The 144,179-nt window shown below is 41.4% G+C and overlaps 1 protein-coding gene across 1 annotated transcript; it reads right to left on the reverse strand.

Moving 5' to 3' along the window:
* Positions 1–4,356: 4,356 nt before the first annotated feature.
* LOC147896525 (uncharacterized) lies at positions 4,357–52,252 on the reverse strand. The gene is made up of 11 exons (XM_087381342.1): positions 48,432–52,252; positions 48,203–48,310; positions 47,972–48,072; positions 47,776–47,866; positions 47,126–47,236; positions 46,950–47,015; positions 46,790–46,849; positions 46,140–46,700; positions 45,895–46,014; positions 25,747–25,866; positions 4,357–4,879 (listed from the first exon to the last, which is right to left on the reverse strand). The coding sequence occupies exons 1-11, from the start codon at positions 51,618–51,620 to the stop codon at positions 4,814–4,816; spliced, it is 4,593 nt and encodes a 1,530-aa protein (XP_087237468.1). The 5' UTR covers positions 51,621–52,252; the 3' UTR covers positions 4,357–4,813.
* Between the last annotated feature and the right edge of the window lie 91,927 nt (positions 52,253–144,179).

The following is a 144,179-nucleotide window of genomic DNA, read 5'->3' on the forward strand; positions in this document are numbered from 1 at the left end:
CCGTCGGAGTTGCTGTAGCTCATCTTGGGGTGCTTATAGCAATTCGTTCTCTTCTTCATCAACCTTTTCTGTAGATGACTGTGAAATCAAGGAATCTATCTCCTGTGTATTTGAGATTTTCTATTCTGATTTCTCATCAAAGATTACATCTTTGGAGATAATGAATGGGATCATACAACTTGTATGCTTTGCTTTCTTCATTGTAGCCAACCATGATGCATTTGCGCAACTTCGCATCCAATTTCCTGCAATGGTCGTACGTGGGCATATGCTATGCAACCAAATATGCGGAGATGCCCAATGTGTGGCTTGTGTCCAGTGAATGCTTCATAAGGTGTCATACCCTGAATCGGTTCAGTAGGAAGCTGATTAAGCAAGTAGTTTACAGTGGCTATTGCTTCTGTCTAATACTGATTCAGAAGATGCTTCTCACTAAGCATTGCTCTAGCACTGTCTGCTAAAGTACCATTCTTCCTTTCAGTTGCATTCTGTTGAGGAGTATTTGCACAAGTGAATTATCTTCGAATGCCGTGACTTCTAAAAAAGTTGAATGTTAAAGACATGTATTCACCTCCTCTATTTGATCTCATGACTTTGATCTTTCTGCTGTCTGATTTTCTACCATGTTCGAATTCTTAAATTTGGAAAAGACCTCATATTTCTCTTTCAGAAAGTAGACTGGGATAATGCATGTTCCTTGAACTCGATTCGGTGTATTATTTGCCATGTAGATGACATTCCTTTGACCTTCTAATGGTTTCATCTCTGTGAACCATTCTTGATGCTTTGTCATATGAGATGATACACCGTTGTCGATATACCAAGAATCTTGATCTGCTTGGTCGAATTGATAACTGAAATTCTCCTTTGAATTGCAATCAGTATTTAGGTAGTCTTCTGCATTTCCTTGTTTACAAGAAACACATTCCCATGTTCATTTGCATAATGACTGTGACCAGAATGTCCACTATGATGATTTCCTCTTTCGCGAAAATTTTCTCGATTGCTGTTGGATTGACTGCCTTGGTCGTACTAATCTCTTTCATAGTGTCCAAACTTATGACAGTAGTTGCACTGAATGTTTGACATGTTGATAGATGCATTCCCTCGTCCTTGGAATCTTCCTCGATTGGAATGATTTCCTCTTTACTAATTCTGATATTGTTGAGGATGATGCTGATGCTGATTTTGACTTTGATGTTGATTTTGATGTTGCTGATGATGACCACTTCGCTAGAATGATCTACCTCTGCCTCTGCCTCTACTTCTATCTGAAGCTGTGAATGGATGATCATTAGAATTACCTTTGCGTGCATGAATGGCTTGCGTCCTAAGTTCTTCACCAAGTAGAACTGACTGGAGTTCTTCCAGTGTTAAAATTTGCCATTGAATGGCAATACTTTAGACTAGATTCTCATATCCCTCTCCTAGTCCATTCAGGATGACTTGAACCATTTCTGGATTGATGGTCTCTCCTACTGCCGCGAGTTGATTGTTGTAATCTTTCATCCTGAGTACATAAGCATGATCGGTTTCGTTGTTGTTGCGAAAACTCTAGTTGACTTGGTTTCTGAGTGTGAGAATCTTGGAACTATTCTTGGACTCGTAGAGAGCTGCAAACATACCCCATGCTTCTTTTGATGTCTTGACAGTGTTGAGCTATCGTAGCATGACATCTTGCACATTCTGCTTGATCAGATGATATGCATACTTATCTTTCTTATCCCATTCTGCCTATGCTCGGGCAACGGCAGAAATCTACTATAAGTGCGAAAATTGTTTGTGTTCCTAGAGATCCCACTGCTGGTGCTGTGACAAGAGATGGAGTAGAGCTACTGCTGGCTGGATCGTCCAATGGTCTAGGTGTAGATTTATTGGCATACTCCCATTCGTCCTGAAGTACAAGAATGGTCTCCATTCATCCTTTCTTGATGAGTCTTGAAATACCTCTCCAACATAGTGTTCCTCGCGTTTCAAGTCCACTTTGGATCCTACACCAATTAATTCCTCATTAACTTCAAAAAAATCAAATACACTATATTGTAATGCAACGTGATCGACGGAGTAAAAGGATAAGATAAATCCATGAAATGGTTGCTTGTGCACTTCTGATGATGTTGTCCTTGGGTAACATTTTCTCATCTTCTAGCCTGGATCGATGCGGGAGCAGATAGTTCTTCAAAGAAATTATCCCATTCAATTTATTGCCCATGTAGGCATTAGACAAGCTGCCCATTTGAAATGTAGATGGATGAGTACACACAAAACTATCGGCTTTAACGGGGAGAAACTCAAAGTAGCTGCTTTGGTCGAACGTGGTGTCATGAGTAGTAGTAAACAAAAGCAAGCATCAAAGATATAAAAGATGCAATCGTATACCGAACATGGTGTCATGAGTAGTAGTAAACAAAAGCAAGCATCAAAGATATAAAAGATGCAAACGTATACTAGACAAAGGACGGACTCTCGAGTGTCTTATAAAGAGGACGAAAATACAATTTTGAGGTTACTGCAAGAACGTAGCCTTCTCCCTATGTAAGGGTTGGCATTCACGTCTGTTCCAGTTGCTTGAATATTCCTTCCAACCAACGTAGTAAGTCAAGTCCCCAGTCTCTGCAACAACGATGGCACAAGCGAACACTAAGAGCAATCGGAGTTCCTGCACTACCAGAGACGAAGGGGCAAGTTCTTTGAGTCTTGGGTGTCAGAAGAGGATCGATGCTAGCAAAAGTAGAGCTAGAGGAAGTGGAAGAGGGAGAAGGGGACGGGAGCCCCAAAATACACCAGACGATGCCTTAAGGGGGGACAATGATATGCATGCCTCAAGAGGAGGAGGAGGGAAAGGAGGGGAGGGAGATGAGCGCAAGCGAGGGGGGACGGAAACTTTCAATGGAGACATGGGGAGGTGGGAGGAGGCTATGGTGAAGAAGTTGAGCTGAAGGGGAAGAAGCATGATGGGGTGATGAACATGACGATGCATCCGCTATTTCATGTTTGAGGGCAGTGTGAATAGTTCTAGACATGCCTTTTTATTTAGACCTAGGTTATTTTTAGAGGCCTATTTGGGCTTTTTTAATGTGAGATCTAGCGGTTTAGAATGTGCCACATGGCTTCATAAGATTCGAGAATATCATAAAGCGCTCTATTGCTCGCCAAGAAAAGAGGTTTCTTGAGATCTTACATCAAAAGGATAACTCAAACAAAAGGCTTGGGTACATGGGGATCGTTTGCAAGAACCTTTGGGAGATGTTTGGGGTATATTTTGGGATACTTTTGGAAATTTTTTGTTGTTTGACAGAAAAAAGCTACCAGGATTAGGGACCCAACAAGAAGAAAGGGGGAAGATCAAGGGAACCCATCCAAAAAGAATGTAGAGATCTATCACATGAGTTAATGCCATAAGTGGTGATGCGGATATGGAGGCTAGGGACAAGGTGTAGAGACAAGGGGAGGTCTCTCCACCAATGAGATGCCAAAGTGGTTTCATCCAAATTTTGAAGGCCAACCCTCCTTATTGGCTAGTGTCTTAATCTTTAAATTAAGGGGCTGCTTACATTCCGAATCCACGAGGCCCTTTCTAAGTTCAAATCTTGCCAAATACAAGAATCTCAAGGCAATTTTTGCGCTATGCTCCTTGAGCCTCGTAGGTTAAAATTTCTTGAAAAAACCAAGAACACTTTTTTATCCACAAGGGCTCCTAAGGATGCAAACACATGCATGGTAAATTTCGATGCAAAAGTAATTGATGTTCACTACAAACATGTCTTAATTAGAATAGATAGATATTACCACAAATTAGTATTCTACCCTAGAAGAGTACTCTTTCTATAATTTTTCATTTCTATAATACACTCCATAAAGGCACCAAAAAAGCATTCAAAGACTAAAAGTCCCTATTAAGTTTTAACTTTTTATTATTGGGAGTTAGCATAGTTCCAAATTACACATCTTTAAGAGTCCTCAATTTATAACTTTAGGCTACCACACCTACCTTTTTCAATATATTGCTTTCATGTTGCATGATACATCAAGTGTAGGGTAAATACTATGATCACCAAAGCAATGACTACCAACCAAACCAACCAGCCAAAATTGAGTAAACTGAGTAGTTCTGGGAAAGTTTGGTCTCAGCAAGGGTCTTATCATGCCTCTTCATGTTCAGCTGTACAAAACCTACTGCAGGTGTAAGTGAAATATTCAAACAATACGATATGCAGTATAAGTCAGTTGACATGGTTACAAAGTAAGAGAGGACCAATGCCTACCCATGTCATAGGCACACAAGAGGAGCAGCAGACCTAAAGGGATCTCTCACGTACTAGTCTACGATCAGTGTAAGCAAATACCCAAACATAACCTTTTTAAAACTGCAAGGCAGATGTAAAATTGCATATCTTGTTGAAAACGTCATATAAAAAGCTATCCAGCCTTCATACATATTTACACTCGTGGAAACATAAGCCAATGCCATTAATTTCCAGATAGAGGAACATAAAGCAAACACCAGACGATAACCCTTTGAAAAAGGCTGGCAAGATTAAAACTGCATGAGCTATCCAGCCTTTAAAACAAGAAACAAATTTACACTCGTGTGCAGAAACAAGCCCAATGTGACATGGACTTCTACTACCTGAGGAGGACTTTACTTCTAGCTGGCTGTCATTCCTCTTTAGCTACAACAGATAAGTTGATCCCTTTTCTGTTGTAACAAGCCAATCAAAATTTATGATCGTCATATTCAATAAGGATCCCTCATGTTGATCATGCTATTGCATCATATCCAATACCGATATCTCCCAAATTGATCAGGTATTCATGGTATGTTGAAAAGCTTCTTTAGCTTTACCACAAGCTTCCATTCATCCACAGAGAGTTCATCCTGCAAGCATTGTCCCATTTAGTTGTTTTGAGAATATGGAAGAAAAATAAATAAGATGCAACAACAATTTGGATACACTGAATCTAATGTAGCTAAAATAGCTTGTTTCTCATTCCAAACCAGATCAGTGAAGGATACGCTCTGCTTTACTCAGACATCAAATAGAGAAGCCTACCATGATCAATACCGATAGCTCGTTCAAGCAAGGTCATATAACTACCTTTATAAAGACAAGAAGGTATGAATGACGACCCAGAAAATAAAGATGCATCCTTTAGAAGGGAGTACAAAACAATGAAGAAAACCAAAAGGAAAAGTACTATCTAAGCAAAGTAATGGTTAGTGTCCCCTGGTATGGCCTTGTTGGCCCAATAAGACAGTTATTACTAGGGTTAGTACAATTTTCCAGTATGAGAGTCAGTAGGACTGTTAATACAGCTAGTACTAGGATACTAGGTTAGTACATATTTTCCTTGTAATTACTTTTTAAAAAGTTGTACTTGAACAACGTTGCAGCATCTCTGCGTCTGCGCCTACATTGTGTGTTGTGTTCGCAACCCAATAATGGTATCAGAGTACACGATCCCCGTCTCCCTGCTAGACATTGGACTTACCCTCGCTGTTGGAGTCACTTCCTTGCATAGAGCTTCGAGCCTGACACTTTTTCTGTGAACATTACCCATGCTTAAGGGAAGGGGTGACTCAATATCATATAGAAGCCCCAAATGCTGATCGAAAGACACGTTTCCATGCCTGCCAATTTTGTGAACTGGGTTTGTGCATGAAGCTGCTGCTTATATGAGAAACGCATACTACAGATCAGGCCTAGTGTGACACAAATAGATCAGGCAGCCAACAGCCGGCTGATATAGAGTGGCATCAAAGAGCTCCCTCAAAGGAGCAAGGAAGCCAGGCGGGTGTTGAAATCGGCTTACAATCCTCGAACTGAAAGTGATGTAAGAGCTGTCCAATGTACTTAGACTGGCTCATCATAATGCCCACTCAAAAGAGCAAACTAGATGCAAAGCTAATAATGCAGATTGCCCATTTCTCACATGGCAAAAGATTTATGCAAATCAGCCTTGAAGGTTGCAAGTTGCATCGTAGATGGCCCAATGATAAGCATGTCATCCACATAAAGATTTAAAATGAGCAAATCTGCTCGACTTCCGGACATAAAGTGTTGCTTCAATGGGGCTGTTCTGAAAACCAAATCAGCCTTGAAGGTTGCAAGTTGCTTCGTAGATGGCCCAATGATAAGCATGCCATCCACATAAAGATTTAAAATGAGCAAATCTGCTCCACTTCCAAACATAAAGTGTTGCTTCAATGGGGCTGTTCTGAAAACCAAGGCATATCAAGTGTGCATGTATTCTGGCATATCATGCCCAAGGTGCCTGCTTCAAACCATAAAGAGCCTTACGCAGCCGGCATACCTTATTTTCAGACAAAACCAGAAGGTTCATTGACATAGACTTCCTCAACCAAATCACCATGAAGAAAGGTAGCCTTAATGTCAAGTTAGTGAACCTCCCAATGCCTCTGGGCTGCAATAGCTATGACACACCGAATGGAGGTGATGCGTGAAGTGGGGGCAAAAAGCTTCCTTAAAGCCAATGCCTTGCTACTGAGCATACCCTTGGCAACAAGTCAGGCTTTGTAGTGGTCTACGCTGCCGTCAGCTGTCTGCTTCAATTTGAAAACCCACTTAGTGCCGATGGCACCCTCACCAGGAGGCAAGTCACACAACTCCCATGTGTTATTTTGGTGAATGGAATCCAATTCAGCTTTCATGGCATCCATCCACACTGTGTTGTCAAATGCATCCTTGCCGACATCTTCTGGAATGTGTAGTGCATCTTACCTTACACGATTCAGGCAGGCTATTAATCCTTTTGTTGATAGGGATCTTGAGCTTGTTATCAGCAATCAAATCTTTGATGTGTATATAAACTTTGTTAGATATGTATTCCTGCCCTTCCCTATAAGGTGCTGGAAGATTATGAGTTCTCCTGACAAGAAATCCTTATGGTGATCCAATATGCCAACATAGTCCAGGTCTTTGTTGAACATATATACTATATGGCATAAAGGTTCCTCATTGCAGGTTGTGGCAATCAAAGAAACATCCAAAAATTGCCATGCATCTGTCCTTGCACACCTCTACAGCAGGCAGCTAATGGTTTACCTGCTTGCTGTCGCTAAGGGTATCTAAAAACCCACCTGGTGACTGTTTTCTGCTATCTAATGACAGCCCTCTCGTCCGCAGCTGCATGTTCAATAGCATGATCAAGCTGAGGCAGGTCAGGCTGAACATGTGCATCATGAGGAGGCTTAAAACTGCTTGCTGCAGAGAATATGAACCTTGTGATTTGCTGATCTCAATTTGTACTAGACTTAAAGAGAGGCAGAATGAATCAAACACATCTAAGGCATTTACAAAAGGCTGTTTAAGGCAGTCCAAGGCAAAGCTGCATCCTCAGCAAAAAAACATCTCTACAGACAATAACCTTCCTCATTCTCGGCTGGTACTATAACATGCAACGGTAATCTGATCGTGTAATCACAGCAAGACCTTCTTTTAAGCCTTTAGCGAGGAATTAGTGTTATGCACCATAGAGAGAGAAGGGGATACTGGCCGATCGGGTCTTGAGGGACCACAGCTCAACATCATGTGATCATAGTACATAGCACTAACACATATAGAGTGCTATAAAGGAAAAGTTAGATGCCCTAACCCTACCCTAAAAGGGTTTGTATATATTCTACATTTTCAACTAAATCTAGTGTACAGTTAGTCATTTGTGGTGTGCTCTCTAACTGTGCCCTCTCTCCTCATCTCCACTCTTTTCCTCTCCCCTCTTCAGATTTTGTCATGGTATCAAAGTTCCCTTGCCTTCCGCTGAGGCATTGCGATCCTTGAGAGAGTGAGAGTGATTGAGAGATTGAGAGTTCTCTTGAGTGTTCTCAGTGAGAGTCCACTTTCGGTGAGAGATCTTCATCCATTCCTTGAGAGAAAATTTCCGTCCATGAGAGATAGACAATTCCATTCATTGCATCTCTTCTGGTGAGATTCTTCCTTGTTCGAGTGAGAGATTTGCAAGAGCTCTTCATTTCCTTCGTTCTTTCGTGAGAGAAATCTTCTTGAGAGAGAGCCTTTTATTTGACATCATTCTTGAGAGAGTTTTTTATTCAATAAGCTATGGTGGTAAGGTTCTCTGAGAGTTTTTAAAGCTCAGATATAGGGAGAGCTCAGATAGATGGAGAGTCTAAGCTCTCTTAGACTACAAGGTGAGAGATGGAGTCTATGCTCTAAGGCAACTACACACAACAGCCAAGGGTACCCGGCTTCCTTCTACTGCAACAAACTCCAGCGACATACTCCATCAACATCGTTCCCTACTCCCTAGCATCATAGTCTCCTTCTTAACGCCAACGCCAAAGTTGCACCTCCATCAAGCCGACTTGCCCAAGCGCCTAGTCGAGATGAACACAGATCTACAAACGGTGTCCAATGATCTGCGTCTCCATCAACGTGGCACCCTCCAACCGAACTCTACAGCAAAGGCTCCCACGACTCTAAACGCTAGCAACGAGAGACCTCTTCGTTGCTCCACCTTCTGCCGACAACCAACGACCAGCCAACTGATGCGGCCTCCATCATTTATCATCTTCTATGAGCTCCCGACTCTCGAACTTCCTAGCATCCTCTAGCCGCGGCCAGAAGACAAGCCAACCTCAACCTTCAAGCTCCCAGATGCCTCTCTGCAACAAACACGACCAAAGCTACATAGAACGACAACTCACAGAACCGGGCAACACCATCGACTCAACGTACGTCTAACCACCTCACTTCTGTGACTAAGTCTAACCACCTCGCTTCTGTGACTAAGGCTCCCCAAACGCACCTCCCGACTCCATCTGTGCATAGACACCATTTACACGCACCAAGCCTGGCTGCCTCCAACTAGACCAACTCTCTATAACGACTTTACCCACAGGCTCTTTCACTTGCAAGCAAGTAGTCCCATAGCCTCAATGGCTCACAGCACCTCTCTTGTGCCAAACTGACCCATGCAACGAACTCTCCAACGACGGATATCCTCCCCGCAAGGCAACGGCTCAAGCTACAAAGGCGGCTCCTCTAATCGACCCTTCACGGCAAGCACTAGCCGACCCTTCACGAGCAACGGGCTCAGCGTCCCTCAACGCCATCAACAACCCAAGGCAATTTGGCTAACTCGCAAGACAAACCTCCAAGACGGACACCAAGATGAATTATCTCCATTCGTTTCTTTCCTTCGTTGACGGAATCTTTGACAAATTACATCGAATCTTCCAAGGAAACACTCCTTGCAACACGTGGCAACAAGCTTATCCTCAAGGTCACCACACCCCTGGGCTTGGGCAAACTTGTGCCACATGGCACCCTATCCTCCCATGTCAACAAAGCCAAGTCCAGCTGCCAACCTGCCACATCACCACTAATTGTGCCACGCCAGCACTCCAACCTAGCAAACACGCCACCTCAACAAGTACAATCAACATCCATGTCACCAGACTGACATCAGCAGGCCACATCAGACTACCACGTTAGTAGTTAAAGTCAAGCTGGCACGTCACACTGCCAGCTCATCACTACCACATGGCAATCCCTATCAGGCACCCTTACCTCTTGGCAGGCACACACAGTCCTTGCAAGTGACCACACCTGCCACCTCAACATAGGTCTTTATAGGCATACCCCTTGCAAGGCACACTCACTGCATGTGACCCCTTGCATGCCACATCATCTCTGAGTACATTTGCAGCCTTTTTGCCCCTTCACCTAGATCAAGCCGTATCTCTTGATCCAAGAAGAATTTGATAACGCTCCAAAATGAAAAAATGATGTGCTCTACGCGCTCATCACATCATGAGCACATTTCGACGCAAGTATCACACACTTTTGAGCCTCAACGATAAATCCACTTCTTTCACATACATCAAACCTCTACAACGACGCATCTGACCCAGTACCTGAAACGAACAAAGAAAATGAATTATTTGTTGCTTTTTCATTGCTCGACGGTTGGTCTAGATCTAGTTCAAAGTACAGTAGATCATCCATAGCGAAGAGAACTCCGAAGCTATGCCAAAAAATTCGTAAATAGTTCCTACTCGGAGTCAATCCCAACGCTCACATACGGTTTCACATCATCACATACCTGAAACCTGACATTCCACAGTTCAATGAGCATACTTCAGAGTGTTCAGAGGTTTTGATCGACTGATCAGTACGAAGATAGCTCATGATTTGATTTCACACTCAGATGCCATCATTGTAAAGCTATTTGGCTATTTTCTGACATTGTGTACATCATTTCAAGCCTTGTAAAACCTCTTGGCTATTCCCAGCATCATTTGCCACAAGCCTTGTAACAGATTGGATCATATATTGCAATTCTATCTTCATCGACAATTCATATTTCACTTGCCACAGTCAATGTATTGCACTTGATTCAAATAGTAATTTCACAAATACTTTTGAGTACATTTCTTGCACCATGTCTACGAGTCATCACGGAGGCGAGGTCGAGATCCCAGAAAGTCTATGGATATTTTGTAGATTTTCTGAAAGCCTTCGATACAATCCCATGATTTCGCATGATCAGACAACTTCAGGAGATGCATATCCCAAGAGACGTGATATGGGGAGTGATAAGTGTATATGACTTAGTCAGAAGAAGAGTACGTGCTCTTAGAGGCCTGTGCTCTTAGAGGCCTATCAAATTGGATTGAGACCACGATAGGGATGAAGCAAGAATGCCATCTCTACCTCAATCTAAAGGCATCTGCTAAGCTAGAAAACTCCAATTATGATACATGGAAATACCGAATAGAGACCATTCTTGTACTTCATGACAAATTGGAGTATGTCGATGGATCTACACCTACACTATTGGACGATCCAACCAACAGTAGCTCTACTCCACATGTTGTCACAGCATCAATAGCGGAATCTCCAGCCACACCAACATTGTCCTCACCAATAGCAAATATCGTCATTGCCCGAGTACATGCAGAATGGGACAAGAAAGACAAGTATGCATATCATCTGATCCAGCACAATGTGCAAGACGTCATACTAGGACAGCTCAACACAGTCAAGACATCAAAAGAAGCATGGGATATATTTGCAGTGCTCTACGAGTCCAAGAACACTTCCAAGATTCTCACACTGAGAAACCTTATAAACCAAAGTTTCCGCAATAGCAGTGAAACCGGTCATGCTTACGTACTCAGGATCAAGGATTACAACAATCAACTCGCAGCAACAGGAGAGACTATGAATCCAGCAGAAATGGTTCAAGTCATCCTGAATGGACTAGGAGAGGGATACGAGAATCTAGTCCAATTCCGACACTAGAAGAACTCCAGAATTACTGTGAAACCTCCTTCGTAAAAGACAGCAAAGACACTCTCATTTTCTCTCCCTCTCTCAACAGATACACTAGGGCCCAGGACAATCGTCGCGCTAGACCCCCCTCGAAGGTTTTTATTCATCAGAGAGAAAATGCAATACATGAGTTTAGCGTGCAAGCTGTTCATACAAAATCCAAACGTGAATTCAAATGACATGAGCTCTCAGGCTCCCCTTCTTGGCAACAAGCCACTTGTCAATTTCTACATTACTTTCCTAATTACATGCCACTAAGGGTAACTCTGGAGTCTTCGACGCACTTGGTCATGCGAACCGTCTCCTAGACTCTTGTTAGGCTCCATTGCGCTTAGGAAAATAACTCTTCCTAGTACCTGCAACAATTAATTAAAGCGCACCACCATGATACCCATTAATTGTTAGCACTTTGCATGCAAATAACACACTGTGGACTAATTCATGTCACGGTGGGCGTCCCCACTGAACACATGTGCATACATAACAAATATAAATATACATATTTGTTCTCTGGTTGACCAAAGTCAACACTCTTGATTATAATTAAGAGGCTTTGACCAAGGGTCGAGGCGTCTTAATTATAGTCAAGTCTCTCCAACCGAAGTTGGCACATCTTGGTTAACTGTAGTTAATCCTCTTTGCAATAAACCAAGTCTCCCCGACCGAAGTCAGGCTTACATGACCAGAGTCAAGTATCTTTGACCGTAGTCAATTCTTTGACCATTGAAAGAACTCTTTGACCATAATTAACACATATGAAAACTCTTTAATTATGATTAGATAAATGGTCAACTGTACTTTGACTTAGGATATTTATATTATGGTGACATCCCCTCGGCTTCTATTCAGTTGACCTCAACTGAAAAGCTTCCTTGTAAACATCCAAAAGTTGTGGATGATCAGACAACATGTCTTCATCCATCCACTTGGCATCCAATGCCGTATAATTCTTGAATTTTACAAGGTACTTGTAAAATTCTTTGCCTTGAGGGCCTTTGCGTTCGGTATGATACACGATCTCCTCTAGCTGAAGAACCTCCTCCAGCTCATCCACTTCTAGTGGATCCTCTTATATTGCTTCTGTAGGCTCTAACCCCTGAAATTTCTTTAGAAGACTCACATGGAATGCATTGTGAATCCTCCAATGCTCTGGCATTGCTAACCTGTATGCAACCTCATTTATTCTTTCTGTAACCCTGAAAGGGCCATAGTACCCGGGAGATAACTTTGCATACACTTTCAATTTGTCTTTGAACTTATGGAGCCTAGCTTTCTCGAACTTTAAAAGTACCCAATCCCCTTCCTTGAGATCTAACTGTCTCCTATGCTTATCTGCAGCTCTTTTATGCTTCTCTTGAGACCTTTCAATTGCTGTCCGGACTGGGCTATAAGCTGTCTGGAGGTCTCTCACAAACTGATCAGCTGCAAATATTTCGTCCTTGGTCCTCAGGATAGGTGGCAAAATCACCTTTCCATAGATGACCTCAAAGGGGGCTTTCCCTGTAGATCTGTGTACTGTATTATTGTAAGCAAACTCTACCAATGGTAGGTACTTTTTCCAATCTGAACCTTGGTCACCCACATAGCATTTCAGCATATCCAATGCTGTAGAATTTGCTACTTCACTTTAACCATCTGTCTAGGGATGGAAAAAAGAAGAAAAATTCAGATTCGTCCCCATATTATCAAATAAAGCTCTCTAGAATAGATTGGTCATTCTGGGATCTTGATCACTGACAATGGACTTAGGCATACCATGATGCTTAAAGATCTGTGCCATGAAAAGCTTAGCCATATGATCTGGCTTTATGGTTTTGCGAACCGAAATAAAATGAGCTTGCTTGCTGAATCTATCAATGATAGTCCAAATCTCATCATTCCCTGACTGCCTTCTGTCTATCATACTTCACTTTCTGACACGTAAGGCATTCAGTAACAAACTAATGTATATCTTTCCGCATCCTTGGCCAAAAGAAATACCTCTCTAGTGCTAGAGTTGTTGCTGTAATTCCTCTATGTCCAGCATAGGGAGGTGCATGGCATTCCTCCAAAATCTTTTTCCTCATATAGGCAGTCATCTTTCATTAAATAGCCATCTTTCAGGGAATAGTGACTGGTGGACTGCCCCTCTTGCATTTGTTGTAAAATCTCACCAAAATCTGCATCATTAGCATATTGCTCCCTCATTCCTTCCAGGTCCTGATGATAAGCAATAGTCACATTGTTGACCTGGGCTCTTCGGGACAAGGCATCTGCCACTCTGTTCCGAATTCCTAGGGTATGGACAATCTGAAAATGATACAATGACAGCATATTTGCCCATTTCATATGCTACTCGAAAAGTTTTGTCTGAGTTAGAAAATATCTCAGACTTTGGTGATCTGTTAACACTAAAATCTGCACCCAAAAGATAGTGCTTCCATGTGTTCACAGCATGAACTACAGCCAACAATTCTTTTTCATAGATTCCCAAATATCTTTCAGCATCACGCAATCTTCGGCTCTCGTATGCTACTACATGTCCATTCTGATGTAATGCAGCCCCAACACTCTCCACAAGCATCACAATCAACATCAAAAGATTGATAAAGATCCGGGACTACAAGAATAGGCTCTGTAGTCAACTTCTCCTTGAGTGTATTGAATGCTTTCTTCTGTGATATTCCCCATGTAAAGGCTGCATTTTTCTTAGTAAGGTCATGTAATGGAGCTGCAATATCAACAAAATGCCTGATGAATCTCCTATAGTAGGAGCAAAGTCCCAAAAAACTACGGACTTCATGCACAGTTTTCAACTCAGACAATTCTTGGATGACTCGGATCTTTGCAGGATCCATCTGTATCCCATTCTTGGATATTATATGCCCCAAATAATGGATCTCTTCCAAAAAGAATTCACTTTTCTTGCTATTGGCAAAAAGCTGATGATTTTGAAGTTCTTGAAATACCAAAGCAAGATGTTTCCTGTGCTCTTCTTTTGTCTTTGAAAAGACTAGGATATCATCAAAGAAAGTACTCGTGAAATGCATGTACTTTCGGAAGATGCGATCCATCATTCTATTAAATGTGGCTGGAGCATTTGTCAACCCAAAAGGCATCACTAAGTATTCATACAACCCGAATGTAGTACGAAAAGCTGTCTTATGCACATCTTGTGGTGGTATTCTAACTTGATGATAGCCACTCTTCAAGTCTATCTTGCTGAAAACTGTTGCTCCTCTGAGCTGGTCAAGCACATCGTCTATGCGTGGTATCGAAAATCTATTTTTAATGGTCATCTTATTCAATGTACGATAATCAATGCACATTCGAAAAGAACCATCTTTCTTCTGTACTAGAAGTACTGGTGAGCAAAAAGGAGATGAACTGGGCTGAATCAACCCTTTGGACAGCAAATCCTATACCTGAGCCATAATCTCCTCTCTCTAAGTCGCACTGACTCTATAAGGTGGTCTATTTGGTGGCTCACTACCAGGCATTAACTCTATCTGATGATCTTCTGGTCTCTCTGGGGGTAACTCCCCCCGCAAAGCATCGAAAAAGCAATCTTTAAAGTTTACAAGAAACTGAATTTTATCTTTGTCTGCATCATTCATTTCAGCATGCATATTATTCTCTTTTTCTTTTACAAAAACCATGTACGCGAAAATTGCAGATAGCAAAAGCTCTTTTTTCCTTTGAGCCTGAGGTACTGCCCAAAACATCTGGGACTGCTCCCACCATTGGCCTTGGTGGTACTTGTGGCTTTTTCTACTCCTTAGAACCCGAAGGCTTCTCAGGGAACTAGGCAGCCATATGCCCCTCTTTCCCACATCTAAAGTATTTCCCATCTCTACGAAATTCAGCTATCTATTCAAGAGTGAATGGGGATTTGCCTTTATATGACTTTGAAAACTGAGTACCCCTTGGCTTCTAAGGCTAAAACCCTTTCTTTTCAACCTTGGGATACTCTTTCTTTTCTGATTTTGAAAAATCAGTTTTCTTTCTTTCAAACACCTCCTGCATGCAAGGATAGTACTATGGATGGATCTTGTAACGGCACAAGACTAGCTACTGAATCATTTGGAAAAACATCTTTAAATTCAATCTAATAACATATCAAGGGAAACTTGCCAAAACTTGAAAAATCAACCAAAGAATAAATATATATTTTTATATTTGTTATGTAGGCACATGTGTTCAATGGGGACGCCCACTGTGACTAGAATTAGTCCACAGTGTGTTATTTGCATGCAAAGCGCTAACAATTAATGGGTACCATGGTGGTGCGCTTTAATTAATTGTTGCAGGTACTAGGAAGAGTTATTTTCCTAAGTGCAATGGAGCCTCACTTCTGCAAGGCAAGGAAGAGGCTTGTGCTGTCCACCGGGATGCAGGCTTTTACTACACTACGTGAGTGGGAGAGTGAAAGCTAGGAGTAATAGATTCTAAAAAAGAGCTGGGAGATGATTGAGTTATAGAGCTGAGAAGTGAGCTGTGCAAAACTGTAAAGAAAGCTGTTAAGAGCTGCTGAAACAGTACCCTAACCTTACTCCGTTAGCTGGTCCGAATCCTCAACTATGGTGCTAAGTATACACCTTCCGAACAGGCTGCGCTGAAGGCCAAAGCTGAGGCTGATAGGGCCAGTTTCGGAGGTGTTCAAGGCTGCACATAAGAGGCTGGAGGAGATCGATTTTTGAGAAATAATTTGCACCATTGAGTCTTTCGAAGATATACTCAATGCGAGGCCATGTTGACACATACGATCACGTTCGATGCGTACCGTTCGATATTAGTGCGGTACTAAACGAACTAAAAAATCTTAGATGTACGTCCGATGGTACGTTCGATACCCAAAAAAAAAGACAGAGATTTTAGAGTTTTGGAGTAGGTACTTGTACAAGCTTTAAAACTTGTACAAACATTTTATATAGGTGCTTGATGGAGATAAAGAGGGAGAGAGATGAAGATGCTTGATGCAGCTTGAGCCTCGTTACTTGTTGGAGATGGATAGGGGAGAGCCGAGACTCGAAGTCGGAGGTAGATGCTTAGTGTGAGATCATAGTGAGAGGAGAGGGGGTTTATATGGAACCTTGCCATCTAGGAGGCCCAAAATCAATTTGGCAGAACCACCACCAATAACAAAACCAATCATCCAAAACAAACAAACGCCCCCAAAAAACCCCACACATAAAAACAAACAAACAAACCACACAACAACAACAACAACAACAACAATTCAACAACAACAACAAAACGTACGGGTCGTACAGAACCATACGGGTTGTATGAAACCGTACGAGACGTTACGTACGTCGAACGAGGGCAACCATGTGCAGGGCCTAGGGAACTTGTTACTGACTATAAACGGTCTAATAAACCCTACGCGCAATAATTGAGACAACTGCTGCTCTAACTCCCCCTCCATAGACTTGGAAAGTCCTTAAGGAAACTTACTTGGAGATGTGAATTCGGGAAGCAGATCGATGCGATGGTCTTCCGATCTGTTGGGAGGTAGCTAGGGTGGCAGATTATCTCGAAGCATCATGTCTTGGAACTCTTGGAGTAGATCATCAAAGGAGCGGCTTGAACTACAGTGATCTGGCACTGAAGATAACAAGTGCACACGTGGCATCCTTGCAGACGGCACGACCTGCTTGAATACGAGATATTAACGAAATCCCAGGTATGCTCCGATCATCGCGTATCACGACGGGATCATGTAAACCTTCCACAATAGTAAAGGTGTCATGCCACCAATCAGGCGTCTCTACATGCTCACACAACCACTAAATCCCAAGGATCAAGTCGCACCCCATCAAAGGAAAAGTCGCCCTCCTCCTTACCTTGAAAGACCACCATGGGGACGACGTTCAAAGCAGGGAAGACGGAATTTGTAGCTGAGGCTGGTGGCGGGGCTAGAAGAGCCACTACATTGGTGACGGAAGTAGGTGCCTTCGCAACCTTTTCGGCAAGCCACTTAGAACAGTATTTCTTGCCGTACCCAACGATGTAGTGAAGATGAAAGCAGTGATGTTCTTGGTGGTACCGCACCTGTTCGTCGGGCTGTAGATAGTCTCCCGAAATGACCTCTTTAGCCTTTTCATCTGGAGTTCATCTTTGGCTTGGACTCCTTTTGACCAAAACCTTGACCGTCTTTCTTTTGGTACTGGTTGTCCTTCTTCTTATCCTTACCCGGTGTGTTGTTTGACTGCTACAGGGCTTTGGAATCCTTCTGGACCTCCTTGGGCTTTCCCTCGTTCAGCATCATCTCTTGATTCTTGGCAAGAGTCAATGCCCACTCGTAATTGGGCGAGCCAAAGTTTCGGATGGTAAAATGGATGGTAGTGTCCAATCCTCGATTGAATTGCTTTATCTTGTCGCTCTCAGACACACCCAATTGCTGCACAAGAGTGATGACCTTGTTATCGTACGTTATCACAGGCAAACCATTTTGGGAGAGAAGAAAACTCATCCTTCAGATTAAGCATATACTGTGACGGCAGAAAACGGGCTTTGAGGTCGATAACCAACGTTGCCCAAACGAACTTCATCTTAAAAGTTATTGGGTTCGTATGCTTAATAGCCCAATGTTACCACCAAGTAACTGCCTCACCAGTAAGATGAGGGGCTGCTAGGTGAACTTTGTCTTGCTCATCTTGAATCCGCGCTAACGAAAAAATGAGCTACGAGCTGATGAATGAATTGAAGAACAGCTGAATGATCACACTTATTATCATACTTAACAAAATTTTGAGTTGACCAGGTGAGTGGTGTTACCTTTGTCGATGACGAAGCTGTGGCGGTGACTGCTGCTATGCTCAAACTTGCCTACATAGTGGCTAACATATGTTTGTGTTTGAGAAGCATCGCCTTTCAGTCTAGCTTTTGTTGCCTCTCTGTCTGGGCGAGCTCTGTGCGTCGCAGTGTCTCCTCATTCCTGCGTTCCTCACGCATCACTAAGAGCAATTTTCAAAATCTGTGGCTCCTCTTTCTTCCAACGGCTTTGCTACTTCTTTTTCCTCCAGACATTGTTTTGTCTGGTCCAACCGTCTTCTGCTTTCTTCTAGCTAGAATGAATGTTTCTTTGAGTTGCTATAGGAGGACCCGATTCTGCTCCATAAGGTTTGCCATCACTTGCAAATCTTTTGGAGCTAAGGCAAGCAATGGAAGCTCACGAAATGATGGATAGAAGACAAAAACGAGCTCCTAGATTGGAAATGCTGCTACAATGAATGGGGGCTCAAGAGGGAGCCACCAACACAAAACACAAAACCCTAAGGCTAAAAGCTCTGACTGGACTAAGTGTCCTAAGTGGTACATGTACTAACTGTACCAACTGACCTAACTAACTGTAACTAGGCCTACAAGGCACATATCAAGGAATGAGTGGCACCTATGGATAGCCCATAGAATGGCTTACAACCCCCCCTCCATGATATGGGGAAAAATATCCTAGACATGGCTCAGGATACCTGAATATCTAATGTCATGGTTGCACATGTTCCTCCCGTAGGGATATAGCAATCTATGACTGTACACACTACAACACATCAAGTCACAAAAGGTACTAAGATTTAAGCTTGCCGAAAAGCTTCAAACTTAGGTCGAGGAAGAGCCTTCGTAAAAAGATCTGCCAAGTTATATTCACTGGGAACATAAGACTATTGAATATCACCTACTGATAATCTCTCTCTGACATAGTGATAGTGAACCTCAATATGCTTTATGCGAGCATGCAAAACGTGATTCTGTGCAAAGGCATGTGTGGCATCATACACTGCACACCGAACACCATCAAAAATAACTCGATAGCCACAAGTAGCTATGGCTAAAATAGAGATGAGGTTCTTACGAATGCCAGGAACATAAAGCACATTCTCTAGAGTGACAAGACCACCAGACACAGAATTGACCGACGCCTTTCACTCTATATGATGCATTATTAGCACGTGTGACTGTCCCCCTGTAATCGGCCTTTGAGATCCCCAAAGGACAGTGAAGAATTATTAACCACCAAAAACCATGATTTCAGCTGCTTAGAGAATTATTACAGCCAACCAGAAAATAATAACAGCCAAACAAATAATCACATATAAACACAAGGAGCTAGATTGCCCTTGTTGCGAAGCCAGACACCATATTGGCCCTAAAACTTAGCGCCCCTTTTGGTATTTCTTTAACATTTATTCAAAAGACATCCAAATACAAGAAAGCATTGTCGTCCATCAACCCAAAATCAGCCAACTGAGTAATCCGTTCACAGGCACTTCCATCCAGTTATGCATCAGTTTTAGTTTCAAAAAGGCATCCCAACATTGCATAGTGGCCCTTCTTCCGAATCTAGCTGAGGGTTCTAACATGGCAGTTTTGATACTCACTAGGGGAAACCTAGCAGGAGAGAAATCAACCCTATCTGCCTTGGTAGCTCTCAATACCCGTCAAGGGAGTCCTAGCAAGACAAAAGCCAACAAAACAACCACATTTGGGTGTTCCTAACAAACAGAAAGGCCAGCTGCACAAAGCAAAAAGATCTAAAGGTTCTGAGTCAGTAGGAAAGCCCCCAAAAAGCAATCAACTGATAGGAAAGCTCAAGAAACCCTTGAAAAATCAGCGAGCATGGAAAAACGAAATTCCCTGGCAGGTCTTTGGCACCCTGGCAGGTGAAAATCAGCAAAAGCAACCCTGGAAAACTTGTTGGAAGATAATCGCCAAATCTGGATGCAAATCGAGTTGCCTAGAAGCTCCAAACTGCCTAGAAAAGTGCGATTTTGATAGGCACTTGGCCTAGAAAGCTCCTAGAATAAGTGTGAATCAGATTTGGGCCTCTGGGAAGGCATGAACAGTAGGCATGCAGCAAAAAAGAACTGATCTGGAGGCTCCTGGCACAAAAACGAATTTCTCGCAGCCCTGGCAGCACACCAACAGCCCATAGACTGCCCTGGTAGTCAAAAATCAGCAAACCGCTGTGATAGAGTAGCCCTGGAGCCCTTTCCCAGCCTATGACTGGCCTCTCTCTGCTCTTCTGTGGTCCCGAAAACAGCCCTGAAAGCAAATTTCGACTTTTCTCCTTGCTTTCCAAGCCTGCTTGGAGCTATATTTAGCGAAAGGGATTTTTACCCCAAAGACCTTCGTACAGATCCGTACAGTCACTTAATGCACCGCACAGCAGTCCGTACTGTTTTACGAACCACACGTGCAAAATTGCCTGCAATAAATGGTCAGTACTGCATCGTACAAGCAATAAATGCTGCCGCTTGCAATCCATACAAAGTGTACGGATGTCCGTACCCCACACGTGTGAGGCGGCTGAGTCCATACAATCTTCAATGGCTGCAGCAAGGCAGAAAATGATTCGAAAATGCTCCTCCTACGTAGCAGCAGCTCCAAAATGCAACTTTCCCGCGACAGAAATGCTTGGAGAAGCCTCTGGTGTTCACGCGTGTAAAGATGCCTAGGGAAATGAGCCAACCAGCAAAAGAATGGGCTACCAAACAGCTCCCAATGGCTCAGAAGAAGATGAGGTACCAAGAGTAGGAGGGGCAGTTCCAAGTGACCCAGGGCCTACCAGAGCAAATCGTAATTGATCCAAGAGTCTGTTGCAGGTGGCGATCTCTGCCAGGGTCTCTGTTCCAGTTTGCGATTTGCTTTTGGGCTCTTCCAGGCTGTTCCAGGTGCCTGCGATTGGTTCTAGGGCTGTTCCAGGAGTTCTGAACCTAACCAAGCTGCTCCGAGAGAACTGCAACTTGCCTTTTTTCAGGCTTTCAAGCTCTACAGGAGATTCAGACCTGATTTTCTAGAGCTTTTTGGGTGTTGTGGCTGGTTTTGGTATCTTTCCAGGCGTGGGTGTTCTATTCTAGGCTACTTCTGGGCTGTGCCAGGGCGGAATCAGCTTATCTCCGCAGGATCTAGGGTTTTCCAACAAGGGTGACCTTTCTTCTGTGGATTCTGAGTAGAAGAAGGCTTGTCTTTGCCTGTTTTTGCCATTTCTTGATTGGTTGTTGGCTAGTTATTGTGTTTGGGATTCTTTCCTCGCAAAGAAGGGTTGATTTATGCTGTTGGGCAATGGCCAGGGAGGCTATAGATTGAAGAAACTTGCTAGGAAGTGTTTGGTTATTTGATTGCACCAGAGTTCAGCTGTTGAGGGCTTTGTCTTGCAGTTGTTCAGCCGTGTTTGGTTGGTTGGCCACTTGGATGTGCGATTGTAGGAGTGGTTCAGACAGTGGATGCTATTGGGGTCTCTATTGCATGCTTTGGTTGGCTGAGGATACAGGATTGTCTAGTGATTGGATGCCGTTCACCATTTGAAGTTGACCAGGGAATTACAGGGTGGGCTGGACGGGGAGTCCGCGGGCGTTAGTTTGCCTGTGGTGCAGCTTCCCAGAGACCTTTGTAATCAGCCGCTTGGCTTCAAATGAATGTTAAATAAATACCGCAAGGGGCGCCAACGTTTGGGGCCAATCGGTGTCTTGTTTCTGAGTAGGAGCGCTCTAGCTCCCCTGTGATTTGTTATGTGGTGCATAATTACCTATCTATTTACTATGTATGCTCTATTTAAGTGGATCCTACCACTTTACGTTGTTGAGGCTGGTTTTAGTGGTTCCATTGCCGGGATCCACCAAACTTCTTCAAGAGAGGACCATGTGGTTGGCTTGGTGCAAGTCCAGCAGACTAGATGAAGAAGACAGCATACTATTCAAGAAATATGTCACACAAGGAGAGATCCGTGAGCCTTACTGAGGAGGAAGAGCAGATGTCTCAGTCTCTTCGTGGTGTACAGGATGCAGGAGAGGAGACCCAGCATGTTGCAAAGCATCAGGATGATCGGACAGATGAGGAGGATATGGAACTATTCAAGGCACAGATGCAGAGTTTCATGAGTGCTTTCACGCAGTTCGCACAGGATCCTCTATACCAAAGATGATGAACTCAGATGTGCAGCCGAAGAAAAGGAAGCCTTACGATGGGGATAGGGATGTTGAAGCTAACAAGCGACCACATGTCACTTTTCAGGATCAGCCCTCTCAAATCCCCTATGGTCAGCAGCAGCAGTCTAACACAATTCCGAGACCGACTCAAGGTAATAACTTTCAGTCCATGGTTTCCGGACAGCAAGGAGTTTTGGCAAACCCGGTTCAGCCAAGTTATTTTGGTGGTGGTTCAGTGTTTCAGGCTATGGTCAGTCCACAAGCCCAATTTTCAAGTATGCCTACTAGTCAAACAGTTGGGTTTCAGCCTACTTTACAACCCATGGGACAGAACATGATGTATGCAAATGTTGGAGCAGCCCCAGGGATGCAAACAGGTATGCCTAATATAGCAACAGGTAGCCTTGCTTTGGGAAATATGCAAAATTTGGATGCTGGTCTGAATAGTACAGCTTTTCCTAATGCTGGTAGTGTGGGGGATAGAGTGAGTGCTACTGTCCCGTTTGCCCAGGCACCTGTTTATGACAATTTGGCACCTTAAGGGAAGTTGAAGGACTTTAAAGAGGCAGGTGCAGCCGTGAAATTTGAGACATTCAGTGGGGTGCAGGACAAATTTAAGACCTTGACCTTTTTACAACAGTTCGATGCAGCCTACACAGGAGGAAACTTCTCAAAATCATCCAAAGTACGCAGGGCTGCAAGTTTTCTAAAGGGGAATGCACTTCAATGGTGGACCACTATGCTTATGCAGAGCACCGCACCAAACACGTGGGTAGGTTTCAAGCAGGTGTTTTCAACTGCGTGGCTTACCACGACTTTTGAAGTGGATATCATGACTGCTTGGCATGAGCTGAATTCCAATAATTGCCGTAATTTGGAGGAGTATAACAGCAAGTTTTGGGCAGCTTTGTTGCCTGTTAGCTCCTACCGGATTGTTCCTTTCACTGAGCAGGTTGAGAAATATTGTTGCGGGCTGCCTAAGAAGTTGAGAGACTACTGCACGAAGACTCAAGTTTCCAATATGTCTCAGCTTATCGAGACTGCTAGCACGGCATATGCTTTGATGCAGGGGAGGACTTCTGGGTTCAAAGGTGGATAGAAGCAAGAATCTAAGAATGGATCTTGTGGGGATAAGTCTGACAGAAAAGCTAATCGTCAAAAGGATGAACGTAATCGTTTGTCTCCAGAGTGGCCAGGGAGGCTATAGATTGAAGAAACTCGCTGAGAAGTGTTTGGTTGTTTGATTGCACCAGAGTTCAGCTGTTGAGGGCTTTGTCTTACAGTTGTTCAGCCGTGTTTGGCTGGTTGGCCACTTGGATGTGCGATTGCACGAGTGGTTCAGACAATGGATGCTATTGGGGTCTATGTTGCATGCTTTGGTTGGCTGAGGATACAAGATTGTCTAGTGATTGGATGCCATTCACCGTTTGAAGTGAGCAGGGAATTACAGGGTGGGTTGGACGGGGAGTCTGCGCGCGTTAGTTTGCCTGTGGTGCAGCTTCCCAGAGACCTTTGTAATCAGCCGCTTGGCTTCAAATGAATGTTAAATAAATACCGCAAGGGGCGCCAACGTTTGGGGCCAATCGGTGTCTTGTTTCTGAGTTGTGATTTGTTCTGTGGTGCATATTTACTTGTCTATATACTGTGTATGCTGTATTTAAGTGGATCCTACCACCCTTTACGTTGTTGAGATTGTTTCAGCATCTATGCAATCCTGATTTGGATTCAATTCCTTACAATGACACTTTGGAATTGTGTGGTTTTCTTGAAGCAAGCGTGCTATAGGAACCAAGTGGATCTACAAATCCCGTCTTGTTGCAAAAGGTTATGTCCAGCAACAAGACAGGAGACATTTGCACGCACTTCACACATCACTACTATCAAGTGTGTCATTGCTATTGCAGCCCATCCTCATTGGCAAGTGTATCTAGACATCAGTCCGCACAGAGACTTGCATGAGAAGGTATATGTCACTCAGCCTCCTGGTTTTGAAGTTGAAGAATAGAAAATAAGGCATGCTGCTTACATAAAGCACTTTATGACTTGAAGCAAGCACCCACGCTTGGTATGCCGAGATACATGCTCATCTCCTCAGTCTTGGTTGTCAGAACATCCCAACACAGAGGACAGCCCAGCAAATTTGCAAGTGTGATGCAAATTTGCTGATTTTATTACTCTATGTTGATGACATGCTCTTGATTGTACTGCCTGACTCAGCATACTGCAGCTTTTAAGTCTGATTTGCAGAAATCATGTGAAACAACAGATATTCAGTTTGCTCAGGTCGAGGGGGGGCATTATGATGAGGCAGTCCAAATACGTTGGACAGCTCTTGTACCATTTTCAGTTTGAGGATTGCAAACAAATTTCAACTCCCTTGGAATCTGATTTCTGATTCTCTTTGGAAGACACAAAAGAGCCTTTTGATGTCATGTCACTCTTTATCAGCAGGCTGTTAAATGCTTGATCTATTTATGTCACATACGGCTTGATCTTCAGTATGCTGTCTCTTAGCTGAACACATTCATGCATAGCCCCAATACATAGCATTGGCAGGGAGTCTTTCAATACTTAAATGGCACTCAAACCTTGCCCTTCTTTACAATCATGGTCGTCCTCTTATCCTGCATGCTTTTACAAATAGTGATTGCGTGGATGTTATGACACCAGAGTGTCACATAGTGGCGACTGTTTTATGCTTGGCACTTCATGTATCTCATGGTTCAGCAAAAACAACCTACAGTTGCTACTTCTAGCTTTGAAGCTGAGGACAAGGCAGCCTTTACAGCTACGGTTTTGTCTAGCTCCGGAAATTGTTAGTCAAACATCTCCTACCACTATCGACACTGACAATCGAATAGCTTTAGGAATTACATAAAATCCAAGGTTTCATGCTCGGACAAAGCACATTAAGGATCGTTATGCCAAATAAAGTGGGAGAGATTTTTTGACAAAAGTCTTCATAAAAGCATTTTTCATAATCCAAATTTGAAGCTTTCGGCAAGCTTTACACTTGATTCTCTTTGCCACTTGATATTTACATCCCTGTACTTCCAAAGGTTGCTACATCCTTTCTAAATGAATATCTACAACCATGGTATATCTCCTGAGACATTTCTAATGTACTTCAACCATACCATAGAGGGGGGGTTTGTTGTTAGTGTACTTGTAGGCCCAATAAGGCAGTTAGTACTAGGGTTAGTACACCTGTTCCACAAATGACAATCCGTAGGACAGGTAGTAGGTTAGCACATATTTTCTTGGTACTTGCTTTTAAAACAAGCCGCACTTTAAACAACTTTCCAGCATCTCGGCATCTGTGCCTACGATATGTGTGTGTGATGTGAGCTAAGCGCTTCCCAACCCAACATATCTTCTTATAATACCCAAGCATACACCTGGAAAGTAACAAAAGGACAATCTTTAGCTTCAAAAATGAATTAAACAGCTGCAATCACGGAGGAGGGAAGGGGGGGAAAGAGCGAGGGGGGGGACGTGACAGAGGGATGATGTTTTCTTACCCTAAAGTTCTCCTTCAAAACATCAATGGATCTTCGAGTAATATGGCTGACAAGTTCGTCTTCGTGGTCAAAATGCCGACCAAACATTTTTTGTGTTTCCTCTGGAGTGCTTCCAACAATCTTCAAAACCAAGTAAAGATGCAATTGTTACATGATATCAAGGGGCAAATTCAAGGCAATGTCCTAACAAAGTTTCTCTACTACTTGATATGCAAGCAACCAGAAAGATCTATTTTTCCTTGAGAGCAAAGCATAATATGTACATAGCAAGATGCGTGTACGTGCAACACAGGCGCTGATGGACAGACAGACAGATATGCACAGACACACTTTTTGAGTTTTCGCAAATATTTTCCCAAGTGGGCTACTATATTTACTGCCTATATCGAGCACATGTCAGTACGCCATTTCCTCCTTAGTTCGCCTCCTATATGAATGTCATACTAGTTTGCCAGCTATATGAATGATATATAATTGCCACTCTCTCTCTCTCTCTCTCTCTCTCTCTCTCTCTCTCTCTCTCTCTCTCACACATATAGACCCTTCAGTCTTTCGAAGACTTAAATGAGCTCTTTATCCCCCCCCCCCCCTCTCTCTCTCTCTCTCTCTCTCTCTCTCTCTCTCTCTCTCTCTCTTTGTGTGCTACATGTCACATGATCTAGAGGTGGCGAGGGGCAGGTGGGCAATCAAGGTCTCAAGAGGGGAAAGAATATGCAAAATCTGCCCCACTAGAGAGCTAGAAAATTAGCAGCATGTACTCCAAAGGTGACACATCCATGCACACATCAGAGAAAGCTATGGGGACAGCAAAAGCAACCTGACAAATCTGCTGGAGCAACCAGCCAAAAAACTAGGAAGCTACCTAGAAGGAGTCTTGGAACACCGCAACAAGATACTCGGGCTAGCACACAAGGTAGCTAAACAAGTACTCACTACATAGCAAGTCTATAATATTTTCTTTCACTACTATCACTATTTGCTAATAATGATCACCAGTCCCATAGATCCTGAAGGATCTCACACGTAACACAATCATGTCATATCATCTCTCTCTCTCTCTCTCTCTCTCTCTCTCTCTCTCTCTCTCTCTCTCTCTCACGGCTGCTGGTGCCCGTGGCGCACCTCCCGTCTGATGCACCCTCCTCACGTGGCCCCGTCTACCTCACCCCCTGCTCGCATGACATCCGGTGTGGCTTGGCTGCGCAGTCTGTGCACTCGTGCCCCCTGCTGCTGTTTGTGCGCTCACCCATGGAGCTGGGGCTGTTGCACCCCCACGTGGAGCTGCTACGGGCTGGGCAATAACCCAGCAGCCCACTGACCTACCCCCCCTCCCAGAGGGTCTGATACAGCCTTTTCTTCTTGCACTTTTTTGGGGGTGAAACCATGGATTCAATTATTTAATAATGGAATTTACAAATCACCACCACCAGGTGTGGCATCCAGAAGCAGTGTTCTAAAAGATGTAGAGAAATGTCACCCATATGATAAACATCATATAGGGATGTATGCAAAAAGAATGCGTAGGTATCTAAAGAGGCATGGGAAGACATGCAATGGTTTCTATCATGCCAGATGGTATCCATGTACATACATACACGTGTGTATCTATCTGTGTGCGTGCGTGCGTGTGTGTGTGTGTGTGTGTGTGTGTGTGTGTGTGTGTGTGTGTGTGTGTTTTGGTAAATCACCAAAAAAAAGTGTGTGTTTTGGTAAAACATACAGCCAAGTAACCCTGCTTCTCATTGGAGAAGCACATCCTCCGTACACTCTAGTGTCACATGGGAGTGTGCTTCCATATTGAACCAAAGGAACCCTATGGAGCTATTCCATACCTCGCACCCTGCTGCTGGTCTTAGTCTACCAGACCGACAAGAAGAGATGGAAAGGGGAGGTGGGGTAAGGGAGACAAAAGACTCAGCATTGTGCTGCCTTCTCCAAATCCGACCCGTGCTTCTGCTCCAAATTGCTGCCTCACATCACCATCGGCATGCAGACCTGAGCTGCTGCCATATGTTGTTGTTGGCAGGCTGTTCCGACCTCCAATTTCCTCTGCCTCATGTCGCCTCTGGCAGGCTGGGCCCGCTGTCCCAAATCTCCACGAGCAGCTGCATCAGATCAGCCTGGGCAGACTGATCCTGCTGCCTCAGGTCACCAATGGGCAGGGCAAGCCGCTCCTGCTGCCTCAGCAACCGTCTATAAGAGCCCTTCAAGGGCCTCTGTTACAAGTCGCCTTGGTTTGTCCCTGCTTGTAGGTAAGCCGCCAGACAAATGCTTACCACTAGGGGAAGACCATAGCTTGGAAAAGGCTGCTGCGAACAGGAATTCAATCAGTAAAATGTGTCCATGCTCAGGGCAAACACCTCCGAACTGTTCCTTGCTCCACTGCCGCAGAACACCTTGAGCCAACTGCTGGCATCACAGATCAGCCCTGCTGTGGCAAACACCTTCACAGATTGCGCCTGAAGTCTACCCTCCCTCGGTCCTTGGCCAACCTAATCATCTAGTACCATGTGAGAGTGGTGCAGTGTGGAAGCATACATCGCAGAGAGAGAGAGAGAGAGAGAGAGAGAGAAAGTCGACACAAGAATGCGGCAATGGCAACTGTATAGACAACATGGGAATCACCCAACAAAGGAGTAGAGTGCTCAAAAGATACATCCAGCATTGGAAGGGGCAGGGCCTTTAATAGGGCTGCCGAGTGGCCGACCCAGGTCCAGCCAGGTGGCTGACACAGGGTCAGTCAACCGACCAGGTCTGGTCAGTTGACTCGACCTGCAGGTTGGTTGATGCGACCACGGTTTGGCCCTAAACTGGCCTGGCCAAGTGGCCCTACAGCCTGGGCCATTCTACCCTACCTACTGCCTTGGAAAAGGCCTCAAACAGGGTGGGCACACCCACAGAACAGCCCTCACTCACTATGAGATGTACATAACTCCAATACCTTTGCCACTGCATACAACAACCCTTTAAACATCACTATTAACATGACTCCTTTTCAAGTACTTTAGGGACATACTCTAATAAAATCTTCAAACTTTATACTACAGCATCGAGTTGCCCTAGCTGACAAGAAATACTCACATTCGATCTTTGACGCACTTAATGAAGTCTACAAACCATAGCTCCACATAATTGTAAGACAATAAGCTACTTCCACGATCCTACATTGCTCACGATTCTAAAGAAACACTCAACAGTAGGTTACAAGTTGGAATTATCACCATTTTGGGGTAAATTTCATCACACTTTGAGGTTAAAAGCATTATTCCAACAACGAAGATCAAAGCCACTACATTCCAAAGATTGCATTCCAGACCACAATGACTCATTCAATGACATATCTTGATGACTCCAACGCTTCAAGGTAACAGATAAGGAGATGCAAGAGTACTCTAACAGTTCTTCATTTCCACCATGGTCTTCTTTGAGTGTCATGAGATTTGTGACTTCCTCCTTATAGATAGTTGGATGAATGGACACTTGTGGAAGGGTATGCCCCTTCGATGGGACACGTCCCGTGAGGAACAACCCTTCACAAGCCACCTAATGATGAGCTACAACTCTCCCAAAGAGGCATACGATTCTAAAAGCCGCCCAATGATGAGCTACAACTCTTCCAAATAGGCAAACGGTTATATGAACTTGTACTTAAATAAACCTCAAGAGTTGTGGATGGTCGATGTATGTACACTTGTGGAAGGGTATACCTAGATGAATCCAAGACCATTCCCAAACTCATCCTCTAAAAACACAACATAGTGCAGTTTCAATCTCATGATAGTCACTCATACAGTTGAAAACCATAAACTCCCTCACACATAGCAGGGACTAGATACTATAACATCCCCACTGACGTCATCAGCGCCCAACAGGGGGTGTAGACCATAGTATAAAAATATGCTCTCACACATACAAATCCACACACCCACACATACTTGAGCATCCATTTATACTAAGTCTTCATACTGAGTTTCTGTCCACACTCCGGAGGTGAAGGGCAGACTCAGCCACGACGAAGGCTAGCACTAAAGGAGAAGGCTAATCAAAAAGTAGTCCAAAATCTCTTCATTCAAGCTACAACTGCTTGTGACGTCTAAACGATTTCACTTTAGTCTCTTCCAAACGAGCATCTAAATCTAACTGATAGGGCAACACACCATTTAGAATAGAAAGAATTATCGCAATACCAACGGGTTGCAACATGGACGAAAACTTCACAAGGTGAAATTTGCATGTCCGCTAATACGACAGAAGCATATACCTAGATGAATCCAGGAACATTCCCAAACTCATCCTCTAAAAACATAGTGCAGTTTCATTCTCATGATAGTCACTTATAAGGTTGAAAACCATAAACTCCATCACGCATAGCAGGGACTAGCTACTTGTGGAAGGATATGCCGTTTTGACGGACACTTCCCATGAGACAACCCTTCACAAGCCGCCCATGACAAGCTACTACTCTTCCAAAGAGGCATACATTTTATGAAGGCAGCACTAGTACTTATAACGTACCTTTTCATAAAGGGTTGCACCCCTCAAAATAGGACACACCTTTTCATACACATACCATTGAGGCACACAAGTCCTTTAAATGTAACTCGTCACTCTTTATATAAGAGACGCCTCATTCTATGGATCACACATATTTGAACATTCTATGTGATAGAGAATTCTTGTGTATTATCCTTATAGACTCTCCTTAGCTCACAATATATATTACGTTACTAGGATTTCTTACACATGATAACTTCACCAGCATAGATGGATCGAACCTGATTGGAACAGTCCAGATAAGTAATAACATTGGAGTTAAACAAGGATGCCCTCTTCTCCCAAATCTATTTGGACTGTCCATTTATAAACTAGACAATTGGTATGCACAGACACTACTACTATTACTATATGCAGAGAATGATGTCTTTGCAACAGATAAAAAAGGACAATTGTCTAAACAGACACTACTACTATTACTATATGCAGAGAATGATGTCTTTGCAACAGATAAAAAAGGATTGCAGACACACCTCAGTGCATTGAGCACATTCTATCAATCTATGGCATGCAAGTGAAAATCACTAAAACAAAGTCATGCTCATTAGGACACACAAAAAACAGATTTGCTCAACCTTCAAAAAACAAGAATTAGAGGTAATCACCCTGAGTTTGAAGATAGTTACAAGGGGAAGACCTATGCAGAGAAACACAAACTAGGTAGACTAAAAGCATTTATTCGGCACAATCTATGGGCATGCAAGTGAAAATCACTAGAACAAAAGTCATGCACATGCAGAGAAACACAAACTAGGTAGAATGAAAGCAGTTATTCAGAATTCAAAATAAAGGCGTGAATGCACATATTTGGAATTGGGATATTAGGAAATCCCTATATACTAGGTTCGTACAGACAATCCTTTACAGATGCCAAGCATTGGCCCATGGACTCACCAAAGAATACTGGAAGAGGATAGAGAGGGTAAAAAAGAGATTCAACAAAAAGAAACTGGGGATCACGTTGCACAACCCCTATCCCATCCTACTAGCAGAAACAAGAAGCACTCTACCCATTAAAACACAATGAGCGTATCACACAAGGCAATGAAACGACACAAGGGTTGACACAAAACAGGGATGGAATGGATGACTCATTGAAAGACAGATGCCTCGAATCCGCCACACACAGAGGTGGCAATAGGAGTGTTTGTAATGCATAAAATCTTAGACAATATACAGCAAGAACTAATAAGGAGAAGAATGGCATTCTCAAGAAAGAGGTCGACCCTGTGCTGATTTACAACAAGGAAAACAGTAAAGGAAAACATCTCTTCCTTCAAGAGAGAACAAATCTTTGAAAAAACACTACAAGCTCTCATGACATGGAAGTGGAAGCAAGTAGGAGGGGTCATTCAAAGGGAAATGAGGACATGCAAACTCTGCAAAAAGAAAGGCATCGAGGATGAGCATCACACTCTTGGGCAAACTAACCGATCTGGAAGAAACAACATACAGACTGACACCTGAAAATCTGCATAGTCTGTCGGGCAGGCAGCAAAAGGATTGGGACATGTCATGGGCATCTGTAGCCCATGGCATCCTGCCTACATGGCAGCTCTACAGTTCTGTTCCTGCAGTTCAGGAAAAGACTGCCACACAACCAGCCATAGAGTCAGCAAATGGGCTGCATAGAGCAGCCTTACTGTCACGGGGGCGTGAAATTCTAAGTACTTTAATGTACTACAAGACCGTGACAACTTTGGTTTTAAAAGTCCAAGCATGGGCTTAATAATGTGTAATTAAACGCGGCATGGTGCCTAGCACATAAGCGTAATTAATCCCTAGGCCCAAAGGCATTCCAAGGATTTAAAAGAGTGGTTGTTGGGAAATGATGATGTGGCATTTTTAATGGGCCCCCCTAGAGGGCCATGTACCTTCAGTGGCCCCCCTAGAGTTCCAGGTGGCTCTAGTGCCTTCTACATGCTCCTTTGCCATTCCTGGACCTTCCTGGGCCTTCTAAACTTCACGTGTGGGGTTTTCTCTCTCATCTTCTCCCTTTGTTGAGATTTTGGACTGGTTTTTCAGCCTCCTTCAGCTGAATTCCGTTTTTCTTCATAACTCCTCACCAGTTTGGATTCCTCGACTTCCGTTTGGCCCGATGGCTTCCCCTCTCCCTCCCCTTCGTAGTGATATGCTTTTCCCTCCGTGCGTTTGGTAAAACGCGCAGAGCTGAGCACTTCTTTTGCTGGTCAAATTTGCAAAAGTGGCTTTTTCTGGACCTTTTTGCTTCTACCGCCTCTTGGGCCTCTCCTCTTGCAAAGCTACAGCTTTCTGTTGAATTTCAAGTGGTCCCACGCGCTGGTTGACTTGTTTTTCTCAGTTTTGAAGGACTTTCCGGCGATGAAACTTCTCCAAAACCTTCTCAATGCATTCCTCTCTGAAGCACGCTTCTTTTAAGCCCAAGAACTCCCATTTCTTTGCGACAGAAGTGCTTCTTTTTGCATTTTTCAGTGGAATACTTGCTGGTCGGCAGCTCTTGTAAATGCTCTTTCTTCATGCCTTTGCACTCCTCTTTGGCTAAGAATGCAATTGGGCATTGGCTACTATGTCCTCTTGGCGATTGAGGACTTGGTTCGAGTTTTCACGGCTTGGTGAGTTGTGATTTTGCTGCTGCAATTTCTTTTTGCCATAAGCTATTGGTTGGCCTCGTGTGCCGCCTCTTTCTTGGCTCACAAGTGCCCAGGCTAGTGCTACATGAGTCATTCTTTGGTTGGGTACTTTGCTGATTTTATTTTGGAGCTTTGAAAAGCTTTGTGAATGCCATCTGGAAAGCACTCAAAGAGAGTGCAGCTGGGTTGCAGTGTGATTGCATCTGGACAACTAATGGAATTGCACTCGGAAAAGAGAATGCCTTTGGATTGAGCCTATGGGTTAAGTGCACTTATGTGATGGTGTTCTATGCTTGAAAGCCTTGCGAAGGCTTAGTGAATTGGGGCTGCGTGCTCAGTTGCAGGGAAGGTCTCCCAGATGCAACTTGTAATCATTTCACTGTGAAATATAAAGAAATACCGAAAGGGGCACCACGGTGTTTGGGGCCAATCGGGTGCACTTGTCTATGTTTGTTGAGCAGGGGCATTCTAGCCTCCATCCCTTTTTCAATGGTTTTGTTTGTGAACAAATGGGTAAATGCCAAATGGTGATCATGCAATGGTTAATGGTTGTGATATATGCTTTGTGAGCTGTAAATCAGTGTTGAAGTGATTAAAGGTTTAGTTCCACTGCCCTCTAAGTGATTAGAGGCCGGTTTCATTGGTTCCATTGCCGGGATACCACACACTCTTTCTCAAGAGGTGGGCCTTGGTAGTTTGGTGGAAGGATATCTTTGCTGCACTTTTTGACAGCTGAATATTACAACCACAAACATGGTGAGTACCCATGAGCAAGAGAGCTCCACAACTCCTCAAAGGAGAAGGCAGGAAAGCCTTAATGATCCAGCTAGTGTACAGCTGCAGGGAGCACAACAAATGCCTTTTGAGCAGGCCACACATGAAGCTACAACTGAGCTCAACGGTGATACTAGTTCTAGCAGTGAGTCAGATGATGCTACTATGTTGAATGCACAGCTTGCAAGTGCAGTGACTGCTTTGACTCAGCTGGCTCAAAATTTGGCTCAGATTGTGCAAACAAAGGCCAAGAAGAAGAAGAAATCAAGAAAGCACAAGCACGGAAAGAGTGAGTACACACATGCATCAGCTTCTCATGGGGGACTGCACACTCATGCATCAGTTTCCCATAGGGGCAGCCATCAAAAATGACTCAAAAAGTGACTTTAGCACTTGAGAAAGAGGTACAAAAAGTACAGCCAGTGCAACAATATGAGCAGCCAGTACAAGGCCTTGGTTTGGGTACTTCGACTCCTCAAAATAATAATGTGCAGTCCATAAATGTGGCTCAACCACCTCAGCCATATTTGAGGCAGCAACCTGAATATTTTGGTACAGATTCTATCTTTGATGCTATGTTGATTTCACCGCCAATTGGGCATAGAAAGCAAGCCATGTATGACAATGTGGGAATGCAGCCAGGCATGCAAGCCACAGCATATGGTCCCATGCCTAATGTTCAGCCAAGCATGGCTCTCCCTAGTGAAGGGAATGCTGCAAATATACAGCCATCTTTGGGACAGCCAATATAAAATGTATATAAAGAATTTAAGGATGGTGGTTCTCATGTCAAGTTTGATACATATAATGCAGTACAGGACAGGTACAACGCCCTCACATTCCTTCAACAGTTTGATGCTACATTTCTTGGGGGTTTGTTTACAAAAGCATCCAAGATGAGGAAGGTCGCCACATTTTTGAAAGGCAATGCACTTAAGTGGTACACCAACCTTATGCTTCATGGAGATGCACCTGCTACTTGGCTGGAATTTAAGCAAGTGTTCTCTTCTACTTGGCTTACTCCAACTTTTGAAGTTAAAGTACTTTCACACTGGCATGACTTGTCATACAAACTTTGCAAGAATCTTGATGATTACACCAAGAGGTTTTGGGATGTTTTGCTGCCATTGAGCTCTTACAGGCATGTTTCTTTGAAAGAGCAAATAGAGAGGTACTGTTGTGGATTGCCTAGTGAGCTACGTGATTATTGCATCAAAACCAATGTGGATTCTATGACTCAATTAATTGAGAATGCAAGGACAGCATATGCATGGATGCAAGAGAAGAATTTGGGCTTTATGGACAGCAAGAAAGAAGACAACAAACGGGCTGCCAAACACCAGGATAAGGACATCAAATCTGAAAATAAAAATTAGCAAACGACCGTTTCAAAAGGGAGGAAAAGCCCAATTCAAAGCTGGTCAAAGGCGTAGACGACTTATAAACAGCCCCGTACCAAGTTATCTGATGAAGAGAAAAAGTCACTCATGGAGCAAAACAAATGTTTTATATGCAAAGGAGAGGGACACTGCTCTTATGATTGCCCATCCAAGAAAAGAGACCGGTCAGATGATGATAAGAATGGTGATAAACAGGCTGATCGGAAGGGCAAAAGGCCTAAACCTTCAGCAGGACTTCGTCTAGATGTGATTGGTGTTGGAGATAAGTGCACACTAAGTGTACTATTTCCTAGTCTACATTTGTCTAAGTCTAAGTCTAGTCTTTATGTCTTGAGTGTGTGCCATGTGGCACTTCTACAATTATCCCATAAGCACTCTTGCTTTATGTCTTGTACTTTGGCCCATATATTCAATGGGTCACATCATTCTAATCTATCAGTCTAGCTTGTGTCTTGTCTACACTCTTCTCAAGGTATTTCTAGTCTTTCAGTCTTGTTATTTCATTTCCATTTTCTAGTTCTAGTTCTTGCTTCCATATTCCAACATGGTATCAGAGCTAGGTTGATCCCTCTTCTTCCTCTTCTCTCCCCTCAGTCTGCCTTTTCTCAGATCTCTCTCCCGCTGCAGATCTGCGCTCCCTCTTCACATTTTCCCCTCTTTCTGCCCCGCCATTGCGCTCCAAATCTACGCGACAGATCTGTGCGTTTCTGCTCCAGATCTGCGCCAGATCTGCGCATCATTTCTGCCAGATCTGAGCTCCAGATCTGTGCAAACCTGCTGTCACATCTGCACCCGCTCCTGCTGTCGCTCCTGACAGATCAGCGCCGTCCGTACAGGCGTCCGTACTCCACTGTGACCGTACGCCGTCTGTACTTCGACGTCGTCCGTACGTACCTGCACCCGTTGTACCAGTGCTGTACCTGCACCCGTTGTACCAGTTCAGGTGGCCTCTACTGCTGCAGATCTGCCTGCCATTTCTGTCCTGATTTCGTGAGCTGAAGGAGCTGAAGCTTTTTTTATCTCTGCCCAACCTGCATTCAGTTCTGCATTCAGTTCTTGCTAAGGTACTGTACATTGTCTCTTTCAGTTTGCTGAGCAGTCCTTTTTAATCCTCATATCTGCAAACTGCTGGTTCCTCCTACTTCGATGGGCTGTCATATGCTATGGCCCTGACAAAGTGGTGAGAGAACCGGCTTCTGGGATCTCTTCCTCTCATTTATTTTCTGCAATATTGTAAGGGAATAGACACTGCCCTTGCATCCTAGCAAGAGGTAAGACCTTCCAACATGGCATCTTCCTCTCATTCTCTCATATCTATCGACAAATTCAATGGGTCCAACTTTCATACTTGGCAGATCAAAATCAAGTGCCATCTTATGAAAGAAGGCCTTTGGGACATTGTTCACCGTGATGCTCCCGAAGGTCCATCTGAGCAAGTTGTTGCTGCCAAGAACGACAAAGCCTATGCTATCATATTGCTCGGCCTTGGAGATGATTACATTCATCACATCTCCGACATACAGTCTGCTCCTCAAGCATGGATCACTTTGGACACTCTTTTTGGAGCCCGATCTAAAAACTCTAAGATTGCACTTATGATCTCATTCTTTGATCTACATATGCAGGAAGGAGCTACTATAGCCTCTCATGTCAATTATCTTCGCAGTCTTATGGTTCAGCTTGCGTCAGTCAAGTCTCCCATCTCCGAAGATATTGCTATTGCTGTGCTTCTCAAAAGCTTACCTGACTCCTATGCTACTCTTGTCACTACCTTCAAGTATCATAATAATCCTTCTCTTGAGGGTATCATCAATGCTCTCCAAGAGGAAGAAAGAACTCAACAACGAAAGGTAACTGACACTGCATTTTTAGCAAAGAAAGGAAGTTCTAAGGTAAGAAAGCCTTACACCCATTGTGGCAAAACTAATCATGTGGAGAAGGACTGTTTCAAGGCTCATCCATGCACCATTTGTGGCCGTGATAATCACCGGGAGAGGGACTGCTACTCCAAAACCTCTACATTAGCTCCTGTATCTACCTCAGCCCATGTTGCTGCAACATCTCCATCAGCTGATCCTGCTGTTCCTTCCTCACATGATGAGAAGTGGGCTTTCTGATTACTTCTATGTTTTGTCTACCACCTTGACCACCGATGATGTAGGTCAAGGGGTTCTAGTGTCTTGGTCTTTCTATTTGTCTACAATCAGTCTTCTGTCTATCTAGTCTTGTCTGTCTGTCTATTTGTCTATCAATCTGACTGTGTTTTAGATCCATCTTGTCCTTACCCTTGTGGACCCATATGAGGATATCACTTGAGGAGGGGTGTCTCAGGATCATTTGTCTATCATGTTTTCTATCTTGTCTATCAGTCTATCAGTCTGTCTTCTAGTCTTGTCTTTCTGTCTTACTCCTAGTGTCCACTTAAGGAGGGTGTTGGAGATAAGTGCACACTAAGTGTACTATTTCCTAGTCTACATTTGTCTAAGTCTAAGTCTAGTCTTTATGTCTTGAGTGTGTGCCATGTGGCACTTCTACAATTATCCCATAAGCACTCTTGCTTTATGTCTTGTACTTTGGCCCATATATTCAATGGGTCACATCATTCTAATCTATCAGTCTAGCTTGTGTCTTGTCTACACTCTTCTCAAGGTATTTCTAGTCTTTCAGTCTTGTTATTTCATTTCCATTTTCTAGTTCTAGTTCTTGCTTCCATATTCCAACAATTGGGAGTTTGCCACATGCACATGATGAAGAGGAAACAAAAAAGACTGAGATGTGCAGAGCATGGGGAAAAATCAGAAATCAGAATTGTTTGTTTTTCTTTGATTCTGGGGCAAAGGCGAATTTCATAACTCCTGATATGGCAGGAAGGCTTGGCATCAAGCCTGAGGAAATGGGGCCATCCGGCATGTGTGATATGGCCAACCCTGAACTCAACACACCTATCACTCCTATCATTGGCAAGTTGAGAATGCATATCCAAGGATATCAGGATGCAGAGGACTTCTACATTATGCCTTTGCCAGAGTGAGTGATGCTTTGCTTGGGATGCCTTGGATGTACAGGGTGGGGGCTGATGTGCAGATGAGAAACAAGAAGATTTCTTTAACTCATAGAGGCAAAAATCATGTACTTGATTTAAAGTTGAAAGGGGAGTCCATCCCTGTAGTTTCAGCTTCTTGTATTTCCAATGTAATAAAGCGTCATATTTCAGCGTACTTGATTTTTATAAAAGAGGACAGCCAACCAGTTCAAAAGGCTCTACTCTTTCTGCTTTAGATAGAGAAAGGGCTGCTTTTATTTCAGATTTTCAGGATTGTTTCTCAGATGCACTTCCTCAAGAATTACCTCCCAAGAGGCCCGAGGATCATCAAATTGATAATTCCAGGAAGCTCACCACCTAATATACCTCCCTATCGTGTCAGTAAGGCACAACAGGAAGAGATGTCATAAGTGAAAAACTCTTGGAAAAGGAATTAATACAGCCAAGTAATTCTCCTTATTGTTCCCCTGTGTTGCTTGTGCAAAAGAAGGATGGCAGTTGGAGAATGTGTATTGATTATAGGGCTTTGAATAAAGTCACAATTAAGAACCGTTTTCCAATTCCACGCATTGATGATATATTGGATCGGTTGGAAGGTTCCTCAATGTTCAGTCGTATTGACCTTAAAAGTGGATACCATCAGATAAGGATACGGCCTGAAGATGTCTACAAGACTGCCTTCCGCACTTCATTTGGCTTATATGAGTTCCTTGTGATGCCTTTTGGTTTGACTAATGCACCTGCCACATTCAATAGAATGATGGACAGAATTTTTAGAGCACACAGAAAGTTTGTGGGCACTTTCTTCGATGACATCATTGTGTTCTCTAAAAATGAGCAGGAGCACAGGAAACACCTCACTATTGTGTTTCAAGAGTTGAAAAGACACAAGCTATTAATAAACACCAAGAAAAGTGAGTTCTTTATGCATGAGATTCATTTTCTCGGTCATATAGTGTCAACGAATGGAGTCAAGATGGATCCTGCAAAAGTTGAGGCCATAAGGAGTTGGCCAATTTTGAAAAATCTGCATGAAGTCAGAAGCTTTCTTGGGTTGTGTTCATACTATCGGAGGTTTACAAAGTACTTTGCAGAAATTGCTTCTCCCTTGCATGCTTTACAAAAGAAAGTTGTACCGTTTCGGTGGGGACCAAAGGAAAATGCAGCTTTTGAAGAGCTGAAGCAAAAGTTGTAATCTGAACCTGTTATTATCTTGCCAGATCTTGCAAAACCCTTTGCTGTAACTTGTGATGCATGTGGGAACAGCATAGGAGGCACTTTGATGCAGGATGACAGAGTGGTTGCATATGAGAGTATAGTTCTCAAAGATGCTGAATTGTACTTGCAGACATACGAGAAGGAAATGTTAGCAGTGATACATGCTTTGACCACATGGAAACATTACCTTCTTGGAGCTGATTTTTATGTGCAAACATATCATCAGTCACTTAGATATTTTCTCACGCAGAGAAAATTATCTAAAAAGCACATGAGATGGGCTAACTTCCTCTCAATGTTTCATTTTCAAATTGTACATGTGCCGGGTAACAAAAATGTCGTGGCTGATGCACTTTCTTGGAAACCATAGCCTGAAGCAGTCTCCAAGAAACCCAGTGTTTCAGCAGTGAGCATTGCTTACAACAATGTGTTAGATGTGATGAAAGATCAATATGTTAATGATGTTGATTTTTCAACTATTTATGATCAGCTTTCTGATAATCAAAGGCATGATCACTATATGTTGAAAGAGGGTTTCATTTTGATGCATGGACGACTCTGTGTCACTGATCAGATGCGACAGAAAGTCATAATGGAAAGTCATGCTCCTCCATATGCAGGACATAGGGGAATTACAGCAACAATTACAACAGTGGAGCAATACTTTTATTGGCCATCTTTGAGGAAAGATGTGGAAGAATATGTGAGAACATGCATGTTTTGTCAGAAAGTAAAGTTTGACAGGCAAAAGGCACCTGGGTTGTTACACCCTTTGCCAATTCCAGATAGACTATGGCAAAGCATAGCTATGGATTTTGTGTTTGATCTTCCACGTACTCCTACTGGACATGATGGATTGTGGACAATAATTTGCAGGTTTAGCAAACAAGCCCACTTTGTGCCAGTAAGAAAGAAAATTACAGCAGATCAAATGGCCAAATTGTTTCTGCAGCATGTCTTCAAGTATCATGGGATGCCATCCATAATCAGTGATAGAGATCCGAGGATGACCAGCCTCTTTTGGAGAGGGCTGTTTGAAAATATGGGCACTACGCTGAATTTTTCGTCATCTTTTCACCCGCAGTCTGATGGACAATCGGAGCAGGAAAACTCTACCAGCTTGGATATGTTTAAATGCTATGTCTCAGACCACAAAAGCAAATGGGAGCATTATTTGCCTTTGCTGGAATATGCTTACAATAATACGGTGCACACATCCACAGGTAAAGCACCTTTTGAAATAATGGAAGGTGCCACGAAGATACCTCCCATTTTGCATACAAAAGAGAAAATCTTCGAAGCTGATCGTTTTATGGAAAGCCTTGAAGAGGCTTACAAGAAGATCAAATATGCCTTGCAAAGAAGTCAGGACAAGCAAAAAAGAGCATCAGATAAGCACCGCAGGGAATTGGTATTCACAGATGGTGATTGGGTTTTGCTGCGTTTTCAGAAGGCAAGGCTGAAAAATAAGAAAGGCAAGGAAAGGTTGTACACAAAGCTGAACATGCGTTACTATGGTCCTTTCCAGGTTTCTGAAAAGATAAACGAGGTAGCTTACAGGCTGAAGTTGCCTCTGCATTGGAAGATACATAATGCCTTTCATGTGAGCTTATTAAAGCAATATCATGGAGATATTCCCGAGGATTTACCTGATGAGGTGCAGCCTGAAGTGGAAGAACAGGATGAACTTCTGGTCCCAGAGCAAATTCTGGCACACACAGATAGAAAGCTCAAGGGTAAAGTTATCCGTCGCTACTTGGTAAATTTTCAAAATTACCCATCACTTGATGCGAAATGGATGAAGGAAGGTGAACTGGCAAATTCACCTGGGATATTGCAGCTTTACCTTGATGCTTTTCAGTTAGAGCCGACTGCGGTCCGGGCTCCTACAGGTAGTTCAGCAGAGCGAGCGTCTTGAGCATTACCTGGTGTTCGAGAGGGAGGTAGCGCCTCCACTCCCTCTATACAGATGGGCTCACCATGATTTCATGAGATCGCTTGATGACACTGTATGTTTCATCCGAGTTACTGAGCTGACAGTATTTCTGCTGTGAGACTTCATGATATTGATGCATCTTGACTATTGATCGCCGAGGATCACATAGATTTTGAGCAGTGTATATGGATGGATGCATGCCTCTCCTAGCCATATTTTCATTGTCTCTGTATACTATAGCTGCGGCTTTCTTGTATACTCTTTTATGCTATATTTCATGCTCACTCCTGTGTTTTGGGGCAGCAAATTGTGGTTTGTTGTTTCAAGAGAGGGGTATGTCACGGGGACGTGAAATTTTAAGTACTTTAATGTACTACAAGACCGTGACAACTTTGGCTTTAAAAGTCCAAGCATGGGCTTAATAATATGTAATTAAACGCGGCATGGAGCCTGGGCACATAAGCGTAATTAATCCCTAGGCCCCAAGGCATTCCAAGGAATTAAAAGAGTGGTTGTTGGAAAATGATGATGTGGCATTTTTAATGGGCCCCCCTAGAGGGCCATGTACCTTCGGTGGCCCCCCTAAGAGTTCCAGGTGGCTCTAGTGCCTTCTACATGCTCCTTTGCCATTCCTGGACCTTCCTGGGCTTTCTAAACTTCACGTGTGGGGTTTTCTCTCTCATCTTCTCCCTTTGTTGAGATTTTGGACTAATTTTTCAGCCTCCTCCAGATTTTTCTCAGTTTTGAAGGACTTTCCAACGATGAAACTTCTCCAAAACCTTCTCAATGCATTCCTCTCTGAAGCACGCTTCTTTTGAGTCCAAGAACTCCCATTTCTTCGCGACAAAAGTGCTTTTTGCATTTTTCAATGGAATTCTTACTGGTCGGCTCTTGTAAATGCTCTTTCTTCATGCGTTTGCACTCCTCTTGTCGGCTCTTGTAAATGCTCTTTTTCTTCATGCCTTTGCACTCCTCTTTGGCTGAGAATGCAATTGGGCATTGGCTACTATGTCCTCTTGGCGATTGAGGACTTGGTTCGAGTTTTCAGAGCTTGGTGAGTTGTGATTTTGCTGCTGCAATTTCTTTTTGCCGTAAGCTATTGGTTGGCCTCGTGTGCCGTCTCTTTCTTGGCTCACAGGTGCCCAAGCAGTGGTACATGAGTCATTCTTTGGTTGGGTACTTTGCTGATTTTATTTTGGAGCTTTGAAAAGCTTTGTGAATGCCATCTGGAAACTATGTCCTCTTGGCGATTGAGGACTTGGTTCGAGTTTTCAAAGCTTGGTAAGTTGTGATTTTGCTGCTGCAATTTCTTTTTGCCGTAAGCTATTGGTTGGCCTCGTGTGCCGCCTCTTTCTTGGCTCACAGGTGCCCAAGCAGTGGTACATGAGTCATTCTTTGGTTGGGTACTTTGCTGATTTTATTTTGGAGCTTTGAAAAGCTTTGTGAATGCCATCTGGAAACCACTCAAAGAGAGTGCAACTGGGGTGCAGTGTGTGATTGCATCTGGACAGCCAATGGAATTGCACTCGGAAAAGAGAATGCCTTTGGATTGAGCCTATGGGTTAAGTGCACTTATGTGATGGTGTTCTATGCTTGAAAGCCTTGCAAAGGCTTAGTGAATTGGGGCTGCGTGCTCAGTTGTAGGGAAGGTCTCCCAGATGCAACTTGTAATCATTTCACTGTGAAATATAAAGAAATACCGAAAGGGGCGCCACGGTGTTTGGGGCCAATCGGGTGCACTTGTCTATGTTTGTTGAGCAGGGGCATTCTAGCCTCCATCCCTTTTTCAATGGTTTTGTTTGTGAACAAATGGGTAAATGCCAAATGGTGATCGTGCAATGGTTAATGGTTGTGATATATGCTTTGTGAGCTGTAAATAAGTGCTGAAGTGATTAAAGGTTTAGTTCCACTGCACTCTGAGTGATTAGAGGCTGGTTTCTTACACAGTCAACCGTAGTCAGCAGGTTGGCAGGACAGTGCAACAGTCCAGAAAGCAGCTGTACAGGGTGTACAGCAGCCCGCAGACATGCTGCAAAGCACGCACGAGTAGGAGCAGGAGCAGGGACAGGAAAGGAGCATAGGCCCAGTGGACACGTGGCAGGTCAGACCAAGTCTGTAGCCAAGTCAGTCTGCTGCCCACAGACCAAGTCTGTAGTTACAGACAGGTCAGCCAGTTCCAGGTAGTTGGAAAGCTCAAAAAACAGCCCATGTCTCATTCAGAAGCATCTCCAGCAGTAGCTTCATCAGCTCCAGTAGTGGCTCCACCTCCAGATGCACTCACCACAGCATCCTTAGTAGCTCCAGCAGCAGCAGTCGCAGCAGTCCCCTGCAGTTCCAGAGGCAGCCACAGGCCATGGACCAATAACAGCTTCAGCAGACCTCAATTATTCAGCAGCAGATGCGGCCCCCACAGCTTCTCCACAACCATCCTCTCATGGGATCAGTTCTCCCCTAGCCTCTATTGTAGCCGGCCTTTGACTGACAGAGGTCAGTATAACTGACACTATTATCACACAACTCTGAAATACAGCCAACATGTACCATTGCCAATGCCCACACACAATACTTAGAGCTTATAACCTCACAGCATAGCATCACTGAACCATACAAAACAAGGGAGGCTAGAATGCCCCTACTCAAAAGCATACACAGTTACACCTATTGGCCCCAAACACTTGGCGCACCTTGCAGTATTTATTTATTTACTGGTTAGCTCAAATACAAGGGACTCCCTTCATAAGCTCACCCGCAGGTGCAACCCAGTAAAATGCCAACCCGTGGCTGTGCCAGTGACCAACTCCCAGTGCTATTCTCTTGGTTCCCTTCAGTGGCCATACATATCACAAGCAGAACAACACAGCATCATGCCAAGCAATGCATCCACATAAATTAAAGCAAGGCTTCCCACTGCACCCCCAGGAAGAGAGTATCACGACCAATGCCCCAATCCTCTGCCGGGCCAACGGCAGGGCATCCAACCTTGCAGAAACTCAGCAAGAATGACAGTAGCACAGAGCAAAAGGAGAAGACAAGAATTCTGCCAGCAAACGGAGACTGTTTCAGCTCGAAACAGCCCCAAAAGATGGTTGAACAGCAGACAGCAGACTCTGGTAGGAGGGAGCTGCCCTTGACTGACTTCCAGCACCAGAAAAGGTCAAGAAAGAGAGTGTCCAGCAAGCTGTAACAAATCCGCCATGAATTCGTCCACCAGAATGATGTTTTCAGCCCACAAACACCTCAGAACTTAGTGCGCCTTGCACCAGACAAAGGCCAGGAGTGAGGTGTCCAAGAATATGGCCTCAAATGCAAGAAAGGAGAACTTCTATCGCGAAGAAAGTCAAGAAAACCCTCAGAAAAAGGCCCAGAATGAAGGCGTCCAGGTCCAGGAAGCATGCCAGCAGCACGAAACACCAAGGGGAGGAGAACTGTCACGGAGAAAGCTTCGAAATTGACTTCAGCCAGCAAGAGGAGAGCCGCAAAAATCCGCCATCTTCAGAAGAAGACTCCTCTGGTAGGGGAGAAAACCCAGAACAGCAAGGAAGGCAAGGGAAAGGCTCCAAGGCCTTCCAGGTGCTTCCAGAGGTGGCACACAAGTGCCACAAGGCAAGCAGAGAGCCACACATGGTCCACACACAGACACATGGCAAATGGGGCGTGGGATTTTAATGCCCCTAGGGGGGTCACTCAGCAAACCATGACCCTAATGCTTGGAACCAATAACCCTAGAATATATGACCTCTAGTGGGTCAATTTTTAAAGGATGACCCCAGTGAAGTAAACCAATGACCTTAGAAACTGGAACCACTCTAATAGCACTAGGAGTTGCACTTGTTGCACATGAAATCATAGGTACCCTCTGGACATTAACTAATGCCCCTAGCCTGGCACCCCTAGGCCAAATTTAGTGATAGTTAGTTTAGACACTTCACCATCATCATCACGTCCCCGTGACATCTACAGCATAATCATGGACAATTTCATAGCCTCATATATATCTAGATGAATCCAGAAACATGCCCACACTCATCCTCTAAAGACACAACACATAGTGCGGTTTCATAGCCTCAGCCTAACCCTTTAGTTGGGACTCAGATGCATGCACTCTTCAATGAGAGAACCAACACTGGTACAGAGGGGTATTACTAGTGATTGAGATTACAAGGCCCCAACATAAGGGATGAAGTTGGCGATGACCACAACATAGTGCATTAACAAATTAGTCGTCACCCATGTATTATCTCAAATGGCATTTTAGAAACGTTTCAAAACTACCACGTTTTCATGCAGGAAACGTTTCGTGCAACATATACACACACACACACACAGAATGTGCACTCCTGTTTCATGTCCATCAAATCAAACTTCACGAGACCCATTTTGCAAATTCTATTCATATCTGGATTCCTACCAAATAACACGAATATGACATCGTGCATCCCTATGCCAATTGACCAAGTTTTTCCACATCTGCACATACAATACACACATATATGCAGATCCTGACAGCTACACAAATATGCCATCACCTGCCATGCGTGTTAACACAAGATAACATATGTGAACTCATTCTAGTATATACAAGCCTGGCAAAAGATGGAGGAGGAGTTATTTTACCTTCATCGCAACAGCCTGACCCTTTTTGGCTGTGTCCACCACCTTATGATTTACCTCCATTGAAGCAATCCTTCCAATCTCTATCATTTCTTTTGAAGGAACACACAAAGGCGTGCCAACCTACATACATAGTTTGGAAAAAGACGGGGTTTGGTGAGCATGATCTGCTCGACACACTAAGTAGAAGAAATATAACAGGGCAAAAAAGCTCACATCAGTCCTAGTGTTAGGGATAAGCAAATCACCTTCGCAACACCATCAAGCACATCGACACCAAGTATTATTGGATCCTTCTTGTTAAAGACATACTGAGGCTTTATGCTCAACACACAAGGAAAAACTGCCTCATCTGCAACCTCCTTACGCTTGTCCTCCTTTATATTGTTCATGTAAGCTGTAAATTGGTCAAAAAGGTGGTAAATAATATCTGCCATGAAAATCTTGACACCCAGTTCCTCTGCAAGCTCTTTCGCTTCTGGGGTGACCTTCACATCAAAAGCAAGGATGGTGGCATACTCTTTTTTCTTTCTTTCAAGCATAACACTAGCTCTCATTACGTCTCGTTTATGTACAGGCCCAATATTGATGCCACTGACTGGAATCTTTACAGCTGGGCTCTTCAAGAATTCAAGAAGCGCCTCCAATGAACCAAGGGTTGAAGCTTGTACACAAACACCTTCTCCACTCTTGTCAACACGACTCATGACATTTTTCATATCCTGCATGGCCTCTATCTTCACATCTTCAAGATCATCATCAGGCCCAACTAAGTACAGCTGTGTGCCTGCTATCGCATGTTCAAGCCCCTGAAAATCAAATGTAAACCTTGGTTATATGGTGATTCAAACTTGCAGAGCTGCCAACACACAGAAAAATGGTAAAAGGGCCTCATTACTTGGGCTGTAACTTTAATTCCTTGTGCAGCCTTGAGCTCCTTGTGATGCTGATAAGACCCCTGCATGAGTCACCATCACAAGAAAGATGTCTTAAAAAGTGACACTTAACCTGCAATAGGTTATGCAACCTTGAAAGCAAAAATCTCAGGGAGGTATTACCTTCACACGAAGCTCTTTCATCGGGTGAGGAGTCAGAAGAGCTCTGATATTCGTCACAATAGGACCCTGAATTTAGCAAAGTTTATGAATGAGACACTAGCACCAACACCAGTCTGTAATTGAACTCAAGCATGTGCTTTCCCATTTACTTAAAATTTGGAAACAGTAAGAATTACCTGCATACCACATACTACAATTTGATCACCTTCGTGAAGTACACCATTCACCAAGATCACGTCTATTGTTGTTCCCAGCCCTTCTATAACTTTCACCTCTAGCACTGTGCACTGTAGACATTCCAAATACACATACTTCACACACTAGCAAAAAAGGAGTCCGGATCCGGTATAGATTAAAGCTAAGCAACCAAACCAGATAAAACATTATTATCCCTCATGACTTATCACCTGAGAATCTTTTGCTTAGCAGGAGTGCAACTGGAACATAAACTTTCATGAGACTATAACTAAGTCCAACCTTATAACTTGTAGATCGCTGGAAACAAAGATAACAGCAAAGAGAAGCAGGTAGAGGAAGAGCAAATTTGGCACTAAAAGAAAGGGAGACGTCAAAATTGTACATAGCGTGTGTCTGAAAGCAAGTTCTTTTAATAGCCCTTGCAACAAATAGCTCATTGAAGGGAGAAGAGAAGGACCTCAGTTGCGAACATGTTTGGCGACAAGAAGAAAATGCAGAAATGTCTTGTATGCACCTCCCAAATGCATGAATTGGGTCTAAAAATGGGAATATCACATATGAAAGTTTTCCTTTAGATATTAATTGACGGAACCACCTAGTATGGGAAGTTCCAAAAATATTGACTCACCTGCACCTCACTAATGTACATAAGTTTATCTTCCATCATCTTCTGGGTTAAATGTACCAAAAGCATCAGGAGATCCGGCACTCCTTCTCCACTGCAAGATGGAAATCATGACAAAGAATGCAAAAGCATGAGCAGGAACATAAAGCATGCTTTCTTAAGGGAAAGGCCAATATGAAGAATGGTATATATAGGTCACCTGATTGCACTGGTTGGCACAATGCTGACAAACTTCTTAAGTTCTTTGTTTTTCCAATAAAGTTCCGAGTTCAACCCCTGCTCCTTCAGCTCTGTCACAATCTGAAATCATATTTAAAAACCAAGTCATGAGGGCAACAATAGGGCTACTGAGAGATTTCATAAAAATCTCCTCAATCTCATAATGTACCAAGTGCCCAAAAAAAAAAACTCAATCCGTCTGTTAGCTTGCCTGGCTCAAACGCATTTCAAACTCATTGTTAACATCCTTTGACTGTTGTTTAAGTGCCGCACGAATTGGCGAATTGGGAAGACTTTTCCAGTTGTAAAGCCTGTCAACCTTGAGAAAAGTATCCTTGGAAGTGAGGGAATCTTTTCATTGCTTCCCAGGCTCACTAAGGAAACAGACACATATACATAAATAACCTGAAGCTTAGTACGGCCAACAAATTAAGGCTCACCTTGTTCAAAGCTACCACAAAAGGGGTATGCCGCATTTTCAACAAGTTCAAGGATTCAAGAGTCTGAGGTTCAAGCCCATGCATTATATCAATGACCAAAATCGCAATGTCACATAATCCAGATCCACGAGCCCGGAGATTAGTGAAAGATTCATGTCCTGGAGTATCAATCACAAGCAAGCCGGGGACTCTCACACTTGCATCACTCTTCAACTCTTTGGTCCTCTCTTGAATGTTTTCCATGGGAAAGTATGTAGCACCGATCTGCTGGGTAATTCCACCTGCCTCACCTTCTTGAACATTAGTTCTTCGGATACAATCTAGCAGCTTAGTCTTACCAGTATCCACATGGCCAAGAATACAGCAGATAGGTGAACGCAAATCATCCGCACTTCTGTTAGCCAGAGCTTCTGCTTTGCGAGCTTCCCTTTTCTCACGACGCCTCCGTATTTCGACATCTTCACCGTCACTGTCTGTCTCATCTTCACTTTCAGATTCATCTTCACTTTCTTGAACACCAGTCTTTGCCTGGATGATGGCAGAACTTGATTTGGGTGCAGCAGCTGGAGGCGTCCTGCCAGGAGCATCATGATTTGGCTGTATCACATTAGCCTTTGACATATTATTTGAAGTCACATCACTATCTTCTTCCTCAGCAAATGCACTTTTGATTGCAGGTAATTCAACATCAGAGTCCCAGCTTTTCGCATCCCAATCCTCATCAATATCTTCTACAACTTTTGCTTCTTCTTCAGGAACTTCAACTTCTGGCTCAGCTTCTGGCTCCTTTCCCAGTTCCTTCTCTATTGCAGGCTCAGGGAGGGTGTCATGCTCTTCCATTGACTGTTCTGTTGAAGGGGCAGCCTCACCACCATGAGGCCGTCTCTTTTTCTTATTTTCGTACTTTGGCTTTTTGGGCACAGCCTCCTCCTTCGAAACAGCTTCCGAGTCAACATGGCCTTTCTGTGCAAGTAACTGCTCTCGCATTAGCGCCAATCTCCTTGCCTCGTCCTTCTGCTTTCCAGTAAGAAGTTTGCCTTCCTGTTTCTTTTTCAACAGCTTTTCTTTCTCGCGCTCTTTTCGCCTTCTTTTAGCTTCTTCCCTCTCCCGTTCAAGCTCTTCAAGTCTCCGCTGTTCTTCCTCCTCCTTCCGTCGCTGTTCCTCTTCCTCTCGCCTTCTCTTTTCTTCTGCCTCCTTTTGTTTTGCCAGTTGCTCCTGCATTTCACGGATGTGCTTGGGCACTTTCTTGTCTAGAACTTTGCCTTTAGGAGCCTCCTGTTTCTCTTCTGAAACTTTTGTGTCATCCTGATCCACCTGTTTCCCACCAGCTACCGTTTTGGCTTTCTCTTTTTCTCTCTCTTTCTTTTTCTTTTTCTTTTTGGATGCTGCCGATTCAGTTACATCTGCCCCATCAGCCTCACTCAACATGTCTGGTGGCAGAGACACAGGAGCGTCTGCAAGCTGCACAGGCTCCTGATGCGGTTCTGAAGAGATCAGGTCAGTACATTTTCCTTGTTTAGGGCCGTCAAGTTCTGCCAATATAGCATCTAAATCCTCTTCTTCCTGGGCTGACCTTCCACTCTTCTTACCTTTCTTGGATTTCTTCTTAGAAGCAGCCAGTGAATCCTCCGACTGGGGGGCAGGTGCGACATCAACATTATCCATTTCAACTGCTGCTGCTTTGGATTGCTTGGGAGCCTCAAGCTTTGCCAAAATGGCCTCAATGTCTGGCTCTTCAACAACGTTGTCAGACTTTTTCCCCTTCTTGACCTTTTTTTTGCCCGTAATTTCAGCTGCCATTGCAGAAGACTCAGATTCATCACCTACCTGTAGAGAAAGATCTGCAGAATGTGCTTCCATAGTTGTACCAATGTCAGGAATGTCATAGATATCATCCTTGTATTCATCTAATGAAATTGTGCCTCCTTTCTTGTTCTTCCCCTTTTTTTTCCCAGAAAATATAGGAACGTCTTCACTGTCCACCAGCACCTCACCGAGGGATTCAACCTCTGCAGTAATTTCAAGTCCCTTCTCTTCACTTCCAGCTCTCTTAAGTTCCTTCCCCTTCTTTGATTTTTTCTTTCCAGAAAACACAAGGGACTCCTCAACCTCCAAGTCCTCTTGCTGGATTGATGCAACCTTCGTTAAGTCAGTGTGATTATCCTGCGCTACAGAACCCTTTTCTCCTTCCTCGAGATCTTCCTGTATAAAGTTAGCGTGCTTTCCCTTGGCTTTCTTCTTGCCAGAAAAGACGAGAGCATCTGAAGCCTCATCCACCTGATCAATTTCCAAATGCTCCACTCCTGCTTTAGCATCCTTGCCCCCCTTTTTTGACTTCTTTTTGCCAGTAAATACCAGCTCTTCAGGCATTTCTGCTTCCCCCAGATCCACAGACTCTGTTATCTCAGAGTCATCAATCTCGCTGTCATTTTCAACCCCAGGAGCATGATCAGAACCATCCAACTCACTTAACAGAGCAAAAAGGGCATCTTTTTTGGGCTTTGCCCTTTTATCCCCTTTGTTCGTGGAAGTAGAATCCAGACCCTCACGAACAATATCAGAGCCATTTCTGTCTACCTCCCCTACAGGCAACGCATAGTCATCGTCATCTTCATCTTTCTTAGAAGATTTGGCCTTCTTGTTTTTCTTCTTACCTGGCGCAAAATCATGAGAGGACAGTCGTTCTCGGCCATCGTCCTGCACATCTACGGCCTGAGCTCCCTTCTTCCCCCTCTTTGGAACGTCACGCGCGTGAGCAGACTCAGTCGATTGTACGGACTGTGCATCGTCAATTGCTGAAACATTGTACTCGTCGTCATCTACCTGCAGTCCTTTCTTTGCATTCTTACCTTTCTTCCTCGTTGTTCCTCCCTCGTCGGCTACGGAAAACTCTGATGCAGTATCATCAGGGTCTGGCTCGGACTTCTTGCCCTTGCTTTTCTTCTTCTGAGACAGACCCATTTGGTCGAAGGAGGTAGCCAAGTCAGTTTCAGGATCATCCTTGCCATTTACAGAACTGCGCTGAACGCTAGAGGTCAATGAATTGTCATCATCCAACTGATCCACCACCATGTACTCGTCATCATCCACAAGCAGTTGCCCTTTCTTCTTGTTCTTCTTCGAAACAAACATGGCGGTATCCCCTTCCAAATCTTCTGCAGTTGAGCCCGTTGCTTTCTTACGCCCCATGGAACACTTAAATTTCCTCCCCAGAAAGCTTTTTTAATTCTATCCGCAGCGTGGCCGATTGCATCAAACAGCAATTCTCCACGGTGGATTGGAGGCCTCCAACCCCCCTCCACGAGAAGGCTTGCTGCGTTCTTCCCCAGATTGGCTAACGAAAAGAGTACTCTCAACTTTCAAAGCAACAAGACAGCCGCAATAACAGGCGTAGGCAGGAAGAGAGAGAAGGTGAAGCACGGCAGAACAAGGGCAATGGAAGCGAGAGGCGGATCAAAGCAGCGGGACAGGATGTAAGATGACTTGTGATGCAGTAATGAACGGACCTCCATGCACCCGAAACAAGACGAAGCTATATGGCATAAGTGCGGGATCGAAGGATGGCGATCCGGGTAGGGCGAATGTTGAAACGATTCCTGCAAGGAGGACGGCAATGGAGCAGGAGATGGGTATGTCTGAATGGCTATGGCGGTGAGCGTATCAGTGTTGAGTAGTATAAAGGCTTAGAAGGTATGGTATGCATCTTATAATCCGACCTTGTTCTGCCCTAGCCAACTTTTGTTAAAGAATGAGGAAGGATCGGGAGAACTTGGTATGGTTTGCTATGCCTCTATATGACGACCTTGTTCTGCCCTTTTCTAAATGGCTATGGCTATGCCCGTATCACTTTTGAGTAGATGGGGGGGGGGAGGGCAAGGCTAGAGCGGAGCTTCATATGACGACCTTGTTCTGCCTCTTAACTTTTGACCTCTTATTGCTGAAGTAACGAATGTGTGGGTGAGTTTGGGTCCGTTCTGAGTTCAAGCCCCAAGGGTGGCTCTGGACCTCGTCCTGTATGGGGCAGTGTTTGGCACTTCAAGTGGCATAGGTTGGGGAAAACAAACTTTTAGCCACTTGTCGAAGGAAAAAACACCCATTGCCATACAAAACACCCTTGGCACACGCACATCAACCTTATGCCACTCGACTTTGTGCTACCAATGTCACGATAAGATTCTATAACAAGCACATTGCGCAATTCAACTAGGGTTGGTTTAAGTTAACTGAGCACCCATTCATCCACGCAACCACCTAGATGCCTAACCCGCATCTCGTAATGTCAACGCAAACCACGAGGTGACTCACTAACAAGTTAGGATGCCCTTGCCACCATATGGCAATGTAAGGATGCAACCATGCAAAGCTCTAAGCTTTTAATCTATACAATCAAAAAGACTAAGAGGAGCAAAGTAATGTATGGCATCATTATTTGACAAGGCTTTAAAAAATGCAACAATGGCATTGCTTGCATTCAAAGCAATGCTTGTCACGATATGAACAAGATGAGCTTTATCCTCACTCTTTGTTTTTAAATGCTATTCAAGCTCTTATGATGATCGTAAACGTGTGGATATATTACCTACCTATGTTAAAACACAACGAATACACTATATCAATACCTTTTCCACATTATTTGACTTGTATGTGGTGGCTCTCACCATCTTACTTTGTTAGCAAGCTCTCATTTCTACAATTGAAATGCAACACTTTGGGTGCATACAAGTCATGGTAGACACTCGAAGTGCAACCAACACTTACAAAACCTTTTGACCAAAGAAAGCAAAATAGGAAAATGAAAAGGTAGCCAACTCAAGAAAGTGATTCTTTGGGTATTTCTTGCCCTTCATAAAGTCGAACTTCCCTTTGAGTATGTCCCCTTTAAAGTGAATGTCCAAATTTATCCATGCATTTTTGGGCTTCCCCATTTAGAAAGAGGGGAAGGTGCTATCATGTCACATAATATGCCTTAGCTAGCTTTGTTATTTTTGAGTGCCCCTTCTTGCACCCTAATTTTATGGATGTTCTAGAAACTAGAAGAAATCTCAAAACATGTGAAACTTACAAAAAAGGGTCAATTGAAAGAAAAACATAGTTTCCCAATTTGAGAGCAAAACATATCTATTCTATCTATTATCCGCATACTAAAATATGTGAGAGTGCTCTCAATGGAAGCAAGAACGGAGGAGGGAGAGAGAGAAACAGAGAGCCACATAAGTTTTGTGGGTGCAGAACCACCCTAATCTTCTTTTTCATTCATTTATATATGTGTTTGAGTATTGTACATAACCGGGGTAAAGGCACAGTGACCTTTACCCCCACAACCTCCCACTTAAAGGACAATGTGCCTTTAAGGGAGAACAACCAGTGAGCATACTATCCAATGCCCATCAATACACGACAATACTCAAACCACTGACTAGGTAGACTCTTCGTCAACATATCTGAAGGGTTATCATCTGTATGAACCTTGACAAGCTCTATGCGCTTGTCCTCAAGTACCTCCCTGATGAAATGGTACCTGACCTCAATGTGTTTGGTCTTTGCATGAAAGACCGGATTCCGTGCTAGCTAAATAGCACTCATGGAATCACTATGCAATGTCAGTACACCTATATGAATCTCCAAATCTCCCACTAGCCGATCAAGCCATATAGCCTCCTTGCAACCCTCTGTGGCTACAACATACTCAGCCTCTGTGGTAGACAAAGCAACGCATTTCTGTGCACGAGACATCCACGACACTGCACCACCTGCAAAGGTGAACACATAACTAGAAGTGGATCTCCTACTATCCACATGCCCTGCATAGTCTGAATTTGTGTACCCAAGTACACGCATGTCTCCTCTACCAAAGCAGATGCACATCTCCTTGGTACCCTTCATGTACCTCATGATGCACTTAACTGCCTCCCAATGCCTCTTTCCTGGATTAGCCATATACCGGCTAACAACTCCCACTGCAAATGCAATGTCTGGTCTAGTAGCTATCATAGCATACATAAGACTCCCAACTGCTGATGCATAAGGAACCTTGGCCATCATGGCCCTTTCCTCATCTGATTTGGGACTATCTATATGACTCAGTTTCACATACGGAGGCAATGGAGTACTCACTGCCTTCCCCCCCTCCATATCGAAATGTTGCAATACTTTTGTAACATACTCTTTTTGTGAAAGCCAAAGGAGTTTCCTACTCCGATCACGCGTGATGCGCATACCAAGAATATGACCTGCAAGTCCCAAATCCTTCATATCAAAGGCCTCATGCAACTTGGCCTTTAATGCATCTAGCTCATAAGTATTCTTGCTAGCCAATAGCATATCATCCACATATAGTGCCAAGATTATCAGGCTATTATCCTTAGCCCTTTTAGTATAGAGGCAGTGATCAATTTCACTCCTTCTAAAACCCTGGGACCGAATGAAAGCATCAAACTTCTGATACCATTCTCTAGGCACTTGCTTAAGAAAATACAGACTCTTCTTCAGCTTGCAAACTAAATGCTCTTTGCCCTTTTCTTCAAAGCCTTCCGGCTGCACCATGTAAATTTCCTCATGCAAATCCCCATGCAAGAAAGCTATCTTGACATCCATCTGCATAAGCTCCATATCCTCTGATGCCACTAGTCCAAGCATGCATCTAAGTGTGGTCATCTTCACAACCGGAGAGAATATCTCATCAAAATCCACACCCTTCTCTTGCTTGAACCCTTTAGCGACCAAACGGGCGTTGTACCTAGGCACATCATCACCTGTGACCTTCATTTTGTAGACCCATTTACATGGCAATGCTTTCTTTCCATGTGGCAAAGAAACCAAGTCCCAAGTCTTATTCTTTATAAGTGAACTCATCTCTGATTGCATAGCATACTCCCATGCGTTGTTTGACCCTCGCGCATCATAGCCTCTCTGTAGCAACAAGGCTCCCCGCAATCAGTAAGCATCACATAGTCTACCCCTGGAACAAACCTATTAGGCGGTCTAGACACTCTAGATGATCTTCTCAAAAGCATTTCAGCTTGTTGTTCCACCTGCATATCAGCCACATTTGGCTCATCATTTCCACCAATAGATGATCCATCATCTACACTTGATTGTATACCTGTGGGAGTACTTGGTGGTACCATTTCTTGCACATTTGGTGCATGGACAACTTGTTGTCTATCAACATATGCAGGTGGATTCACATCCTGGAAAGTGATTCTCCTCATTTCCACATCCCTCATGGGTGCCTTGTGCATCTTCTTCTCATTGAAGACTACATCATGGCTACGTATGATCTTCTTTGCTTCTGGATCCCAGAGACGATAGCCCATCTCTCCACTTTCACCATAACCCAGAAAGATGCATTTCCTAGACTTAGGATCTAGCTTCTTTCGAAGCTCTTTTGGCACATGTGCATATGCCTCACACCCAAATATATGCAAATGAGAGTAAGAGGGCTTCTTGCCACTCCATGCCTCTTTAGGAATACCACCATCCAAACTCTTACTAGGTGATCTATTGATCACATGCACTGCAGTCCTCATTGCCTCAGCCCAAAAACCACCAGAAAGACTTGCATTGGAAAGTATGCATTGCAACCTTTCTTGAATGGTACAGTTCATCTTTTCTGCAACTGGATTTTGCTCTAGAGTACGAGGGGATGTGAGCTCCCTCTTAATCCCACATGTATTACAGAAATGCTGAAAGTCATGAGAGAGATACTCTTCACCATTGTAAGTCCATAGGCATTTAAGCGTTCTACCTGACTGATTCTCAACCAAGGCCAGCCATTTCTGAAATACCTGGAACACATCACTCTTCCGAGCTATAGCATAAGCCCACACTTTCCTAGTTGCATCATCAATGAATGTCACATAGTATTCAGCCCCACCTAATGACCGTGTAGGCATGGGACCACATACGTCAGTGCTCACAAAATTCAAAATCAGAGAAACTCAAATGCGGTACATAACCCAAACGACATAAGAGTTTCATTCCATTCTGGCTCATGTGCCCCAACCTGCAATGCCACAAAGAAGTGCTTTGCTGCTCGGTTATTGCAACAACATGATCAAATACCCCTGATACATGTAAGGGATACAAAGTCCCACACTTGGCACCCCTGGCCAAAAGCATTGAGCCCTTCTGAATGTTCCAACTCTGAAAGCCAAAAGTGGTGTGAAAACCAGCATCATCTAGCTGACCCACTGAAATAAGACTCTTGGTCAACTTAGGCACATGTCTCACATGTTTTAAAATAAATGCAGACCCATTTGCAAAAGAAAACTTTATGTCACCTACTCCCACTATGTCACATGCATAGTCATTTCCAAGATGCACACAACCTGTCTTTCCACTGTCATAAGTGGAGAACCATTCCATATGGGGAGTAACATGGAATGAAGCACCAGAATCCAAAATCCAATCCTGGGAATATGCATCATCTGAAGTGGTAAGCAACTCTGCAGATAAACTAGACATGAAGAGAACGTCATTGTCACTATCATGTGTGACTACATTGATCTCCTCGATCTTCACTTTTCCTTTGTCCTCCCTTGGACTCTCTTCCTTTTGATTTGCACCCCAATTTGCATTCTTTTTCTTATCCTTTTGCTCTCTTTTCAGCATGTAGCAATCCTTTTTCATATGGCCCTTCTTGCCACAGTGGTAACACTCAATGTTCCGTGCCCTAGATTTGCTACGAGACTTCCCTCTTTCTTGGGACTTCCCCCTAAACTGTGATCTACCCCTTTGCACATTTAAGGCTGCATCCTGCTTGTTGCCGTCCATAGACTTCCGTCTAATCTCCTCAGCCAACAAGCTAGCTACAACATTATCAAATTTTAGTACTCCACTAGGTGCAGAGTTACTGACAACTGTACGGAAGGTATCCCATGAGGATGGCAATGAACATAAGAGAAATATTGCCTTAGTCTCCGCATCAAAATTCATCTTTTGAGCCTGAAGCTGGCTGAAAATAATATTGAATTCATTCAAGTGAGAAGCAATGGAGACCCCTTCCTTCATCTGCAGCTCAAACAACCTCTTCATGAGGTAAACTTTATTAGAGGCAGTTTCCTTTCATAAGTGGCACACAGTTTCTTCCACAAATCTTCCGTAGTCTGCTCATTTACTACTATGAAATAAACTGACTCTGAAAGATGAAGTCTAATAGTAGATTTTGCTAATGCATCCAACTAATTCCAATCATCCTCATACATATTTGCAGGCTTGGCTTCAATCCCTGCCAAGGGTTTAATCTACTTCTTTTGAATAAGCACATCCCTTATTTGTTCTTTCCACAAATAAAGTGTGTCCCATCAAACTTTTTAATGCTAAAAAACTCCTTTTCAGACATGGAAGAGGATGCCATGATGCAAATGAAGCAAAAATCCCAAATGCTAGTGCCTACAAGAGACAATCACACCAAATACCAGGTGCACCCAAATGTGTATGCCACAATAGAGTGAAATATCACCAAAACTCATGTCTCAAAGCATCTGACTCATGTGCATATACTATGCATCCATATGAGCAAATCTGGCCCAAAAGAAAATGCCAACTGCAATGGCAATCCAAAATGCCAATAAGTGCCAAATGACTCAAGCATAAACATCGTCCACTAGCATATGCATTAATAATATCTCATCCAAGAGAGCATAGCACTATTAGTGCATCCTGCAATGGTCAAAGCTGTCCCTCAGCATAAAATAGCATCCATATACAAAGCGTCCATAAAAAGAGCATCCCACAAGGCAATTTGGGCCTATCAGCGCATCCAATAAGGACTGTTGGTAAGAAACTGTAGCAAAAGGATTTCTTGACTCTAGAATTAACACATGAACGATTAAGCTAAGCTTGAAAGGAGGGCCAAAGGAGGAACTCAAGAATTGGAGGCCACTCACAATGCTCAACACTTGCTACAAAATTTTTGCCAAGACACTGGCACTCAGGCTAAAAGGGAAAATGTAGGTATGGATTCAAGAGGAGAAAAAAGGCTTTATACGGGGTGACACAATGGAAGTAATTCTCACATAGTGGGAAGGACTGGAGTACACAGAAGAGCATGGGCACGATATTTGTTTCATGAAAGTCAACTTCAACAAAGCCTATGACAGAATGGAATGGGGTTTTATCCTCCAGTCCTTACAGGACGTGGGAATCAAACCTATCTTCTTCAGGAGCTATGTTAGCGCATTGCTACGAGGGGCAAAAGCAAAAGTGGAGGTCAATGGCAAAATATCAAACGCTTTTCCTTTAAAGAGATCTATTAGACAAGGATATCCTCTTTCACCTCTGCTCTTTGCCATAGTGGCTGACTCACTAGGATGGCTAATTTAAAGAGAAGTGGAAAAAGGGAACATCATGGGTATCTAGCTAGAAGGGAACAAACAAATTGTGTGCCACCAATTCCCTAATGACATAAACCTCACCCCGGCAAATGACCCCAGGTCAATGGACTCAGTGCAGAACTAGCTCGATACCTTTTTGTTAGCCTCCAGGTCAAAGGTCGAAATCTTTGGCACAAGATCCCAATCACCAAATACTTTGTTAGAGATAGGGTGCAAAGTAATTAAAGAAGGTGCGATTTTTAGGCGCTCCGAATTCCAACGGGCTTCAGATGATTAAACAAAAGTAGCTAGGAATGGGTCATTCAAAGAGTCAAAGAGAAGATCTCAAAATGGCAAGGTCTTTGATCCACACTAGCCAAGAGAAAGTTTTTACTAAATCACTATATTTACGCTTCAGTAATATACTTTTTTTCCTATTGGTCCTCAAAGAAAGCCTCAATCATATCACACACTCTTCAGAAATTTCATATGGGGAGGAGACATCGGGCAAAGAAAAATCGCTAAGGTCCGGTGTGGAGATTTTGCATGATGCCCAAAGATAAAGGAGGGTTGGGTATAATAAACATGGAATTGTCATCAGCAAGATTCATGGCACAGTGGATCATTAAGACCCTTGAGGTAGCCAGACTGACTAGGACTTTTTGGTAAGGGAAAACATCAAAAAACTCAAACCTGTTAGATGCAAGCACTGGAAAATTCTCCCATTGAAGGCATAACACTTTTCAATAGGGAACCCTTTGTGGCCAAAGGATCAAAATTATGAAAGGGGATGTGGAAAGCATGGGAACTACTCAAGGCGCATCTCCTTAGAAAGATTTCTCGAGGAAAATAGGAACTTTTTGTAGTCAAGACTCGGTCTGGTTTAAAGTCATCTAGAATTCATCCCCTACATATGAACATGTCGTCAAAGGGGAACTCCATATCAACAAAAAAGGAATTACATGCTAGCAAGACCTATGGGATAGACCAAATAGAAAGTGGAAAAGTGAAGAGGCGGTAGCGGTAGAATTCAGGGCCAAGCCTTCGATCAAAGAGTTCAGATGGGCAGGGCAAAACCAACTCTGCCAGTGCCCATCATTCAGGAGCACCAAGAGGAACTAGTTGCACATCTTAACCGAAAATGGATAAGATGAGACTCGCCAGCAAAGTGGGAAAGGATGTTTGAAAAGATGTGGGATAAGGAAATCCTAGAAAAATAGTCATGCTTGCTATTGCTCATCATGCACAGAGGAGTCTAGATAGCTAGTAAAGCCCAAAGAATTAGCCGTAAGGATGGGAAGTCTGAACGTTGCAAAAGGGAGACAGAGGATATTCGTCATTTGTTCATGAACTATAGGCACTCGACCAAAGTATGGAACCTTACGAGAAGCCGAATAATGGGTGTCCCTATGCATTATGCATACTTGCTCTTGGGAGACATTCCATCCAAAGCGCCGGGGCACTGGCAAGTAGTGCAAGTGCAAGTGCTTTGGGTGTTATGGCATCAGAGATGTTTTATTCTTTTCCAAATTTATTTCATTAACTCCTCTCTCATGTTATTAACTTGGTGGCTGAACGTAGGAACGAATAAAAAATTGGGAGGCACTTGATAGGATGATGAAGGAGGTAAAAGCGGGCCTTGAAAAGGAGTAGGCACTCGTGGACCAATAGGACCAGCTCATGCAAAAGGCAGGAAACCTCATGGTGACCTATGCACATGAGCTTCAAGAGAGAGAAAGCATAAGAAACCTCTCAAAGACGACAGACACCCCCCTCCCCACAGAAGCAAATGTGGCTCCTCAGTCAACTATACTCCCATCATTTCGGAGGGAAGCATACCGTACATGCAGTACAAGTGGCATGTGGCCCGATCTAAAGAAGTGCTTCATATAGAGTTCAGAACAAGAGTAACCTGCAGAGCCAACAACTGCTCAATGCTTTGGCTCAGGAAACGCCTCAGAGACAGGGTGATGAACCCTAGCATGATGCAGGGCTAAGAAACACACATCAGACACACCAATCTTCTGACACTATTGTTGTATCTGTTACCTTTTGTCCTGGCATGTCTATCCTAAAGGAAGAATACTAGATTCTCTAAGCAATGATGGTCGCAGTTTCTGAAAGGAACGTTGTAATTAATATAATAGTTCACTTCAACTTTTTGCCATCGAGAAATGAGTGGCTACACTAGTAGGATTGCAAACAATTTGCTTTGCAAAAGAATTAAGGAAGCAAGCACATCAAGCCGAAAAAGGACAAACAAATGATAAAGTCTTTGTAGCCTCAAGCACAAGTAGAGAAAGACATAAATCACACATCAAGATGTACATCAACTTCAACATCAACAATAGAGTAGATATCAAGCTAGTCATCATTAACATGAATATTGAAGCAACATAGATTTAACTCTTCAAATATAATAAATTTCCAAACTAGAGGAACTTTAGCACGAAGTATATCAAGCATCAAATGTAATTTTTCTCACAAATTAAGACAATATGAAAGATATTACAAACAAGAAGGCCATGTGGGATTGACCATTGCATAAACAATTCACTTGCTAGCCCATGTCAAATGAGCGTCAAACCAATCATTTGTGAAAATTTTATCATCATGGTGTGAAAATTTCCGAAAAGAGGAAATTTTAAAGGGTTGAAAAGAGCAATTAGGATTTTTTGGTGATGTGACCTTGCATAAACCATTATCCCATCATCTCCTAGATCCAATCAATCTTATAAAATTTGCCATCATGGTGTGAAAATTGCAAAAAATAAATGTACATAGGGGTCAACTTGGAACACAAGCCATTTTTCTAGTATCTCTTGTATTTGCACATGCACCTTGCACCAATTGGACCCCATGAGCCCACTTCAAACCAATTCAAGCCAACCATTCAATAAAAATTGCTCAATATAATGTGACTTGTATAAAAAATAAATTCTCGCAAGGAGTGAATGTACAAATGGGATTCAATGTGGTCTGGTGGATTTGCATAAGCCATTGCCCACAATCTTCTAGGTTGTGCCTACATGTGCATCGTTTGGAACCATTAGCCCAATTTAAGCCAATTATGCCTAGGCAGTTGCTCATAATGGTGTGAAAATATTCAAAAATAAGAATTCTCTTAGGAGTTTAAGAGGAAAACAAAATCTAACTATCATCTAGGCTTGCTACTGTTAGAGAGTACTACCACACATGTGAGCCCCTAGATGAGAAGGACAATGAGGCAAGTGATAAATCATATTTAGGCTTCTCAGTAAAGGCGAAGTATGAAGATGTATTCGGTATTCTTAGTGGAAGCAAATTATAAATCCATATTTGGACTTCTTAACAAAGTTGTAATACAAAGTACCAAGCCATATTTGGAGTTCTCAACAAAGTATGAAGATGTATTTGGCATTCTTACTGAAGGCAAAGTACAAAGTCACATTTGGACTTCTCAACAAAGTTGCAATATAAAGAGTGATTTGGTCTTCTCAATGAAGCCAAATTATGAAGCAACAAGAGTCTAAAATGGTCTAAAATGCAAGAGGACTAGGTTAGGCTCAAACACATAGTTACAATGGCCCAGTCTAGTGACTTAATTCTTGGGGAAATACTCTCTATGCTACTTTCTCATGCAAGAAAAAATGTGAAGAAGTTCTTTCAATGGATCATGGCCAAGAATTCTCTGCTAGAGGTAGTGGTTTCCAAAGACAAAGAGGTAAATACATACAATGCTAGAGGACATTGTGCTTGAGGGAACTCACATAGCCTTGGAAGACACTCAATAATTATCAAGGATAATCATACACACATAGCCTTGGCAAAAACTCAAACAATTATTAAGATAATCAAACATATCATATCATAATCATGGTCCTTCCAATTATTTGCATCACATGAGCATCATGATCCTTCCAATCAGACAGGGATGTGAAATCCAAGAGCGAAAGGTAACTCTAACACAAGAGGTTATCAATCCAATACTCCAAAAAGGACTACAAGTATTTCTAATTGTGGTGGCATTAGAGGACATTGGGAACCCTAATGTAAGAATAAACAAAGAGATATTGCTAATGAACAATAATAAAAGAATAAAAAATCAACAATAGTCATATCATGAAAATCAAAATCAATGACAATCTGCCAACTTTGCTAATAAGCAAAAACAAGGTTAGAAAACACAAAAAATCCAAAGTATTTGGGTAATGATGAAGGTATTTGGTTGTTTGACTCAAGCACAAACAATAATATGCCATTTGAGAAAGAATGATTTCCAAACTTCTGTCCAAAGAAGAATGTAAATGAAAATATATAATGGGGCAAAATACCCTACATAAAATAGAAGGGATTGGTAATATTCATCCTGAAATTGATGAAGCAAAGCACAAGCCATAGGAGATGCTTTCTTCGTTCAAATTATGGCACAAAACCTCATATTCGTTGGTCAAATGACTTAAAGACATATGGAGATATATTTCAACATGATTTGTTTCATTACCACATGTGTATTCATCCTCACATTGATGAAGGCAATGCACAAGTCATAGGAGATGCTTTCTTTGTTCAAATGATGGCATAAAACGTCGTATTAATTGGTCAAATTACTTAAAGACATATGGAGATATATTTCAAGATGATTTGATTCCATAACCACACGTGTATTTTTTTTACTATCATGAAAATTTGCATGGTCCATATTTCAAATAAGGTCCATGTATTTACAAAATTTTAATATGGGTCTAACATCATTTGGATGGTGGGGCATGCATACTTGCTCATTTTTTAGTAGCATACAGATGTATAAATTTTTTTTTTAATGAGCAAGTATGCACACCTTACAATAAAAATGATGTCACACCCGTACAAAAACTTTTAAGTATACGAATCTTAGTATACTTTCTAGTTTGATTTTCCAAGTGTTTGAACTCTTTCAACACATTTGTTACATTTGATTTCTACTTTAGAAAGTAGGCATGAGAATGTAGATTTATGTCTTTCTAATCATTAATAAAGGTGATGAGATATAAGTCTCTACTCAAGGATGAAGTTGAGGTATAATCCCAAATGTCAAAATGGATAATCTAATTATGTTAGAGCTCATAGACCATGAAATGGAAGAAGCATGATAGTGTTGCTCTCCCATGTAGCATGATTCACATACATCTTTTTGAAGGCACACTTGCAACTTGAACCATGTTACTTTGCTAATTGAAATCAAGCTTTGAAATTGACATGACCAAAACTCTTACACTATAGTGTGCTTAAATAAGCATCATGATTTTAATGAGAGGCTATCAAGGCACTCTGAATAGGCACAAATGAGAAAGTTTAAACATATTGAATATTTTTGCACCCTTTGCAATGATTTTATTTTAGAGTGTAAAATTCTATGATGATATAAGCATACCCATGTGTAGTTTTAAACAGCCATATGCCATGCATTTTCAAAAATGCAAAACTATTTATTTCCCACCATATAACCAATGCATGAACCTTACAAACTTTGCAAGTATATGGAGCTTATTGAAAAAAGGTTGCTCGCAAAATTTCATGACAATTAGAAACATACACATTGGTATAAGCATCTTGATGCACAAACATTAGACACATGCAGCATCCATAAAAAATGAGAAAGTACGCATAGCCTGTCATAGATACAATGTTGCAACCATATAAAATTTTGCAAGTATATGGGCCTTACTTAAAAGATTCCCTTTACAAAGTTTCATGACCAATTTACAAATATAGATATGGTATAAGCATACTAATGTGCATTAAACATGTGAACCATGCATGATAAAAAATGAGGAAACGGTTGTCTCACCTTATAAAAGATGTTCAACTTGTGAAACTTATATATAAATAAATAAATAAATAAATAAATATATGCATGCATGCATGCACATACATACATACATACATGCATACATACATACATACATATATATATATATATATATATGCATAATCTTTAGATACTTATACACCATGCATGGTGAAAAATAAGCAAGTATGTATGTCTCCTTATGGAAATGATGTCAAATTACATATAAATAATTGTGGGTTCATGACCACCTTGCGCATACATGTATGGCATAAGCATATTGATATGCATATCTAAACAATCATGCACCATCCAGAGTTTGAAATGTGTAGATATGTTTAAACACAAAAATTATTAAAGCACATTGAGTAATGCATAATTTATGCTCAAGAAACTATCTACATGCAAGAAATTTCCTAAAAATCATAAAAAATGGCCATACTAGATCATACTTTGGCTTTCCTGCATAAGCATATATAACATAATGTCAATGATGCATTTCTAGCAATAACTATTCCATAAATTATTTAGAGTGTTTTCCTATGCCATGTAATGAAATTGGTACTAGAGTTCCCTCTTTAAGTTGATAATCAAATGAAATTAACTAGTTTGCAATGTCTTTAATCTAACAAGGTAATCTAGTCCTAGTTCTAATTAAGTTTTCTTATAGTATTGAGTTGATTTTCAAGCACCATGATTCTTGACACGTTCTTTGCACGAAATTTATTCTCTAGTGATCTCCGTGCATTAAATCTATTCTCTATTAATTTCCATGTAATCATAGCTAATTTTTATTATCTACTACTGATCACAATCATAACATCATTGACCTTAAAATTGATCAAGTTGAGTGCTACTATGAAACTTTTATCCCTTAAAGTTCATCAGGTTGATTGCTAGTCTGGAAATTTTATCCCTTAAAAATGACCAACTTGAGTGCTACTCTAGCACTTTTATCCCTTGGCTTGAAAATTTGCAACTCCATTTGAAGTATTTGGTGTGGATTATTCTTCTCTTTTCTCATTTCACTTATAGCTCCCCATTACTCCTTTTGCTGGAAGATGTTTACTACCTTGAATTTTTATACTCATAGTTGTTGCCATCCCATTGGCTATCTTGTCTAAAAGGTAATGTCATGATGTTGTCTTTCCATCTTTGTTATACTAATGTTCATGGAAAACTACTTTTGATACTGTTTCTTTCAATATATAAACAATACTAGTGAAGAAGGTACTAAGTCTGGATTAAAAATGACAAAGATATGATTAGATACATTGAAAATAATGCCTAAAACTAGGCTTAGAGGCTATGGAGACAAAGGGATGCTAAGCTCTCACTAGGATTAGGGATGTGAACATTGAACTTCACTACCTTGAGGGGATTATATATGTGTGGATATAGGGCTTGGCCTCCCAACAACCCATTAAAATCCACTTCCTGCCACCCTTGTGGCCTCTCCTTTCTTGATTAAGCTTGATAATGATGGCATAAATTTGAGCTTCAAGGTAGAAAACTTGTCCTTTGAGTGACTAAAATACAACTCCAAATCATCTTCAATTCAGAATTCAAATGGCTTAAGGTGATGGACTTGAAGACTCTTGCGAATGGACTTTGCATCAATTTCCTTAACTTGATCATGGAAGGATTCATTACGGTTAGGTAGTTGTGGTTTGGCTAATCTAACTATAATTGATTGATCTTGGCTAGGTAGGTTTGATATGACATTGACTTAAACTGATGCGATAAGAAGGGTTTATAGATGAACCTAAGAGGGTATGACAAAGTTGAAGGCTTGTAAAACTTAACTACAAAGTTGGACTCTTTTGGGAGTTGTGAAAGTGTCAAGCTCGTGAAGGACACAATGGTAGGCAAGGTAAATGTAGATTACAAGCTACCTTAAGTTTTGCAAAGGTGTGAATAAAAGTTTTGTGAAGGTGGAGATACAAGTTTTACAAAGGTGTAGACAAAAGCTTTGTAAAGGTCTAGACAGAGGATTTAGACTATCATGAAGGTGTTGGAACTAGTTTCCATACTTAGCAAACAAAAGCTAAGTTTGTGCTTATGAAAAAGGGGATATGGAATGTTGTTAATGGAAAGGAAAAGAAGCCTATAAAAGAAGCTGATTGGTTGATCAAAGACAAGAAGGCTCTTGCATGACCTAGTTTTTGGGTCATGAAGGCTCTTGTCTTTGATCAACCAATCAGCTTCTTCTTTTGTAGGCTTCTTTTCCTTTCCATTAACAACATTCGATATCCCCTTTTTCATAAGCACAAACTTAGCTTTTGTTTGCTAAGTATGGAAACTAGTTCCATCAAACTTCTCTACTTGCTCGGGCTTAGTCATGTTTACAATTCAAGTACTCATCAATCATGGTCAAAGAGAATCACGTAGTCATCATCCTAAATGCAAAGTATAATGACACTCATGAGCTCCATGACTGAGCTCTACTGCTCAAGTACAATCAAAACAATGAAAATTTACACTAAATAATAGAAGCCCCAAACTTACGGTGCTTGGTCAACACCCTTTGACCAAAATATGAAGAATTCTACCAATAGAGACCAAGGTAGATTGGAGGGTGCAATTCAAGCTGAAGAGAAAAGATTTGAGAGGGCTTTCAAAGGCAAATGGAAGCATGCATACTAGAGAGAATCCAATAGCTAGCTCATAAGGTCACCCACCTGTGGCTCATAAGAATTGACAAAATGTGCATCTATAGGCGAAATTGCTTAAAAGATCAGTGAGCAGAGATTGTATCGGCACGGGCAATTGGAGCAGTATTTCCTTAATTGCTTTGACTATAAGATTTGCTCTAAGCTAAGGAAGCTACATCTCAAAGGGCTAGGGAAATGATCTCCTAAAAAGGGAGAACAAGCACTTGGAAAATTCAGGGAAAGAGGTGGAAGAAAGCATGAAGAAGGAGAGAGATGGGGAAGATGATGACATGGCAGTTTTGGAAGCTCTAGATGCTCATGGAGGTTAGAGTGGCTCTGATACCAAATGTTTGAACTTGGGGAGAGAGGAGAGCTTCATCATGGAGGTGAGTTAGAACACATGAAATATTCAAATGGGTGTTCTATTCATTTGAGAGGGAAGTCCCTCTTTTATAGAAATGAAGAGAGGGTGTCCTAAATCAGTGGCACCTCTCCTACATCATTGGAGGTAACTCCTAAATCATAGAAACTCCACAATCATAGGCACCACCCCATGTGGGGGCCTTTGCATTACATCATCACCTGTGTCATGGCCTATGGCACTAAGTGTGCCTCTTCTACACAAACACACACAACCATATGACTACTAGTGGATGCACACGTGCAGCTAGCAAGCCCTTGATCACACATATCCCAATAGAAGGTATGCAATGGTGGAAGGAATTTCATGAGGGACCTTCATCAAGAGTTGGTTGTGAATTGCAAAGAAGCAACATTTTCGTAGAAACATTAAATGTGGACTATGGGGTTGTTATGCAACCATTTTGAAATGATATCCTTGTAAGCTCTAGAAAACTCTCAATGTTGTGCATAAATTCTTGTAGGCTACTAGTAGCCCTATGGCCCTATGAGTCTTTAGACAACTCTCAATACATTATAGTAGAGAGATTGTGGCTCTCCCAATGCATATGAGGGGTCCTTGAGATCATGACAATTCATTTTGACTAGTTAATATTGATGAAAACATAGCTTAATAGCATTTATCATAATGCTTCCTTAACGTCCTTAACTCCTTGAATGAGGTAATTAGCCTTGAAATCATGCAAGGCTCCCTCCTTTGACTACACAATATCTTAGACAAAAGAATGGGTATTGAATGAACATTTCTAATCCTTCATCACCCACAAATAAAATGCTTTTGAGCAATTGATAAGCTCTTAGATGAAGGTTTCTACTCCTTCATCGCCCATGAATAAAATGCTTTTAGCAATTGAGAACCTCTCAGATGAATATGTTTTGGAGCTACAAGGATCTGCTTGATAAGCTATGAAGACCAACATCTTTATTAGTACAAGTTATACATAGACAACAACTATGCAAGGATGAAGAAGTTGCCGAAATCTCTGACACCATATTGACATGATCAAAATGTGAGGATGTGAGAGTGCACACATGAGAGAGGAGAGAGACCATACATAGAATAGACTGTACACTCTAGAGAAGTTTGGGGTTGCATCAAAGATTGGGTCCTTATGGGAGCTACAAGGCTTTGCTTGATAAGCTATGAAGACCAACATCTTTATGAATACAAGTTATACATAGACAACTACTAGGCAAGGATGAAGAAGCTCCCAAAATCTTTGACACCATATCGACATGATCAAAATGTGAGGATGTGAGAGTGTACACATGAGAGAGGAGAGAGACCACACATAGAATAGACTATACACTCTAGAGAAGCTTGGCTCCCTATGAGCCATTTAGACCCTACACTTGTATTAGTGCGATTAACATGTTCCAAGAAAGGCATTGTGTCAATCCTCCTCTTCTATACATATTATATTCCATGCACGCATGTATACATACATGTGTGTTGTATACATGTATGGTAGTCCAAGAGCTTGAGGTAGTTCATGAGTCTGTAAAATTCCAATGCTCTAAGGGTAGGGGTAGTGATAGTCAAACATCTAAGGGTGGCACGTGCCATAGTCCAAGAGCCCATGGTAGTCTAGGAGTCCAAGGGTGGTAGTCCAAGAGCTTTGGTAGTTTAGGGTTGCATAATCCAAGGGTGGTAGTCCAATAGCTTGTAGTTCATGAGTCCATAAAAGTGTAAGAGTCCAAGGGTGGTAACCCAAGAGGTAGTGATAGTCCAAAAGTCCAGGGGTAGCATGTGGTAGCATTTGCTAAACTCTTCTCCTCCAAGTTGCCACATGTTAAAAACCCATCATTGTTTTTACTATAATTTTCATATTGCTATTCACTTTTCCTAAATAAATTCTAATAATTTACTCTCACCTCCTCTCCCTATTTGTCACACTCACCTAAGCTTACAGGCCCCAATTAATCTCTTCCTCACATTAACCTAAGCCTGCAATCCTCAATTAACCTCTGCCATGCTCACCCCTCGTGCTTCCTCCTTAGGCATAACTCTCCTCTGCCTGTCCATCTCCCTCCCCCTTACCTCCACTCTCTCTCCCCTCACCCTCACCCCCCTACCTCTGCTCCCCTTCTCCACTCCTCTCTCCATGCCTGCCCTCATCTGCCTCCCTCCCCTCTATATATTCCCATGGCAACCCAGAAGCTTCTAGATACAAAGCTTCTGGAATATATCCACTAGTGCCCTTTTGGATATCTTCCACTGCCCTTGCATTTATTTTCTCCCCTCACACCTTACCTTAATCGCGTATCATACAAATATTTTCTTTGAGCTTACCTTAATCGTGTCCCACTTGTCCTACCACAAATTTCTAATAGCTATTTTCCAACATCGTGGGCACATATTGTGGGGGTTAAAGGTCACTGTGCCTTTACCCCAGTTATTTACAATACTCAAACACATATATAAATGAATGAAAAAGAAGATTAGGGTGGTTCTGCACCCACCAAAACTTGTGTGGCTCTCTGTTTCTCTCTCTCCCTCTTTTGTTCTTGCTTCCGTTGAGAGCACTCTCAACTGGTATCAGAGCCCGAGTGATCTAGCTGAGCGTGCGTGAATGCTTGAAGCTCAGTAGCTCCATGGGAGGAAGGAAAAGCTCTGTGGGAAGCTTTGTGGGTGACTTTACTTGCATCCAAGTGTGTAGAGACATTGGAGGAACCTTTGGAAAAGTCACTTTGGTTTTGCGAAGTGGTTTTGTGAGCCTGTTAAGTGTTTTCAAAGAAAAAGTCGTTTTTTGAGCTTTTCCGTGTTCCGTTCGATGACAGAGACTCCGTATTGACTTGTAGAGGCAACTATTGCTTGCTTTTGGTGTCCACTTCACTTCAGGAGCTTGGAAACACCTTCATTCTTGAATCTGGGATCATTTTATTGGATTTCTGACTCAATGTGTCAGTTTCTACGTTTTTTGCCTGGGTGTTGGAACTCAAGTTTGGAGCAACCATTTGCAGATCTGTCAGTTCCGATGGACTCAGGAGGTCTTAAAACTTCTATGTTGCTCATCATTCGCACTTCGATGGAGTTTACAAACAGATCTGTTTCCAAAAACGTTTTTCAGTTCGTGTGTTGGACCCAGTGATTGAGACCACGGTTTCCAAAACCGTCTATCCCATTGCATTCTGGATGCCCAAAAACCCCTACTTGTCAGTTCTTACGTGATTCGGAGGAGGATTTTCAGAGTTATAGATCTATGTGTATTCGATTTCATCTATCAACGATGTCTCAATCAAGTTACAACTTATGCCTACCAGACAGTTAGACTATGCACAACATGTTCCATGTGGCTTAGTTGAAGCCATATTTTGGACCTCCTCTTTCAGAGATGTTCGACCTCGAAGTTTTGCAACCAGAACAGATCCTTCTTCATAAAGTCAAGCATGGGTTAGGACATAGGATCCGGGAGTTTTACACCAAGTTCCGTGATCGAGGTACCCATGAAGAGTGTGGTTGGACAAAGATTTTTTCCAGGAGTTTGCCTAAATATTGGCAGACTCTTTGGAAGCAATGAACCTACTGCCAAGTTAAGGAGGGAATGTCACATGCACCCCTACATTCAGTGCAAGGTGACACACTGGCTACATCGACAAGTGCATTATAGTTCCCAGACTAGCTATTTTTGCTTCTCTTCTTCTTAAATTGGATTGGGCTTTACTGGGGGGAGATCGTGAAGTCTCTTGAAACTCTCATTTTCTCCCTCTCAAGACAATGGTGTGAGGGTTAAAGGCCACTGTACCTTAACCCTAGTTATGTACAATACTCAAACACACATATATATGGATGACATAGAAGATTAGGGTGTTCTGCACCCACCAAAACTTGTGTGGCTCTCTTTTCTGGCTCTCCCTTTCTCTCACCCTCTTCCGTTCCGCTTCCGTCATTGAGATCTCTCAACTGGTATTAGAGCGCGGGTGTTCTAGCTGACCTTGGGTGTGAGCCTAGAGCCCAAAGTCTGCTGCTACAACTCTGTGGGAGGAAGGAGAAGCTTTGTTGGGTGTCTTTACCTGCATCCTGATGTGTAGAGACCTTGTAGAAACCTTTGGAAAGTTCTCTGAGTGGTTTTTTGCAAGCCAGCATGTGGTTTTGGAGGCAAAAAGATAGTCTATTTTAGACGTGAGAGCTTGTGATGAAGATATATTTCTCTAGAAGCTGAATCTCACCTTGAGATCTAAAGCAAAGTTGTAGAAGATTTGAGTACTTCATTTTTTGTTTTTGCATCTCTGTCATTCGAGTTTTTAGTGAAAAGTTACAGCTCTTGCAAAAAGTGACGAAATTCAATTTCCTGCGTGAATTTTGTGTGTTGGATCTCCATATCCAAGCCACCATTTGCAGTTCAAACACTCCCACTAGATTTAGAGCAGTCCAAAACTTATACCTGTGAAGCTATTCTGATTCCATAAAGTTTTGAACCTGTAGTAGTGACGCTTTGTCTACTACAATGTCTTCATTCTGTCATTTCCTGTGTGAGTGGAAACTCAACATCCAGGCCTCCATTTGCAGAGCTGTCATATCGTTGGATCCAGTAATACTTGAAACATATATTTACAAAGCTGCTTGCCATTCGGTGAAGAATCGAGGGAGTTGTGATTCTCTGTGTTTTTCCATGTCTCTTTGAAGGAGATTTCTCAAAGTTTCCAAGACCTTCTCATTGATTGCCATGTGGCATTTTGGCTAAGGTTAAGTTTCCTAAGGTTCATTTTTTGCAAGTAAATGCAAGGGTTGACTGGCTCTTACTCCATCCTTGGATGAGATTTTGAAGTTGTGGTGGCAGAAGAGAGATATTTGTAGATTGTCTTGCTGAGTTCGATTATGCAGTTACGCCCATGTTTTGAAACATCCTAGGTTCTATTTTCATTAGTGATCATTGCCGTGGGACCGTGATTTCTTAGATATACCTTATGCAAATTAGTTTGAGTCGTGTGCGCTCATTCGTGGTTTGCATTGGGTTATAGTGGATGCTTTATAGGCCATTTGGATGCATTGCGATCCTTGTTGGATGCATTGATAGGCCCATATTGCCTTGTGGGATGCTTTATTAATGGATGTTTAGCACACAAATGCTATTTTATGTTGAGGGAAAGCTGTGACATATTGCAGTGGGACACATAGGTTGTGCTATGACCTCTTGGATGAGAAATTATTGATGCTTATGCCCATGGATGGTGTTTATGCTTGAGGCATTTGGCTCTTATTGGCATTATATTTGCCATTGTTTTGTCATTATGGGTTGACATTTTCTTTTGGGCCGGATTTGCTCATGTGGATGCATAGGATATGCACATGAGTTAGATGCATTTTTATGCTTTGAGCCTTGAGTTATTGTGACACTATCCTTCATTAAGACAGACATATTGGGTGCACCTAGTATTTGGTGTGATTTCTCTCTTGCAGGTACTAGCATTTGGGATTGTGTTTCATTTTCATCATGGCATCCTCTTCCATTTCTAAAAAGGAGTTTTTTGGCATTAAAACCTCATGAAGAGGTTGTTTGAGCTACAGATAAAGGAAGGGGTCTCCATTGCTTCTCACTTGAATGAATTCAATATTATTTTTAGCTAGCTTTCGGCTCAAAAGATGAATTTTGATGCGGAGACTAAGGCAATATTTCTCTTATGTTCATTGCTATCCTCATGGGATACCTTTTGTACAGTTGTTAGTAACTCTATACTTGGTGGAGTACTGAAGTTTGATGATGTTGTGAGTAGCTTGTTGGCCGAGGAGATTAGATAAAAGTCTATGGATGGCAACAAGCAGGATGTAGCCTTAAATGTGCAAAGGGACAGATCACAGTTCATGGGGGAGTCCCAAGAAAGAGGGAAGCCTTGTGGTAAATCCAGGGCACAAACATTGAGTGTTACCACTATGGTGGCAAGAAGGGCCACACGAAAAAGGATTGGTACAAGCTAAAAAGAGAGCAAAAGGATAAGAAAAAGAATGTAAATTGGGGTGCAAACAAGAAGGAAGAGAGTCCAAGGGAGGACAAAGGAAAAATGAAGATCAAGGAGATTAATGCAGTCATTGATGATAGTGACAATGACATTCTCCTCATGTCTAGTCTACATGCAGACTTGCTTACCACTTTAGATGATGCATATTCCCAGGATTGGATTTTGGATTCTGGTGCTTCATTCCATGTTACTCCCCATAGGGAATGGTTCTCCACTTATGACAGTGGAAAGACAGGTTGTGTGCATCTTGGAAATAACTATGCATGTGACATAGTGGGAGCAGATGACATAAAGTTTTCTTTTGCAAATGGGTCTGCATTTGTTTTAAAAAATGTGAGACATGTGCCTAAGCTGACCAAGAGTCTTATTTCAACAAGTCAGCTAGATGATGCTGGTTTTTAGACCACGTTTGGCTTTTAGAGTTGGAAAATTCAAAAGGGCTCAATGTTTTTGGCCAGGGGTGCCAAATGTGGGACTTTGTATCCCTTACATGTATCAAGGGTGTCTGATCATGTCGTTGCAATAATTGAGCAGCCAAGTACTTCTTTGTGGCATTGCAGGTTGGGGCACATGAGCAAGAATGGAATGAAACTTATGCCGTTTGGGTTACATACCGCATTTGAGTTTTTTTGATTTTGAAATTTGTGAGCATTGTCTCTATGGGAAGCAGACTAAATTAGCCCATAAAAGAAGGGGAAAGAAAGAGCTTGAAAAGCTTGATCTGGAGCATTCAGACGTATGTGGTCCCATGCCTACACGGTCATTAGGTAGGGTTGAATACTATGTGACATTCATTGATGATGCAATTAGGAAAGTGTGGGCTTATGCTATAGCTCAAAAGAGCGATGTGTTCTAGGTATTTCAAAAATGGTGGCTTTGGCTGAAAACCAGTCAGGTAGAAGGCTTAAATGCCTATGGATTGATAATGGTGGAGAGTATATCTCTCATGATTTTCAACATTTCTATGATACACATGGGATCAAGAGGGAGCTCACATCCCCTCGTACTCCATAGTAGAATCTAGTTGTAGAATAGATGAACCGCACCATTTAGAAAAGGTTGCAATGTATGCTATCCAATGCAAGTCTTTCTTGTGGTTTTTGGGTTAAGGCAATGGAGACTGTAGTGCATGTGATCAATAGATCACCTAGCAAGAGTTTGGATGGTGGTATTCCTAAAGAGGCATGGAGTGGCAAGAAGCCCTCTTACTCTCATTTACATATATTTGGGTGTGCGGCATATGCACGTGCCAAAAGAGCTTCGGAGGAAGCTAGATCCTAAGTTTAGGAAATGCATCTTTCTGGGTTATGGTGAAAGTGGAGGGATGGGCTATCGTCTCTAGGATCCAGAAGCAAAGAAAATCATACGAAGCCATGATGTGGTCTTTAATGAGAAGAAGATGCATAAGACACCCATGAGGGATGTGGAAATGAGGAGAATCACTTTCCACGATGTGAATCCACTTGCATGACAAAATATGAAGAGGGGAGAGGAGAAGAGTGGAGATGAGGGGAGAGGGCACAGTTAGAGAGCACACCACAAATGACTAACTGTACACTAGATTTAGTTGAAAAAATAGAATATATACAAACCCATTTAGGGTTAGGGTTAGGGGATCTAACCCTTTCCTTTATAGCGCTCTATAAGGTTAGTGCTATGCACATATGATCACATGATGGTGCTATGCACACGTGATCACATGTTGTTGAGCGTGGACTCTCAACACCTTTCCTCAAGATCAACATCATGAAGTAGGCCTTCCCTCAAGATGATGATTCTTGGGAATTGAAGAAGGACTGAGCATTACATTCCATCACACCCCTATAATGGGAATGTCCTTCCTCTACGTCAAACCAAGAGCTAGTCGGTGTTTCTCGAATAGCTCTTTACCGAGTGGTTTGGTAAAGATGTCTGCAACATTCTCTTTGTTATCACTATGCTGTAGTGTGATGTCACTAAATAACACTCTTTCTCTGATGAAGTGCTCTCTGATATCAATGTGCTTTGTCCTGGAGTGATATATTGGATTTTTGGCTAATGTTTGAGCCGATTGATTATCACAGTATATTGTTGTTGGCTTAGACTGACAAAATATGAAGAGGGGAGAGGAGAAGAGTGGAGATGAGGAGAGAGGGCACAGCTAGAGAGCACACCACAAATGACTAACTGTACACTAGAATTAGTTGAAAAAATAGAATATATACAAACCCTTTTAGGGTTAGGGTTAGGGGATCTAACCCTTTCCTTTATAGCACTCTATAAGGTTAGTGCTATGCACATATGATCACGTGATGGTGCTATGCACACATGATCACATGATGTTGAGCGTGAACTCTCAACACCTTCCCTCAAGATCAACATCATGAAGTAGGCCTTCCCTCAAGATGATGCTTTTGGGGAATCGAAGAAGGACTGAGCATTACATTCCATCACACCCCTTTAATGGGAATGTCCTTCCTCTGCATCAAACCAAGAGCTAGTCGGTGTTTCTTGAATAGCTCTTTACCGAGTGGTTTGGTAAAGATGTCTGCAACATTTTCTTTGCTATCACAATGCTGCAGTGTGATGTCACCAAGTAACACTCTTTCTCTGATGAAGTGCTCTCTGACATCAATGTGCTTTGTCCTGGAGTGATATACTGGATTTTTGGCCAATGCTTGAGCCGATTGATTATCACAGTATATTGTTGTTGGCTTTGACTCATCAAAGTAATCTGTTTCTGACAATAGTCTTCTGAGCCATATAGCCTCACATGCACCTGTAGTGAGTGCTCTATATTCTGCTTCAGTCGAAGACAAAGAAACAGTTGGTTGTTTGTTTGACAACCATGATATAGCACCTTGACCAAGGAAAAATGCATATCCCTGTGTCGATCTCCTGGTCTCATGATCTCCGGCATAGTCACTATCACAGTATCCATGCAACCGTGGATGACTTCCTCTGTATTCTATCCCAAACTGTCTTGTACCTCTGACGTATCTCAAGACTCTTTTGACTGCATTCCAGTGAGACTGTTTTGGATTTGCCATAAACTGTGCTAGTGAGCTTACTGCATAACAAATATCTAGCCATGTGATTGTCAGATATATAAGAGATCCAATGAGTTGCCTGTAGTATCTGTCATTGACTGTAGGCTTTTCTGAATCTTTAGTAAGTTTCAAACTCTGTTCCATGGGAGTGGCTGCAATCTTGCAATGTCCCATATGAAACTTCTTCAGGAGACTGTCAACATACTTGAGCTGACTCATGAATGTGCTATCTGAGTCTCTCTAGAACTCAATTCCAAGACAATAGTGCACAAGTCCAAGATCTTTCATGTCGAACTCTGCAGATAAGTCTTGTTTTAATTTTTTGATGAAGCTATCCTTGCTTCCTGTCACAATCAGATCATCTACATACAAAAGTGCAATAGTAATATCTTCCCCTTGAACTTTGTAGTAGAGAGTATGATCTGCATTGGACTTCATGTATCCCAGATCAGCAAAATACTTATCAATTCTGCTGTACCAACTTTTGGGTGCTTGCTTTAAGCCATAGAGACTTTTCTTGAGATGGCAAACCTTGTTCTCCTTTCCTGGTTCAACATAACCTGCGGGTTGTTGCATGTAGACTTCCTCGTCTAGATAACCATTGAGAAATGCATTCTTGACATCGAGTTGATACACATTCCATTTACTGAGTGTCGCTAGTGATATCAAGAACCGTATGGAATCCATCTTTGCTACTGGAGCATAAGTCTCATCATAATCTTGGCCATATTGTTGTGCAAATCCTTTTGCAACTAATCTGGCTTTGTATCTCTGAATACTGCCATCTGGATTGTACTTCACTTTGTATACCCATTTGTTGGCTATGGCCTTCTTTCCTGGTGGAAGGTCGCATAATTCCCAAGTGTTATTTTTATACAAAGCATCCATTTCTTCATTCATAGCAGTTTGCCATTCTGGCTTATCTACTGCGTCTTCAAAGTACACTGGCTCTTCTGTAGCCATGATGGTAGTCATAAGAGCATAGTTGGCGGTTTCCACTTGAATTGCTTTGCCTTTCTGAGCATATGTCAATCTGGCGGGTAGTCTGCTTTCCCTAGTAGACCGTCTTAGCTGCTGTGGCGCTGCTTGGGGTGTTGCTAGCAATTCTTGCTCTTCTTCATCAACCTGTTCTGTAGATGACTGTGAAGTCGATGCTTCTATCTCCTGTGTAGGTGACGTTTTCCATTCTGATTCCTCATGAAGATTACATCTCTGGAGATAATGACTTTGCGGTTGATGGGATCATACAATTTGTATGCTTTGCTTTCTTCACTGTAGCCAACCATGATGCATTTGCGTGACTTCGCATCCAATTTCCTGCGATGATCATCATGTATGTGGGCATATGCTATGCAACCAAATATGCGGAGATGCCCAATGCATGGCTTGTGTCCAGTGAATGCTTCATAAGGAGTCATACCTTGTATCGGTTCGGTTGGAAACCGATTAAGCAAGTAGTTAGCTATAGCTATTGCTTCTGCCCAATACTGATTCGGAAGATGCTTTTAACTAAGCATTGCTCTAACACAAAGTTCAGCTCTTGCATTTTGCTGAGGAGTATCTGCACATGTGAATTGTCTTCGAATGCCGTGATTTTTGCAAAAGTTCATGAATGCTGAAGACATGTATTCACCTCCTCTGTCGGATCTCATGACCTTGATCTTTCCGCCTGTCTGGTTTTCTACCATGGCTTTGAATTCTTGAAATCTGGCAAACACTTCAGATTTCTCTTTCAGAAAGTAGACCCAACAATATCTGCTGTAGTCGTCGATGAAGGTCAAGTAATAAAGTGAACCATTGATGCTGCGGGTCTGGGCATAACCCCATACATCTATATGAATCAAATCAAGAATACCTCGTGCACGAGAGGTACTTTTGACAAAGTTGGTTCGCTTTTGTTTGCCGAAGCAGCATGCTTCACAAACCTTTCCAAGAAACTGTAGCTTCGGAATCCCAATTGCCATATTCTGATTCCGGAGATCTAACAAGTACTTGAAGTTGACATGACCATATCTCTTGTGCCATTTTGCAGATAGTGGCATCTGTTGCATTTGAGCTGACATGGCATGCTTATGAGAGTGCTCTCAACGGAAGCAAGAACGGAAGAGGGAGAGAGAGCGAGAGAGAGAGACAGAGAGCCACACAAGTTTTGGTGGGTGCAGAACCACCCTAATCTTCTTTTTCATTCATTTATATATGTGTTTGAGTATTGTACATAACTGGGGTTAAGGCACAGTGACCTTTAACCCCCACAACCTCCCACTTAAAGGACAATGTGCCTTTAAGAGAGAACAACTAGTGAGCATACTATCCAATGCCCATCAATACACGACAATACTCAAACCGCTGACTCGGTAGACTCTTCGTCAGCATATCTGCAGGGTTATCATCTGTATGAACCTTGACAAGCTCTATGCGCTTGTCCTCAAGTACCTCCCTGATGAAATGGTACCTGACCTCAATGTGTTTGGTCTTTGCATGAAAGACCGGATTCCGTGCTAGCTGAATAGCACTCATGGAATCACTATGCAATGTCGGTACACCTGTATGAATCCCCAAATCTCCCACTAGCCGATCAAGCCATATAGCCTCCTTGCAACCCTCTGTGGCTGCAACATACTCAGCCTCTGTGGTAGACAAAGCAATGCACTTCTGTGCACGAGACATCCACGACACTGCACCACCTGCAAAGGTGAACACATAACCAGAAGTGGATCTCCTACTATCCACATGCCCTGCATAGTCTGAATCTGTGTACCCAAGTACACGCATGTCTCCTTTACCAAAGCAAATGCACATCTCCTTGGTACCCTTCATGTACCTCATGATGCACTTAACTGCCTCCCAATGCCTCTTTCCTGGATTAGCCATATACCGGCTAACAACTCCCACTGCAAATGCAATGTCTGGTCTAGTAGCTATCATAGCATACATAAGACTCCCAACTGCTGATGCATAAGGAACCTTGGCCATCATGGCCCTCTCCTCATCTGATTTGGGACTATCTGTATGACTCAGTTTCACATATGGAGGCAATGGAGTACTCACTGCCTTCCCCCCCTCCATATTGAAACGCTGCAATACTTTTGTAACATACTCTTTTTGTGAAAGTCAAAGGAGTTTCCTACTCCGATCACGCGTGATGCGCATACCAAGAATATGACCTGCAAATCCCAAATCCTTCATATCAAAGGCCTCATGCAACTTGGCCTTTAATGCATCTAGCTCATAAGTATTCTTGCTAGCCAATAGCATATCATCCACATATAGTGCCAGGATTATCAGGCTACTATCCTTAGCCCTTTTAGTGTAGAGGCAGTGATCAATTTCACTCCTTCTAAAACCCTGGGACCGAATGAAAGCATCAAACTTCTGATACCATTCTCTAGGTGCTTGCTTAAGACCATAGAGACTCTTTTTTAGCTTGCAAACTAAATGCTCTTTGCCCTTTTCTTCAAAGCCTTCCGGCTGCACCATGTAAATGTCCTCATGCAAATCCCCATGCAAGAAAGCTGTCTTGACATCCATTTGCATAAGCTCCATATCCTCTACTGCCACTAGTCCAAGCATGCATCTAAGTGTGGTCATCTTCACAACCGGAGAGAATATCTCATCAAAGTCCACACCCTTCTCTTGCTTGAACCCTTTAGCAACCAAACGGGCCTTGTACCTAGGCACATCATCACCTGTGACCTTCATTTTGTAGACCCATTTACATGGCAATGCTTTCTTTCCATGTGGCAAAGAAACCAAGTCCCAAGTCTTATTCTTCATAAGTGAACTCATCTCTGATTGCATAGCATACTCCCACTTGCGTTGATCCTCACGCATCATAGCCTCTCTATAGCAAGAAGGCTCCTCGCAATCAGTAAGCATCACATAGTCTACCCCTGGAACAAACCTATCAGGTGGTCTAGACACTCTAGATGATCTTCTCAAGGGCATTTCAGCTTGCTGTCCCACTTGCATATCAGCCACATTTGGCTCATCATTTCCACCAATAGATGATCCATCATCTACACTTGATTGTATACCTGTGGGAGTACTTGGTTGTACCATTTCTTGCACATTTGGTGCATGGACAGCTTGCTGTCTATCAACATATGCAGGTGGATTCACATCCTGGAAAGTGATTCTCCTCATTTCCACATCCCTCATGGGTGCCTTATGCATCTTCTTCTCATTGAAGACCACATCATGGCTGCGTATGATCTTCTTTGCTTCTGGATCCCAAAGACGATAGCCCATCTCTCCACTTTCACCATAACCTAGAAAGATGCATTTCCTAGACTTAGGATCTAGCTTCTTTCGAAGCTCTTTTGGCACATGTGCATATGCCTCACACCCAAATATACGCAAATGAGAGTAAGAGGGCTTCTTGCCACTCCATGCCTCTTCAGGAATACCACCATCCAAACTCTTACTAGGTGATCTATTGATCACATGCACTGTAGTCTTCATTGCCTCAGCCCAAAAACCACTACAAAGACTTGCATTGGAAAGCATGCATTGCAACCTTTCTTGAATGGTACGATTCATCTTTTCTGCAACTGGATTTTGCTCTGGAGTACGAGGGGATGTGAGCTCCCTCTTAATCCCACGTGTATCACAGAAATGCTGAAAGTCATGAGAGAGATACTCTCCACCATTGTCAGTCCGTAGGCATTTAAGCATTCTACCTGACTAATTCTCAACCAAGGCCAGCCATTTCTGAAATACCTGGAACACATCACTCTTCCGAGCTATAGCATAAGCCCACACTTTCCTAGTTGCATCATCAATGAATGTCACATAGTATTCAGCCCCGCCTAATGACCGTGTAGGCATGGGACCACATACGTCTGAATGCACCAAATCAAGCATTTCAAACTCTTTCTTTCCCCTTCTTTTATGGGCTGATTTAGTCTGCTTCCCATAGAGACAGTGCTCACAAAATTCAAAATCAGAGAAACTCAAATGCGGTACATAACCCAAACGGCATAAGAGTTTCATTCCATTCTGGCTCATGTGCCCCAACCTGCAATGCCACAAAGAAGTGCTTGGCTGCTCGGTTATTGCAACAACATGATCAAATACCCCTGATACATGTAAGGGATACAAAGTCCCACACTTGGCACCCCTGGCCAAAAGCATAGAGCCCTTCTGAATTTTCCAACTCTGAAAGCCAAAAGTGGTGTGAAAACCAGCATCATCTAGCTGACCCACTGAAATAAGACTCTTGGTCAACTTAGGCACATGTCTCACATGTTTCAAAACAAATGCAGACCCATTTGCAAAAGAAAACTTTATGTCACCTGCTCCCACTATGTCACATGCATAGTCATTTCCAAGATGCACACAACCTGTCTTTCCACTATCATAAGTGGAGAACCATTCCCTATGGGGAGTAACATGGAATGAAGCACCAGAATCCAAAATCCAATCCTGGGAATATGCATCATCTGAAGTGGTAAGCAACTCTGCAGATAAAGTAGACATGAAGAGAACATCATTGTCACTATCATGTGTGACTGCATTGATCTCCTCGATCTTCACTTTTCCTTTGTCCTCCCTTGGACTCTCTTCCTTTTGATTTGCACCCCAATTTGCATTCTTTTTCTTATCCTTTTGCTCTCTTTTCAGCTTGTAGCAATCCTTTTTCATATGGCCCTTCTTGCCACAATGGTAACACTCAATGTTCCGTGCCTTGGATTTGCTACGAGACTTTCCTCTTTCTTGGGAGTTCCCCCTGAACTGTGATCTGCCCCTTTGCACATTTAAGGCTGCATCCTGCTTGTTGCCATCCATAGACTTTCGTCTAATCTCCTCGGCCAACAAGCTACCAACAAGTGCAGAGTTACTGACAGCTGTACGGAAGGTATCCCATGAGGATGGCAATGAACATAAGAGAAATATTGCCTTAGTCTCCGCATCAAAATTCATTTTCTGAGCCTGAAGCTGGCTGAAAATAATATTGAATTCATTCAAGTGAGAAGCAATGGAGACCCCTTCCTTCATCTGCAGCTCAAACAACCTCTTCATGAGGTAAACTTTATTAGAGGCAGTTTCCTTCTCATAAGTGGCACACAGTTTCTTCCACAAATCTTCCGTAGTCTGCTCATTTACTACTGTGAAATAAACTGACTCTGCAAGATGAAGTCTAATAGTAGACTTTGCTAATGCATCCAACTCATTCCAATCATCCTCAGACATATCCGCAGGCTTAGCTTCAATACCTACCAAGGGTTTAATCTGCTTCTTTTGAATAAGCACATCCCTTATCTGCTCTTTCCACAAAGAAAAGTTTGTCCCATCAAACTTTTTAATGCTGAAAAAATCCTTTTCAGACATGGAAGAGGATGCCATGATGCAAATGAAACAAAATCCCAAATGCTAGTGCCTGCAAGAGAGAATCACACCAAATACTAGGTGCACCCAAATGTGTATGCCACAATAGAGTGAAATATCACCAAAACTCAAAACTCAAAGCAACTGACTCATGTGCATATACTATGCATCCATATGAGCAAATCTGGCCCAAAAGAAAATGCCAATAAGTGCCAAATGACTCAAGCATAAACACTGTCCACTGGCATATGCATCAATAATGTCTCATCCAAGAGAGCATAGCACTATCAGTGCATCACCTGCAATGTTTCAAAGCTGTCCCTCAGCATAAAATAGCATCCATGTGCAAAGCGTCCATAAAAAATAGCATCCCACAAGGCAATTTGGGCCTATCAGCGCATCCAAGAAGGACCGCAATGCATCCAAATGGCCTATAAATCATCCATTGCAACCCAATGCACACCACGAATGAGCGCACACTGCTCAAACTGCAACCAGAGTGATCTGCATAAGGTATGCTCAAGAAATCATAGTCCCACGGTAATGAGCGCTACTGAAAATAGAATCTGAGATGCTTCAAAACATGGGCGCCATTGCATAATCGGACTCAGCAAGAAAATCTGTAAATATCTCTCTTCTGCCAGAACTCCAAAATCCCAACCGATGAGTGAGAAATGGGAGTCAACACTTATCCACTGCCATGTGGCATAAATCTAAGGTTTCAAAACCTTAGTATGAAAAATGCATAACAGAGAGACGAAATCGAATACACAGAGATTTATAACTCTGAAAATCCTCCACCGAATCACGCAAGAACTGATAGGTAGGGGTTTTTGGGCATCCGGAACGCAATGGGACAGACGGTTTTGGAAACCGTGGCCTCAATCACTGGGTCCAACACACGGACTGAAAAACGTTTTTGGAAACAGAGCTATCTGTAAACTCCACCGGAGTGCGAATGATGAGCAACATAGAAGTTTTAGGACCGGAACTGACAGATCTGCAAATGGTTGCTCCAAACTTGAGTTCCAACACCCGGGCAAAAAACGCAGGAATTGACACAGTGAGTCAGAAATCCACTGAAATGATCTCAGATTCAAGAATGAAGGTGTTTCCAAGCTCCTGAAGTAATGTGGACATTAAAAGCAAGCAATAGTTGCCTCCACAAGTCAATACGGAGTCTCTGTCATCGAACGGAACAGGGAAAAGCTCAAAAAACGACTTTTTCTTTGAAAGCTCTTAACAGGCTCTCAAAACCACTTCGCAAAGCCAAAGTGACTTTTCCAAAGGTTCCTCCAAGGTCTCTGCACACTCGGATGTAAGTAAAGTCACCCACAAAGCTTCCCACAAAGCTTCTCCTTCCTCCCACAGAGCTGCTGAGCTTCAAGCATTCACGCACGCTCAGCTAGATCACCCGGGCTCTGATACCAGTTGAGAGTGCTCTCAACGGAAGCAAGAACGGAAGAGGGAGAGAGAGCGAGAGAGAGAGACAGAGAGCCACACAAGTTTTGGTGGGTGCAGAACCACCCTAATCTTCTTTTTCATTCATTTATATATGTGTTTGAGTATTGTACATAACAGGGGTTAAGGCACAGTGACCTTTAACCCCCACAGCTTATCTGGTACTGTAGCTAGCATCCTATATAAGCATCCTTCCTTGACACCTTTTGCTACTAGCTGACCTCTTTTGGATTTGTGTCTGATAGTGCATTCATCACCGTTGAAGATGACTTTGTAGTTGTGTTCCGTCATTTGACCTACTGACAAAAGGTTCTTGCTGAGCTTCGGAACATAGAGCACGTCTTTGACTAATCCTTTTGTACCAGTGAAATTGTTCATAGGGATAACCCCTGTCCCTTGAACCGGATTCGGTGTATTGTCTGCTGTGTAGATGACATTCTTTTGACCTTCTAATGGCTTCATTTTTGTGAACCATTCCTAATGATTTGTCATATGAGATGATGCACCGCTGTCGATGTACCAAGGATCTTGTTCCACTTGGTCGACTTGATAGCTGAAATCCTTTTTGGGATTGAAATCAGTGTCTGGGTGCATGTCTGGGTGCATTGTATTAGTCTGATGCAATTCCTCACTTGCAAGAAACATATTTCCATGTTCATTTGCAAAATGACTGTGACTAGAATGTCCACCACGATGATTTCCTCTTCCTCGGGAGTTCCCTCGCTACTGGATTGACCGCCTTGGTCGTACTGCTTCTTGCGGCAATCTCTTTCATAGTGTCCAAACTTGTGACAATAGTTGCACTGGATGTTTGACACATTGGTGGATGCATTCCCTCATCCTTGGAATCTTCCTCGGTTGGAATGATTTCCTCTTTGCTGATTTTGATGTTGCTGAGGATGATGCTGGTGCTGATGGTGATTCTGACTTTGATTTTGTTGATGATGACCACTTTTCTGGTATGATCTACCTCTGTTTCTGCCTTTGCCTCTGCTTCTGTCTGAAGCTGTGAATGCCTGATCATTAGAATGACCTTTATGTGCTTGAATGGTCTGAGTCCTGAGTTCTTCACCAAGTAGAACTGACTGAAGTTCTTCCAGTGTTGGAATTTGCCGTTGGATGGCAATACTCTGAACTAGATTCTCATATCCTTCTCCTAGTCCATTCAGGATTACTTGAACCATTTCTGCGGGATTCATAGTCTCTCCTGCTGCTGCAAGTTGATTGTTGTAGTCTTTGATGCGGAGTACATAAGCATGACCGGTTTCACTGCTGTTGCGAAAACTCTGGTTGATCTGGTTTCTTAGGATGAGAATCCTGGATGTGTTCTTGGACTCGTAGAGAGCTGCGAACATATCCCATGCTTCTTTTAATGTCTTAACTGTGTTGAGCTGTCCTAGCATAACATCTTGCACATTCTGCTTGATCAGGTGATAGGCATACTTGTCTTTCTTATCCCATTCTGCTTGAGCTCGGGCAATGGCAGGATCTGCTACTGGTGCGGAAACTATTTGTGTAGATGTAGATCCCGTTGCTGGTACTGTGACAACAGATGGAGTAGAGCTACTGGTGGCTGGATCGGCCAATGGTCTAGGTATAGATCCATCGACATACTCCCATTTGTCCTGAAGCACAAGAATGGTCTCCATTCGGTATTTCCATGTACCGTAATTGGAGTTGTCTAACTTAGCAGATGCCTCCAGATTGAGGTTGCTAGTCGACATAGTGCAAACGATGTACTCAAAAAGTGTCCTGGAAAACTCTGTATGAATCAACTGCAAATACACTGAAGATGCTAAGTGAAGATAGAACTGCAGTATATAAGATCTGATCTGTGTTACAAGGCTTGTGGCAATGATGCCGGGAATAGCCAAGAGGCTTTACAAGGCTGAAAAATGATGTGCACGATGCCGTGAGATAGCCAAATAGGCTTTACAATGGTGGCATGTGTATGTGAAATCAAGTGCTATCTGCCCACTGAATCAATCTGAATGCTTCTGAACTCTGAAGTCTGCTCACTGAACTGATGAACGTAAGGTTTCAGGTAATGTAATGATGTGAAATCGGATGTGAGCATATGGACTGACTCCGAGTAGGTACTAGTCGGGAATTTCGGGCATGGCTTAGATTGGCAACTTGGGGAAATTCAAAGCGTCCCCTCTATGGCGATCTAGTCTACTCTAATCTAGATCTAAACCAACCGTCGATCGATGAAAGAGCAGCAAATAATTCCTTTTCTTTTGTTCTTTTTAAGTGCTGGGTCAGATGCGTCGATGTAGAGGCAAATGTGCATGAAGGAAGTGGTTTTGTCGGCGAGGCTCAAATGTGAGTGTAACTTGCACTGAAATGTGCGCATGATGTAACGAGCACATAGAGCACGAAAAACCGAGCGACTTTCCTTTTTGGAGCACCCTCAAATTCTTCCTAGATCAAGAGATATGACTTGATCTAGGTGGAGGGGCAAAAGGAGTGCAAATGGTGCTCAATGATGATGTGTCACTGTGAGTCACATGCAATGATGATGTGGCACTGTGCTTAGCAAGAGGTGTGCCAGTGAAGCTCTATGCTGAGGTGGCAGGAGTGTGCACATGCAGTGTGTGCACAGTGTGCCTGGCAAGGGACTATGCCTGCAGGGGTCAGTGCTGACTAGACTACTGAGGTGGCAGTGCTGAGGTGGCACAGATGATGTCAGTAGGGTGATGTGGCAATGCTAACATGGCACTGATGACATGGCACAGATGACGTGGCTGATGATGTGTCACTGATGATGTGGCAAGTGACATGGCTGATGATGTGTCACTGATGATGTGGCAAGTGACATGGCTGATGATGTGTCACTGATGATGTGGCACGTGACATGGCAGTCGATGATGATGTGGTAGTCGGTGATAACGTGACCTGATGACGTGGATTGCTGACGTGTCAATGCGGATAGGCTGATGACATGGCAACCGATTGCCACGTGTCAGATAAGATTACGTGGCACTTGGAGATGAGGTCAGCCAGTTAAGCCAAGGTGATCTTCACCGGACCGTGGTTCTATCCTATCTGCCACGTGTCGACCAATGGTGCACCGAAATCTATCCAAGATTCTGATGGAATCTTGGAGATTCCATCGTCTTCTCCCTAGCAGTCCCGTGAGCTCTTGGAGATGGCGCTGTTGCGGCGCAAGCTGCTGAGCCGTCGCGTTTACATGGAGCTCACTGCCGCTCCATTGGCTGTGTGGCCCAATGGAGGAGTGTCCTGTTGGAGGAGTCTGTCGGTGCTGCTGTCTTGGCGACGCTAGAGCTGTCGTTGCGTTTGGACTGGCATTGGCGTAAAGGCTATGGGAGCCCGTAGTCAGTCGTTGATGAGAGCGGCGCTGTGGCTATGGCCACTCACTACAGTCAAGGACCTTAGAAGTGGCTGGCCACTACTGTCTTGGGAAGAGCTGCGTAGAAGCTAGCTATGGAGCTACTCCAGGAGATTGTTGGAGCAGGAGATCTCTGCCGTGGAGAAGCAGGCCGTAATGGATGGAGCACTGCAAGACGCTATTGTTGCGCCATTTGTCAAGTGTTGGAGGCCGTAGGCTTAGAGCCTTAGAAGTACTAGTTGGAGTAGTCAATTGAAGCAAGAGCAAGGCTGTTGATGGCGAGCAAGGCTAAGTATGTCGAGTCGTTGTAGAAAACGGCTTTTGTAGATTAGCAAAGTTTGACGGAGCGGCTGAGCATCCAAAGCATAGTTTGAAGCAGAAACTCGTCGCTTGAATTCTCTCAAGATGAATACAAGTGGATCTCTTTCTCTCAAATGAAGATCACACTGAAAGAACTCTCTTAACGAATACTCTCTCAATAGATTTCTCTCAAAATGAATAGATTTCAATCTCTTTCTCTCACAGAAAGAAGACACTCCCTATCTTTCTCACGAAACCTTTGAAGACCTCTCTATCCATGGAAGTCTCTCTCTCTCACATGGACGGAATTGTATGACGGAAATTCTCTCTATCACTCTACGGAAGTGAAAGGAACACTCAATCTCTCTCGATCTCTCAATCTCTCTCACACTCTCAAGAATCTCAATGTCTCAGCAAAAGACAAGGGAGCTCTGATACCATGACAAAATATGAAGAGGGGAGAGGAGAAGAGTGGAGATGAGGAGAGAGGGCATAGCCAGAGAGCACACCACAAATGACTAACTGTACACTAGAATTAGTTGAAAAAATAGAATATATACAAACCCTTTTAGGGTTAGGGTTAGGGGATCTAACCCTTTCCTTTATAGCACTCTATAAGGTTAGTGCTATGCACATATGATCACGTGATGGTGCTATGCACACATGATCACATGATGTTGAGCGTGAACTCTCAACATAGACTCATCAAAGTAATCTGTTTCTGACAATAGTCTTCTGAGCCATATAGCCTCACATGCACCTGTAGTGAGTGCTCTATATTCTGCTTCAGTCAAAGACAAAGAAACGGTTGGCTGTTTGTTTGATAACCATGATATAGCACCTTGACCAAGGAAAAATGCATATCCCTGTGTCGATCTCCTAGTCTCATGATCTCCGGCATAGTCACTGTCATAGTATCCATGCAACCATGGATGACTTCCTCTGTATTCTATCCCAAACTGTCTTGTACCTATAATGTATCTCAAGACTCTTTTGGCTGCATTCCAGTGAGACTGTTTTGGATTTGCCATAAACTGTGCTAGTGAGCTTACTGCATAACAAATATCTGGCCGTGTGATTGTCAGATATATAAGAGATCTGATGAGCTACCTGTAGTATTTGTCATTGACTGTAGGCTTTTCTGAATCTTTAGTAAGTTTCAAAATTTGTTCCATGGGAGTGGCTGCAATCTTGCATTCTGCCATATGAAACTTCTTCAGGAGACTGTCAACATACTTGAGTTGACTCATGAATGTGCTATTCAAATCTCTCCAGAGCTCAATTCCAAGACAATAGTGCATAAGTCCAAGATCTTTCATGTCGAACTGTGCAGATAAGTCTTGTTTCAGTTTTCTAATGAAGCTATCCTTGCTTCCTGTCACAATCAGATCATCTACGTACAAAAGTGCAATAGTAATGTCTTCCCCTTGAACTTTGTAGTAGAGAGTATGATCTACATTGGATTTCATGTATCCCAGATCAGCAAAATACTTGTCAATTCTATTGTACGATTTTTTGGTGCTTGCTTTAAGCCGTAGAGACTCTTCTTGAGATGGCAAACCTTATTCTCTTTTCCTGGTTCAACATAACCTGCTGGTTGTTGCATGTAGACTTCCTCGTCTAGGTAACCATTGAGAAATGCATTCTTGACATCAAACTAATACACATTCCAGTTGCTGAGTGTTGCTAGTGATATCAAGAACCGTATGGAATCCATCTTTGCTACTGGAGCATAAGTCTCATCATAGACTTGACCATATTGTTGTGCAAATCCTTTTGCAACTAGTCTGGCTTTGTATCTTTGAATATTGCCATCTGGGTTATACTTCACTTTGTATACCCATTTGTTTTCTATGGCCTTCTTTCCTGGTGGAAGGTCGCATAATTCCCAAGTGTTATTTTTATACAAAGCATCCATTTTTTCATTCATAGCAGTTTGCCATTCTGGCTTGTCTACTACATCTTTGAAGTACACTAGCTCTTCTGTAGCCATGATGGTAGTCATAAGAGCATAGTTGGTGGTTTCCACCTGAATTGCTTTGCCTTTCTAAGCATATGTCAATCTGGCTGGAGGTCTGCTTTCCTAGTAGACCGTTTGAGTTGCTGTGGCACTGCTTGGGGTGTTGCTAGCAATTTTTGCTCTTCTTCATCAACATATTCTGGACTGTGAAGTAGTTGCTTCTATCTCCTGTGTAGGTGAGGTTTTCCATTATGATTCCTCATCAAAGATTACATCTCTGGAGATAATGACTTTGCGGTTGATGGGATCATACAATTTGTATGCTTTGCTTTCTTCACTATAGCCAACCATGATGCATTTGCGTGACTTTGCATCCAATTTCCTATGATGATCATCATGTATGTGGGCATATGCTATGCAACCAAATATGCAGAGATGCCCAATGTGTGGCTTGTGTCCAGTGAATGCTTCATAAGAAGTCTAGCTGAGTGGGGCAATGATGTGGCAGGTAAGGTCTACCACATGGATGGAGCCGGTAGTGCCACATGTTAATAGGAGAGCCCTTAGGTGGCAAAGCTTGACCAGGGTTAAATTTGGCCAACCACTCTTGGTACATCCTTATCTACCACGTGTCGGCTAATGGCTTCACCAGAATCTAAAGAAGATTTCGTCGAAGATGCTAATTCCGATGCTCTCTTTCATCCGATTCCGATGTTGTGTCATGTAGACGGGCTAGCGACAGTGATGTTGTCCTTGTTGGGGTGCCATTGGAGATCCTTGGAGCTGATGCAACATCGTTGCTTTTGGTTGGATGTCCCTTGAGTCGCTGGTCATGAAGCCGTCGGGCTTTGAGCCATGGAGCCTTAGAGAGGCTTGACATGATGAAGCTGTGAGCTTGGGATTGTCACTGAGGTCAGCTTGTGAAGAGGTCATCATTGAAGAATTGAGTCTCTAAGATGGAGGCTCTGTGGCGTAGAGCTGCTACAAGCCATGTGCATGCGCCTGGAGGTTGTAGAGCATTGTTGTGTTGGCTTCATTGTAGGAGGCTATGTAGAAGATTTGCTTGTTGGGAGGAGGCCCATGCGTAGGCGCTGCTGAGTGGTGCTAGAGCGCTATGTTGGGAAGACCCGTCTAGCAGGTCATTGGAAGACCCATTGAAGGAGGGATGGTCATTGGGCGTCGAAGCCTTGGAGTCAAAGATGTGGCTGAGGTAGGCCGGTTGGCCCTCTTGGAGGAGCTAGCACTGTGTGCATGCTTTAAAGCAGCTGAAGTTGGCTATAGCAGAAGTCCATCGATGGGAGGCCAAGCATTGCATTAGAGAGGCAATCAAATTGCAAGGCTGCGTAGCATCCCTAACTATCGAGTTAGCCAACCAAAGGAAGCAATACAAAGATGCAGCGGCCAAGTGATAGGAGTCCCTCTTAGTTGTCTGCTACATGCTAGTAGTCGTCCCTTGTAGGAGAAGGAGCGTCAGTCTTCAAAGCTGCTAGCCATTGCAGGAGCTTTCAGGAGGTAAGTTGCTATCGATAGGCTTGGTAGAAGTCGATAACATGCACCTTGTAGAGTCGATTGTTGTAGATGTGCCTTGGATATCTCAGTTGTAGCTTAGTTGCTTTGATAGATAGATGTCGATAGTTTCTATCTCTCTCTCCCTCTCAGCAGATCCAAAGGAGGTCTCTCACAAATCTCTCTTTGAAAGACTTTCACCTCTCTCTCTCACTCTCATAGCAACAAGATCTCTCTTTAAAGGAATCGAACTGAAAAAACTCTCTCTCTTTCTCAAGGATGGAATTCTCTCAAGCAAGAAGAAGAGGAATCTCTCTCTCTCTCTCATAAGATTATGAAGAACTCTCCCTATCTTTCTCATAAACACTTGAAGAAGATCACTCTCTCTCTCTCAAGAATCACAATGCCTCAGCGGAAGGTAAGGGAGCTTTGATACCATGACAAAATATGAAGATGGGAGAGGAGAAGAGTGGAGATGAGGAGAGAGGGCATAGCTAGAGAGCACACCACAAATGACTAACTGTACACTAGATTTAGTTGAAAAAATAAAATATATACAAACCCATTTAGGGTTAGGATTAGGGGATCTAACCCTTTCCTTTATAGCACTCTATAAGGTTAGTGCTATGCACATATGATCACACGATGGTGCTATGCACACGTGATCACATGATGTTGAGCGTGAACTCTCAACATTGCATATGTTGATAGATAACAAGTTGTCCATGCACTGAATGTGCAGGAAATGGTGCCACTAGGTACTCCCACAGGTACACAATCAAGGGCAGATGATGGATCATCTATTGGTGGCAATGATAAGCCAAATGTGGCTGATATGCAGGTGCGACAGCAAGCTGAAATGCCCTCGAGAAGAACATCTAGAGTGTCTAGATCACCTGAGAGATTTGTTCCAGGGGTAGACTATGTGATATTTGATTGCGGGGAGCCTTCTTGCTACAGAGAGGCTATGATGCATGAGGATTAGCACAAGTGGGAGTATGCTATGCAATCAAAGATGAGTTCACTCCTCATAAAGAATAAGACTCGGGACTTGGTTTCTTTGCCACATGGAAAGAAAGCATTGTCATGTAAATGGGTCTTCAAGATGGTCACAGGAGATTATGTGCCTAAGTACAAGGCCCGTTTGGTTGCTAAAGGGTTCAAGCAAGAGAAGGGTGTGGACTTTGATGAGAGATTTTCTCCCATTGTGAAGATGACCACACTTAGATGTATACTTGGACTTGTGGCAATAGAGGATATGGAGCTTATGCCGATGGATGTTAAGACAACTTTCTTGCATGGGGATTTGCATGAGGAAATTTACATGTTACAACCGGAAGGATTTGAAGAAAAGGGCAAAGAGCATTTGGTTTGCAAGCTGAAAAAGAGTCTCTATGGCCTTAAGCAAGTGCCTAGAGAATGGTATCACAAGTTTGATGCTTTCATTCAGTCCCAGGGTTTCAGAAGAAGTGACATTGATCACTGCCTCTACACTAAAAGGGCTAAGGATAGTAGCATGATACTCGTGGCACTTTATGTGGATGATATGTTATTGGCTAGCAAGAACACTTATGAGCTTGATGAATTGAAGGCCAAGTTGCATGAGGCCTTTGACATGAAGGATTTGGGACTTGCAGGTCATATTCTTGGTATGCACATCACGCGTGACCGGAGTAGGAAACTCCTTTGGCTTTCATAGAAGGAGTATGTTACAAAAGTGTTGCAGTGTTTCAATATGGAGGGGGGGAGGCAGTAAGTGCTCCATTGACTCCATATGTGAAACTGAGTCAGGCAGATAGTCCCAAATCAGATGAGGAGAGGGCCATGATGGCAAGGTTCCTGATGCATCAGCGGTTGGGAGTCTTATGTATGCTATGATAGCTACTAGACCGGACATTGCATTAGCAGTGGGAGTTGCTAGTCGGTATATGGCTAATCTAGTGGGAGTTGCTAGCTAGTATATGGCTAATCTAGGAAAGAGGCATTGGGAGACAGTTAAGTGCATCATGAGGTACATGAAGGGAACCAAGGAAGTGTGTATCTGCTTTGGTAGAGGAGAGATGCGTGTATTTGGGTACATAGATTCAGACTATGTAAGCCATGTGGATAGCAGGAGATCCACTTCTGGTTATGTGTTCATCTTTACAGGTGGTGCAGTGTCATGGATGTCTTGCACACAGAAGTTGGCTTGATCAGCTAGTGGGAGATTTGGGGATTCATATAGGTGTACCCACATTGCATAGTGATTCCATGAGTGCTATTCAGCTAGCACAAAATCCGGTCTTTCATGCAAAGACCAAACACATTGAGGTCAGGTACCATTTTATTAGGGAGGTACTTGAGGACAAGCGCATAGAGGTTGTCAAGGTTCATATAGATGATAACCATGCCGATATGTTGACGAAGAGTCTACTTAGTCAGCGGTTTGATTATTGTCATGTATTGATGGACATTGGATAGTATGCTCATTGGTTGTTCTCCCTTAAAGGCCCATTGGCCTTTTAAGTCAGAGGTTGTGGGTGTTAAAGGCCATTGTACCTTAACCCCAGTATGTACAATACTCAAACACATATATATATGGATGACATAGAAGATTAGGGTGTTTTGCACCCACCAAAACTTGTGTGGCCCTCTCTTCTAGCTCTCCCTTTCTCTCACCCCATTATGCTTCCGTTGTTGAGATCTCTCAGATGGTCCAGGGGATGGCTCTCCCAATTTGCATATTTGCCCCCACTTCTCTTGTTGGGTCAATTCTCCCCCCCCTTACAACTGTGAAGGGAGTCTCAACTGTCTTCTCTTTGTTTGCTTGGAGCAGTTGTTCTTTAAAAGTCTGTGTGTTTGGAATGACTTCTTCCTCCTCATCCAAGCTAGTGTCTTCCATGAGCTCCTCTTGTGGGCCTTCCTTTATTAGGGTCTCGAATCTATTCATCAAATTGATTGCCTTCCCCTTCTCTTTCTGTGCCTTAGCCTTCTCTTCTCCTCCCCAGCCTTTCTCTACTCCTCTTTGTTTGTTTCCATATGTGCCTCCTCAATTTCCCTTGCTACATTTCTACATGCAAGAGGGATAATCTCTGATAAAATGACCCCCTAATCCACACAAAAAACATGAGCTCAGCATGTTCTTGAAGAACACCTTTTGGAGAACTCACAGCCATCTCCATCGACTATTTTGATTGCCATGCGGGGGATCTATGGCTAGGTCCATTAGCACACACGTTGCAAGTTGCCTCGCGGATTAAAAAATTCCTCAGTTTTTGTCCCCAGGGAACTGACCTAGTGGTGCGCATAGCGTCTCCACTTGAGGAAAGAGAGACAGAGGGAGGTCAGGGGATTTGATCCAAATGGGTGCTTTTGATAGAGGTGGCATATTGGGAGAGAAAGAGGGATCCCACATCTCCATAGATAATGGCTGACTTCTAATAGTTCTGTTTGGACCATTGAGCTTGCCATCTCTCGCTTTCCAAATAGGAAGATTATGAATTCGTTCCTCATGAAGCGTACATTGGTTACTACAAGGCCCTTTTGTGACCAAAAGTTTCACACCCATCCCTCTAAAAATGCCACTGGTGGTCTCGGACCATGGATGTATCTGACCACCGTGCAAGAACTAAGCCATTTTGTCTTTTTATTAGCAGATTAGTGTGGACTTTAACATAGGGGAGCTTACCTAACAAGCTTTATCCATCTTGTTTATAATTTTCGCAAGCTCCTTGACTCTGTTGTTCATATCCATTCTTGTAAGGGGGCCTCAGAAGATCTTCCTTGCCTTGCTACTTAGGGCTTTCCATGATGTGTGTCTCAGTACTGGGGAGGCTTTGTTGGAGTAGCATGGAGACAAGATGGAGATACTAAGATGATAAAAAAGAGAGATTCTTCAAGAGAGATATGCCCAATATATAGGCACAAGTTACATCCAAGAGTGACATCATATGTGAGCTCAAGAGCAAATCTCTAGATCCACAATTATCTCTCAATCACACACCATAGTCCTAGATTCCCTCATTCACACCTACTATTACTGACACATCATCATCAGTCACACCTAACTCAGCCACACCTACACACACATTTGTTCACACACTCACTCATGTGATCACACTCACAACCATACACCTTGTTATTGAACCATTACATCAATTTGTCCTACATACCCCCCCACAAATTAATGACCTCAACCCTAGCAGTAGTCCATGGGAAACTTCATGGCTTGCCCACCTTTAGTGGGTAACACACATGATCCACAACCTAAACTCACTCTAGTTGCATCAGCACAGTAGACTCATTTGGGCATCCTCACCCCAACATGATCTCACTCTGACTTTGGTGTCTTGGTTTACAATTGGAAGATAGACCATACCTATGCATGGGAAGTCCCCATAGGTCAAGGAACTCACATATAAAACTAACAATCATTTAAGGGGGACATCCTAGGGCAGAGAACCTTATTGACCATACACAAAAGTCTAATATTTTGGAGACATGGGGAAGATTCCCCCCTTGATAGCAATCCTTTTCCGGCATCATTTCCAAGCCACCATTGTATCAGACTCATAAACTTGCTTGTCCATTTTATTGTGGTTGGTGTCGATGAAGCAAAGATTTCCTTCTAGGCAAGGTCTTACCACATGGGCAATGTCTAATGCCTTCCAAGGTTTCACAAATAGACTCAAACAGGAACTTGAGAATAGATTCTTTGAGAGCACAAGGATCACATCATTTGCATAGGAAAGCAAGAGTATAATGATGAATGTAAGCTTCATGACTGAATTCTTATGGTGAAACACAATAAACATATTCAAAACTTTCAGTCAAGTATAAAAGCCCCAATTTTGACTGCCTGGTCAACTATCTTTAGCCAAAATATCAAGAAATCTTCCTACAAAGATAGAGATCAGCTAGAGGGTGGAATTCACCCTGATTACAAAGGCTATGAAGGGGCTTTTGGTGGCAAAAGAAGCCCCAAATAGCAGAGAAGATCCTCCAACAAGAAATTGTGCAATATTACGTCACGTCGCTGGGTGGAGCTGCTACAAGTTGGACTGGTTTCTTCATGTTTTCTCCTCTCTTAGTCGACCAGATGAGCTCATCTTTGGATAAGAGCTAGCTCATAGCATTGCCCACCTATGAATAAGAGGGTTTTGCAAATGGTTGAGTCTACAGGTGGAATTTCACAAAATATCACTGGGTGAAGAAGTTGTCGGCACAGGCAATAGGGGCAAAGTTTTGTAAAATGCTTCTAGGTGGAAGTGTATCCTAGGGAGGTGGTTCTACAACTAAAAGGATTCAGGGAATAGTCACATGTAGAAAGGAAAAATGGGCATAAAAGGGAGGAATGGAAGAAGAAGGTTGAGGGCGAAGAGAAAGATGATGATGTGGCTCAAGGAGGGCATGGTGGCTCAATGAGGAAAGTATGGCTCTGATACCACATGTTGGAGTAGCATGGAGACAAGATGGAGATACCAAGGTGATGAAAAAGAGAGATTATTCATGAGAGATATGCCCAATATATAGGCACAAGTTACATCCAAGAGTGACATCATATGTGAGCTCAAGAGAGCATCTCTAGATCCACAATTATCTCTCAATCACACACCACACTCCTAGATTCACTCATTCACACCTAACTCAGCCACACCTACACACACACATGTGTTCACACACTCACTCATGTGATCACACTCACAACCATAGACCTTGTTATTGAACCATTACATCAATTTGTCCTTTAGGCTTTAAAGAAGCTTCGATTGCCGCTATGAACTGCTTTGATGTAAGATGGTTTGCCTTGCAACTTGCGCAAGGTTCCCATCCCCTGGGGGTCTTTTGTTTTGGTAGTTGCACTGTTCCATTACTCTTTTGCGTGTCTGTGTCATTGCTCTAGGCTCATGAAGGCTGGTTCGTTCTTTGTGCGCAGCTTGTTTTTGTTGCCTTCGGTACCTTCTTTGTCTATGTGTTGACGTTTATCTCTAATAGGAACCGTTGTATAGAGATTGCTTCTTTCGACTCGTCCACCATTAGGTCTTTTCCTTTGAGGTGCAGTGTAAAGCTGAGAAAGGATACGAACTTGCCTGGGATGTCTTGGTTGTCATCCTCAAAGGTCATTTTAGCTTATTTTCTGCCATTGGCAGTGCCTTGCATGATTGGCATCATCAGACTTGATGCAATATTCTCTTGCATGCTCTCCACATCTATCATGCCGCTATTAGGATCTAGTAGCGGGATGGATTTGGTGGCGATGGCAACCCTAGCTTGGACATCGCTAGAGGAGGTCATCGATGAAAGAGTGTTTGTCTTTGCTCTTGTTGTGTTTGATCACTAGACTAACCAAGAGGCTCAACTAGCCTAACCATCCACTAGTCTATGCATATAAATAATAAAAATGAAGTATAAATTAACACACAATTAAAGAATTTCATGATATGGCATGCATGGTCATGTGCCACAATACAAAGGTATGTTAATGGACGGATGTGCTTAAATGGCACAAGTAAAGATGTGGCAAGTATGTGCACATGCATTCTACAAAAGTGCTAATGGAGTATAGTGTGCTTAGGTAGCATGGCATATGTTGAGGTGGAAATATTGATGTGAAGAATTGTTGCTAACATGCTACAACTAAGGCTAATGTGGCAATGCCACATATGTCAGCTTGGAATTTATGACTTGCTTATGGTTTGTTGTAGTCATTTGGGTCATAGCTACTGCATCGCAACTAAGGCTAGTGCTATGTGGGCTACATGAGCTTGATGGTCTAATGATACCCAGTGGATAAGATACTTGGCATGGGCCTTAAATCGGGTGAGATTAAGGCTTGTGCATAGGATAGATGTACCCTGATGCAAGAGATATTAAATCTCTAAAGGACTTAAAGACCTTGGAGGAATGAGTGTTGTACATCTCAAGAGAGGTGAGCACCTCAATGAGGCTATAGAGGCACTACATAAGGCTCCCTAGCCTCTATAGCAAAGGTAGAGCCATGATTGATGTGATGGAGGGACATTGGTGTGCAAGGCAATAGCAAAATCAACGGGTGTCCCTTGATTTCTATGAAAACTGAAGGAGATAGCCCTAGCCTCTATTTATGTGTGCAAATAATCATTTATGGGCTATCATCATGGGTTGTAGTAGCTCTAGTTTCCTTTAGGCCTTAGTGATTGGATTATTAGCCTTCATAAAACTCCTTTTAGAGCTTTCTAAGGCATAACACCTTGGTAATAGAGCTTGGTACTTGGCTTAGGGGTTGCACGTACATAGTGTTATATGTTAACAACAAGCTCCAATGTAACTTCAATGAGATGAGGTTAGAAAAGGTTGATAGAAGTCCAAGTAGACACAATTGTAGGACCTATTCCAAAGTTAGTGACCTATATTAAAAAGAAACTCTTCTCTCTCTGTCTCTCTCTCTATATATGTGTGTGTGTGTGTGTGTGTATACGTATATGTATGTATCTATATATTTATTTGTATCTGTATCTATATCCATATATATATATATGTATGTATGTATGTCTATCTATCTATATCATAAAACACTCCCAAAATGTCTCTCTCAGTCACAAAGTGCTCACAATGCACTCATGGATTTCTCACAATGAAAATGAATCTTCAAGAGGGGATAAAGAGCTCCAAAGCTCTAATTCATAAGAGGGCAAAACTCTTTGACATTATGGGCTAGAGAGCTATAGCAAATGGGACTGAAAGAAAGGGCACAACAAAGGAAAAATGCTCTACTACCATAATAAAGATAGAGTGAGGAGAGGAAGGAGGAGAGAGAGCATAAACCCAATATGACTAACTATGTACTACATTAGCTATAAATAATGAATATGGTTTTGCACACCCATTTAGGGTTGGGATTGGGCTTTCTAACCTCTTTTACTTTTTAGCACTCTTTATGTGCTAGTCATATTCACAAATGCACATGATGTTGATATTGATGGTCAAAAGTGCACAAGTCCACATGACCATAGGATCTTATTTGCCCCTTTAACCCCTTTGAAATTTCCTTCATTGGTGACTTTCACACCATGGTGGACTATTTCTCATAAAGGATGAGCACAAAGGGGGCTAATGTGGTTTGATTGGCACAAGTTTTTGCACACACCTAGGAGATGTGCTACTCCTGAGTGGTCTTTGAGAATAGGCATCCCACCTTCATCTTAAGAAAGTTTATGAGGGACTTAACAGTTGGATGGTCATATGTGGGAAATTTAGCTTCCCTACTCTCTAAACTTGCAATGACATTTAGAGATGGGTTGAACAATATTTGCATGTGTCGCACCTTAAAAAAGAGTGAGTTTGTGAATGAAGAATGGGGGCATAGAATTACTTTGGACTACAACATTATTGATAACATATTTCTTAGGTAGGAATGTAAAAAGAGACTGGGTCATGTCAGGATACTCCTTAAATGGTACTTTAGATTCTTTATTGATAACTTGGCAATGATTTTATGCTTTTAGTTGGAAAGTCAAGCTCCAACAAGGCACTTGCCATGCTTAAACATATGTTATCCTCTTTGGAATATAAAATTTTAACTTTCTGCAGAGTATCCTTACAACAAATAATGAGAATAAGAGGCTTAGAAGGGATTGAGGGACATTCAAAAGGGCTACCCCAATGAGCTATACATGAAATATCACAGCTTACATACCTTTATCGAGTCACTTCCATAGACAATACCCCAGAATTCATATGCAAAAAATTTATATTTGACTTACCACATCAAAGATTGATGAGGACAAAAACTTCAGGAAGTCAAAGACCAAAACCCCTTGGACTGCCGACTAACTAGGGATATTACTCATTTTGGTCTCAACATCACTATTGAATCACTTTCACTTCCATACCTTATTGCTACTTATAAAGCCCATAAGAATACTTTTTGTTGGATCACCAATGCCCACTCCTGTTTCTTTTTTGAGTTGGCATCGCTGATTACCTTAGTCCTTCAAGCCTATATGAAGCCCATTATGGAGGAAACTAAAGACATATATGAGATGGCATGGAGAGATTTACATGTTGAAGTTAATGCTTTCTAGGTGGTCAACTCAATATATGAGGTCAAACCAAATTACCTCAATGTATACATTCAATTTTCACTACAAACATTGGCAAATGCTATGAGAGTATACCCCTGCAGGGTGACCTTGGACTAAAATGATATCATCCAGAGTCATCGATATGGATTTTGAGAAGAGAAGTGGGATGCATCTCAACATCAACATGAATAAGGGGCATTCTGAATGGAGTGAGACTTCTTACCCAGAGGAACATGCAAGAATATTAGCAATTGAGAACATGCACGTGGCAGTAGGGAGGAGGGTTTTTTGACACATTTCAGGAATCCCTATGGGGTTCTCATGTTCACCCCTGTGGTGCAACTGAAAATTATTCTAGTTTGAATATGGTTTAATTACCAAATTATGGAGAAAAGGAGAGAAACAACTTTTATCTAACTTCATACATACCTTTAGGTATATGGATGATATCCTTCTACTTAACATGGACTAACTGTGAGATTTCTTTAAAGAAAGACCAAAGGGTGAGATAGATCCATTATGGATCTACTCCCTCCAATTCCTTGGCATTAAGGATACCAAAATTTACTCTATTGGTACTAGTAATGGAACGGAATTCGGATCCAAGGGTAACTTCCTCAATATGACAATCACAGTGATCCACAGAGAGAATGGATTGTAGTGACAAATAAATTTGACAAGACAAAGACACTGGATTACCCAATGTGTATATACTTATGGGCAAATAGCAAAATAGACCCAAATCATGTGAGGAGAAGGTGATTCTATCCCAAATAATGCCAATATTGTACACTGGAAAAGAAGATTTCAATGCCTTTTGGGAAATTAAGAAGTTGATTGACAACTTCACAAAGAATGGCTGCAAGTCTGCCCATAGTTGAAAATTCATAAGCACATTCCTGGAGAAGGAGAAGTTTCCAGGCTGTTTGTTGGACATGCAAAAGATTAGACGTTGGATGGGTGAGTCTTGTTACTCCATTGGAGTGACATGCATATTTGTTATCTGCAACTTTTTAGAAAACCTATGTTGCAGTCATCCGACCTGATCCTAAGGGATGGGTTGAAAACTGCCCATATAGGATCATGTGTTGAACCTCTGGGATTGCGGTTGGTTGGTTACACACACATGCACACGTGCGTGCGCACACACACACACACACACACACACACACACACACTTCCTACCCCTTCCTCCCTATTTTAAAACCCTGGCTCCCTTATATTCCCACCTAATCCCCCCTCACTTTTTTATTATTTATTTATTTTTTAAAATTTTATTTAATTTTTTACTTTTATTTAATTATTTAATTTTTATTTTTTTCTTTCATTAAACTCCCCTCACTTTCCTTGTTTTAATAAATTTTTCCTTATCCCTTATTTTCTTATTTTTTTTATTGTTCAAATTTTATATTTCTATTTTTTGAATTTTACCTTCTTATTAAATTCCCTCTATTCCAAATTTCCCATTTAATTTTTCCTATTGTCCCTAATTTTTTATATTTTTCTCAATAATTAAAAATTGTTGTATTAATATCTCCCTCCCTAAGTGGTTAAAAATTACCTTCTCCTAGATTCTTTTCTCATTAATTAAAAACTATTATATTAATATCTCCCTCCCTGTGGTTGTTAAAAAAATTTTAAAAATAAAATTTTATTCCCTATCATTTTGTTCCCACCCTTTATTTTTTGCCTCTATTTAAACTAACAACCCAAACCCCCCCCAACCCCCCAATTTTTTTGGGCTTTTTCCTTTAAAAATCCTACACTAAGCCTCCACACGTCACATGTAAACTCCTCCCTAACCTCTTATCCCACACATCTCACTGCTCGGCTTCCCACTCCTCGATTTTTACAACTCCCTATGCCACCTGCTTTCCTGCCCTACCCTATGACTCCCACAGACCTGCACTCACAGACCTGCACTATAAGCACTACATGGTACTTTGTGGTCCTCGACCTTTGACTTTGGCTACCCTTGAATGCACAGGTACTGCATCTCCCATCGGCACGTAGTTGCATGCTCATAAGCCACCCAACTAACTTGCCTTCCCAAGCCCTCGTACTCCCCGACTATCTATTGGACCTTGACTATGCCAACCTATTTAAAGAGACTTTGCCTCCACATTTTCCACCTCATCGCCTCTGCCCAGCTCTAATGTGTAGTGCCTCCCAGCTTCTACTATGGCCACCTCATTGCCTTCGACTCCATGACCCCTTATGCACAACGCCTCCCACCTCTACTATAGCCACCTCCGGTTTGCAACTCTGCGATCTACTCTCTACTGCCCACTCCCTACATTGTGCAGTCCACCTTGCAAACAATGAAAATCGCTTCCCGTACCGTGCGAACCCTTCCTCTTGACGGTGATAATTTCCACGTCCCAACACCAAACATTGCACTTCTCGACCATGGACTCTCAGGTCCTCTTTTCCTTTCATTCATTTTTACTATTAGGTTAAAAAAAAAAAAAAACCTCCCCCCCCCCTCCTTCCAAAAAAGCTTTTAGGAAAACCATCCTCCCCTTTAATTTCTTTTATGATTTTTTTAGTTAACATCTTTTTCACATGTTAGCTTAATTTGGCCACCACTCTATCTACATTTGTGGACTAATTAATTCTCCCACTATCCTATTTACTTATGTTCCTTCCTACTTTATTTTCTTGATTTCTAGTATAGATGATTTTTTCTTTCTAAAAAGTATTTTACACACTACCCTCCTCTCTCTACATAAAATTTTAGGATAAGATCTCACACTACCCTTTCATTTCACCCCCCTTTTTTTTACCCCTATTGTTCTCTTTCCCTTTATTTCTCATTCACCCCCTTATTTTTTCCTCCCCCTACCACTATTCTTGCTCCTTCTACAAAAACTCACCTGCTAATCTCCCCCCTTCTATTTCTAAAATTTTCTTCCTTAACTCTTATAATTTTCTTCACCCGCAACCACCAACCCCCTATAGATTCTCTTTGTATCCCTTATTCATCTTTTTTTTACTTTTTCTAAATAAAGCTTTATTAACCTTCATCCTCACAAAAAAACCTTCTTTTATATAACTTTTTTAATTTCCCCTTCCTCTTCTCCCTATTTTCTCCATTTTTTTTCTAACCCCTCAACCCGATTCACTTTTTAAAAAAACCCATCTTTTGCACTTACTATTTTGCATTTGGCTAGTTAAGTTTATGACTAAGCTTCTAATTTATTGTGACCCCCATAACAAGGGAGGAGCATCTATGACACTTGTTTTCCCAACTAAAATTAAAACTGGTGCTTATCATGTTTTCTTGTTGGATGGTGGCAGGTATGCAGATTCTCCTCTTTAGTAAATGAGATGCTTGTTAGGACTTCACTGGCGGTACTTTTGTTTGCAAATAGTTTTTTGCTTAGCATGATTAGCATTCCTTGCTAAATAAACTCTTATATTCTTGTAAGTGGACCCTAACCCTGGAGCTTGGACTCCCTGAAGGATTCAACACTTTTGTACCAACTTTTATTCTATGAACACCCATGTAATAAATCCACCCTTATCTGAGCTTCATGTGCCGTGTTGTTAACACACACACACACACACACACACACACACACACACACACACACTATTCTCCTTTTTCTTTTGCATCCACTTAAATTTCCCTAAATAAATCCAATTTCATCCTAATTTTATCCTTATTTTTCCTTATCATTTTCTAAAATTTTCCTTTTTCTTAGTCTTGTCTTCTTTCCTCATAAATTTTCATTTTCCTCCTAATTTTTCTTTATTTCATTTCTATTTTTTATTATTTTTATGGTAGGCAGCCTATGGGGAATTTTGGGTTTCATGGCCTCTCCTTGAGCCATGTGTCCTAATATAAGCCTTGGATTTAATTTTGATCTGAAGGCCTACAACACTTGATGAAAATCATGCTTTTGGATGAAAAGCTCTTGATGGAAGGCATGAGTGCTTTTGAAGGCATCTAAATCTATATATTTCGCAAACTTCAACTCTTTGGATCGTCTAGTTGATGTTGGCTCTTCCACCCTCTCTCTCCAACATCGCTCACATCAAGAAACTACTTCGGAGGTAGAGACAGGATTTCCATGGCAAATGATAGAAGAAATCATGACAAGAATTTGGTCAATGCTTGAGTTGGAATATAGATACACTCATTGAGATTTAGGTAATATATCATTCTCTTACATTTTTGCAATACTCAATCTCGGTGCTAATATTCTTAGTGATTACAACCTTAGTGCATGGGGAAGGGTCCATTCCCTCAGATTATAACTATTTGGGGAAGGAAGCGCATCGCCTCCCCGCCCACACTATGTGTGGTTATACACAATATATACATATATATATATGTGTGTGTGTGTGTGTGTTTTCCATTTCAAGTTTTGTGTTTTCTTTTGCTTTTGCATATTCTAAATTCTTCTTGTTCTATTTGTGTGCCGAGGTGTTCGCAAGAAGGGAATGCTTAAACACATATGCCATTTGGTCAGGCTTGCTATTGTCAACTTAATTTATAGTCATGTATTTTTCAAACACTGGCCTGTCATCCTTTCTTCATCATAAATTTATAATCAACATATTATAGATTACTCTCTTCATTCATTCCCCTTAGGCGGCCTACTACAACCTAGTTTCCTACTTCTCCCTAATTTTTCCTAAAATTTCCTAAACTTTTCCTAAAATTTTTCCTAATTGTACTACCCCAAACTGCGCTAATTCCTATTACTCTCCCTACCTAATCATTTGACTACAATTATCTCCCTAAGTAACCCCCTACTAACTACTTTCTCTCTCAAACCCCCCCACTCTGACTACACTAACTACGTGCCCTAACCAATCTGCACTAGCTCCATGACTCTCCCTCTCCCATGACCTTTGACTACCCGACCATTTGTCTCCCTTCCAATTCTCCCTCACCCTTGACTACCTTCCCTCTCCCTTCTATCCCCACCCGACTCTCTAGGCTGCCTATAAATTCCTCCCTACCCCAGCTCTACTACCCAGTCTTCCCTGCTCCATGTCCATTCACAAACACCTAGGCTTCCAAGACTTCACTCCATCCCTGCTCTGCGCTTGATGCACTACTCCCACATGATGGTGGCCTATCTCCTTTCTCTACAGCTCCTCCATGAGATGAGGGCCACTACGAGCTCTGTCAAACCCCCTTCGTTTGCCCACTACCGAATCCCTTGACCCATCAGCATCACTACTGTCCCCAAGCTCAACTGTTGTGTCCACCACACCATATTGCTTCACACGCTCAAAGTTCATAAGATGCAAATGAAAATAAAGAAACATATGGGAGGAAACAAGATAGCAACAAACAACATTTGAAGTTTGACTCACTGAAGTGTATTGTGTCAAGCATACGTATGATGTGATGATCCTATTACTTGTATCCTCTCCACACCCTACATATGTCCTTCTTGTTTGGAGAAACTCTCATGTTATTGTGCCAAAACTATAGATGAATTCCTCACTTAGGCTATCTTTTCTTTTCTTGCATTGTGTTAATTCCCATATGCTTCTCACATTGGAATACATTGCTTCCATTGGTCTGCCAATATCTAGAATCAATTTTATCCTTCTAATGGTCAACATCTTTGACATTGTTCATTCAAGCCATTTTGTGTTTGTTTTAAAGGAAAATAATGTAGCTAATGTTACATTTTTCCTTATTCTTCCTTTTTAATTTTGTGATTTTTAGTGCTTTTTTGTTTTTAGCTCCTTCATCACTCACAAACTCTTCTATTTAATAAACCCCTTGAAACTAAAGCTCCCTTTTCTAATTCTAACCCCTTCCTATCCTTCTACCCTCTAAATTCTCCTTTCCCCTTTCTTTTTATTTCTTTAAACTATCTATCCCTCCCCTTCCTATCATCCTTTTTCTTCTTCTCTTCCACCTAGTACTTTTTCATTCTTCCCTCATTCTATTTACCCCTTTTTTCTCATTTTTCCCCTCACCTTTTCTTATATTTCCCCCTCTATAGATGATCTTAAATTAATCCTTTAATCCTACATACCTCACTTAATCACTTGTTTACTTATAGCAAATTTTATGCGCATCTAACTTTATAAGTTTGTACTTAAACATTAGTTTTTTATGCGACTCCCCAAGGGAGGGGTGTTTATGACACCTGTCTTCCCAGCTAAAGTTTAAGTGGGTTCTCACCACATTTTTTTTGTTTGTTGGTGGCAGGTATGTAGACTCCCTTGTTCAATAAAAGTGATGCTTGCTACTATGACTTGTCCAAGTTCTACTTTTATGCAGTTGTGCAAAATAATTTTTTCAAAATTGCCCACCACTAGGTAACTTTTAGGGGTTCACCTACTTGTTCAATACTCTTCCTTTAATGCAATAAGTTTCTCTTTCTATTCCATCTCGAGCTTCACTCTCTGGTCATTTCACTATGCAAAGGGGTGTTGTCAAGTCTTCCACACACACACACACACACACACACACACACACACACACACACAATAAATTTGATTAGTAAATGTATCTCACACACACATACACTTATTTCTTTACACACAAGCACACACACACACACACACGCATGCACACACACACGAATACTTCCCTTTTTATGAATTATTCTTTTATGCACCCTCGTGAAATCTTCCCTTTATACTTTCTTTTTAACCACCCCATATACCAAGCCCACTAATCGTTCCATACCTTCTCTAATCCCTTCTTAACCCATGCACTCATTCTCTCCTTACTCCACTTGTGACTTAAACTTCAATTAAGAATCCATATGGTTGTCTATATTCCTAGGTAAAGCAATAACAAGTTGGGGAAAATAGGCATTACATATCACAAGTAATAACAAGCACTAACCAAACGTAACTATGATGTTTTAACACCTAGTTTGTTTGGATGTTGGTAGGTAAGTGGACCCTGACATCGAAACCTTGATTGCCTGAGGATTCAACATCTTTTTTCAATCTTATGTTTCTCAAACTCAATATTATTAAAAAATTCTTAATTTTGATCAAAATTTTTGCAAACTCTAGTTGCATTTTTCAAGTTAGATGTCTCAAACATTTTTCTTTATATGTTTTCCTTTTTAAAACTTTTTATCCAATTGATGGAATTAATTGTTTATTGATGGGACTTTTTAATCTAAGCACACTAATCCTATCATACCTCCACTAATCCCTTCTCAACCCATGCACTCATTTGCTCCTTAGTCCACTTGTGACTTAAACTTTTTTTATAAAAATTCCCATCAATAATTGAGCCATACAATTAATTCCATCAATTCGATAAAAAGGAAAAAAAAGGGGAACATATAAGGAAAATATGTTTAAGACAGCTGCCTGAGGATTCGACATCTATTTTCAATATTGTGTGTCAAACTCAATATTAGTACAAATTCTTAAATTTGGTAAAAGTTTTGCAAACTTTGGTTGTTGCATTTTCAACTTAGATGTCTTAAACCTTTTTTCCTTAAAGGTTCTGATCTACCTTATTTTTTACTAACCTTTGTATCTATTTTGTAGAAGTGGTTTAGGCATTTACTATTGGCATCATTTTTTCATTTTGACACTTATCATATAGATCCACTTTTATTCACTTATTATCAGTAGGTGGGGAGTAAGTTCTACATGGTGGGCCACCTTGTTGTCTTACCCTCTGGGTTGTGGGTAGGCCACACACACACACACACACACACTTCTTATTCCTTTTCCCATTTTGATATCACACACACACACACACACCCACTTATGTACTCAACATACATACATACATACACACAATGGAACCCCCCATTTTATCCATCCAGTACAACCACCAACAACAAACCGAACTCCCCCAATGGTGCTTGGGAGGATTCAAGATAAAGAAGAGCAAGAAGAGCCTACAGAACCACAATGGCAATGGCCATTCTTGAAGTGGGTAAAGTAGCTTTTGGATGGCAGAGAACCTCCAGCCATTGAGGAGGAATCATCTGAACACCGCCGGTCCAAGAGATTAGAGGAGCAAAGAAGGGCAGAGGAACACTTGGTCAACTACGCTTTGATGACAGAGGTGATTCGTGCTGAAGAACCCAAGTGTTTTGAAGAGGCACAAGGTGATGATAAGTGGTTGGAAGCTATGCAGTTAGAGTATGGCTCCATAATGAAGAACAACACTTGGGACCTTGTGGATCGACCACCAAAATGCAAGGTAATCGGCAACAAGTGGGTGTACAAGACCAAGTACAAGTCCGACGGCATGTTGGATAAGTACAAGGCTCAGCTCATGGCAAAAGGATTTGCACAGGTACATGGTTTTGATTATCAGGATACTTTTGCTCCGATAGCTTGACTAACTACAATTCCCAATGTTTTGGCTTTAGCAACACAGGAAAGTTGGCCCATGTTTCAGATGGATGTAAAATCTGCCTTTCTGAAAGGAGATCTCAAGGAGGAGGTATATGTGGAACAAGCACTAGGTTTTGTGATCCCTGGTTTAGAAGCTAAAGTCTATGAGCTGAAGAAGGCATTTTATGGGCTAAAACAGGCCCCATGAGTGTGGTACTAGCGGATTGATGCCTACTTTCTACAAAACGGGTTTAGGAGGAGCCCATCTGATGCAAATTTGTATATCTACAGAGAAGGAGGCAGGTGTATGATCGTGGTCCTTTATGTGGATGACCTTGTCATAACAGGGAATCATGAAGAGAAGATCTCACAGACAAAGCAGTTGCTAAGAAGAGAGTTTGAAATGATAGACCTCGATCTGATGCATTTCTATTTGGGGATTGAAGTTTGGCAAGAGCCAAAACAGATCTTCATCTCATAGCTGAAGTATGCTGGAGAGATACTAAAGGCATTTTGGCATGGCTGAGTGCAAGACAGTTGACACCCCTATGGAGGTTGACGTGAAGCTCTCAAACGAGGATTCATCACCACTAGCGGACAAAGCGAAGTACAGAAGGCTTGTGGGCAGTTTGATTTACTTGTGCAACACGCGGCCAAACATCAGCTTTGTGACTGGTGTACTAAGTAGGTTTTCCAATAAGCCTTGGGAGAACCATTGGAGGGCAGGGATGCGGGTGCTGAAATACATCAAAGGCACACTTGATTATGGCATCACCTATACCAAGGGCAACATCTTGACTAGATTCTATGACTCGAATTGGGCAGGAGACGTGGACAGTAGGAGATTAGTGACAGGTTACTATTTCTGACTTGGATCTGGAGCTGTCATGGGTCAGTAAGAAGCAACCCACACTTGCTCTTTCTTCTACCGAGGTTGAGTACACATCAGCATGTTTTGCCTCTTGTGAGGCAGTGTCGTTGAGGAGGATTTTAGGGGACATGGGTGTAGTGTAGAACAAGCCTACGCAGTTATCATGTGACAATCAGAGTTGCATGGCAATTGCAAAGAACCCCGTGTTCCACGCTCGCACAAAACACATTGAGATTCAATATCACTTTGTATGTAAGCTCATCATGGATGGAGAGGTCGACTTGGTGTACTGTCCGACTACAAACAATGCTGCGGACATCTTCACAAAGGCTCTTGGAAGAGACTTGCTGGAGAGGCATCTTCATCCACTTGGCATTGGGCCGAAAAAGTAAGTTCTGGGTGGACATTGAGGGGGTTGTTAGATATCAATGCTCCACTCTTGTGTAACTATGTGGGAACTAGCTAACTCTACTTATAAGCCCCCCATATGAGAAGAAGGCATTTGAGTAGCTCGGTTATCCGATAGGTCCTGGTTTGGACACCAGATGGGGGCCATGTGGTGGCTTGATGGCTAGACGGCTTTAGATAGAGTTGGCACACTATCAACTAGGCTACATGCAAGTGTGGGAAGGCATCCCATGACTGACCGCACTGAGGGTAGACGGAGCATTTCCCAGGGTAGCCCACTCTCGGGCTCACTCTCGGGCTGCGGGGCCCATTTGGAGCCCTAGATGATCCCAAATGGCTCTGGGCCGAACGGACACCATAGATTAGTTGCTCTATTCTGTGCCACAGTTCTAACATGTGGTCGGTGGCCTATTTTAGACTGACCTCCAGTTGGTCATTTTGGGCCGACTGGGTCAGTCTCCCAATTGGGTCTAACCGACTACGACTGGTGGCTATATAAGAGCAAGCCCATGAAGCCCATCATCATCACTGGCTACAGCAACCCTGATTCCTTAGCATCTAGCCTCCATCCTCTAGTGTCTCCAGCATGCCATCAAAGCTTCTCACATAGGAGCGCACGACTGGGAGGCAGTGCCATCTATTGTATCAGTTTTATAATAATCAAAATTTTTGATTCTCCATACTATCTGCTTTTCTCTCTTGCATACGAGATCCTGTTATCTGTTGAGCACAGACGTGTATTGTTTTCTTACAATTTTGACACTTGTTTTGGATTGAAAATTATTTTCATGTCTAGGTTTTACCTCTAGTTATATCGATGAAAATTATTTTCATGTTTAGGTTTTTCCTCTAGTTATATCGATGGTTAAGATTTTTTGTTTCACGTTTTTGGAATGAAAATTATATCTTCTATGATAAACGACTAATTTGTCTTTTATATATTATGATATATTATTTGTAGATGACTAATTTATCTTATATATGTAATTTGTCTTGAAAATTACATCTTCTATGATAGATGAGTAATTTGTTTGTATATATTATGATAAATTTTATGGGGGAGCATATGGTGATTTTGTAGATGTCATCAAGGATCTTAGATGTGGCAGAGCAATAACAAAATCTTTTTAATTCCCTACATGAGAAGATGTTCTGCCAATGTACATGATGTAAGGGTGATGTAAATAGACAACTTTGCATAACTAATAAGCATATTCAAGGATATGGTCAATTCATACCACAAGCACATGTGCAAAACAATGTAGAGGTATGAGCATAAGGGTTCATGCCTGTAATAATCATTGGCCTTGTGTGCGGTTCAATTTTTTCAAAGGATGCGAATATGTTATTTTAGGGTAGTGAAGGGCAACCAAATGAAAGGCAACATGTTGCATTGCACTATCAACCTTGTGAATCACAACTGAGTCAATACTTATATTTTCTAAAAGAAGCATGGCAAAGAGAGGAGAAGCATGAGACAAGCCCAATAACATGAGTATCTACCTATACAAGAGCAAGAAAACATGAGCAAGAATGCATGACATGAATATGTAGCTGCACAAGGAGATGATCATGAACAAGATGATGCAATGCATAACATGATACATGCATCTTTTGATATAGATCCAATAAATGAACATGGAGAAGAAGATATTCTAGGATCCTTGAGGAGGAGGATTAAGAGACGAGGCAAATACAATGTTATATAAAAGATCTAGCACATCTCATTTGCATTTATGCATAGGTTGCTTCATACATTTATTTCAAAGGTAACATGGTCACAATGTCCATAAAAGAGGCAAAGCAAGTTCTCATAGCATTGGGTATGGACAACAACTCCATTCATGCTTGCTCAAATGATTGTTTTCTTTATAGGTATGCATATGTGCATGCCATAGTTTGTTCAAAAGGTGGAGCACTATGATATATACAATAAACAAAAGTGGATAATATACCAAAGAAGGTGTTGTGACATACACCATTATACCTAGGCTAAAACACATGCATCATTGCAATTCGTTGGCCCCTGTTATGGGCTAGCCAACTTGAAATCGCTCAATAGATGGCATGCTAAGAATCTTAATTGATGGTGGTAATGCATCATGCCACATAGAGAGCAAGTGGCTAGAGTTTAACATGAGTCCCAGTATTTATATCTTGAATTGGATACAAATGGTATTAGTCCCTTTGGATGCCAATATACATTTTGGTCTATATGGCCGATGAAAGTTGATAAGTACACTCTTCCTCCATGGCATACTATAAGGAATTAAAGATATTTGATGCTAGAACTGATATTTCTAAGCAAGATTAAGGTGAATGACTTGGACATGTATCTTACACAATCTGTGGATAATCTTCAAGCTTTTGGCATGTGGCACTCAAGTGAATGATATCTCATGACATATTAGCAAAAGAGACCTTAGGATGGATTGAGGGGGAAAGAAATCTTTTAGCTTTTGACCCCTCCCTTATTATGAGAATACTTAATGCCATTTCTTACAATAATGTTAATCTATGTAGATGGTAGAGTAGAAGAGGTATTGCTAGCTAATGGTAAGGCATGAGAAGCAAGAGAAGTGGGTCTGCTAATGGGCTAGGACTAAAAGTGCAAGGATATTATGCTTGACCATTTTGTGGAGATAGTTTGGAGAGTCACCACTTCTGTACATTTTAGAAAAATGGTGGATAATCTTTAGTACATCCATGCTTCATTTGTTGTGCTCAAAATGATAAAAGAACCTATGGTAGGGGATTGGTTGGTCGAATGGTAAGACCCTAACTTATTCTCACCTCCACATGGCATGGATAGGCTTTCTATTTTCTACACCTTTCCTTATTGGAAACACTTAAAGTATAAAGATAATTGGAAGCCATGGGAGGACTTGATGTCCATTGCAATAAAGATGACCATGTGGCCAATAGAGGTGAATGGGAAGGTGGACCTGCCAAAGTCACTATGGTTCTTTACTCCAATGTAAGATAGGCATGTCAAAAGTGTGATTCAAGCATGGAAAAAAAAAAAGGGTCCATGAAAACCCCAACATGGTACATTAGATCTTTGAAGGGTGCTTTTACTACCATTGCTAATGAAAAACCAAGTCGTTTTAAGTCACATGATTAGTACAACATGCAATAAGAAATTACAATGTACTTGGTCAATTTCATATTTTCATGCCATATGTAAATTAAATAATATCCTTTCCACATATATTAATACATTTTGTACGTGGTTTCAATAGTACTTTTGGGATTCTTATCAACAAGTTTGCTCTTTTGTGAGATGTGCATACAAAAATCATGATCCACTTTTCAAATTGCATTTGCTTTATTTCATGTAGAAAATTGCAACTTGAATATATGGAGGATATTCTAGGTGGATGTAATAAGACAAAATTTCAATTCATCAATCAAACCAATGAGAATTCAAGCCCTCAAAGTAGTGTGTTATATAGAGAAGGCATTCCAACAAGCATTTTGGATATTCATTGCATGTAGTTGTCCATCTAGTGAATCAATTAACATATACAAGGACCATGCAAACTTGATGGATGTTATTATTGGAGAATTTAATAAAATTATTGAAAGGTTTTCTAGGCAAAAGGAATGGCAAAAAGGTAGCATGGTAGAAGGTTGGTTAGTACAAGAATCAATGGTTTATGTCATAGAACTTCTTGGGAAATGGAATCCATCTATACCTCAAATTTGGGATGATAGGGATAATTCAATAGTAGTTAACGGGAACTTACGACAAAGTAAGGAATTCCAAGAAAGATGAGTGTTGCATTGGAGTTAAAGGTGAACACAATTTATTTTTATGATTGTGTTAAAATGGATTGAAATTATTAACATGCAAAAAGAAAACAAGAGGAAGGCAAAAGAGCTATTAGAAGGTTTGGGTACCTAGAAATTTCTCTCTATTTACAAGCGAATGCAAAATTAAGTGTGTTAAAGATGAAATTAAAGAGTCCTATCAAAGGAGAGATTGTGAGTAGTAGTGCATGAGAAATTGCCAAGGACTATCTTCACATAAGTAGCAATCTCCTCCATTTTATGGTTCTCTTGATGAGAAGTTGGAAATAGAGTTGACCATCTAAACTACTAATTTTTATTATTTTGATTTCATGTTTAGTATATTTTATTATGCAATGTGGTCACATGGGTGCCACTTTCAAATAGAGAAGTTTGGATGTGAGGCATAACACATTTGATCATGGAGTCACGACAATATTCTCCCAAGAGAGTCAATGCAAGGGACACCCGATTAGTGTGGAAAGTGAGATGGATTACATTGAAATGATACAAGCTATCTTGAAAGTGATCTTTTAATAATTCAACATGTTTATATTGGATATGGAGTGGCTCAAAAAGATGTGTAGAGGGGATCAAGCACCTTGTGAGATATTCAAATGGTTTTTATACCATTGACTCAACCAAATTTGGAATGACCTTATGAATACATTTAGGGCTACCTCATCATTGTGGTAGGACGTACATACATTTTTGTACTATTCTTATTGGATAGTGCAAAATGGTGCTATGCCATTCAAGTCATACCAAGGACGTGACATGTCTTTGAAGATGAGTACATTGAGGAGAAGATGAAAAATGTCATATTAGATGACATGGAAGCAAGCACTTTCCAATTCTCATTCCCTACCTCATGAGCATGGCTATAAACCTCAACAAGTTACTGATAGTTTAAGATCTCTGGATAAATCAGACCTAGATGTGTTGGATCTAGTCTTTGATGTGAAAACTTAGCATATAATGACGTTTGTCCATGTATTATTAGAGGATCATGAAAAAGATTCATTGAAAGGTTCATATAACTAACTATGCTTACAAATTTGTTAAAGGATTCATGCATCCATGGACTTTATTAAGGCATATATCTATCTTCTTGTATGCTAAAGTTTTTAAACATACTATTCATGTAATACACTATGAAAACTCACAATGTATCATATCAAAGAGAGGCATGGAAAAGTTTGCAAGTCTGTAGGAGGGTTTAGCTTAAAATGGACATTACCAATGTCGTTTTTGATGCTTAGGCTGATGTTTCTTTCTAGCCTCTTTTTTTATGCTCATAATGACAACCATCAATTTTTAAAAAAAGCATCAAATGTAAGTGTTAGAAAAGGAATGAATATCACTAATGTTTGCAAAAGCATTCTCATCTCTTTAGAGTTTCTCACTTGAATGTTGCCTTATAATTCTCTGCTTCTACTCTAATCATATTTCTTGTTTCATTCTCTTCTTATAGCTGTGATGTTTTTCTGTACTAATAATCAAAATGGACATTTCTACAATAATGTCTCAAGTATAGAAATGACTACTAGAAAATTGGAGTGGGATGTAGAAGGACAAAGACCTCACAAGGAGTGTAAGAAAAGGCATGAACATTGACACAATACAAGAAAGACAAGTTTCCTATACAAAAGTGCCAAGAGAGGGACATCATCCAAAGACTGGAAGGTCGTAGGGAAGAAGTAGAGCTACATACTTTTTTATGTGCAATTTTGATGGGATGATACTGTGCATATGTGTTAAATTGAATAAGATTAGGGTGGTTCAAATTATCATAACATCAAACAAATGCACATGCGATGGGAGCAAGCAGATCCCTATTTTTTAATACTCTGGTATGAGACACAGTGGAAAAGAAGAAAATAAGCATGCTCAATGATGGAAACGGTGTCCAAAGGATAAGATAATTTTTACTGGCCTTAAAGGAAATATGATTAAGGTGTGTGCAAAGTATTGTACCCATCCAAAAAGGGCACATGTGATGGGACCAATCTGATGCATATTTTTTGATGATCAGGTATGAGACATGGTGGAAAATAAGAAAATAAGCATGCTTAACCATGAAAATGGTGCTCGATGGCCATGATACTTTGAAGGGTACTGAAAATGACTACAATTAAGATGTGTGAAAGATTTGTAGTGATCCTACAAAGGCACATGCAATGAGAGCAAGCATCCGTGTAACTTTTCATACTCTAGTATGAGACGTGATGGAAAATAAGAAAATAAGCATGCCCAACTATGCAAACGGTGTCTGATGGGGTGCATGCACCATAAAGTGAATAATATTAGGTCATGTGCAAAGTATCATACCTAGTTGACAATAGGAGCACGATGATGTGTATTTTATGATACTCATGTATGAGACACAGTGCAAAATAAGAAAATAAGCATGTCCAACCATGCAAATGATATCAGATAGGCATGATAGTTTGCATGGGCCTTAAAGTAAATAAGATTATAGCATGTGAAAAGTATCATACCCATATAAAAAAGGCACATGGGAGACTACCACGATGATGCTACATATTTTTTGTTACTCATGTATGAGACGTGGTGAAAAATAAGAAAATATAAATGTCTAACCATGCGAATAATATCGGATGCGCCTGATACTTTGCATGGGTCTTAAACTAAATAGGATAAAGATGTGTGAAAAGTTTTGTACCTATCCAAAAAAGGCACATGTGATAAGACCATGTTGATGCGTATTTTTTGATACTCATGTATACGACGTGGTGGGGAAACAAGAAAATATGCATGTTTAACCATGTGAATGATATCAAATGGGCCTGACGCTTTGCACGGGCTTTAAAGTGAATAATCTTAAGGTACTTTGTATTCGTATGACACTTTGCATAGGTGATAAATTGAAGTAGATTAGGGTGATGAAAAGTATTATACCCATCAAACAAATATACATGTGATGGGAGCTAATAGACCTATATTTTTTGATTTTGCGGTTTTAGATGCAGTGGGAAACAAGAAACTAAGCATGCCCAATGATGCAAATGGTGTCCAATGGGTATAATCATTTTCATAGGCCTTAAATAAAATAAGATTAAGACATGTGCAAAGTATTGTACCCATCCATAAAAGGCCTATGTGATGGGAAATGCTTTGCATGGGCTTTAAAGTGAATAATCTTAAGGTACTTTGTATTTGTATGACACTTTGCATAGGTGTTAAATTGAATTAGATTAGGGTGATGAAAAGTATCGTACCCATCAAACAAATATACATGTGATGGGAGCCAATAGATCTATATTTTTTGATTTTGCAATTTCAGATGCAGTGGGAAACAAGAAACTAAGCATGCCCAATGATGCAAATGGTGTCCAATGGGTTTAACCATTTTCACAGGCCTTAAATAAAATAAGATTAAGACATGTGCAAAGTATTGTACCCATCCATAAAAGGCCTATGCGATGGGAAACGCTTTGCATGGGCTTTAAAGTGAATAATCTTAAGGTACTTTGTATTCGTATGACACTTTGCATAGGTGTTAAATTGAATTAGATTAGCGTGATGAAAAGTATCGTACCCATCAAACAAATATACATGTGATGGGAGCCAATAGACCTGTATTTTTTGATTTTGTAGTTTTAGACGCAGTGGGAAACAAGAAACTAAGCATGCCCAATGATGCAAATGGTGTCCAATGGGTATAATCATATTCACAGGCCTTAAATAAAATAAGATTAAGACATGTGCAAAGTATTTTACCCATCCATAAAAGGCCTATGTGATGCGAGCAAGTAGATGCATATTTTTTGATGCTAAGGTATGAGATGTGGTGCAAAACAAGAAAATAAATATGCTTAACAATAACAATGGTGTTCGATGGGCAAGATACTTTGAAAGGTACTTAAAATGAATACGACTAAGGTGTGTGAAAAGTTTTTTACTAATCCTACAAAGGCACATGCGATGGGAGCAAGTGGATGCGTAACTTTTCATATAGCGATATAAGACATGATGGAAAACAAGAAAATAAGCATGTCCAACGTTGCAAACAGTGTCTGGTGGGTATGCTACTTTGCATGCATCTTAAAACCAAATAAGATTAAGGTGTGTACAATGTATCGTACCCATCTGACAAAGACACATGTGATAGGAGCCCAATGATGCATATTTTTTGATACTCATGTAAAGAATGAGGGAGAGAGATAGGAGCCTCAAGTTCAGCTTTCTTCACAACACACAAAAGAGAGAGGACACAAGGTTGGAGGGTGAAGCCTTTCTTCACTTTTGCACACAACAACAATACAATAGAGGAGGGAAATACCCTATATGTCAAAACCTAGAATACGTGGTTCATATGTGAACCCAAACCAAAAACATACGTGGTAGTCTAACTACACCACGAGTACAACTAACATAGGCGGTGACATAAATGATAGTCATCCAGGAGATGTACCGGGGGTAGAGCTTGATATCTCAACACTCCCCCTCAAGCTCAAATCCATCTCACGTACACCAAGCAAGCTCCTAAATCTGCGAAGCTTCTCGGTACCCAATGCCTTCGTAAAAATATCAGCCACCTGCTCCTCAGTGCTGACATAGACAAGATCAATCTCACCAGCTAGAACCTTCTCTCTCACAAAGTGATAATGCACCTCAATGTGCTTCGTTCTAGCATGATAAACTGGGTTATTAGCAAGCATGATGCTGCTAATGTTGTCACAATGAATGACAACTGCTGCATGAACTGAATGTCCCATATCTGCAAGTAGCTTCCGTAACCAAGCTACCTCACATGCAGCCATTGCTGCACCCCTGTACTCAGCCTCTGTGCTCGACAAGGCAACTGTTGGCTGCTTCTTGCTGCTCCAACTGATGGCACCACTCCCAAGAGAAAACATGAAACCACTAGTAGATCTCCTGTCTGAGACACTACCAGCCCAATCAGCATCTGTGTATCCATGTACCTGTAATGCACACCCAGCTTCATAAAACAGTCCATAATGTAATGTGGACTTCACATACCGCAGTATGCACCTAGCCGCATCCAAATGTGGCTTCCTCGGTGCCTGCATAAACTGACTTACTAGCCCCACAGCATAGCTCAAATCTGGTCTGGTTATAGTCATGTAAATCAAGCTTCCTACTATGCGCCTGTACATAGTAATATCTTCAAGAAGCTCACCTGTCTCTGCATTGAGCTTCACATTCTGCTCCAATGGAACAGAAATAGGCTTACAGCCTGTCATCCCATATTTGGACAGCATGTCCAAACCGTATTGCCTTTGCAACAGCCATATCCCACTCGGGGATCTAATAACCTCAATGCCCAAGAAGTAACGCAGCTCTCCCAAATCCTTCATCTCAAATTTCTGCTTCAACAGCAGCTTCACTTCATTAATGTCTGCATCACTATCACCTGTAATAATCAAGTCATCAACATAGATGACTATAAGCACAATCCCTCTGTTTGTCCTTTTCACATAAAGTGAAAAATCTGAATTGGAAATCTGAAATCCAATAGTGACAAGATATTGCCCTATCTTGTCTGACCATGCCCTCGGCGCCTGTTTTAAGCCATACAAGGCTTTGCGCAACCTGCATACAAAATCGGGGTGTGCATTATCCTCATAACCTTCTGGCTGCATCATATAAACCTCTTCCTGCAAATCACCATGCAAGAAGGCATTTTTCACATCCATCTGATGCAAAGACCATCCCTTCATCCATAGCTGCTTCCCAATTTTTATGCCCTGCTGCATCCTCAAAACATGTGGGCTTTGGCTCCTCTAGAACCTTGACCATATAAGCATAGTGATGTGCTGTATACCCATCATATCTCAGCCTGTCAACTGGATACTTAATACGAGTGGACCTCCGTACAACTGGATCAGTTGCAGGAGTCTTTAAATCATGCCTGCTTTTCCTTGCACTAGGTGTAACAACAGAAGGAATCCCAAGTTCCTCATCAAGGCTCATTTCAGAGCCACTTGACTCTCCATCAACATGAGAGCTACCAGCAGACACATCAAACACTGGAGCATGGTCCACTTTTTCTTTTCCCTTATGTGATACCTGCACAACACTATCAGGACTGCCATGTGACAATTCACTAGATCTCAATCTCCCTGTCCATGCATTAGATCCACTAGTAGAGGACTCTCTGGGTCCACTCAAGGCTTGAGATTGCTGCTCTGCATTTATTGCAGCATTCCCATTCCCTGCATCTGCATCTCCTACCATAACAGTTGGTGCATACCAGCTGCTCATTTCATCAAAAACAACATCTCTGCTCACTTGCATTTTGCAGGTGGAAGGGTTATAACAGCGATACCCTTTCTGGTGCTGAGCATATCCAATAAAGATGCATTTTTCTGCCTTTGGATCCAGCTTTGTTCTCTTCTCATCAGGAACATGAACATAAGCTATGCAACCAAATACCTTCAAGTGAGAAATATCTGGTTTTTGGCCTGTATACATTTCTTCAGGCGTCATGCCATGGACAGCTGCAGTGGGGGTTCTATTCATAATATAAACTGCAGTTGCTACTGCTTCAGCCCAAAAATAATCAGGCATGTTTTTCTCATTTAGGATCGCCCGTCCTACTTCTGCAATATGCTTGTTCTTCCTTTCTGCAACCCCATTCTGCTGAGGGGTAGACCTGCATGAGTACTTCCTTTGAATTCCCTGTTCTTTCATATATTCACAAAATTCTTCTGAAAAGTACTCTCCCCCTCCATCAGATCTTAGCACTTTAATATGCACACCTTTCTCTTTTTCAACCATGGCCTTAAAAGCCTTGAAATGGCTGAACACTTCACTTTTGTGCTTCATAAAATAAATCCACACCTTCCTAGTGTAGTCATCAATAAACGTCACATAATAATGGCATCCACCAATAGAAGCAGCTTTGGTTGTCCAAACATCTGAATGGATCACTTCCAAAGGTCTTCTGCTCACCTTAGCATTTTTGGGAAATGCATGTCTGGCCTGCTTACCCATTTGGCATGCTTCACATACCTTTTGCATTCCCTCAACTCTGAATTTAGGCAAACCTGCAACAATGTTTTTCGTTTGCATAGATTTCAGCCTTTGTATATTCACGTGCCCAATGCGCTTGTGCCATATCTCAATATCTGCAATGACACCTCTCCCATGCGCAAACATAGCAGCTTTCACCTCAGGCATATCAACATCCAAGGTGAACATTCTTCCATTTTTGTTGCCTTTCGCAACCAAGCGGCACTTATTTTTCAAGTCCTCAACGAAGCATCCATCAGGATTAAATCTAACCTGCAGACCTTGCTCAACCATTTGGCCAACTGAAACCAGGTTCTTAGTGATTTTTGGAACATGAAGTACATCTGCCAAGTACTTTGTTTTGCCATCCTGCATAGCCAATGGCACTTTACCAACCTGCGTAATTGGGTGCGCAGTATCATCACCTGTTTCAACATAACCTGGCTTATCCAAATTTCTAACATCATGAAACCACTCACCATGACTGGTCATGTGGTTAGAGGCACCTGAATCAACATACAAAACATCATTGCAAGCTGCAGCATCTCCTGACATGGAGTTAACCATATGCTGCATCACAAAAAGGTGCTCATTTCTGTCGTCACCATGCCCACTTGATGATGCATAGTTGCTTTGCTGCAACTTCCCACTTTTGATGTCATTCTGCTTTTTATAGCATGTATTCTCCTTGTGTCCAGGCTTTCCACAATAATAGCATTCTGTGCTGCTATTTACTTGCTGGTTCCTTTGCCATGAACCACGGCCTCTTTGGCTCCCCCTGCCTCTAGAACTACCACGTCCTCCTCCATAGGACTGGTTTTCCTGTTGTTGCTGCTGGTTCTGATTTCCTGCACGGCCACCAAAACGGCCTCTTCCTCTACCCCTGCCTCTACCTGTATTCGAGTAGAAAGCAGTCTCTTGAGAAGCTGAGGTGGCTGAACCACCATTCCTTTGCTCTTCACTCAGCAAGAGAGCAATAAGTTCCTGAAAATCAGGAAATGTTTCACGGACTCCAATGGATGTCCGAAACTGTGCATAATCTTTCCCAAGATCATTCAAGGTCACGGACACTAAGTCCTCATCATCAACAGGTGCTCCAATGGAGGCAAGAGAATCTGCAAGGCCTTTCACCTTCAAGGAATACTCATTTATATTCAGATTTTTCCTTTGCACATTGTGCAACTCCTGCTTTAGCTGCATCTTTCGTGCTTTGGTATTTGTGCTATACAGCTTCACCAATGTATCCCATGCCTCCTTAGGTGTCTCTACATCCTGTATATGCACAATCATAGAATCTGAAATGCTAACAGACAACCAATACAAGCATTTTCTGGCTTTTTCATGCCATTCTTTAAAGGCCTTCAATTCAACAGGAGTGGGAGCAGCACCCAAAACTGGTTCTGTAGTTTCACCACTGATGTAATCCCAAACTCCCTTTCCCATAAGGAAGTTTGTCATCCTGAACTTCCATGCTTGGAAGTTGTTCTTGTCAAGCTTCTCACTGATAATGGTAGACAGATTCTCAGACATTTGACAAATCACGAATTGCAACAGCAACCTGTAAACACAGCAAATGCCTCACAAGGGCAAATAGCAAAACTTCTACAAAAAGCCTCACAGGGGCAGATCTGCAACACTGACGAAAGTGGTATTTCACCACACAGTCACTTCCTAGTGACGATTTTGCATCAACAAGCAACAGGCATGAATCTGCAACTCCCAATATCTCTGCACACAGGCATACGATGCAATTTCTGTGGCACCTTTCCACCGACTGGCCGCGCGCAGTGGTCGCACAGCAAAAACAGGGCCTTTTTCTGAGTGCCTGCGAAGAACTTGCGCCTTCAAAACGGGCCCCGAAACGGCCTCAAATCAAAAAAATAAAGTCACCAAGGGCCTCGCCCTCTCCCGCAGCATATACTGCGCTCTCGCCACACCGCGAAGGGCCTCTCAATCTGAAACAGTGCACTCCTGCACTTCTGGCTGTGGTACCTGCAGAGATTTGCTCCCAAACTCGAAATAGGAAAGCAACACTGGTCCTCTTACCAAGACACCGCAAACTTGGCTTGCTTTCTTGAGCTCCTTACCACGAACAAGGCTCTGATACCATGTAAAGAATGAGGGAGAGAGATAGGAGACTCAAGTTCAGCTTTCTTCACAACACACAAAAGAGAGAGGACACAAGGTTGGAGGGTGAAGCCTTTCTTCACTTTTGCACACAACAACAATACTATAGAGGAGGGAAATACCCCTATATGTCAAAACCTAGAATACGTGGTTCATATGTGAACCCAAACCAAAAACATACATGGTAGTCTAACTACACCACGAGTACAACTAACATAGGCGGTGACATAAATGATAGTCATCTAGGAGATGTATCGGGGGTAGAGCTTGGGCGGTGACATAAATGATAGTCATCCAGGAGATGTATCGAGGGTAGAGCTTGATATCTCAACAACTCATGTATGAGACACAGAGGGAAGATAAGAAAATAAGCATATCCAACCATGCGAATGATATCAGATGGGCATGATCCTTTTCATGGGCATTAAATCGAATAAATTAGGGTGCTTGAAAAGTATTGTACCCATACAAAAAAGGCACATACAATGGGAAAATGCAGATTCATATTCTTTTATACTCAAGTATGAGACACAGTGGAAAAAACAATAGAATAAGCATGCCCAATGATGGAAATAGTGTCCGATGGCATGATGCTTTGCATGGTGTGTACAAAGTGTCATACTGATCCAACAAAGGCACATGCAATGGGAGTAAGCAGATGCATATTTTTTGATACTCCAGTATGAGACACGGTGGAAAACAAGAAAATATGCATGTCCAACCATGCAAATGATATCGGATGGGAATGATACTTTGCATAGGTGTTAAATTTAATAAGATTAGGGTGGTGCAAATTATTGTACCCATCAAACAAATTCACATGCGATGGGAGAAAGTAGATCCCTTTTTTTTAAAACTTCGGTATGAGACGCGATGGAAAACAAGAAAATAGGCATGCCCAACGATGCAAATGGTGTCCAATGGGTGTGATAATTATAACTAGCCTTAAAGGAAATAATATTAAAGCCAGTGCAAAGTATTGTACACATCTAGAGAGGACACATGCGTGGGAGCAAGAAGATGCATACTTTTTGATGCCCATGTATGAGATGTGATGGAAAACAAGAAAATAAGCATGCTCCACCATGAAAACGGTGTTTGATGGCCATGATACTTTGAAAGGTAATTAAAATAAATAAGTTTAATGTGTGTGAAGAGTTTTGTTCTAATCCTACAAAGGCATATGCAATGGAAGCAAGCAGGTGCATGTTTTTTGATACTCAGGTATGAGACATAGTGGAAAACAAAAAATTAAGCATGCCTATTTGCCCAATTATTTCCACATGCCTTAAAGTAAATAACATTAAGAGATGTGAAAAGTATCATACCCATCCGACAAAGGTGCATGCATTGAGAGCAAGCAGATGTGTATTTTTTTATATTCAAGTATGAGACAGTGGAAAACAAGAAAATAAGCATGTCCAACCATGCAAAAAGTGTCTGATGGGGCATGATACATTTCTTGAGCCTTAAAGTAAATAAGATTAAGGTTCTACAAAGTTTCATACCCATCCTAAAAAGGAACATGCAATAGGAGCAAGCACATGCATATTCATGGATACTCGGGTATGCAACATAGTGGAAAACAAAAAAATATGCATGTCCAACCATGTGAATCATATCGGATGGTAATGATAATTTGCATAGTTGTTAAATTGAATGAGATTAGGGTGGTGAAAAGTATTGTAGCCATCAAACAAATACACATGTGATGGGAGCCAGTAGATCCATGTTTTTTTATACTCCAGGATGAGATGTAGTGGAAAACAAGAAAATAACATGCCCAACGATGCAAATGGTGTCTAATGGGTATGATCCTTTTCACATGCCTTAAAGGAAATAACATTAAGGCATGTAAAAAGTATTGTACCCATCCAAATGACTCTTTGCATGGGCCTTAAAGTGAATAATTTTTAGGTGTGTGCAAAGTATTATACCTGTATGTGTGAGGGGGAAATCTTTTGGCGAGCTTTTTAATGTGAGCTTTTTTACCATTTCCTTTGTTTTTGCGAGCTTTTTTTAGAAATCCATACATGTTTTTGTTATAAGAAAGATGGGGAGGTTAGAAAGAGGGGGAGAGAATATAGGATATGTTCATTTTCATAGCATGTGGGAGGGGTGGAAGAGTGTATACTATGCACAAGGGGGGGGAGGATATGAGTGGCAGTAGGAGGCAAAAAATTATGGAAGATATGTCCATATTCAAAGTAGAAGGGCGGAACTATGGAAGATATGTACATTTTAAAAGTGTATAATTTGAAACTTTTGACCTCATATTTAAAAAATGGTGTTTTTGTCATTTTGGCCTGTTTTGGCCTGTTTTGAGTCTAGCGCAGATTCAAAACAGGAGGCCAAAATGACAAAAACACCATTTTTCCAATTTTTATTAGAATATGGTCATGTTGGTACTCAAAATGACCGGAATTCGACGAGGAATCCAAATATGAGGTCAAATCTATCAAATTATACACTTTGAAAATAAACAAATTTCCCACATGCTCTCCCTTCCCCTTTACATTTAGTAGATGAACATAACTTTCACATTCCTCATCCTCTCTCTCCTCCTTGCACTCCTCTTTGCATACCTTATAAGTTCCCCCTCTACGTTTTCCACTATGATAATGAATATATGTTCCAACTCCCCTCCCCTCCCTTCTCCATGCCACCTTACCCATGCGCCCGTCCCTCCCCCTTTCCTTTATCTCCCCTCCTCCCCCTCTCTCCTCTTAACTGCAACCACAACCCAAACTTTCAACCCACCCCACTCCATGACCCCCCCCTCTCTCTCTCTCAGGTGAATGAAAAGCTCGCAATATTCATGAAAATTGAAAAAAAGCTCATGACAAAAAGCTCACCAAAAAATCACACCCTGTGTGTGATAGGACCACGTTGATGCATATTTTTGATACTCAGGTATGAGATATGTGTTGGAATAGTGTAGATAATGAGGGAAATGTTGAGGCACATTGAACAACACTTTATGCATGAGTGGTTACATATATAGGCAACTGCCTCCATGTTGGTAGATCTCAGATCCACAATCATCTCTATAATTAGCTCAATCAGTTACCTCCTATGATCACTCCAATCCCACACATCACACCAACCTGACATACCTAACTACCAAGTCACTAGACTCACCTTCTGAGGTGCTCACACAACTTCACACACTGTCCTACAATCAATAATGTCTAGACCATATGCTATGCCCAAAATATCAATTTGTTCTAACACCCCTTGATGACCTCATCTCTCGGAAGTAGTACATGGGATGCTCCATGGCTTGCCCACCATCATGTGGCAACACACATGGCCCCAACCTATGACTCACTCCTAGGATTCTTGGTTTACAATGGGTGGTGTCTCTAGAACTACCAAGTATGTGGACAACAAGCACACTCAACTGACTTAAAGGAAAAACATATCATTTTAGGATGGACTATCCATGGCAGAGCACCTTATTGACTCCAAACACACAATCCTAATCTAAGAGTTTAGGGCCAATGCCCTCCTAGATAAAAGTCTCCTCAGTCAATTCCTCCTTGGTTGAGGTATTTGTAGCATCTTGGTTTGCTTCTTTCTTCTTGGTCTTCATAGTTTTTGAGAGCACAAGCATATCATTGTTGGTACAGCTCCTTTGTTTTACTGCTCCTTTCTTAGTGAAGTATGCTATCAAAAGAGTAGCCTCTAGCAATTTAGTTTTAAATTTATGATCACATGCATCCCATATGCCTTCAAATAAATCAAATATGAGTCTTATCACTTGTTAGTAGAACAAGGGTAGTGTTTACTCTTGTACATAGAAGCTCATATGACTCGTAGGTTGGTAGAGTCTTCTTCATGACCTTGTACTTGGGCCTCCTTGTCTTATCTTCCTTGGGATTTTCCTCCTTGGTTTTCTTGGCTAAAACCACACTGGTGCACCCTTGAGAAGTAGGCATTATGCCAAGTCAAACATGAAGTCAACTATGGTCAAACTCTTTCCGCAAGCATAGAGTTCTAAAATAAATCAAATGCAAGGTATAAACTCAATACATTTCTAGAAATCAGAGTTCAAGGAACTAAAATAGATAGAGGAGAAAAATTTTGGATGGTCAATTGCAAGAAATAGTCAAACTTTGACCATCACCCCCAAATTTCCCCCAAATTAAAGAAATAGGAACTGTAGACCAAAATTGGAGAGCTTCAATACATCAATCAGAGGGATTTTAGGTGGAAATCAAAGCTCTTATAGTCATCCATCAGTAACAGGAAGCATTTGCAAAGAATCGCGCCATGTCGCCTAGCATTGCACTGGTAAAATCGTGAAGAAAAATGATGAATGCGGCTTCTTCTGTGGACCAATGTCAAGAAAAAATCACAAGTAGGAAGCTTGAAGCATTGCTAAACCTCAGCTAAGATCTTGGAACCCAATTGCAACATCAGCTCTAGAATTTTGTGAATTTTTCCTCAGCACATGTCGTGTCGGCACTACAAATCCGCAAAGAATTTTGTCAATTCCTTTGGTGGGAAGGTGCGCCTTGAGGATAGGATTACTAGGTTCAAAGAATTCTAGAAATCAATGGTTGGATGTGATGCATTTTCCTCACAAACTCAGGGTAGAAGAGTAGAAGAAGAGGAAGCTCATGTTTGGTTTGGGGAAGGTGGACACGTGGCAAAAGCTAGGTAGTCATAGCTAGAAGTGGATCAGGGCTCTGATACCACATGTTGGAACAGTGTAGATAATGAGGCAAATGTTGAGGCACACTGAACAACACTTTATTCATGAGTGGTTACATATATAGGCAACTGCCTCCATGTTGGTAGATCTCAGATCCACAATCATCTCCATAATTAGCTCAATCAGTTACCTCCTATGATCACTCCAATCCCACACATCACACCAACCTGACATACCTAAGTGCCAAGTCACTAGACTCACCTACTGAGGTGCTCACACAACTTCATACACTATCCTACAATCAATGATGTCTAGACCATATGCTATGCCCAAAATATCAGTTTGTTCTAATAATGTAATGGAAAATAAGAAAATAGCATACCCAATGATACAAATGGTTTTCGATGGGAAATATAATTTGCATGGGCCTTAAGTGAATAATCTTAAGGTGTGTGGAAAGTATCATATCCATTCAACAAAATGGCATGCGATGGGAGCAAGTAGGTGCATATTTTTTGATACTCAGGTATGAGATGTAATGGAAAACAACAAAATAAATATGCCCAATGATTTTTACTGGCATTAAAGTAAACAAGATTAAGACATGTGCAAAGTATCGTACCCATCCAACAAAGGTGCATGCATTGAGAGAAAGTAGATGCATATTTTATGATACTCGAGTATGAGATGCAGTGGAAAACAAGAAAATAAGCATGCCCAACTTTGCAAAGAGTGTCCAATGGGCATGATACTTTGCCTGGGCCTTAAATTAAATAAGATTAAGGTGTATACAAAGTGTCTTAACATTTGACAAAGCCACATGCAATAGGAGCAAGCACATGCATATTTTTGATACTCCAATATGTGACGTAGTGGAAAACAACAAAATATACATGTCCAACCATACGAATGATATCGGATGGTAATCCAAAAAGGACCTATGTGATGGGAGCAAGCAGATGCATATTTTTTTATGCTTAGTTATGAGACACTATGCAAAACAAGAAAATAAGCATGCGTAACCATGAAAATGGTGTCTGATGGCCACGATAATTTGAAAGGTACCTAAAATTAATACGATTAAGGTGTGTGAAAAGTTTTTTCCTAATCCTACAAAGGCAATGCGATGCATGTCCAACCATGCAAATGATATCATATGGGAATTATGATTTGTATTGAATAATATTAGGGTGGTGCAAATTATCATACCCATCAAACAAATGCACATGCGATGGGAGCAAGCAGATCCCTATTTCTTTATACTCCAATATGAGAGCGGTGGAAAACATGAAAATAAGCTTGCCCAATGATGCAATGATGTCCAATGACTATGGTAATTGTCACAGGCCTTAAAGAAAATAATATTAAGGCATGTGCAAAGTATTGTACCTATCCAAAAAAGGCACATGCGATGGGAGCAAGCAGATGCATATTTTTTGATACTCAGGTATGAGATGTCAGTGGAAAACAAGAAAATAAGCATGCTTAAACATGAAAATAGTGTTCGATGGACATGATAATTTGAAAGGTACTTAAAATGAACACAATCAAAGGGTGTGAAAGTTTTGTACTGATCCTACAAAGGCACATGCGATGGGAGCAAGCAGATGTGCAACTTTTCCTACTTCGATATGAGATGTGATAGAAAACAAGAAAATAAGCATGCCCAATGATGCAAATGATGTCTGATGGGTATGATGCTTTGTATGTACCTTAAAGTGAATAATATTAAGGCCTGTGCAACGTATTGTACCCATATGACAAAGGCACATGCGGTAGGAGCACGATGATACATATCTTTGGATACTCATGTATGAGACATAGTGGAAAATTCAAAAAAAGCATGTCCAACCATGCGATTTATATCGGATGGGCATGATACTTTGCATGGTCCTTAAATTAAATAAGATTATCACATGTTATAGTATCACACCCATCCAACAAATGCACATGTGATAGGACCATGATGATGCATATTTTTTGCTACTCATGTATGAGACATGGTGAAAAATAAGAAAATATGAATGTCCAACCGTGCGAATGATGCTGGATAGGCATGATATTTTGCATAGGCCTTAAACTAAATAAGATAAAGATGTGTGCAAAGTTTTTTACCCATCCAATAAAGGCACATGCGATAGGACCATGTCGATGCGTATTTTTTGATACTCACGTATAATACGTGGTGGGGAAACAAGAAAATATGCATGTTCGACCATGCGAATGATATCGTATGGGCATGAAACGTTGCACAGGGCATAAAGTTAAATTTTAAGGTATTTTTTGATACTCAGGTATGAGATGTGGAAAAAAACAAGAAAATAAGCATACCTAATGATACAAACTATGTAGAATGGCCAATGTAATTTTCTTTGGCCTTAAAGTGAATAATATTAAGGTTTGTCCAAAGTATCATATCCATCCGACAAAAACGCATGCAATGGGAGCAAGCAAATGCATATTTTTTTATAATTATGTATGAGATGCAATGAAAAACAAGAAAATAAGCATGCCCAATGATTTGCACGGGCCTTAGTAAATAATATTAATACATGTGCAAACTTCAAAGTATCATACCAATCCGACAACTTAGGTGCATGCATTGGGAGCAAGCAGATGCATATTTTTTGATACTTAGGTATGAGACGCAGTGGAAAACAAGAAAATAAGCATGCCCAATGATGCAAACGATGTTCCATGGACATGATACTTTGCAAAGGCCTTAAATATAATAATATTAAGGCATTTACAAATTATCATACTCATCCAACAAGGGTGCATGTGATAGTAGCACAAGATGCATATTTTATTATGCTCATGGATGAGACACAGTGGAAAATAAGAAAATAAGCATACCCAACAATGCAAACGGGATTCGAAGGACATGATAGTTTGCATGGGCCTTAAAGTGAATAAGATTAAGACATATGTAAAGTGTTGTATCCATCCAATGAAGGCACATCTTATGGGATCAAGTGGATGCATATTTTTTGATACTCAGGTATGAGACGCGGTGGAAAACAAGAAAATAAACATGCCCAACCATTTAGATGGTGTTCGATGGGCATGATATTTTGTACGGGCCATAAAGATAATAATTAAGGCATGTGCAAAGTACCATACCCATGCAACAAAGGCACATCCAATTGGAGCAAGTAGATGCATATTTTTATATACTTAGGTATGAGACACAATGGAAAAGAAGAAAATAAGCATGCCAAACAATGTAAATGGTGTGGGTATGATACTTTGCACAGGCCCTTAAAGTGAATAATGTTAAGGCTTGTATAAAGTATTGTACCCATCCAAAAAAGGCACATATGAAAGAAGCATGTAGATACATATTTTTTTATACTCATGTATGAGATATGGTGAAAAACAAGAAAATATGCATAGCGGAGACTAGAGATGCTGCATGAAGAGAGTAGGCCACAGGAAGAGAATAGGGAAAGAGGAGGAGAGGAGGAAGAGTGAGGATATACTATGCGAAGAGAGGAGGCATTGCAACCTAGAAGGAGGAGAGGAGGCACCGCGGTCAAGCAAGAGGAGGAGGCACCATGGTTGAGAAGAGAGGAGGTGGAGAGAGGAGATGCTCCACAAAGAAGGAGGAGAAGCAGGCATGGAAAAGAGATAAGAGGAGAAAGCATGAGAAGAAGGGAGAAGGAGGAGCAAGCAATAATTACAAGAGGGAGGAGAAGCAAGTGGCAAGAAACAGGGATGAGGAGTAGGCAAGGAAGAAGGAGGAGAAGGCATGAGGAGGAGAAAGCACATGGGTAGAGAGAGGAGGAGGAGATGGAGGAGCATGAGGAGGAGAAAGCACATGGGTAGAGAGAGGAGGAGAAGAAGGAGGAGAAGGCATGAGGAGGAGAAAGCACATGGGTAGAGAGAGAAGGAGGAGATGGAGAACAAGGAGGAGGAGGAGGAGCTATCTAGCAAGAGGGAAGAGGAGGAGGATTGGGGAAGGGATAATGTGGCAGTATAGGGAGGAGGAGGAGTATGGCAAGAGGGAGGAGAGGAGGAGGCTAGTTATAGAAGGGAGGGAGGACGAGGAAGAGACATGTGGGAAGATGGAGGAGGAGGAGGAGGAGGTTGGTGGAAGGAGGGAGGGAGGGAGGAATTCAAATTTTGAAGTTGAAAGAGGTGGCCCCTCCCAAGGTGTTGTGTAAAGGTGTTAGGTGGTTGGCTCAATCATGGGCTTAACCCACGTAGATGTTGATGGGGTTAGGCCTCCTTGGGACCCTGCTGAGGGGTTTGCATTAGCCAACTAATCCTCCCCTAATCCATTCCTTACAGGGCCTTTTGAGACTCCATTTCTCACCTAATGCTTACAAACTATTGAGAAAGGGGAGTGTTGGATTGAATTTTCTTAAGGATGTGGATTATTAGATTGATTAGGACCCTATAGGCTCATTATCAACATCAACTTTCACATAGAATAATAAGAGAAGACATGCAAATTTTAGAGCTCTCTTGATCAATTCTATGTTTGCACTCAGGGTCGTGGTTAGCTGGGCCAAAGGAGAATAGGAGATTTGCCAATTCTACTATTTCAAATCATTTTCCCATTGCATGGCATTTGATTTTGCTTCCTTTGATCCCTATAGACCATGTAATATGCTATTTGAGTTTAATAATGCCTTTATAAAGGATCTACTTTTTTGCAATAAGATCCAGGCTCATAAAAAATCCTATGCTAGTATGCATATTGACCTAGTTTTAATGGGAACATGGCATTATGAAAGTTATTCTTTTGAGAAGTTTGATTGTGAACAAACTCATAGTCACCATGAGCTAAAGGGTCTCTTGTTTACGATTGTTTTGTTGGAAATTCAAGAACATTACAAGGATGAGATACTGACTAAATTACTTCTCTCTTTTAATGAGGCCCTATAGCTTTTGGAATTCCAAAAAGTACACATATCCTTGCTCCAATTGTCTAAACTTAGGTGATTATCCCTAGTCATTCATGCTTACAAGGCAGCAAATTTCTTTTTGCTACATTGGAGTTCTATAATGGGTGGAGAGGTCAAGGTGGAGGAAGAAATGATTTGTAGGGATAAAATGTATTTTCATCTAAAAATGAGCTAGCTTGAGAGGTCTCTTTCTAAGAAAGAATTAAAGCAAGTCTTGGATCGATTAGAGTCTAAGAAACCACCAATGGTGCTAGATGGACTAATTGCTAAATTATATGCCCTCTTTTGGGACTATCTGAAATGGTATTGTGTGGATATGTTTCATAGGGCATGCTAAAAGGAAGATCTCTATCCAAGGGAATAAATAATTATTTAATTACTTGGTCCCTCAAGGAGGTAAAGGGTTAAAATTCCCAAATTGAGTGTCCATGCTCATTTTGAATGCCTCAAACAAAATATGCATAAAGCTTCAACTACTGATATTAAGGAGTTAGCATTTGATTTGGTTGATAAGGAGCAACATGTTTTTATTAAGGAATTAGCATTTGATTTAATTGATAAGGAGCAACATGGTTTTGTTCACAAAGGAATATTTATGAGGATATTATTTATGTAAACATGGCCTTGTACTATGCTTTAAAGAAAGATTATATATGTACTTTCTTAAGGCTTGATGTGGATAAGACTTATGATAGACTAATATGGGATTTTATCTTTTGTGATATTAAGGATGTGGGGTTTGGACAAAGGTACAATTAGAATTTTAAGGCCTTATTTCCATTATCATGAACGAATTGTGGAATTGTAGGGGAGTATGACCTTTGATGAGATCGGCCAAGCAAGAGTGCCCCTTGTTGGCTCCCATGCTCTTTGCACTAAAGTGCTTATGTCTACCTTTAAATATTTTCAAAAATGGTGGTATTTTAGCAAGTATAGTCCTTTCCTCAAGGGAGAAAATTGGTTTTTATTTCTTTGCAGATAATCTTGCTACTTCTTCTATGTATAGCGAGGATAAAGTGACCAATACTCTTGCTAATCACATAAAGCTTTCTCTTACAAAATGACATGTTATGTCTATTTTTTACTGCATAAGTTACTCAATAAAATTGACTGTAACTATGGATCACCCCTAAATCTAAGAGACTTGAATAGTTCTTTACTATGCTCAATGGACATAGTTTTCCTTTATTTGCATGGTTTATTTGCCTAGAGATATCCTTCACAAAATTACATTGAAATTTTACGTCTTATGTGCCTCAAGAATTAATCTACAAAATCACAATTTATCATCCCTCCTAATAGGTTCTACTGAGCTTTTGATAGGTTTTGTGTTGAACTCTTAGAATTTCAACTCACGACTTGAGATACCATATATCATCACCTCTCTTCATAGTGTCCATATATGTCAAGGAAGTAACAAACATATCATGTGAGGGTGCTAGACTATTGAGGGTGGTAGAGACCAACTTGGAACTCATGACTTGAGATACCAATAACATCACCTCCTTCTTAATATCCATATTACATCACCTCTCTTCTTTGCATTAGAAAAAAATTCTTTCTTTGTCAATATTCCTAGCCTAATGGTCCTATTAGTGTCCCTTCTCCCTCTGCTAGTGGTATTCTTTGAACCTTGTAACCACATATGAAAATCAACCTAAAAAAGAATAAAGGAACAAAGAGAAAATTGCAAGTTGTCAAAAGGCTTCCCATCTAATACAATCCAACTGATCCATAGAGATCAAACTCTTTGTAAGCTTTGGTACATGTCTAACATCTTACAATCCTCTTGTGGTCCCTATGTCAAAATGTTCCTTCAATTGAAATCTATTTTCCTTCAAAATTTTCAATATGTCTTGTGAAATGCAAAGGAAACTATCATTTCATTCAATGCATATGTGATGAGAGTTTTCATAGGGTATAGTGTGAATTAGTGAATGTAAAGCTTGGGTTATATATAATGCATCTCTTTTCATGTTAGTGCATTATTTAAAGTACATTACCTTGTACGTTCAAATCCTAAAATTCAACTTGAACAAGCAAATTTGTAGACTATAGTATACTATCATAGGCTATACTACTTGATTCATAGGCCAAAGTACTTATCTTGGTAATTTATAGGCTGAAGTCATCTATATTAGTGATTTTAAAAGCTCTTTTATGCATCATAAGCTCTTCTATACATAATACCTTTCTACACAACCTATAATAGTTTGAGCATGCATTCACATAAGCACTTTAAAAGTATGGGATTTAAGAAGGCAACCCCTCAATTGTGTACCATACTGTTATTGGCATTTCCCTTTATCCTTTTCTTAGCCTGTCCTTTGCTAGTGGCTACTCCCTTCCCTTATCCCACATAGCAATACTTGTTTCCCACTTTCTTTAGCCCATGTATAACCTCTGGGCAACATGTAACTCATTAATTCTCTACAAAAACAAAGAAGGTATGTCTAGAAAAAATTCTAATAACTAATTTTGCATACAACCTAAAAGTTTTATGACTCTAAAAGTAGCCTAAACCTCTCTTCAAAATCAAGTATATCTTTTTAGAAAATCCATGCCTACTTATAGAAGAAGTTAATAAATTTTCAAGAAGCTAAATTTACCATGAGATTCCTCTCAAGCTTTTAACATAGATCTATCAAAATAGAACCTAAAAATAACAAGTATCTCTCTTAAAATTCAACCAAACACCAAAGCTTTTAAGGAAATCAATGTGAAATAATAAGAGTGTGATTTTTTAGTGAGCTTTTAGGGTTCATACAAAAATTTGCTGATATTTTAGCCCTAAAAGCTCACCAAAATTTTAGAAAGAGCCGTAAAAAAAGCTCACCAAAACTTTTAGAAAGAGCCTTAAAAACTCACCAAAATTATTGCTTCCTTCATTAATTTGATCACACTTCATTAACACAAGCAATACGTAGAGCACAACCTCTTGAGCATTTTTGCTTTTTATAGCACTGCGAAATTCCTTGAGGATCAAATGTTATGGCCATTTGAAGTTTGGAGAGCCAAAATTCAAGCCACTTTTCAAAGACCATTTTGGATGTGCTAATATTAGCACACATCCAAAATGGGCTTTGAAAAGTGAAATTGAATTTGAGCTCTTTATAATTCAAATGGTTATGAATTTTGATCCTTAAGGAATTTTTCAATGTTGTAAAAAACAAAAATGCTCAAGAGAGCCCAATTTTCAAGCCCAACATACAAAATGGTCTTTGGAAAGACCAAATCCAAGCCTATTTTCTCCCTTCATTTATTTAAACATAGTTTTTTGGCATGACCAATACATAGAGCATGATCTCTTGAGCATGTTTTCTTTTTACAATGTTGCAAAAGTCCTCAAAGGACAAAAGTTATGGCCATTTGGAATTTGGAGACAAAATATTCAAGCCACTTGTCAAAGTCCATTTTGGATGTGCGTTAGAAGGAATTTTGCAGTGTTGTAAAAAGGAAAATTCTCAAGAGATTGTGCTCTATGCATTAGTCATGTCAATGAAGTGTGTTCAATTCAATATAGGGAAATATGTTTCGGTGAGCTTTCAGGGCTATTCCAAAAGTTTTGGTGAGATTTTAGAGGTCTTTCTAAAAAAATTTGTGAGCTTTTAGGGCTACAATATCACCAAAATTTTGGTTGATTACTAAAATCTCACCATACAAAACTCACCAAAAGATATTCCCCAAAAAGGAGCTAATAACATTGCATGATATTGCAAGGAACTAAATTACCATGCGAGTCCTTTCAAATACAATTGAACTTTTTACAAAGTTGGATGTCCAAGTCTCCTCATCTTTTTTTAAAAATGGTAACAATAGACATCTCTTATGTACTTTCCAATTTTAATGGTTCTTCAATACATGTATATTTGTAAGGGTCCTTTTCCCTCCAAAAAACTTAATAATGGTGTCAATATGCACCTTGTTGGCAATTGTTTTTTATTTTGTATTACCACCTCTACTTTTTCTACATGTCCTCTTCATCAACAAACACCACAATCACTTAGATTCTCATGGAATGAGGGATTCTTCTTTGCAAATCTCATTGTGTCTCTATAATGGTTCGGCTTCATTTTGAGGATATGACCCAAAACAAGTGCTATAATTCCGATATGATTCACATGGTTGGACATGCACATTTTCTTATTTTCCACCACGTCTCCTACTGGAGTATCAAAAAACACACATCTGCTTGCTCCCATTGCATGTGAATTTTTTGGATTGGTATAAAACTTTGTATACACCTTAATATTATTTTACTTTAAGGCACAGGCAAAGTATCATGCCCATCAGACACTCTTTGCATGGTTGGGCATGCTTATTTCCTTGTTTTCCACCGCGTCTCATACCTGAGTATAAAGAAACATGCATCTGCTTGCTCCCAATGCATGTGCCTTTGTTGGATGGGTATGCACATATCTTAATCTTATTTACTTTGAGGCCCGTGTAAATCATTTGGCATGCTTATTTTCTTGTTTTGCACTACGTCTCATACCTAAGTATAAAAAATAATGCATCTGCTTGTTCCCATTCCATGCGCCTTTGTCGGCGGATGGATATGATGCTTTACACACAACTTAATATTATTCACTTTAAGGCCCTTGCAAATTATATTTCCCATTGGACACCATTTATATAATTGTGTATGTTTAATTTCTTGTTTTCCACTACATCTCATACTACCCAAGTATCAAAAAATATGCATCGGCGTGGTCCTTTTGGAAGTGACCTTCTCATATGGATACAATCTTTTGCACAAACACACTTTAAAATTATTCACTTTAAAGCCCATTCAAAGTGTCATGACCATACGATGTCATTTGCATTGTCGAACATGCATATTTTCTTGTGTCCCCACCACGTCTTATATGTGAGTGTTAAAAAATATACATCGATGTGGTCCTATCGCATGTGCCTTTATTGGTTGGGTACAAAACTTTGCACACATCTTAATCTTATTTATTTTAAATTCCATGCAAAGTATCATTCACATGGTTGGACATTCATATTTTCTTATTTTGCACTACGTATCATTCATGAGTGTAAAAGAATATGCATCATCATGGTCCTATCGCATGTGCCTTTGTTGGATGGATACGATACTTTTCATGTGCCACAATATTATTTACATTAAGGACCATGCAAAGTATCATGCCCATCCGATATCATTTGCATGGTTGGACATGCTTATTTTCTTATTTTCCCACTACATCTCATACATGAGTATCAAAAAACACGCATCATTGTGCTACTATCATCTGTGCCTTTATGAGATGGGTATGATACTTTGCATATGCCTTAATATTATTGAATTCAAGATGAGTGCAAAGTATCATACCCATCAGACACTATTTGTAGTGTTTGGGCATGCTTATTTTCTTGTTTTCCATCGTGTGTCATACTGGAGTATGAAAAGTTACACATCTACTTGCTCCCACTGCATGTGCCTTTGTAGGATCAATACAAAACTTTTCAAACACCTTAATCATATTCATTTTAAGTACCTTTTAAAGTATCTTGGCCATTGAACACTGTTTTCATGGTTAAGCATGCTTATTTTCTTATTTTGCACTGCACCTCATACTTGAGCATAAAAAAAATATGCATCTACTTGCTCCCATTACACAGGCATTTTTTGGATGGGTACAATATTTTGCACATGCCTTCATTTGATTTCCTTTAAGGCCCATGAAAGTGATCATACCCATTGGACACTATTTGCATCATTGGGCATGCTTATTTTCTTGTTTTCCACCACGTCTCATCCCGGAGTATCAAAAATATGGATCTACTAGCTCCCATCGCATGTGGATTTGTTTGATGGGTATGATATTGTTCACCACCCTAATATCATTGTATTTCTTTTATGGATATTATACTCTTGATGACCATAATCTCATTTAATTTTAACACCTATGCAAAGTATCATTACCTTCGCATGGTTGGACATGCATATTTTCTTGTTTTCCACCGCATTGCATACCGAAATATTAAAAAAAAGCATGTGCTTGCTCCTATTGCATGTGCCTTTTTTGGATGGGTATGACACTTTGCACACACCTTAATATTATTTTACTTTAAAGACCAAGAAAAGTATCATGCCCATCGAGCACTCTTTGCATGGTTTGGCATGCTTATTTTCTTGTTTTCCACTATGTCTCATACCTGAGTATAAAAAAATATGCATATACTTGCTCTCAATGCATGCACATTTGTCGGATGGGTATGATACTTTTCACATATCTTAGCTTATTCACTTTCAAGCCTATGCAAGTGGTTGGCTATGCTTATTTTGTTGTTTTCCACTACGTCTCATACCTGAGTATAAAAAAATATGCACCTGCTTGCTCCCATCACATGCATTTTTGTCAAATAGATATGATACTTTGCACACACTTTAATATTATTCACTTTAAGGCCTGTGCAAATTATATTTCCCATCTTAAAGTGTTTGAATAATTGGGTATGATTATTTTCTTGTTTTCCACCACGTCTCATACTTGAGTATTAAAAAATATGCATCGGCGTGGTCCTATCACATGTGACCTTGTCATATGGGTACAATACTTTTCACACACCTTAAAAGTGTTCACTTTAAGACTTGTACAAAGCGTCATGCCCATATGATATAATTTACATGGTCTAACATGCATATTTTCTTTTTCCCCCACCACGTCTTATACATGAGTATCAAAAAATATGCATCGACGTGGTCTTATCACATGTGCCTTTATTGGATGGGTAAAAGACTTTGAACATGTCTTTATCATTTTTAGTTTAAGTCCTGTGCAAAGTTTCATGCCCATATGATATCATTCGCATGGTTGGACATTCATATTTTCTTATTTTTCACCGCATCTCATACATGAGCATAAAAAAATATGTGTCATCGTGGTACTCTTGCATGTGCCTTTTTTAGATGGGTATGATACTTTTCACATGCCATAATCTCATTTACTTTAATTCCCATGCAAAGTATCATGCCCATTCGATATCATTTGACATGCTTATTTTCCTATTCGGCACTATGTTTCATATATGAGTATCAAAAATTATGCATCATCGTGCTCCTATCGCATGTGTGTTTGTATGGTGGGCATGCTACTTTACACATGCCTTAATCTTATTCACTTTATGGTGCATGAAAAGTATCATACCCATCAAAAACTGTTTGCATCGTTGTGCATGCTTATTTTCTTGTTTTCCATCGCATCTCATATCGGAGTATGAAAAGTTACACATCTGCTTGCTCCCATCTCACATGCCTTTGTAGGATCAATTAAAAAAATTTCACACAACCTAATTGTATTCATTTTAAGTACCTTTCAAAGTATCATGGCCATCGAACACACCATTTTCATGGTTAAGCATGCTTATTTTCTTGTTTTCCATTGCATCTCATACCTAAACATCTAAAAATATGCATCTGCTTGCTCCCAGCATGTGCCCTTTTTGGATGGGTACAATACTTTTCACATGCCTTAGTATTATTTCCTTTAAGTCTAGTGAAAATTATCATACCCATTGGACACTGTTTGCATTGTTGGTTATCTTCCACCGTGGTGGCATCTCATTTTGTAGTATGAAATATACAAATCTGCTTGCTCCCATCGCATGTGCATTTGTTTGATGGGTATGATAATTTGAACCACCCTAATCTTATTAAATTAAAAACCTGTGAAAGGCATCATTCCCATCCAATAGCATTCACATGGTTGGACATGCACATTTTCTTGTTTTCCACCGCTCTCATATTGGACTATAACAAAATATGCATTTGCTTTCTCCCATTGCATGCCCCTTTTTGGATGGGTACGAAACATTTGACACACCTTAATATTAATTAATCTATCTCCCAAGAAAAATTGCATGTCCATTGGACACTCTTTGCATGGTTGGGCATGCTTATTTTCTCGTGTTCCACCGCATCTTATACCTGAGGATAAAAAAATATGCATTTTCTTTCTCCCTCGCATGTGCATTTATCAGATGGATATGGGATGGATATACACACACCTTAATCTTATTCACTTTAAAGTCCATGAAAATCATTGTACCCATTGGACACCATCTGCATCATTAGACATGCTGCTTCTTTTTTCCCACCGCATCTCATTTCAGAGTATCAAAAAATACGCATGTGCTTGCTCCCATCGCATGTGCCTTTGTCCAATGGGTACGATACTTTGCATATTGATTATTATTATTCACTTTGGCAACTGTGTAAAGTGTCCTTCCCATCCGATATCATTCAAATGGTTGGACATGCTCATTTTCTTCTTTTCCACTACGTCTTATACATGAGTATAAAAAAATTCGGTGTGGTCGCATCGCATATGCCTTTGTCAAATAAGTACAATACTTTGCACACACATTAATATTATTAAATTTAAATCCCATGCAAAGCATTTCTCCCATCGTATGCAATCTTTTTATATCGGTACGATACTTTTCACATGCCCCAGTATTACACATAGCTGGTCTAAATAAATGTGTTTGGGACCTAGGGCTAAACCATGAGGAATCTTTAGAAGGGTACGTAGTAACCCTCTTGTAGCACAGGCACAAATGTTTAGAAAGGATCTTGGGATCTGGTATACAAGGGAATCGGTATCTATATCAGCAAACAAATGTTAATCCCTGGGTTGATAGTGCCTATAAGCATTCACTACATGTCATAAGCTCACTAGAGGTTCACTCAATTGATGGGCTGAGATATGAAAGATGTTCATATCTCATCCACACAACTCCCATGAAGCTTTATGATTACGGTAACACAGTGGTAAGGAGATGTAGTGCAAAGTACATTCATGAATTTTTTCTAACGATGATCAACTATACCTGACCTTTACTGCTCAATGTATTGTGCCATCCTATTTGTGTACACAACCTCCCTATCCAATGAAAAATACAAGGAATATAAAAGGCGCCTTATAGATTTTTGTTGGTCGACTCTTGGGCATTCGTGATAGATGGCTAGGGGTGTATGGAAAACTTCATTGAGGGGAACTGATAGGCCCATCTTGGCAGACACTTTGGGGTCACATGTCAATCTTAAATCTCATGAAAATTACCTGTATAATCTGTGCACTCATCCCTATGCACACTATATGCACTTAGCGATGGGCTACAAAAACAAAAGTAGCTCGTGGCATTTGAACCATTGGGGCTTCTGGGACCCCCTACATCTAATGGATGTAGACAATCAAAGAAGTTGGGCTATTTGGTCGAGTATTTTGCAAAAAACAAATAGTAGAATGATTGTCTAGGCAGCAAAAAATGTGAATGTTGCTTTACTTCTTGTTTTATGAGACATTAGTCTATACCTCTTGCTCTTGCTTCTTGAACACCTAGAAGGAAGGCTATGGAGTAGAGAAAATCGTCAACTCAAAAGGAACGCCTGGTAGGAAGGTTACAGAGTAGGAACGAGCTCCAACTCAAAATAAAAAGGCAAGCAGATGGCCATCTCCAAAATTTCTCCTACAATTGAGAGTTGACAGGCATTGTTTCTGTGTCTAAAAGGTATGTAGATAGAAATCAGACCTTTGTAAGACAACAAAATAAGGTGATGGCATATGTCGCATATTGATCGAACCTCTATGGGAGCCATCTAAGGCCATCGTGACCTAGCACTATGTTTTTCTATGCGCCATTAGTGCTTGAGCCTTATAAATTCAATGATTAGCACTTGAGCCTTCTTGGGTAAAGGTCTGAGTAGAGTAGATAGTGAACTATAAAAGCATGACTTGTTTGAACGGCAGACTAGAGTCTTTTCCACACTCTCCTCCCATACTTTTCATAGCTTAGTAAAGATTCTCTCCAACCTTGTTGGGCTCCACGGATGGTTATCCACTATCCCTGTAGTTAAAGCATAAGCTACAAGTGAGCACTGAGCTACTTCAACCCGCTTTAAGCAGTTTGTGAGTGTTAATCCTCATTAGAGAACAACCACCTCCTTGAATTCAACCAGTTATCTCCATTATGCTTGGCCCCCATGGTTAGTGGTCTGCTATCTCAATCATCAGTACTCCTTAATGCTCCATAAGGCTTTGGAAAATGGTGGTCCAAGCATCTTGGCAACTACCCATGATGTGGGTATTAGTCAAATTATACTTATGTAGATAATGCCAACAATTTTCCCTTCACCTCTTATTTAACTTCATATGACTGTTCACTTTAGAAAGTGAAAGTAAAATTAAAGGTATTGATCACTCTTTTTGCCTCTTTTATTAAAGGTGATCTCTTAATACTCCCTACTGTTGGAGAGTCTCATAGACCTCCTCATGGACCATAGTTCCTCTAATACATTATTTACATTGTGGCTCCACCCTACTTGTAAGCTAAGAAGGGGTGGGGTCTGGTGGTCTTCAATCTCCCACATTATTGGAGCACTACCTTGATAGAGACAATACATGAATCTCCCATGGCTCTTTTATAGGGGTAATTCTGTATACTCTTGGCCCATGATGCCATGGGCCTTCATAGACATCAATAAGTTAGGACACTTTATTATGCTCCCAAGCAATGTAACATAAGGGTAAAGTAGGAAATTCCATATGTGGATTTTGTCATGTAAAGTTCTAATAATTCCTATAATACAAGCAACACTCTTGTCGACCCAACGAATTAATGATAATTTGTTTATACTACCCATCAAATATGTACCTATAACACACTTCATAAGCTATAAGATGTAACCCCAAGTGGAATCACTATCTCCACATGCCAACTAATCATGGGAGGGCAGGTGGAATCATTATCTCCTCATGCACAATATCAAGGATCATAAGGGAATTATCAAATTTAATACAAGACCAATAAGGTCCTATACATAATCCCCATGCAAGGACACTGCAAGGATCCCCAAGGGGATCTTTGTGTGTGTGTGTGTCTTAAAAAGTCCCATCAATAATTGAAGCATAAAATGAATTCCATCAATTGGATGATAAAAAGTAAAAAATAGGAGAACATATAAGTAAAAAATGTGGGATATCTAAGTTGAAAAGTGCAACAACTGGAGTTTGCAGAAAATTCCACCAAAATTAAGAATTTTTAATAATATTGAGTTTGAAAAACACAATATTGAAAAAAGATGTTGAATCCTTACGTAGTCCAGGTTCCGAGGTCAGGGTTCACTTACGTGCCACTATCCAAACAAACTAGGTGTTAGAACATCATACTAAAGTTTGGGTAGACAGGTAATGCCTATTTTCTTCGGCTTGTTATCGCTTTACCTAAGAATATAGACAACCATATGGATTCTTAGATAATACTTTAAAAAAAGTTCAAGTCACAAGTGGAATAAGTAGAAAATGAGTGCATGGGTTGAGAAGGGATTTAGAGGAGGTATGGAAGAATTAGAATGCTTAGTGGGTAGGGTGGTTAGGGATACATAAAACAATAATTCATAGTTGGGGAAGTATACATGTGTGTGTGTGTGGCCCACCCCCAACCTAGAGGGTAAGACCACATGGTTGGGAGTAAGCCCACCATGTGGAACTTACTCCCCACCTACTCATAATAAGTGAATAAAAGTGGATC

The sequence above is a fragment of the Dipteris shenzhenensis genome, chromosome 11 (assembly GCF_047967505.1).
Source record: "Dipteris shenzhenensis isolate YYH24624 ecotype China chromosome 11, Dip_SZ_1.0, whole genome shotgun sequence".
Lineage (NCBI taxonomy): Eukaryota > Viridiplantae > Streptophyta > Polypodiopsida > Gleicheniales > Dipteridaceae > Dipteris > Dipteris shenzhenensis.

Excerpts from the sequence above, each read along its gene's own strand:
- LOC147896525 (XM_087381342.1), bottom strand. The coding sequence starts at position 51,620 with ATGGGGCGTAAGAAAGCAACGGGCTCAACTGCAGAAGATTTGGAAGGG. Across the intron at positions 46,850-46,949 it reads TGAAAGAGCTTCGTGTGAAG|GGGTCTTATCAGCATCACAA; the intron begins GTAATACCTCCC and ends TGACTCATGCAG. Across the intron at positions 46,701-46,789 it reads GAATTAAAGTTACAGCCCAA|GGGCTTGAACATGCGATAGC; the intron begins GTAATGAGGCCC and ends TTTGATTTTCAG.